General features: G+C 45.6%; 1 protein-coding gene across 1 annotated transcript; it reads right to left on the bottom strand.

Annotated features, from left to right (window-relative positions):
• Positions 1 to 46,637: 46,637 nt before the first annotated feature.
• On the bottom strand, positions 46,638 to 89,750 carry LOC138250107 (alpha-1-antitrypsin-like). Its single transcript, XM_069204552.1, has 5 exons — positions 89,662 to 89,750; positions 75,021 to 75,732; positions 65,325 to 65,595; positions 53,562 to 53,715; positions 46,638 to 46,896 (listed from the first exon to the last, which is right to left on the bottom strand). Exons 2-5 carry the CDS (start codon positions 75,712 to 75,714, stop codon positions 46,705 to 46,707), a joined length of 1,311 nt encoding a protein of 436 aa, XP_069060653.1. The 5' UTR covers positions 75,715 to 75,732; positions 89,662 to 89,750; the 3' UTR covers positions 46,638 to 46,704.
• Positions 89,751 to 144,179: the final 54,429 nt, after the last annotated feature.

Raw genomic sequence — 144,179 nt, 5'->3', positions numbered from 1 at the left:
CCTAGCCAGCGGTCTACATCCTGCGGAAGCCGGCATTGTTCCCACATGCCTGTTTATGGGAGCATTGTTTTCAGTTGTTTCCCTGCATGCATATTTATGTACAGGGAAACAGATGAAAACACAGTTTTCTGCAGTCAGGAGCTGTTTGACAGCTCCTGCTTGCAGAAAGCAGAGTTTGTTTACTTTTGATTGGTGGGAGCTGTCAGCACCTAGGACATAGCCGGAGCCGGCCCTGGGGGGGCTCATCGAGAGGAGTCTTGCAGCCCCCCCATGGAAACTAAGCATGGAGAAGTGGGTGTCCCGGTGGTCAGGGATCCATGACTGCCCCCCCCTTTCTATTTTAAATTCAGCCCCAGGGAGGTGGCGGTTACTGGGTCTGTGGGGGGCGGGGGGTATTGGCTTGTATTCATTTTGTTTAAAGCCCCAGCAAGGTATCGGCCCCCAAGGCGTGTCGGAAGGCGTGGGGACCCCTGCATTATTTTTAATGAACGACCTGGCGAGGTGCCCCCGGAAATCAGTGCAATAATCACCCCAGGGAGGTGGTGCTCCCTGGGGCTTGAGGAAACGCCCCTCTACATATTTTTTACATGCACCTGGGACGCAGCCCATCTGGGGCCTTCATTAAAAACAAGCGCAGCAGCCCTCACTTTTTATTTTTTATTTTTTCCCCACATTCACGACATCACTGCAAATTTGCAGCAACATTTTATCTAAAGTTCTTTTTAGCCCTGGCAAGGTCCCTCTGGGACCCCAGCACCAGAGCTGAGGTATCAGGGTATCTCTAATTGGGCCCCTTCTCTTTTTTCACTTTTTTCTGATCAGAGCGATACAGCTCTCTGCACAAGCTCTTATTATTCGCAAAGTCCTCGGGGATGATCCGTGGCCCTAGATATACAAGTGTATTTTCCCTTTAATATCTTAAACTCTACTGAACGGATTTGCTCCAAAAACAAAAAGTGTAATCTGCATACAAAAGCTACCTTTCTGTCTAATTTGGTGTAATTCCACCCAGCAGTTTGGGCTATAGTTGTGTTCAAAGCTCTTATGGAAAATAATATGGGAAACTCATGCTTTTTGACCCCGCAGCCCTTCTGCATTCAAAATTTAAATGCCCCCACTCTGGGGCTGCATTTAAACAAGTGCAGGACCCCGCACATGTTTTTTAATTTTTTTACTTTTGCTGGATCTGCGGATCTGCTGCGTCTCCTACCAAACATTTACAAACAATGCTTTTTTGCTCAGAGGGGGTCCCTCTGGCTCCTTCCCTGGCCCTTTTTCTTATTTTAAATTTTTTTCTGGGACTCGGCTGAAGCTGAGCTCCAAGATGACTTTCAACACTTCCTTGTTAAAGTGTTGCCAAGCAATCAGATCTCAGCAGGAGATCGGCAGAGTTTGAGGAGCCTTCGCGTCCCTATAAATACAAATTTGGTTTTACTTCAATTTCTCAAAAAACTCCTGAACAGATTTGCACCAAACATACAAAAAGATCACTACCTTGACCAAGAGCTATCTTTGTGCCAAATTTGGTATAGTTCTGTCCAGTCGTTCAGACGCTACTTCTTGGATGCTGCTTGACAGATAAGCCCCAAACTTTCCAGATAGGCACTGAAGTGAGTGTTGTATTTTTCAGGGAAATTTCGTCAAGACTTATCAAATGGCACCAAAGTTATTAGCAAAACAAAAAATGCTTTTTGAATAGAAACTAGGTCCTAACTATAATTACCTAGTGGCGACTGCCCTTCCTAACCCATTCTATTGCCAAAGCTTAAGCCCTAAAAACTCCTTACTCCCCATTACCTTTATCGATTCCTGAAACATAAAAACCCCTTTAAAACTCTTACTACCTCTTACCCTTCCTCACCCCTAAACCCTTAAAACTATTTTTAGACCCTTGTCACCTTGAACCCTTTCCAATTTCATACCCCCTTACCCTCCATGCTTTTAATCACATAATCATTATGCAATTAAAAAAAATTCACACTGTCTCTCTGTGGTGAATTGAGAAAGACCTTTATAATCACACACTATCACTGGCTATTTATTAGGCGATGTTAATTTGTTATAATCACAGATTATCTTGGGACTTGAACATCATTGTTTTCACACACAGTTTGGAAACTAGAACATTATGGGCCAGATGTAGCAACAAACCAAATTGCGAGTTGCAATTTGCGAGTCCATCCGACTCGCAAATTGCAACTCGCAATTTGGTATGCAGTACGGTGTCTCAGACACCGACTGCGACTCGCTATGGGGTCGCAATGACCCAACTCATGAATATTCATGAGGTGGGTCGCAAATTGCGGCCCCATAGCGAGTATAGGCACTCGCAAACATGGAGGCCTGCTGTCGTCAGCAGACCTCCATGTTCGTGACTGCTTTTAAATAAAGCAGTTTTTTTTTTTTTAAGTGTAGCCCGTTTTCCTTACAGGAAAACGAGCTGCACTTAAAAAAAAAACGAAACCTTTAGTTTTGGTATTTTTTCAGGGCAGGGAGTGGTCCCTTGGACCACTCCCTGCCCTGAAAAAATATTTTTGGGTGCAGTCACAAACTGGAAGGGGTCCCATGGGGACCCCTTCCAATTTGCGAGTGGGTTACCATCCACTTGAAGTGGATGGTAACTGCGATGCCATTTGCGACCGCGTACGCGGTCGCAAATGGTATTGCATCCCACTGCGAGTCGCAAATAGGAAGGGAACACCCCTTCCTATTTGCGAGTCGGAAATGCATTTTGCGAGTCGGTTCCGACTCGCAAAATGCATTTCTGCATAGGAAACTGCGTTTTGCGAGTCGCAAACGGCAAATTTTGCCGTTTGCGAGTCGCAAACAGTTTCCTACATCTGGCCCTATGTTCACACACTAACTCAACATAGCTATCACCACACACTTGGGGCCTCATTTACAAGAATCTGACGCATTGGCTCTGATGCGTCAGACTTCTTGCACTGACCTATGACACCCTAACAATGCCATGGATGCGCTGTATTTACAATACAGAGCTCCATGGTGCACATTTTCACAGATGCCTCAGAAATTCAGACTCATCTGTGGGGATAAGCTCACGTATTGCTGGACTAGTATCAAAAAAATTACGTTACTCCAGCAATGCCAGGAGGCCTTCATTGAGAAAAGCCCTGTGGCAATTTTACCCCTGCTTTGAGCAGGCGGTAACAATTCTGATACATTGAATTCGCAGAATGACACAGTGAAATGCTGTAAATCAGTTCTGCGTCACTTTTCTCTTGGGAACTCCTACCTTGCATACATTATAACTGGGGCAGGTATAATGTGATGCAGGGCTTCACAAACAGATGCATTAGGCCCAATGCGTCAGTTTGCAAATGTTTACTGCTTGCTCAACTGTTGCATTAAAAAAAATGCAACAGTGGCACAAAGGCCATGTAAATGAGGCCCTTGGTGCCTAAACTTCCCTATAGTCACATACTCTTTCTGTGGGAACTTGAACATTGTCTTTTAAACACTAATTCAGTGGGGACTTGAATCAAATCATCTTTACATGCTATCTCAGTGGGGACTTCAACTTCCATATAATAACACACTATCTTTGGGGGACTTGAGCATATTTACCTTTGCAGACCGTATATATAGAGTCTTGTGCATTCCTATAATTACTCACACTCGGTTTGGACTTGAACATAATTATCTTCATATAGCCTGCATGAGGAATTCAAACATTGTATTTACACACTGTTTAAGTGGAGATTAGAACACAATCATGTCCACCCACTATATATGTGGGGATTTGAACATCCATACAATAACACATTTTTGGCGATTTGAACACTATCTTTGTGGGGTCTTCAACATGATTACCTTCTACTACCATCTAAGTGGGAACTTGAACATTCCTCTAACTACAGAAAATCTCTGTTTCGACTTGAACACCATTATCTGTACACTCTATGTGTGTGGGGATTTGAGCACTGTCTTTTCACACTATTTTAGTGGGGACTAGAACACAATAATTTATGCACAGTGTCTCTGTGAGGACTTAAACATCCTTAAAACCAACACTGTCTTTGTTGAGATGTAATCATGCCTATAATCACACACTATCTCTGTGAGGACTTGAACATTACCTTTAAGCTCCTTCTCTGTAAGCACTTGAATGCTCCTATGCTTACATACTATCACTCTTTGGACTTGAACATCCTTATCCCCACACTCTATCTGTATGGAGACTTGAACTTTGTTTTTTCAGGCTATTTCAGTGGCCACTTGAACAAGATTATCTTTACACACCAACTCTACTGGGACTTGACTATCTCAGTAGTCACGCTATCTCTGAGCGGACATGAACATCACTATAATCACGCACATGTTTGTAGGGACTTGAATATCACTATAATAACAGACAATCTTTGTGGGAACTTGAACAAATTATCTTTGTGAGGAATTGAACATGATTACCCTCCCACAACTGGGGCTGGCACACTCCTGTAATTACACACAATTTCTCCATGGGCTTGAATATCATTATTTTCACCATCTGTCTGTGGGGATGCAAGCATTGTCTTTACAAACTATTTCAGTGGGGACTCGGGCAAAATTATCTTTACATGATGTCTCAGTGGGGACTTGAACATCTGTATAACAGTGTATTATCTTTGTGGGTACTTAAAAACACTATTTTTGTGGGGACTTGAAAATGATTACACTCCCACCTTTGTGCAGCTTCAACATTTTTATAACTAAATACAATCTCTATTTGTAATTGTACATCATTATCTTTACACTCTCTGCGTGCGGTATTCAAGCATTATCTTTACACACTTTCAGTGTAGAATTCAAAACAATCATCTTCACACACTATCTTTGTGGGGAGTTGAACATCCCAATAATAACACACTATCTTTGTGGGGATTTGGACATCACTGTAATAGCACACTATCTTTGCCTCAATTCTATGATACTCCAGTCTGTGTCACTGCACCAAACGCTACTCCACTCGTCGCTACTCTACTCTACACTACTAAACTCTCGCCACTCCACTCTACGCCCTTCCACTCTATGCCATTACACTTTATGCCACTCCACTCTATGTTACTCAACTTTATTACACTTTATGCCACTCCACTCTATGCCACTCCACTCTCAGCTATTCTAGTCTATGCCACTCTACTGTATGTCACTCCATTGTATGCCATTACACTATTTGCTATTTCACTCTCTGCTACTCCACTCTATGACACTCCACTCTATGGTATTCTACTGTATGCCACTATAATATACATCACTCCACTGTACATCACTGAGGAACAGAAGGCTTCAAAAACATTGAACTCAGCACCTGGTCCCCAACTGTGAATCCTACCCTGCAGAGTGGTGCTACCCCGGTCCTAGCCCATTGGAAGTGTGCCTGAAGATGCTCTGCCTTCCTCTCTGTGGGTCAACAGAATTGACACAACTCATCTGCTGCATGGCACAAATCCAAGCAGAACTGACTCATCGCCTCCTAGAGCAAGGACTTTGCCTTGCCTTCACAGCCCACAGCCTCATTGGAATCGCCATTGCACAACGCATCCCTGATGCCGGCCCTCTCATGTCAACCACAGCCTCGACGAGGACACATGACTCCACATCGCAAGCCCCTCAAGTCCCGCAGCTACTTCCGAACTAGCTGGTGTGCAACGCATCTCTGACGTAGAACATTGTGTCGTGAGCCCCCTCATCGACGGTCTCCTCAACAACAATACAGGACTTCACATCACAGCCTTGCAACTCCTTGGAAGCAACACTGCATGATGACGCTCCGACCAGGACCTTGCATTGCCTCATCTGTGCGACACATCCTCGACACAGGAACTCTTTACAACTTGGATTTGGGGTTTTGTTGTTTTGGCCTTTATTTACTTATTAAAATGTGCCCTATTTTACTAACTTGGTGTGGGATTTTTCAAGTGTTTTGTTTTTACTTAATTATTTTTTGAAGTGCTGAATAAATACATTGCACATTGCCTCTAAATTAAGCCTGTCTGCTCTGTGCCAAGCTATCAGAGGGTTGAGTAGAGCTAAATTTAGGGTTTGCTTGTGAGTTCACCTCAATAAAGATTGTGGTTGCTGCTTGAGTAGGGGTTCACCCCCTCAACCAGTCACTCAATTTCTTACATTTAATATTTCAAACCTGAAAACACAGCAGCAGTCAATAAGTAGCAGCAAATCAGGAATGCTGGCTGTTGGGTGGTATCTGGGCCCCGGAGAGGGTGACACGCACATTTGGCAATTGTTACTTGGGGGCACTTTAATTGGGACACTTGCATGAGGAAAATGGAGTGAGACAGTTATGAGGTTTCTGTGGAAAGTGAAAGCAGGATACATGTAAGTAATGCATGTGGATAATTCACAGGAGGAGTTCATTCTGCTGCCTGTGAATAAACACATATGTCCATAGTATTCACGCTGCAGAGTGGGTTTCAAGCATAGATGATTAGTAGTCTCACGTCATGAGTTGTCCCTTCAGCCACACCGACATTTTTGTCACTGCATAATGTATATTGGGGATGGTAGTTTTGAACAGGGGTGGGCGATGAGTGGTGAGCTCTGCTCCGCATGCATAGCTAATGGAGGTTTTGGCACTCTGCACTCCACGTGGAGCTTGGAGTTGGACCGAAAACTCCAATAGCCCTGGCAGTGGAGCAGAGCTCACTGCTTGCTCTCTGCAGCCCAGTTATGTGCCACACAGCGCAAGCTCTGACAGTCTGCATTTCTGCTGTGTAGCCCATGACTGGGCTGCAGTGCACACTGAGCCCGATGTCAGTGGAATGGAGCTGTTGCTGGTGCAAGCTCTGGAACCAGGCCTCCCTCCGCCAGCAGCCCGGTAGCAGGGGGCAGAGGGAGGCAGAGAGCCAGGCCGCTGACAACGAGGACCCTGGGAGGGCCCAGACAAGTCTTTGTTTTTTTCATTCTGTTGTCGCATGGACTCTCATTATCTCAATGAGGCTGCTGGTTTGGGGACACAGCATCACCTGAATTGTAGAGAACTGAGTCCAATCCCACTTGTGACAGCTGTCAGCCTAATCTGTTTTTGGCCATCTAACAGCATCTCATCTCTGCCCAAGAGCATGGATAATCTGTGGCAACCGGGTGCATGACGAGAATGCCTTCTCAGGGAAATCGTGGTGTATCAGATCTCATCCTTTTCTCTCAGTTACATTAGTCTCGCACATGCAAAGACAAACAGAGGCAGAAAAGTGTTCAATAAGATTTATTGAATCTGATGTGTCTTAAATGAAATGGCATTGTAAGGAAATGCCTCCTTTGCATGGTTACCCCCTGACTTTTTGCCTTTGCTGATGCCAAGGTATGATTTGAAAGTGTGCTGAGGCCTGCTAACCAGGCCCCAGCACCAGTGTTCTTTCCCTAACCTGTACCTTTGTTTCCACAATTGGCACACCCTGGCATCCAGGTAAGTACCTTGTAACTGGTACCTCTGGTACCAAGGGCCCTGATGCCAGGGAAGGTCTCTAAGGGCTGCAGCATGTCTTATGCCACCCTGGGGACCCCTCACTCAGCACAGACACACTGCTTGCCAGCTTGTGTGTGCTGGTGGGGATAAAACGACTATGTCGACATGTCACTCCCCTCAGGGTGCCATGCCAACCTCACACTGCCTACAGGTATAGATATGTCACCCCTCTAGCAGGCCTTACAACCCTAAGGCAGGGTGCACTATACCATAGGTGAGGGCATAAGTGCATGAGCACTATGCTCCTACAGTGTCTAAGCAAAACCTTAGACATTGTAAGTGCAGGGTAGCCATAAGAGTATATGGTCTGGGAGTCTGTCATGCACGAACTCCACAGCACCATAATGGCTACACTGAAAACTGTGAAGTTTGGTATCAAACTTCTCAGCACAATAAATGCACACTGATGCCAGTGTCCATTTTATTGTAACATACATCCCAGAGGGCACCGTAGAGGTGCCCCCTGAAACCTAAACCGACTATCCATGTAGGCTGACTAGTTTTAGCAGCCTGCCACACACCAGACATGTTGCTGGCCACATGGGGAGAGTGCCTTTGTCAGTCTGTGGCTAGTAACAAAGCCTGTACTGGGTGGAGGTGCTTCTCACCTCCCCCTGCAGGAACTGTAACACCTGGCGGTGAGCCTCAAAGGCTCACCCCCTTTGTTACAGCACCCCAGGGCACTCCAGCTAGTGGAGTTGCCCGCCCCCTCCGGCCACGGCGCCACTTTTGGCGGCAAGGCCGGAGGAGATAATGAGAAAAACAAGGAGGAGTCACTGGCCAGTCAGAACAGCCCCTAAGGTGTCCTGAGCTGAAGTGACTCTAACTTTTAGAAATCCTCCATCTTACAGATGGAGGATTCCCCCAATAGGGATAGGGATGTGCCCCCCTCACCTCAGGGAGGAGGCACAAAGAGGGTGTAGCCACCCTCAGGGCTAGTAGCCATTGGCTACTAACCCCCCAGACCTAAACACACCCCTATATAGAGTATTTAGGGGCTCCCAGAATGCAGCAACATAGATTCCTGCAGCCTAAGAAGAAGAGGACTGCTGAACTGAAAAACCTGCAGAGAAGACGGAGACACCAACTGCTTTGGCCCCAGCTCTACCAGCCTGTCTCCCCACTTCTAAAGACACTGCTCCAGCGACGCGTTCCCAGGGTCCAGCAACCTCTGAAGCCTCAGAGGACTACCCTGCATCTAGAAGGACCAAGAACTCCCGAGAACAGCGGCTCTGTTCCCAAAGACTGCAAATTTGCAACAAAGAAGCAACTTTGAAACAACACATGTTTCCCGCCGGAAGCATGAGACTTTGCACTCTGCACCCGACGCCCCCGGTTCGACTTGTGGAGAACAAACACCACAGGGAGGACTCCCCGGCGACTACGAGACCGTGAGTAGCCTGAGTTGACCCCCCTGGACCCCCACAGCGACGCCTGCAGAGGGAATCCCGAGGCTCCCCCTGACCGCGACTGCCTGCTTCAAAGACCTGACGCCTGGTAAAGTCACTGCACGCGCAGCCCCAAGGACTTGAAGGATCCGACCTCCAGTGCAGGAGCGACCCCCAGGTGGCCCTCTCCCTTGCCCATGTGGTGGCTACCCCGAGGAGCCCCCCCCTTGCCCCCTTGCCTGCCTGCATCGATGAATAGACCCCTTGGTCTCCCATTGATTTCTATTGTGAACCAGATGCCTTTTTACATGCTGCACCCGGCCGCCCCGGTGCTGCTGAGGGTGTACTTTTTGTGTGGACTTGTGTCCCCCCCCAATGCCCTACAAAACCCCCCTGGTCTGCCCTCCGAAGTAGCGGGTACTTACCTGTGGCAGACTGGAACCGGGGCACCCCCTTTTCCATTGAAGCCTATGCGCTTTGGGCACCACTTTGACCTTTGCACCTGACCTAGAGCATTAGAATTATCTCTTTTTGCCACTATCTTACCTCTAAGGGGAACCCTTGGACTCTGTGCATGCTATTTCTTACTTTGAAATAGTACATACAGAGCCAACTTCCTACATTGGTGGATCAGCGTTGGGGTACAAGACTTTGCATTTGCTGTACTACTCAGCCAATACCTGATCACACGACTAAATTCCAAAAATTGTCATTAGAAACTGATTTTGAAATTTGAGCTATTTTTCTAAATTTTTAAAAGTCCTGCTAGGGCCTTCTGGTAGTCCCTGTTAGCATTTCTTTTAGAGTCTAAAAGTTTTGTAAAAGTTTGAATTAAGTTCTAGAGATAGTTTTAGATTCTTAAAAAGTATTCCAAGTTTTAGAAACATAGGTGGTCATTACAACCCTGGCGGACGGTGTTAAAGCGGCGATAATACCGCAAACAGGCCGGCGGAACAAAAAAGGGAATTATGACCGTGGCAGAAACCGCCAACATAGACAGCCACTTTAACACTCCGACCGCCACAGCGGTACAGACAAGCAGCGTGGCGGACACCACCAACAGACAGGCGGGAGACAATGTACCGCCCACAGTATCACAACCCGCCAATCCGCCACCTTTTCCGGGGCGGATTCACCGTGGATAAAAACACGGCGGAAACAGCTTTTGCAATAGGAAAATGTTCATCTTAACACACTCCACGAGGAAGGAGGCCATCATGGAGTCCGAACTACAAATACTCCCTGCGCTTTTCTTCCTACTCCTCTACGATCACCAGCAACGTAGGCGCCGAAGACAACGGTGAGTACTGCACCTACGACATAGAGGAGGGGGGAGGCAAAAGTCAGGGGGACACACACGCAACACCCCCAACCCGACCCTCACCCACTACAACACACACACCAATGCATTTCCAAACATTACATTAACAACCCACAACCCCCCCCGGAAGACTGCAAAGACAAAAGGAAATCAGTTAAAACATTGTAATGTATCAAAATACAGTAACCTACTATATACAGATATGTATACACATTCCAAATATATACATCACGATTAGTAGTGCGGGTATGCACATGTCAATGTCCGTGGACCACTGGGCCCAAAATGCATGGGCGAGGCCCACACTTGATACCTGTCCACAAACGGAGAGAACACTGCAGGGGCATCAGATAGAAATACAACAGGCACCTCAGGGGGAAGGGAAAGGAAGGGGGGGACCTCAGCCGGATTACAGCACCACGCCAGATCCACGACGGGGCTCCATGCCCCTTGATGTATCCTGGGGATTGCAAAGCCACAGTCTCTCAAGTCTCTACAGTGGGTGGGTTGCCCACTGTTACATCCTGGGGAGTGCAAAGCCACAGTCTCTCAAGTCTCTACAGTGGGTGGGTTGCCCACTGTACCATCCTGGGGAGTGCAAAGCCACAGTCTCTCAAGTCTGTACAGTGGGTGAGTTGCCCACTGTACCATCCTGGGGAGTGCAAAGCCACAGTCTCTCAAGTGGATGCAGGTCTCCACTGGTTCTGGAGGGGGACTGGTGCCCAGAGTGCTTCATCCTGTGAAGGACAGACAGAGTGGATGCAGGTCTCCACTGGTTCTGGAGGGGGACTGGTGCCCAGAGTGCATCACGCTTCCCGTGACGGTCCCAGTTCCGTCACTGTCCCAGCTGCACATGGGCTAACGATGCTTGATTTGGCGGTGCTTTGCCCTGTTCAGCGGTCTTCACCATGGCAGTCTTTGCCCTGTTCAGCAGTGCTTTGACATGGCGGTGCTTTGCCCTGTTCAGTGGTCTTCACCATGGCGGTCTTTGGCCTGTTCAGCGGTGCTTTGCCATGTCGGTCTTTGGCCTGTTCAGCGGTGCTTTGCCATGGCGGTCTTTGCCCTGTTCAGCGGTGCTTTGCCATGGCGGTCTTTGCCCTGTTCAGCGGTCTCCACCATGGCGGTCTTTGCCCTGTTCAGCTGTGCTTGCCTTAGCTGTCTCTGACCTGTGCAGCGGTGTGTGGCATTACGGTCCCTCAGTGCCCAGCGGGGCTGTGGCTGTCTGGGCCCTCCAGGGCACTGACTCTGGCAGTGGTCTCCTGACCAGTGACGATACTGCTGCCCTCCAGGGCACTGACTCTGGCGGTGGTCTCCGGACCAGTGACGATACTGCTGCCCTCCAGGGCACTGACTCTGGCGGTGGTCTCCGGACCAGTGATGATACTGCTGCCCTTCAGGGCACTGACTCTGGTGGTGGTCTTCTGACCAGTGACGATACTGCTGCCCTCCAGGGCACTGACTCTGGCGGTGGTCTCCGGACCAGTGACGATACTGCTGGCGGTGGCGTCCCGGAAGGCGGGGATGATGGCGGCCTTCTCCGCCGTGCTGCTCTTCCCAGACTTTGGAGACTTCTTCTGCCCCTTCACCACCTTGGGAGGAGTCACAGCTGACTCGGCACTTCCCCCGGGACCCTTGTGAGCTGTTTTGCCGGCAGGAGTCTTCACCCTCTCCCGTCGGCCACTTTCCAACTTAAGGTGCTTTACAGGGGGTGGACTGGCAGTGCTTTGGCTCCGTGTCACACTTGCTGCCCTGGTGGCCGGTGCACTCCACACACCTTTAACACGCACCACTGGTACCGGACTTTTTTTGGCTGAGGTGCTACTACGGGACCTATGAATTGGAAGGGTGGGGATGGTGGGAAAGAGGTCAACGTCGCTGAGGAAGAGTTTCTGACGAACACTGGTATGGGTAGCTGGAGGGGGTCTGGGAGTGGAGGAAGAGGAGGTGGTTGTAGGAGGTGTAACTTTGGGTGATTTGGGTGCAGGTGCAGGTACTGGAGGCTGTCGTGAGGTGGATGGATGTTGGGTGTGTGGGTGCCTGCATTTGTGTACTTTGGGAGGGGGCGTCACAGACACACTGGGAGAGGACACAGGGGACGTGTGAATGGTAGTGGGGGTGGTGACTGCACGTGAGCGAGGTGTGGTGGTGGGTGTGCTGGAGAGGGATGTAGTGGCTGTAGAGGTAGTGCATGCAGGTGTGAGTGTAGACGAGCCTGGGAGGGAGGAGGGAGACGACGAAGAGGGGGACACAGTGGAGCCAGTGGATGTTGCTGTGTCTGTATGTGGGTGATGCTTGTGTGAGTGCCTGTGGGATGTGTGGTGCCTATGTTTGCCTGAGCTACTTTTGTGTGTTGGGGTGTGTGCATGCTTGTCTGATGGTGTGCTTGGGATAGGCTGGGGTACAGGGGATTGGGTCTGGGTGGAGGAAGTTGGAGGGGGGAGGCTAGACACAGGGACAATGGCTACCATCAGTGCTGAGGCCAGAGATTGCAGGGTTTGATGAAGGGCAGCCTGACCAGAATGAATTCCCTCCATTAATGCATTACCGTGTTGCAACTCCCTTTCTACACCCTGGATGGCATCCACAATGGTAGACTGCCCAACAGTGAGTGACCTGAGGAGGTCAATGGCCTCCTCACTGAGGGCAGCATGGGTGACTGGGGCAGGGCCTGAGGTGCCTGGGGTGAAGGTGATGCCCACCCTCCTCGGTGAGCGGGCACGGAGCGAAGGCTGAGGGGCTACTGGGAAGGCGGTGCTGGTAGGGAGGTGGTGGCTGTACCTGTAGAAGTGGGGGCACAGATGGTGCTGCCACCACAAGGGAGCTCCCATCGGCGGATGAGTCCGTGTCACTGTTTGGTGATCCAGTGATCGAAGTGGAGCTCCCCTCACCCTCCGTCCCACTGGTGTATTCAAAGTCTGTGGTGTGGCCCTCCATGGCCATGTGGGATGCAGCTCCCTCGTGCTCCGGTGCCACTGTACCTCCGCCTGATGATGCTGATGCACACAAGAACAGGGAGACCAAAAAAAGGGGGGGGGAACGACAGAAGAAAGACAGGTTGAGTGCATGGCTTACCGCTACCGTTGGCGGACAATACAGACACAGCAGCCCCCTGCACTATGCCGTGCTCTTGGCCTCTACAGATGCAATTCCTGGGATCTGGCCTACATGGCTATGGTGGACATCTGCACACATAGATGACACAGGGGCATGTATATCTGTACTTGGCACTCTACAGAGGTGGGTTGGAGTGCTACATGGCCTGCATTCCGGAGGGGCCTAGCCTAAGTAACTCGCCCTGGCCTAGGGAAACCCACAGCCCTCCTCCCCCACCCAGACCCCTCCACTGTGCGCTAAGTCCGCAGAATGAGAGTGTACTCACCCCCTTGTGTCTGCTGTGATGCCCTTATGCGCCCATCCAACTCAGGGTAGGCCACCGCCAGGATCCGGAACATCAGGGGGGTCATGGTGCGGCGGGCACCCCTCCCACGTTGGGAGGCCATTCCCAGCTGAGCCTCCGCCGTCTTCTTGCTCCAGTGGCGAATGTCCTCCCATCTTTTACGGCAGTGGGTGCCCCATCTCTGGTGGACCCCCAGGTTCCAGACGTCCTTGGCGATGGCACGCCAAATGTCCTTCTTCTGGTGGGCGCTGACGTACATGACATGTACAGGGGAAGAAGAGAAGTCATTAACCACTGCACCGTCGAAGTGAGTGGCCCCCATCCCTACCCTTGCCATGTGGCACATGCATTCACAGTCCTTCATGGTCGCTGAACTCTGCCCCCTTGCTACTGACATCCAGCCCTCTCCACCCAGCATAGCCCATACAACGTGCTCCCTGTGTACTTACCTGTTGGTCTGGAGGTCCGTAGAGTAGCTTGTACTGGGGGAGGACCCCGTCAACTAGCTCTCCAACTCCTGAGCAGTGAAGGCAGGGGCCCTTTCCCCAGACGCAGCAGCCATTGTATCTTCCAGACCGAGGTCACAGCAGCACTTGCAGTGTAGGTCCTCTCCTGTCGAAGATCAGGTATCGAGTGATTGAACAGATAGAAAATGGCGGTCACGTCCGCAGCGGTGACGTCCGCGGCGGTGCGTATCATCACCGCCGGTGCACTTCATCATTGGCTCCTGGGACCCATAGGGTCCAATGTTAACCAATGCAGCATTGTGCTGCGGTCTACGACCGCCTACCGCGACGGTGTACACCGCCAGCGCAGATACCTCACATCCCATTGTCCCAGTTTAGAGGTCAGGCAGCCGCCATTTCAGGGGCCCACATGGCTTCATTTACTACTGTGTCACACATACCTAGGCCTACACTCAACACACATACAGGAAGAGTTTTGTATTTGGTGTCGTGTTCTGTGTAGCTGTGGGTACATACCTGGGAATTTGTTGACTCTGTGGTCGCTGTTGTCCGTCTTAGGAACCGCCAGCTGGGACATTTGAGGAGATGGCGGAATCCTCCGGTGTACCGACCACTGGTGGACCTGTTAACAATGGAGGAGCGACATTTGATCATCACCTACAGGTTTGACCGTGCCACAAACCAGGAACTGTGTACCCAGTTAGAGCCAGACCTGATCTCACCAATCCGCCATCCCACAGGAATCCCCCCTCAAGTGCAGGTGCTATCAGTGCTCCATTTCCTTGCAAGAGGGTCATTTCAAACAACTGCGGCCATGGCATCAGGGATGTCCCAGCCTATGTTTTCCAACGTGTTGTCCAGAGTGTTGTCTGCCCTGCTGAAACATGTAAGGAGCTACATCGTTTTCCCTCAGGTGGAGGACTTGCCTACAGTGAAAGGTGACTTCTATGCCCTGGGACATATCCCTAACATCATAGGTGCTATTGATGGCACCCATGTAGCTCAGGTCCCCCCCGCAGAAGTGAACAGGTGTACAGAAACTGGAAGAGTTATCATTCGATTAATGTACTGATGGTATGTTTGGCAGACCAGTACATCTCGCAGGTGAATGCTATGCTCCCTGGCTCAGTGCATGACGCCTACATCCTGCGGAATAGCAGCATCCCGTATGTGATGGGTCAACTCCAGAGGCACCGGGTGTGGCTATTAGAGGACTGTGGTTAACCCAACCTGTCATGGCTATTGACCCCAGTGAGGAATCCCAGGACCAGGGCAGTGGAACGCTACAATGAGGCCCATGGGCGGACTAGGAGGGTGATTGAACACACCTTCGGCCTCCACAAGGCCAGGTTCAGGTGCCTCCATATGACAGGTGGTTCCCTATTCTACTCACCAAGGAAGGTGTGCCAGATCATCATCGCCTGCTCGATGCTTCACAATCTTGCTTTGCGACGCCAGGTGCCTTTTCTGCAGGAGGATGGTCCAGATGACGGTGTTGTGGCAGCTGTGGAGCCTGTGGAGCCTGTGGACAGTGATGAGGAGGAAGCTGAGGAAGAAGACATAGACAACAGTGAGTCAGTCATACTGCAATATTTCCAGTGACACACAGGTGAGAACAATTTTTTTACTATCACATTCACTTTCACACTTCTACCTCTATCCTGTCTGTCAATTAGTAGCAGTATTTGGTAACTGAGTTGTACATTTCCATTACGGTTTCACAGGTGTGGTTACCAACGTGTGTCATCTGCTTGCATCCTTCATGGACTTGTGATGTGTGACATAGGTATGTTGGCATTACATTTGAAAACGCTTTTTGTCACTGTCATTGCTAATACACATTTTCAAAATCACACACTGACTACAGATTGTTTTGTGGTTCAAGGGTGTTAATTGAAGTGCTAATTATTGGAGGGGGTGGCAAAATGGTGATGGGTGATGGTGGAGGAATGTCCATGGCAGACTCCAGTCTATCAGTCTCACAGGTGCACTGCCCATATGGGCATAGGAAGTGGAGCTGGGGCAGTTCCAATCTGGACAGGGTAACAAAGTGAGACAGTGGGAGTACAATCAGGGTGGTCTCATTTCCTGGCGGGGTCTTGCCATCTTGCTCTGTCCTGTTCCTGGATCTCAGGGACCGCTTGAGGGGTGGTTCTCCATCTGCAGTGGGTGGGGTGCTGGTGTGGTGGTCCTGTGGCGGGGCGTCCTGTCCACCAGCGCCGGCGGAGGTGGTGGACAGTCCACGCTAGTGTCAGGGACCCCTTGGAGTGCCACAGTGTCCCTCATGGTCTTTTGGATGTCCTTCAGCACCCCTACGATGGTGCCCAGGGCGGAGCTGATGGTTCTGAGCTCCTCCCTGAAGCCCAAATACTGTTCGTCCTGCAGGCACTGGGTCTCCTGAAACTTGGCCAGGACGATAGCCATTGTCTCCTGGGAGGGGTGGTGTGCTCCCATGATGGAGGAGAGGGCCTCGTGGAGAGTGGGTTCCCTTGGCCTGTCCGCCCCCTGTCGAACAGCAGCCCTCCCAGTTCCCCTGTGTTCCTGTGCCTCCATCCCCTGGACCGTGTGCCCACTACCACTGCCCCCAGGTCCCTGTTGTTGTTGGGGTGGTGGGTTACCGTGGGTTCCCTGTAGTGGTGGACACACCACCGATTGACGTGCCCTGGGGACGGAGGTATGGGCCCGCTGGGTGGGTGATGTGCTGGTGTTACCAGAGGGTGGAAGGTCAGTGTTGGGCTGTGCCTGTCCCGAGGCCCACGATGGTCCGGGCTGGTCATCTGGATCCAGTTGGGCAGAGCTGCTGTCGTCACTGGGGGCCTCTTCTGTGGGTGGAGTGGAGATGTCTGGACCCTCCTTTGTGGTGACGTTACGTAGTGGTCCTGCAGGGGTGCAAAAGCATAATTATTGCATGTGTTTGTGTCATGGTGTGCAATGGGTGGGTGTGCGTGTACCCCAGTGCAAGCATTCCTGTGTGGGGGCTTGTGTGATGATGGTTGGGGGGTTGTTATGGGTGTGTGCAGTGAGCATGCTTTAGTGCTGGGTGTCCATGCTTAGTTGTGTCATGCAGGACTTGGTGTTGGGATGTGTGGTTTGTGTTATTAGTACATTAGTGAGGAGTTTGAGTGATAGGGGAGGGGGTGAGGGTGGGGGTGTGAGATAGCATGCAGGTAGGGTGGGGGATATGATAATTAAGATTTGACTTACCAATGTCCATTCCTCCACCGACTCCTCCGAGGCCCCCAGGATGCATGATGGTCAAGACCTTCTCCTCCCATGTTGTTAGTTGTGGGGGAGGAGATGGGGGTCTGCCGCCAGTCCGCTGAATCGCGATGTTGTGCCTGGAGACCACTGAACGCACCTTCCCCCGTAGGTCGTTCCACCTCTTCCGGATGTCCTCCCAATTTCTTGGATGCTGTCCCACAGCGTTGACCCTGTTGACGAATCTTCGCCATAGCTCCATCTTCCTGGCTATGGAGGTGTACTGCACCTGTACTCCAAATAGCTGTGGCTCTACCCGTAGGATTTCCTCCACCATGACCCTAAGCTCCTCCTCGGAAAACCTGGGGTGTCTTTGGCGTGACATGGGGTGGTGTAGGTGATGTGTGGGGTGGTGTGTGTGTTGATGACTGTGGTGATGTGTGGTGGTGTGTTGTGTGAGGTGCGTGGAAGTTCTGTGGGTGATGGTGTTGTATGCCTCTGTGTGGTGGGGTTGTCTATTGCTGTAGTCTCTCTCTGGCCTTCTTTCAGATTTTTTGGTCGTAGGGGTTTGTGGGTGATGTGGGTGTATGTTTTATATTGTGTTGGGTGTGTGGGAGTGGTGTTTGTATGTGTATCAGGTGTGCGTAATTCGAATTGTCCAATGTGGCGGTGTTTTGGAGATGTGTGTGTATTTTGAGCGCGGCGGTGTGTACCGCCAATGAAATACCGTGGTTGAAAGACCGCTGCGTGGATTCATGGGTCGTGATAGCATGGGCGTGTTTCTGGTGGCGTGACGGTGGAGGAATTGTTTTCGCCAATTTATCACTGACCTTTGGTGTGGCGGAGTTGTGTGGGTGTCTGAATTTCGGCGGATTCCGTGCTGTGGGTCATAATAGCTGTGGCGGAATTGCGCAGCCACGGTGGTGTATTGGCGGTCTTTTGAACGGCGGTAAGCGGCTTTTACCGCCAATGTTGTAATGACCCCCATAATGTCTAATGTAGAAGAGAATGTGATGGAACTCAACGTCACCCCTTACCTGAATCTTAGGATGTCAGAGTTAAGGTCTCTCTGCAAAACAAAAAAGATTAGAACTGGTTCAAACCCTACCAAAATACAGCTCCAGGAGCTTTTGGCAGAGTTTCCCAAGAACAACCCCTCTGAGGATGACCTCCCAGAGCGGGGAAGCTGGTGAATTGGAGGAATTCCCACCTCCAGTCCTAGTTAGGGAGGCCAGGGCTCCTTAAACCCTGACTCCAACTGTGATAGTCAGAGATGCTGCTTCTCTCACAGGAGAGTCCAGCACCTCTGGAATCACTGAGGACAGCCTCAGTGAAGATGACCTACTGTTAGCCAAGTTGGTCAAAAGAGTGGCTTTAGAGAGACAGCTCCTAGCCATAGAAAGGGAAAGATAAGAGATGGGTTTTGGTCCCATCAATGGTGGCAGCAACATAAATAGGGTCAGAGATTCTCCTGACATGTTGAAAATCCCAAAAGGGATTGTAACTAAATATGAAGATGGTGATGACATCACCAAATGGTTCACAGCTTTTGAGAGGGCTTGTGCAACCAGAAAAGTAAACAGATCTCACTGGGGTGCTCTCCTTGGGGAAATGTTCACTGGAAAGTGTAGGGATAGACTCCTCACAATCTCTGGAAAAGATGCAGAATCCTATGTCCTCATGAAGGCTACCCTGATTGAGGGCTTTGGATTCTCCACTGAGGAGTATAGAATTGGGTTCAGGGGGGCTGAAAATTCCTCGAGCCAGACCTGGGTTGATTTTGTAGACTACTCAGTAAAAACACTGGATGGTTGGATTCAAGGCAGTGGTGTAAATGATTATGATGGGCTGTACAATTTATTTGTGAAAGAACACCTGTTAAGTAATTGTTTCAATGATAAACTGCATCAGCATCTTGTAGACCTAGGACCAATTTCTCCTCAAGAATTGGGAAAGAAGGCGGACCATTGGGTCAAGACTAGGGTGACCAAGACTTCCACAGGGTGTGACCAAAAGAAAGGGGTCACAAAGACTCCCCAGGGGAAGAGTGTTGAGACATCCAAAGGGAGAAATAGTAAAGAGTCTTCTATAGGGCCCCAAAAACCTGCTCAGGAGGGAGGGCCCAGAGCCTCTTCACAATCCAATTTTGGGTGCAAGGGTAAAAACTTTGATCCCAAAAAGGCCTGGTGTCGTATCTGTAATCAGCCAGGACACCAAACTGGAGACAAGGCCTGTCCCAAGAAAGGTTCCACTTCTAACTCTACTCCAGCTAACACTGGAATGGCCAGTCTCCAAGTGGGATCAACAGTGTGCCCAGAGCAAATCAGGTTTCACACTGAAGCTACATTAGTCTCTGAGGGTGGGGTGGATTTAGCCACACTGGCTGCCTGGCCCCCTATTATGCAAAAATACAGGCAGCAACTCTTAATTGATGGGACAAGTGTAGAAGGCCTGAGGGATACAGGTGCCAGTGTCACCATGGTGACAGAGAAACTGGTTTCCCCTGGTCAATACCTGGCTGGACAAACTTATCCAGTCACCAACGCTGACAATCAGACTAAAGTACATCCCATGGCTATGGTAACTTTAGAGTGGGGAGGGGTCAATGGCCTGAAACAGGTGGTGGTCTCCTCAAATATCCCTGTAAACCTTTTGCTTGGAAATGACCTGGAGTCCTCAGCATGGGCTGAGGTAGAACTCAAAACCCATGCAGCCATACTGGGTATCCCTGAACTGGTGTGTGTCAAACAAGGGCACAGTGCAAGGCTCAGGGTGAAATAGATGTGTTGGAGCCTGGAAAAAAGGCCCAACCCTCCAAGAGAAAAGGAAAGAAGACTGGGGAACCAGCTTCAACACAACAAGAAAAAGAGAACCTCTCTTCCCAGGAAGAAGTTCTGCCCTCTGAGGGAACTGAGCCCATGGAGTTAGGACCTTATCAGGTTGAACTCCTAGGCCCAGGGGGACCCTCAAGGGAACAGTTGTGTAAGGGGCAAGAAACCTGTCCCTCTCTTGAAGGCCTTAGGCAGCAAGCTGCTGAAGAGTCCAAAGGAAAAACCACTGGAACACATAGAGTCTATTGGGAAGATGGACTCCTCTACACTGAGGCAAGAGATCCCAAACCTGGCGCCACTAGGAGAGTGGCAGTGCCCCAGGAGTTTAGGAAGTTCATTCTGACCTTAGCTCATGACATTCCTCTTGCTGGGCATTTGGGACGGACCAAGACGTGGGAGAGATTAGTCAACCACTTCTATTGTCCCAACATGTCCCAGAAGGTCAAGGAGTTTTGTGTCTGCTGTGCCACCTGTCAAGCCAGTGGTAAGACAGGTGGACACCCAAAGGCCCCCCTCATTCCACTTCCAGTGGTGGGGGTCCCCTTTGAAAGAGTGGGTGTGGACATAGTGGGTCCACTTGAACCTCCCACAGCCTCAGGGAACCAATACATACTAGTAGTAGTGGCTCATGCTACTAGATACCCTGAAGCAATTCCCCTTAGGTCGACTACTGCCCCTGCAGTAGCCAAAGCACTCATTGGTATTTTTACCAGAGTGGGATTTCCTAAGGAAGTGGTGTCTGACAGAGGTACCAACTTTATGTCAGCATACCTGAAGCATATGTGAAATGAGTGTGGGGTGACTTACAAATTCACCACACCATACCATCCACAAACCAATGGTCTTGTTGAAAGATTTAACAAGACATTGAAAGGCATGATCATGGGGCTCCCTGAAAAACTCAAAAGGAGATGGGATGTCTTCTTGCCATGTCTGCTTTTCGCCTACAGAGAGGTGCCTCAGAAGGGAGTAGGGTTTTCCCCCTTTGAACTTCTGTTTGGCCATCCTGTAAGGGGACCACTAGCTCTTGTAAAAGAAGGCTGGGACAGACCTCTTCATGAGCCTAAACAAGATATAGTGGACTATGTACTAGGCCTACGTTCAAGGATGGCAGAGTGTATGGAAAAGGCAAGTAAAAACCTTGAGGCCAGCCAACAACTCCAGAAGTTTTGGTATGACCAAAAGGCTGCTATGGTTGAGTTTCAGCCAGGGCAGAAAGTCTGGGTCTGGAGCCTGTGGCTCCCAGGGCACTTCATGACAGATGGAGTGGCCCTTACCCAGTGCTAGAGAAGAAGAGTCAGGTCACCTACCTGGTAGACCTAGGCACTAGCAGGACCCCCTGCAGGAACTGTAAGACCTGGCGGTGAGCCTCAAAAGCTCACCCCCTTTGTTACAGCACCCCAGGGCACTCCAGCTAGTGGAGTTGCCCGCCCCCTCCGGCCACGGCCCCAATTTTGGCGGCAAGGCCGGAGGAGATAATGAGAAAAACAAGGAGGAGTCACTGGCCAGTCAGGACAGCCCCTAAGGTGTCCTGAGCTGAGGTGACTCTAACTTTTAGAAATCCTCCATCTTGCAGATGGAGGATTCCCCCAATAGGGATAGGGATGTGCCCCCCTCCCCTCAAGGAGGAGGCACAAAGAGGGTGTTGCCACCCTCAGGGCTAGTAGCCATTGGCTACTAACCCCCCAGACCTAAACACACCCCTAAATCGAGTATTTAGGGGCTCCCAGAATTCAGCAAGATAGATTCCTGCAACCTAAGAAGAAGAGGATTGCTCAACTGAAAAACCTGCAGAGAAGACGGAGACACCAACTGCTTTGGCCCCAGCTCTACCGGCCTGTCTCCCCACTTCTAAAGACACTGCTCCAGCGACGCGTTCCCAGGGTCCAGCAACCTCTGAAGCCTCAGAGGACTACCCTGCATCTAGAAGGACCAAGAACTCCTGAGGATAGCGGCTCTGTTCCCCAAAGACTGCAACTTTGCAACAAAGAAGCAACTTTGAAACAACACACGTTTCCTGCCGGAAGCGTGAGACTTTGCACTCTGCACCCAACGCCCCCAGCTCGACTTGTGGAGAACAAACACCACAGGGAGGACTCCTCAGCGACTACGAGACCGTGAGTAGCCAGAGTTGACCCCCCTGAGCCCCCACAGCGACGCCTGTAGAGGGAATCCCAAGGCTCTCCTTGACCGCGACTGCCTGCTTCAAAGACCCGATGCCTGGTAAAGACACTGCACGCGCAGCCCCCAGGACCTGAAGGATCCGACCTCCAGTGCAGGAGCGACCCCCAGGTGGCCCTCTCCCTTGCCCAGGTGGTGGCTACCCCTTGGTCTCCCATTGATTTCTATTGCAAACCTGATGCCTGCTTACACACTGAACCTGGCCGCCCCTGTGCTGCTCAGGGTGTACTTTTTGTGTGGACTTGTCCCCCCCCCGGTGCCCTACAAAAACCCCCTGGTCTGCCCTCCGAAGTCGCGGGTACTTACCTGCTGGCAGACTGGAACCGGGCACCCCCTTCTCCATTGAAGCCTATGCGTTTTGGGCACCACTTTGACCTCTGCACCTGACCGGCCCTGAGCTGCTGGTGTGGTAACTTTGGGGTTGCTCTGAACCCCCAACGGTGGGCTACCTTGGACCCAAACTTGAACCCCGTAGGTGGTTTACTTACCTGCAAAAACTAACAAACACTTACCTCCCCCAGGAACTGTTGAAAATTGCAGTGTCTAGTTTTAAAATACCTATATGTCATTTATGTGAAAACTGTATATGCTATTTTGTTACTTCGAAGTTCCAACATGAAATACCGTTCATTTGAAGTATTACTTGTACATCTTGAACCTGTGGTTCTTAAAATAAACTAAGAAAATATATTTTTCTATACCAAAACCTATTGGCCTGGAATTGTCTCTGAGTGTGTGTTCCTCATTTATTGCCTGTGTGTGTACAACAAATGCTTAACACTACCCTCTGATGAGCCTACTGCTCGACCACACTACCACAAAATAGAGCATTAGAATTATCTCTTTTTGCCACTATCTTACCTCTAAGGGGAACCCTTGGACTCTGTGCATGCTATTTCTTACTTTGAAATAGTACATACAGAGCCAACTTCCTACAGGCATGCATTGCAATAATTAGAATGATGAAACATGCTAGAAGCAAAATGGTGAAAACGATGTGATGGAGAGTAGCTACAGCTTCCCAATACAATGGAAATGTGTTGACTGCATCTTTGTGGGTGGAGAATGGAGGCGGACATTGAAATGAGGAAGGATCGATTAAAGGATATTCACAGAAACTCTGCATAGTCCTTTTTAGCAAAGAACTGCTGATTAGTTCATCCGGAGTAATGACGTAGAGTTGATTTTAGGAGTGAGTGGTAGGTCATAGGTTTCTCACAAAAGTGACAATGTCCTAGGATGCTTGTTTCCAGTCCAGGGAGCACCTGGCTTGGCAGTTCGGGCTGGACTGTTCCCATGGGGAACAGGGTAAAGACTGATTTGCATATGGCTGGTTCCAAACTGGAATGGCATGGGTAGCAAAAAAACGATGGATTTAGGCCCAGATCTCTGTACTGGGGGTGAATGTTTGACATTGTTCAGCATTCTGTCCATCACTTGTTCTTTTTTGCATTTGCTGCCCCATGTGGGAAGGGTATGCCCAGATGTGGGCCCCGTGCTCCCCATGCCACTGGAATCAAGCTAGCCTGGCTGATGAAGGGTGATACCCTGAAACCGGTCCCAGGATGCTTGTTTCCAGTCCAGGGAGGACCTGGCTTGGCAGTTCTGGCTGGACTGTTCCCATGGGGAACAGGGTCAAGACTGATTTGCATACGCGGGGTCCAAACTGAAACGGCATGGGTAGCAAGAAAATGATGGATTTAGGCCCAGATCTCTGTACTGGGGGTGAATGTTTGACATTGTTCAGCATTCCATCCATCACTTGTTGTTTTTTGCATTTGCTGCCCCATGTGGGAAGGGTATGCCCAGACATAGGTCCCATGCTCCCCATGCCACTGGAATCAAGCTAGCCTGGTTGATGAAGGGTGATACCCTGAAACCGGTCCTAGGATGCTTGTTTCCAGTCCAGTCCAGGGAGGACCTGGCTTGGCAGTTCGGGCTGGACTGTTTCCATGGGGAACAGGGTCAAGACTGATTTGCATATGGCTGGGTCCAAACTGGAAAGGCATGGGTAGCAAAATAATGATGGATTTAGGCCCAGATCTCTGTACTGGGGGTGAATGTTTGACATTGTTCAGCATTCCGCTCATCACTTGTTGTTTTTTGCATTTGCTGCCCCATGTGGGAAGGGTATGCCGAGACATAGGTCCCGTGCTCCCCATGCCACTGAAATCAAGCTGCCTGGCTGATGAAGGGTGATACTCTGAAATCGGTCCTAGGATGCTTGTTTCCAGTCCAGGGAGGAACTGGCTTGGCAGTTCGGGCTGGACTGTTCCCATGGGGAACAGGGTCAAGACTCATTTGCATATGGCTGGGTCCAAACTGGAACAGCATGGGTAGGTAAAAAACGATTGATTTTCGCCCAGATCTCTGTACTGGGGGTGAATGTTTGACATTGTTCAGCATTCTGTCCATCACTTGTTCTTTTTTGTAATTACATATCATGCCAAACACCAAGGCTGCATAGCATGAATTGCCCCTAATGCAGCTTTAATCAACTACCAGATACTACCTACCCCTTTATATTTCACTTACCGGTTCTAGCTTTCTCCCATTACAACAGTTATTCTGTCTTCATCTTCCTATGTCTTTCTCCTTTTCTCTTTTGTATTTTTCCAATACTTGTTCTCAGGAGATGTTTGATGGGTAAAAACAAGTGCTGGTCCCCCAAAAACGAGCTCTGGTGGCCACCACCCACACCCACCGACTAAAATTAAGCACTGGCCTCCTCAATTTCACTAGCTCTTCAAGACATTTATCACCATTTTCATTCATACATGTCTAGCCCTGAACAGCAGTGCTCCATTTCGCCTCTGCCATTCCAGGCCTCCCCCATCAATATTTTCAACTGACATTAAATTACCGACATTACCAATAATTTGAACTCTTCACTGGTGGCCATTTCATATCACTAGAGAATATTTACTTCAAAGCAGATTTGGCAATTCATTTTTCTGGCAAAGAATGCACATTAATCTGACCTGAAATCTTGAAGAACAGGGGACCTGTTTTCGGCTCCAACTCAAGGACAATAAATACAGCAACCATGATGTGATCTGTAATTAATCATGTGTGTGGGTGCAAATGTGTATAGACCTTATTCTGTCTGTGATTGCCACTGTATCTGCATTACAGAGTGGTGGTCACCGCTGTGTAGTTATAGTTAGGTCAAAGCTACCACAGGAGAAGCGTTTTTTGTGTTGTTAGTAACGTTCACAAATCTTCATGAAACTTTCCAAACAAAGGTAATCTAATTCATGTCCTTCTTGTATAGTTTCACATTTATCCGTCAAGTGGGGCAAAAAACAAATAGGGGAGGGGTCCCAAAACACATTTCCCAATGCAATTTCCCATAGGTAATCTGAAGAGCAAAACAGAAAAATGGCTCAACAGAATTTCAGCAAATTTGGCAAAAAGTTATATGTTTACTCAGAAAGCATGATTTTTGTGATTTGCTGTAATTACATTTAGTCATTATTTAGAAATGAAGAATATTTGGAAAGTTAGTGTTCAGATATGCTCTGATTGCACTTTTATGGAGACTAGTCAGTCCCGACTGGTTAGTCACAACCTGTTGTGGCTGCTACTACAGGACTCAGGGAAATGTCCCTAGTCCTTTTAACAACTTAAGTATATAAGGGGGCAGGGTACACACAGCCTGGCCCGTAAAGGCATGTTGGTGGGTCTCAAAGAGACATCCCTTGATTGGCTGGCCACCCTATGGACAACATGAGTGGCAACCGTTACAGTAATCTGGGATGTGGTCCCCATTGAAAATCATCATTGAGAAAGTCTGTTGTTGATGGTCACAAAAAGAAGCACATATAAAGAGTGATAACCGATTTTAGTCGCAATATAAATAATTTGTTGGTGGTACCCTACTAATTTAAGGAACTGTGATGTGTACTATGGTGATTTTATTCTGTGTAAAATGCTGATCTTCTGCTGGGATCAGAAGTACAACGTTTGAGAAAAAAAAAACAGTTTTCTCTTATGATTTTCTCATAGAGGTCATGAAAGGTGCTCCAGAAATTAAAATGAGAGCATATTTTCTGTAAATTCACAATATGTTCCTCAGCCATTTGAGATTAACACCTGATACACTATAAAGGATGGACCTCCAACACCAGAAGCATTGTGTCAGTTAACTCCCTGGATATCAACAGCAGCTTTACCACAGTGTTCTTATGAACAACTACAGTGCTAACATTCTAACATTCTGAATTTAAGACAAAATGTGGCAGCATGAACACCATCCTGATCGAATAAAAGTTGTAAAACTAAAAGCATTTCCTACAGATGATATTGCAGTGAATAAAGAAATGACAAAGCTTGGTAACAAAAGGTCTCCTAAGATGACTGCTAGAAGGTAGCCCAAAGGTAGCCCATATATAGACCTGTCACAGAAGTGTGCAAAAATAGTAAGTAATTTGTGGAATAAATAATCCAAAGATAAATTAGATAAAAACATATCAATAGCAACTACTTTAAAATGTTTTTGTAGCTATTTGAGACCTCACAAAATGTGTCCCCATTTCAGCTTTCTAGAGTACTAATCATAATTTCTAGGAGAAAAATAGCCCCCTCATTTTATTAATTTCTAAGTGAACTGCTTTAGGTTTTACAGTTTTCATTCAATCAAGATGATTTCAGGATTCATAAATACAGAATGGTAGCTCAGTAGTTGTTCATTAGAGCACTATGAGGAGGAAGGGGGCAAGAGTATGGTGTTGGGAAGCACAATCCACGGATCACCTGCCAAGCAATATATAGGAAGGGGCAGCTAGTTGTAAGACTTACCTCACGTCTCCGCCTCTCCTGGACAAACCTGTGATGACATAAATACCCAAATAAGCCAAATACTCCTGCTTTAACAGGATTGCACTGGTGTTTCCCTAGATGTAAACGTACCCCAGAAATCTTGCCTAAATCGTGCCCCAGGTGAGCTTAGATCGACCACTGCACCAGAAAATCTGAAAATCTATCTTCTGTTACCCGTGTAGCCAAGGACAGAGATCTTGCAAAATTAACAGTTCTTGTGAGACCCAGTAGTCATGGAGAGAACTGTGAAGGTCAAAACTATTTTAGCCACACCCTTTCAGTCTCTCCATGCTTCGGGCCCTGATGGGGAGCAGACCTCATTCTGGACCTCCACTGTCAAGGAAGATTCAAAAGCTCTGGACGCTCGACAAGCAGCTAAGTACATTTGGATCATAGTTTATTTTCTGTTTGAAAACTACAAGATGCAGAGACTCTTTGGGAATTCGTATTTGGGTTAAAGGACGGTCTGACCTTGAACATATAAGGGACTCTAATTGCAAAGGAGGATACTAAACTGGGGTTGAGCACACACAAATATGTTGGCTACATGGTAAGTGCACCTGTTGAAGTTTCCATTAGTATTATTTTTATAGTCAAGTGCATGCATGTGTGTGAAGTTCAACATCTTAGATTTTTATGGCAACCACAGTGTGTCGTAATCATAGTGAGTGAATTGAAAATACTTGCTCTGGTGTGAATTGGCAGAGAGTACAAGTAATCACCCAAATCTATGAGAGGGTGAATTCTGAGCCTGAACTCGCCATTAGTGTGACGTTAACACTCAGACAGCTGGTTACAGGTCAATTGAAACCCTTCGATTTAGTAAGAGCTCAAAGTGTAAGAACAGTATTTGTTGTGCAAAGCTAGGATCTATTGCAGCTCACCATGGAGATAATGGAGAAAATGCAACCAATCCCTAGAAGAAACAGGGAAGTATATATCAGGCACGCTCTGGTAAGTCTAGTTTCACTTCCCAGAGAATCAGGGACATTCTCAGAGAAAAGGCTACACTTCTGACCCTTGCATTTCTCAATAAGAGACCTAGAGGGAATTTCCAGATACCGGGAAAATCATCAAGTTGCCTAACCCCAGTTAGGATCTACCGGCTTAGAAGGAAATTGTAGCAAAAGGTCTTTCTCATTTGTTAGTTTAGTTTGTTATTTGTTCCGGAACCCCCTTCCCTTGGGCTCACCCTCTTGCTGCAGTGTGTGGAAGTATCCTGCAGCAATTGTTTGAGCTTGAGGGCCATGCTGTCTCCGCAATCTGGTTGACAAGAGTCCAGCGGAAGTGATTACTATGCACTCTGACACACAGACTCTGACAACAGATGGCAGGGGGAGGGATCGGGGCAGAAACAGCAAGCTGATCATGCCTGGCAGGTGTCAGGGGAAAAAGTAGCACATCAGACCACAGAGGGAAGGCAGGAGGCATAGTGGTAGAACAACAGACCATGGATGGCAGAGGTACAGTAGCAGCAAGCCAACCATGCATGACAGGTGAAAAACCATGGAGATGAGGGGTGTGGGGTAGAGGGTCAGATTTGTCAGATAAATGAGGGCAGGGGGAAGGTGTCAGGGCCAGCAAGCTGACCAGGCAGGCCAGGTGGTGTGGTTGTGGCAGCACAATAGACCACATAGGGCAGGCAGGAGGGAAGTGGCAGCTCCCTCCTGCCTGTGAGAGGTAGGGGGCAGGAGCACAAACACAGACAATGCAGGGCAGCAGTTAGATGCAAGGGTAACAAGCTGACCACGCAGAACATGTGGGCGGAGAGGCAGCACAATGGGCCATGTAACGGGAGGGGGAGTGGCAGCACAATGGACAATGCAGGGAAAGTAGGTTGTAGGGGCTGTAGTAGAGCAACAGACCATGGAGGGCAGAGCAGAGGGGGCATGGACAGCAAGCTAACAAAGCAGGGCAAGCCAGAGAGGCTGTAACAGCACAATGAACCCCAGAGGGCAAGCAAGAGGGCAGCACAATGGACCATGGAGGGCAGGAATGATGACGTAGGAGGGAGGTGGCAGAAGCAGCAAGATCACCATACCGGGCAGGTAGCACAAACGGGTAGCACAATAGAACACAGAGGGTAGACTCTAGGACAGTGGCAGTGAAATGGATCATGGAGAGCAGGAGGGAATGGAGAGGGGCATGCACACAGACAAAGGATGGGAGGCAAAGAAAGCAAGCTTACCATCAGGGCAATATTGGAGGGACACCGGAAGCACAACCCACTAGGAAGGTAACAAGGGAAGGGACAGGGACATGAACACAGACAATGGAGGGAAGGTAGGAGAGTGTCAGGGGCAACAAGTTGACAACACAGTCAGGTGGGAGTGGAATTGGCAGCACAATGGACCACAAATATCAGGAGGGGGAATTGTAGTGGCAACATAATGGACTCTGGTGGGCAAGAGGGAGGGCCAGGGGCATTAATAGAGGACCATAGATGGCAGAAGGGAGGTGGTAGGGGTTGGACTCAGAAAACAGACGGTGGGGTAGGTAACATGTGTTTGGGCAGGAAGCTGACCATGCAGGACAAGTAGGATGGCCAGTGACAGCACAACAGACCATGGTGGGCAAGGGGGAGGGGGAGCATAAAAGACCATGGAGACCAGGAGGGAGGGAATAGGAGCATGGACTCTGATGATGGAAGGTAGGGAGGAGGGAGCAAGGACAGGGTCAGCAAGAAGACAATGCTGGGCAAAAATGAGCAACAGTGAAAGCACTCCGGACCATGCAGGGCAGACAGGAGGTGCAGTGGCCACTCAATGGACCATAGGAGGGGGCAGAGGCATGCACATAGACAACGGGTGGGAAGGGGAAGCAGGGCAGTGCAGTAACCTAACCAAGCAGGTAGGCTGGAAGGACAGTCATTGAGCAAAACACCATGGTGCGCAGGGCAAAGGGGGCATAACAGATGAGGGAGGCTGTACCAACACAACAGACCATGGAGGGCAGGAGGAAGATGACAGAGGCATGCACATGAGCAATGGCGGGCAAGAGGGAAGGATAGGGGCGTGAACATGGACCATTGAGGGAAGGTAGGAGGCGATCGGGGGCAGGGGTAGCATGTTGGGCATGCAGGGCAGGTGGGAGGGGGCTTGGTAGCATAATGGACCATGCATCACAGGTGGGAGGGATAGTGGCAACACAATGAAAAATGGTGGGCAAGAGGGAGGGGCATGCATAAAGCACCATGGAGGACAGAAGGGAGGGGGTAGGGGCCAAACTCAGGAAACAGAGTGCAGGGGGAAGGAGAGGCACAAGCAAGGGCAGTAAGCTAACCATGCAGGATTGGCAGGATGAGCTGCGGCAGCACAACCACCCATGGAGGGCAGGTGGGAGGGAAAGAGAGCAGGGGCAGAAATCTGATCACTGGGCAAGCCTGCTGGGGCAGTTGAATGGGATCTAGCAAATTCAGGAATAGTCAGTCAGGGACTCTAGCAGAGTTTAGGAAAAAGCAAAGCAATGGGGGTGGGCGCTTGCTGCAGGGACAAAGGGCCAGATGTAGGAAGGGTTTTGCGACTCGCAAATGGTGAAAAACGCCTTTTGCGAGTCGTAAAAGCCTCTCCGCGATGCAGAAATGCATTTTGCGAGTCGGATCCGACTCGCGAAATGTATTTCTGACTCGCAAATAGGAAGGGGTGTTCCCTTCCTATTTCCGACTCGCAACGCTATGCAATTTCATTTGCGACCGCAAAAGCGGTCGCAAATGAAATCTCAGTTACCATCCACTTGAAGTGGATGGTAACCCAGTCGCAAATGGGAAGGGGTCCCCATGGGACCCCTTCCCCTTTGTGAATGGAAACAAAAAAATTTTTTCAGAGCAGGCAGTGGTGCTCTGAAAAAAAAACGAAACTAAAGGTTTCGGTATTTTTTTCCAAGTGCAGCTCGTTTTTCTGTTAAGATGGAAAAAAAAAACACTGCTTTATCAAAAAGCAGTCACGGACATGGTGGTCTGCTGACTCCAGCAGGCCACCATCCCCTTGAGTGCCCATACTCGCAATGGGGTCGCAAACTGCGACCCACCTTATTAATATTAATGAGGTGGGTCTTTGCGACCCCATTGCGAGTTGCAGAAGGTGTCTGAGACACCTTTCTGCATAGCAAATTGCGACTTGCACGGACTCGCAAATTGCAAGTAGCAATTTGCTTCTTTCCTACATCTGGCCCAAAGGCTTTCCAGAGAAAGTGCTAAATTTGAACAAAACGGTAACTGACGGCTAGAAGGATTGCAGGACAGAAGATGAGGACTGAAAAAGGCTGCAATATTCAGTGAACATGTAACTGGAATGTTTGCAGTAGAAACTACAATGATATTATGAGTACAAATGACAGGAAGGTGAAAGCAGGAAAAAGCTAAACAAACAATCATAAATTACAGTTTGTCTTTATTTTAGAAGTGATCTCTCTATGAAGTGAAAAAGATCTTACAAGAAGGCAACGAATAAACTAATCTTGCAGAGTTCAGGGAGATGCCATGCATCTCCAATGGATAAGAAAACTGGGTAGTTCTCTACGACACAGGCCTTGGAGTCTAACTTGCACCCTTTGATCAAACAAAGCACAAGAAGAATCAGCAGCAAGGTCAGTTGCGGCCTGCCACACTCTGGGCACACCAACCTGAAATAGTAGGTGGTGCAGGGAAGAAGAACAAGTGTAGGAAGAGAGGAATCAACCATGTGCAAGGAATCTGGGCAGAAGAAAATGCAGAACTGGGATGTGGAAAGGAGAAGACCAGGAAAACTAGCAGACACAATGTGGGACACAGGAAAGACCGGAATCTAGTATGGATTAGAACCCAGAGGGACAAAGGTCTAGACTTTAGATATTAAAGGTTAAGAAAGGCTGTGGGATTCAGGAGCCAATAGAGGGAATGGAGTGCCACACACCAGGGTGTGACCAGCCCATAATTTGGAGTCTTAATGGACTAGTGGGACCATATTGCATCATGAAAGTGGTACATAAGCCTTGCCTGAGATAAAATGTAGACATGTTTGTGTAACCTACTAAACCCACAGGGCCCTCATTAGTGCTACCCGTTGACAGGATGACAAGATCCTAACAGCAGTAAGCTGTCCATAAAAGGCAGGCAGCATGGGGCAGAGGCACACAGGTGGTGAACAATGGAGCAGGCAGAAGGGGACCAGCGCAGCAATCTGACCACTGAGAGCAGGCTGGCATGGGAAGGGTTCACACATTGACCATGGACAGCAGGATGATAAGGCAGGGGCATGCACATTGAGAGCAAAGGGCAGGTATGAGGGTGGGAAGCAGGGATAGCAAGCCGACTCCAGAGGAAGGCAGGGGCAGCACAATAGACCACTGAGGGCACGCAAGAAGGGCAGGAGCATACACATAGAGGACAGAGGGTAAGGATGGCAGGGGTAGCAAGCTGACCACATATGGCAGACGCAAGGGTTGAGGCACCCAGAAAGAGAACAGAGGGAAGGGAGGCAGGCAGAAGGGTCGAGTAAATGACCATTGAGGGCAGGCTGCAGTGGTTGGCCACTTTTTGAGGCTGTGCCAACCCACTTTTATGAATGGCAGAAGGCGGGCGCAGTAGAGATATTGGCTGAATATGTTCAAAACTTCATTGACAAAAACAAAGGTTAATTAGAAGTTATAGTAAAGTATGGTATTAAGTTCCTAGCTTATGTTAAAAAAAAACTAGAAATTCACTGATTAAAAATAAACATTAAATTAAGGTTATAGTTATGTGTTGAAATGAGTTAAAAATTAACACACAAAAAATTAAATTGGCCAGCTATAGATTGGTGAGATAACTATAACTTGCACACCCACCATATAATGCTTATGAGCTCCAGTGTTACATCAATCATGACATGTTAAATGATATCATTGACAACATCACTGATGACATCTCAAATAATATCGGTGCTGATATCACTGATGACATCATCCAGCATACTTCCCCTCAAATTGCGGTACAAACCACTCAAATAATTTTAGAAAAATTAGTAAAGGGCCCACAAGCATGTACTTCATATGTTGACTATATGTACATTGTGCATCTATGAAATATAAATAGTGTAGTTCTGAAGACAAGTTTTATTAATTTTGGTAAAATATATATAGCGCACAGTTTAACAACTAACAGAGTTTTAATTGCAAACACATCTTCATTTAATCCCTTAGCTGCTGGGCCTTCCCCCCCTTACACCCTTTCATTGTATACCAGGTGTAGAGCAAATTGTTTGGTGAAATATAAAGAGTGGGAAATAGGTATCAAGGAAACCTTTGTATTTCCAAAATGAGCACAAGATAAGGTGTTGAGAAGCAGTGGTTATTTGCACATCTCTGAATTCTGGGGTGCCTATACTAGCATGTGAATTACAGGGCATTTCTCGAATAGACGTCTTTTTTACACACTGTCTTACATTTGGATGGAAAAAATGTAGAGAAAGACAAGGGGTAATAACACTTGTTCTGCTATTCTGTGTTGTGTTTCCCCAAGTCTTCCGATAAAAATAGCACCTCAATTTCGTAGGCAGGCCTAATGCCCGTAACAGGAAACGCAACATGGACACATCACATTTTTACATTGAAATCTGACGTGTTTTTTGGAAAGGGCCTAGCTGTGGATCTGGCCTCTAGCTCAGCTGGCACCTAGGAAAACCTAGCATATCTGAACATTTCTGAAAACTAGACACCTAAGGGAACACAAGAAGGGGTAACTTGCTGTGCTTTCACCAGGTTCTGTTACCCAGAATCCTTAGCAAACCTCAAAATGTGGCAAAAAACACTTTTCCCTTAGATTTTGGTGCTGCAAAGTTCTGTAATCTGAGAGGATCCACAAATGTCCTTCCACCCAGCATTCCCCCAAGTCTCCTGATAAAAATGGTACCTCACTTGTGTGGGTAAGCATAGTGTCCGCAACAGGAAATGCCCCAAAACACCACATGGACACATCACATTTTCCCAAAGAAAACTAACCTGTTTTTCACAAACTGCCTAGCTGTGGTTCTTGGCCTCTAGCTCAGCTGGCACCTAGGGAAACCTAGCAAACCTATATATTTTTGGAAGTTAGACACCTTAGGGAATTCAGAATGGGGTGACATGTGGGGCTTTCACCAGGTTCTGTTACCCATAATCCTTTGAAAACCTCAATATTTGGCAAAAAACCCTTTTTCCTCACATTTCGGTGATGGAAAGTTCTGGAATCTGAGAGAAGCCACAGACTTCCTTCCACCCAGCATCCCCCCAAGTCTCCCTATAAAAATGGTACCTCACTTGTGTGGGTGGACCTAGTGCCCGTGACAGGAAATGCCCCAAAACGCAACATGGACACATCACATTTTTACATTGAGAACTGACCTGTTTTTTGGAAAGTTCCTAGCTGTGGATTTTGGTCTCTAGCTCAGCCAGTACGTAGGAAACCCTACCAAACCTGAGCATTTTTTAAACTAGACACCTAGGGGAACACAGGATGGGGTAACTTGTGATGCTCACACCAGGTTCTGTTACCCAGAATCCTTTGCAAACCTCAGTATTTGGCAAAAAAAAAAACCTTTTTCCTCACATTTCGGTGATAGAACGTTCTGGAATCTGAGAGGAGCCACACATTTACTTCCACCCAACATTCCCCCAAGTCTCCCGATAAAAATGGTACCTCAATTGTGTGGGTAGGCCTAGTGCCCGTGACAGGAATAGATCACACAACGTTCAATGTTGGTCCTTACATGAGGGCAACTGTTGACCCAGGGGCGATCCATTCCTGATGCAGCCAATAGGTACACGCACTCAAGTGGGGTAGCGTTTTTATCAGGACAGGTGGAGAAACACTGGGTGGTATGAATTTTGTGGATCCCAGCATATTCCTGTAGTTTGTGTGACAAAAATGCAAGAACAATTTGAGTTTTTATTCAACATTTCACCTTTGCAGGGTATTCTAGGTAAGAACATTTTGGGGAATCCAAACACGTCACACCTCTGTGGACTCTCCTGGATGTTTAGTTTCCAGAAATGTCTGGGTTTGGCAGGTTTCCCTATATGGCCACCGAGCCCACGACCAAAAACGCAGGTACCTGTCTTATAAAACCAGGTTGTTTTGTGATAGATAATTTTGATGTCTCCACAATACGATTTGGGTGGTGGAATTTGGGGCTGAACTAAATTGGGGAGATCCTAAGAGAGCAATCTCTCTGTGATTGCCGCCGCATGAACCTGCTCTCTGGGTTGTTAGGGGGCCCCTGCACTGCCCATGCCAGTGGCATGGGCAGTGCAGGGGCCCCCAGGGGCCCCAGGACACCCGTTCCCGCCAGCCTGTTCCTGGCGGTAAAAACCGCCAGAAACAGGCTGGCGGGAACAGGGTCAGAATCCCCATGGCGGCGCTGCTTGCAGCGCCGCCATGGAGGATTCGTCCAGCCGGGGGAAATCCGGCGGGAAACCGCCGGACCCGGTTTTCCGACCGCGTCTTACAGCCGCGGTCGGAATGGGCTATGAAGCACCGCCAGCCTGTTGCCGGTGCTTCAGTCATCCGTGGGCCTGGCGGTCTTGGACCGCCAGGGTCAGAATGACCCCCTTAGACGCCATTTGGGACTAACTACAACGAGGAATTGTATAATATGGATTAATTCCCACTGTCAATGCAAAATATTTAATGTAGTACATTAAATTGGAACAAGTGAAAAGGTAATTGGGAATTGGATCCCTATATAGTAATGGGGAAAGTAAAATTGTTTGGAATGAGAAAACTGTTAATAGTTATTGGACATTGTTGACGTGGGAATGCAAGCAACAGAGAAAAATGGTACACATTAACAATTGGAATGATGAAGAGAGTAGCTGTTGTTATGGCCGCGGTACATTGTTGTAACATTATTGTATATATGCACTAAGTTTTTTATTTCATTTATTTTTTAGTTTTATTTGTATGTGGAACACACATTAGGGTGTAAAAGGCTTTGTGTTTGGCTTTAGGAATAGTACACATTGTATAGACTACATATCCCATAATGCCACTTAAGGGCATGGCTTAGAGGATTAGTATAAATAGTGCTTGTAATGGATTGGGTAATTACCGTGACCAAGACCGGGAAGGTCGAAACGCGTTGGTGTTAGTTTGTTTGGGGTCCTGTTATGGAATAAAAGCAATCTGCTGTAATCCTGTGAGTGCCGCATTTTTGACTTAATTGTAAAACTGGTGTGAAGATATATATATATATATATATATATATATATACATGTATATCTATCTATATAGACATATCTATATACATATATATCTATCTTACATATATGTATATTTATATACATATAAATAGATCTATATATTTTTTTAATAGCTGCCTGGTTCACTTGGGGGCCATATTGGCCCCTAGGGAAACCATACAACTATTTAAAAAAATTAATGCCCCCACAGGGGGTCGCCCTGCTCACGGGCGACCGCCCTGTCAATTACAATTTTTAAAAAAAATGTGCCCGAGGGGTTGGGGGGCACGGGCCATTTGCTAAGGGGGCGGACTCCCCCAAGTGAAATTCCTGATGTCTAGTAGGGGTTTTCTGGCCCTCTATCGCAGTTTGGGAAGGCCTCGTTTGAAACGGGAGAGTCTCCCCTGTCTAACCAGGCCTTCCCGAACATCAGGAAGGCTGTTTGGGGCTGTTCTCCCATCTGAAGCAGGAAATGGCCACACGGCCACTTTCTGCTCTGATGGAGAAAACAGAAAGTGACATCATAAAGGGGTGAATGGAGAGGCGGGGGGAGATACGGAAGATCTTCTGTGTCTCTCAGGGTATTTTTAAATAAAAAAACAAAGTCCTCTGGTGCAACCCCCTCCCTGGTGTCCGCCACTGGTCATAATCTGCACCAGAGAGGTAGCTGTAGGGGTTAAACAAGATAGAGACTGAGCAGAACTAGTGAGAGTTGCAGACGTATGTTGCAAAAAGACTGTGGCTTACATCACAGTCCTGTTGCCAAAATATGCGAGAACAACTAAAGCTTATGTTTACTATACATTATTCACTTGGGGAGCTCTGTGCACATGGTGGCATTATAGAAGTTCATATAGTGCTATTGACCATTTTTACACAAACTGGACATTTATAAGGCACAGATATTTATTTCCAGAAGTTCAATGACAATTCTGAGTAATACATTGTTGAAGAATGCAGAAGCGGTTCAAGTTACAGAATGATTGTGAGCATTGTTGTAATTATGTATACTAATCTGCTCATTTCCAGAATATGTGTAAGATATATTTTTACAAACATGCCTTACACGTTGCTATAGCATAGATGAGAAGCCATTGACTCAAAATTCTAAGTCAGAATGGGGAGCAAATTTACCAAAAAGTAATGTAACTCAACACAGCAAGACAACTTGATGTGCTGCCTGGCAGGGAGAGAGCAGGAATGCACCATATCTAATAAGATGTGATGCATTCATGCTCTTTCCGTGCAAAGGCTCACTGAGTGCTTAGTAGCCCAATACAGGCACCTTTGCATCATGATGCAGGATTGTTGATGTGTGGAAAGCGACACCTTTCTGCACAAGAACAATCCTCTGAAGTGATTTTCTCTTTCTATGTTTGCTGCAGAACACAGCACACATAAAAAGAGGAAGGGCTAGTTGTATCATCACGGCCCTTTGCGATTCGGAAATAGCGATTTTTAAGAAATCTCTATTTCCGACTTGCAAAGTGCCATGTATCACATTTGCGAATCGGTAATAGCGATTTCTTAAAAATCGCAAATGGTATTACGATTCGCAAATTGCGATACCGGCCCCATTCGCAGCTATGTATCTGCAAATATTTTGCATTTCCAAAATTGCGATTTCGGGACCAGAAATCGCAATTTTGGAAATGCAAAACCCCAGGGTGCTGGGGGCCTAAGGCCCCCTCTGCTGCACCCCAAAAGTTTTTTTGTGAACATGTAAGGTGCACACATGCCAAAAGGGCATGTGTGCTTTACATGTACAATTTAAAAATGCATTTTAAATGCATTTTTAAATTTTGCACATGGTTACCACCAAGTTCAACTTGGTGGTAATTAGCGATTCCTAAATGCCAAAATCGCATTTAGGAATGGCTTCATACATGTGCTAAGAAATTGCAAATAAGGAATCCTTATTTGCGATTTCTAATTTAGAGAGTCGCAATTTGCGACTCTCTAAACAGGGTCGCAATTTTAAGGAATCGCTATTTTAGCGATTACTTAAAATTGCGTTCAGAATGTATTTCATACATTCTGAAATGGCATTTTGCATTCGCAAACGGGCATTCGCATCGTTTGCGAATGCAAAATGCTTTCATACATCTGGCCCGAAATAACAAGGAGCAACATTTCTCCTCTTCACTCCTTAGTTGAGAAGGTGCACCATTTTGATGCATTTCAGGTTTACTATTCTTATTAAATGTAGGAAGGAGCAACAATCCTTGGGAGGATGTATTGGAACGCCCACACTCCACCCATAGGACCAATGTTCCCTTTAAGGTGTGCACGCGCACAATGCCTTTCCCCACCAAGCAGCCTTGTTTGCAAAGTGTGCACTTTCCTACTACATCACTCCCTGCAACACACGAAAGCATGAAACCGTTCGTCAGTGCTGCATTGAACAAGCATTTACAATGCAACGGGTCTCGCATTTGCTCATGTTAGAGCTGATCGCGTTGTAAACTCCTAACCCGACTTTTCACCTATCGGGCAAAAGTGCATTTATGTACACAACCCGAAACAGTGAAATTAACTATGTAAAGTGCTCGACTTCTGCCAAGTGAGATCGCTCTCGTAAATTAGAGAAAAAGAAGTCCACGAGTCCGATGGAAAACAGCAAGCCTTGCATGTTTTCTGTACTTGGTCGCTGCGCTCGAGGAGGGCTAGCCACCGGAAAAGGAATGAGTTATGCCTGCCTTCGACTAATGAAAGCAAGCAGATTTTATTAGGCAAGCCCACGAACCAATAAAAAACACTGACGTGAAGTTGACAGGGCTCCGAGCCCTTTTCTAAATACAAAAGAGTCTTGCTGCGATACGCATGCGCGAGCGCATGTAATGCAGGATCGACCCTAAAAAGCAAGCAGCATGTAAATATACTATCTTTGCAACAGCGCAGGACAAGCAGCGGCAGTCCATCCAGAGGAGAAATCACTGTGAATAAGGTTTGTGGTTTTTCAGGGCCTCAGAGTTACAGCAGGACCTGAAGTTTAGCTTTGTCTGGTTGGAGGACACCAGGCAGCATTTAGGGCAATAAATCATGCTTATCAGCAGGCTGGCAGGCTTATACAGCTCAGAGTAATCACTTGCTAGATAAAATGTTTATTTTGTCACTGAGTCCATTCTGTTCTCTCCAGTGCGTAGTTTGTAAATAAAAAACGTGCCTTGCCCAAAGCCCTCTTTTTAAACATGCGCCTGTTGACATTAAAAGTGCAAACACGGAATACTAAGGCAGCATAATTCTGAAACCTTCTCAGGCCTTTCCAATCCATTTAAAGCCAGCCCCTTCAGGTCACTCTTGCAGCTTTCTGTTTTCTCCCATTGTGACACTTTTTTGTTTTTCTCTTCATCCATCTTTCCCATATGTGTCTTTTACTCGCTGTAAACGCTTGAGTAAGAAAAATACGCGCCGTCCCTAAAAAAGAAGTGCTGGTGCAGAGCTGAAACAACAAGTACAATGTTTCTTTTTAAATCAGTGCCATCTTCTTTATGGGAATGCATTTGAAAGTGCAAACATCAGGATGGTAGGCAGCTGTCTCTGAGGTTCACGAAATGCGACATATATTCTTGGTATTCATCAGGCAGCTCTTCTGCTGTGCAAATTGTGTTTTTGCACTTTAACCTAATAGTCTGTGGGTTAGTTCACAAAATCATTTACTGGTAGCAAAAAGTTGATGTATAATTTGTGACCAATTTCTGCAACTAATACAATATTACATATGGCCTTTAACCTTTTAATCCTTTAAGTGAACAATGGCACAGTCATTTTACTTTGCCAGATTATTTCTCAGTGTTATGTATCTTATTTGAATTTCAAGTTCACAATAGCACGCGAAAAAACATAGGGCCTCATTATGACATTGGCGGTAAATGCTGCCTACCGCCACGGCGACGGCTGCCAACATACCGTTGCCGTGGCTACCAGCCGCCAACCGCATTATGACCGTAGAAAAAATACTGCCAGAAGGCTGGTGGTATACCGTTGACAGTCATGGCGGCAGACGGCGGTAAGGCGACCCAGCTGCCAGCAGCAGTGCCACGCCAGCAAAACACAGCCAACGTATCATGAGTCATGATACGGCCTGGCGGTGTTTTGCTGGCGGGTGCTGCTTCTGGCAGCAGTGCCACATCCCGTCTCCTACCGAATGGACCCCCAGCAAGCAGGTAAGTTGGGTTCTCTGACAGGAGAGGGGTATGTTGTGTGGGGGTGTGTGTGTCTGTTTTTGTATGCGTGCATGCAGGTGTGAGTCACGTGGAATGCGTGCGTGAATGAATTAATGTGAGTGTACGTGTATGTTGTGTGTTGTGAATGCCTGTGTGCTACAATGTATGTTAGTGTGTGTTGAGGGGTTTGGGTGTGTATGTGTGCATGTGTGGATGTCGGGGGGGTCAGGAGAGGGACGGGGAAAGTGGGGGAGGAATCTGTGGAGGGGGAGTGGGTGGGGGAAGGGGAATTCCCTGATACTGATTTTGCCTACCGCCATGATTTGTCATGAAAACCATGGCGGTAGGTTGGGTCATAATCCCGAGGGTGGGATTGTGATGGTAGCCTGGCTGGAGACAGAAATCTCCAGTCCAGAGGCTGTTACTACCCTGGCAGACGGAGTGGTACATTGGAAGTTTGGCTCAAACCGCCAATATCATAATTTGAGAAAAGGTACCGCCAGCCTGTTGTCAGTACCTTTCTCCACATTACCGCCACCTGCCATAGTCGTAATGACCCCCGTAATGTATTATTGGCTTATGTTTTGTCACTTGCTTAGTGCAGTGCTAAAACAGACGTGTGATAAAACCTCTCTCAGCACCAGAAACAACAAGCTGTGATGTAATTCACCACGATTCCACTTGTATACTGCCCCACTTGGTTAGTCCCCCCACTTTTTTTTTTAGGACTTGTGTCCTGCATTTAAGAGATTTGAAAAACACATTTTTACTTTTGAGCTTCTTGGTAAACTGTCAACATTTATTTTCAGAGCAAGACACTTGTACTATGGAAACCAAGGCAACTTATTGAAGGACATGTTTGAAAGGCAGAACGAGTGACGTTTTATCCTTTGCTGGAATATACAGTACATCAACTGGTGTGCTCTTATGCAGATGTGGCAGTTAGAACCAATACGCTGTTCTGCCCCATTAGGGCTTGCCCGGGTCTTGAGGCTTACCACAGCAGGATTGACACTGAACCTTCAACCCTACGTCTTAGTTACTGCTAAATGGAGCATACATGCCAATAGAACACGATTAAGGTGAAAAGCTCCATGTTTTCCAAACATAAAATGGCTTTATATTGGCTGTCTTGCACTGGAAATTGCCTCTGCTTTGATAGATATGAGTTGGAGAAATACAGTCTCATGATTATATATATTTTTTAATCTGCCACTTTCCTCTTCTAAAATGTTGGCATGTATGATTGAGCTGTGCTAGAGTTTAAATGTTGTGGAAGTACTGCAAGTGGGAGGCTGTAGAGAAATCACATGCTACACTGGAACCTAGTTACTTTCTTCTTTTCTAGTATTTTCAATATTTTATCTTGTGAAAGAACAACAAATGTAACTGTCCCACAGCCTAGCCGTTACACACTATATTAAAGTTCCCCGATCTTCACATGCTGCAATTTTGCTAAGTGTGGATGATGGGCTACATTTTGTCAGTCTATTATAGGATGCTGTCAGGGCCGCCCTTTCCTCAGGATCTGCAGGTCGCTGAACAAGAGGCCCACCTCCAGGCAGCACCAACTCAGAATGCCGTGATGGCGCTGAGTTTTGAAAATGCCAGGCGAGGGCAATGGAGAATAGGAAGAGATTAGGAAGAGAACCGGTAGGAGGGAGATCTGAAAGGCAAGGGTTAACGTAATACAGTACAAATACAACTATATGAATGTAACAGTTATTACACAGTAGAGCAGATAATCTTGGCATCAGCAATATTGTCGAGTGAAGAGAGCGAGTTTTCACAAAGTTCGCTTCCAACTTTCACAGCCCAATATGACAAGGAGCTCAAAAATCACAACCAAAACTCACTCGATATCATAGAAGTTAAACTATCGCAATTCCACACCGAAAGAGAAACCTAGTAACAAGATCCTGCTATCTAAACAAGTCCTACAAAACTAATCCAAAACTCAAGCAGAATTTCTGTCCCTTCTAACTGAGTGTTTTCAATAGAGAAACGCTAACTGAGACGTCCTCCCCTCCCTGAGAACAGTATTGGAATGATCATCAAAGTCTTTAAAACAGGGAACAGCAGTAAACACGAATACAATGTTTCAAGTCTTTCTTTAGATGCCAATAAAAGCGGGCGCAGATGTGCAGGGCCAAACGTTTGTGAGTCTGACCTTTCGCCTTCGCTTCCAGGAATAATTGCAACAGAATTCTCTGTTGCGGTGAAGCGTCCGGTTCCAGGTTGCCAAGGGATACAATAGTATCCAGATACGAGCGAGCCGCTCGGAGGAACACACTCACCGTAATGAGTACGACCTACTCGTTTAAAGGGGCTGAGATCAAAGGGAGCACTGGGGAGATTAGCTCTTCCTCGCAGGAAGCCTCCAGAATAGTTAGCGAGCTCAGAAGGGTGTGGCTGGTATTTATAGAGCAGACACACCCCAAGATGGCCGCCGCCAGTGCAAAGCTGGGAATGGTAGTACAGTCATAAACCCCAGTTTCCGCAGAGTACATGGCAGTGGTAGTTGCAGCGTAACCACCAACGACCAGTGCCTGCAGCCCAATGTGCTTTACCACATGGGGGTGCAGAGAGCGAGCTTTTGCACAGGAATTGACTATTAGCAGAGGTGTAACATGAGATCTGCGGATGGCTGGAGTGGAGACACTGGTGGAGGCGGGCCCTGGACCGCGCGCCTGACAGATGCTTATTGGCAGTTCTGTAAAAAAACGCCATACCAGAAAACTAAAACAAAATTTTTAAAAATATCAAACGTTGCACTTTCAGTGATTTTTGGAGTGTAGGTGATTCCTAGCATGTTAAAAAAACAAGACTTTCCTTTCTTTGAACAGTGTAATAAGGGAAATTTGCAGCATGAGACCAAATGAAGGGGAAAGGAAGAATCCTATAGTAAGCAAAAGAACAAGGAAAAGAAAATAACGGAGTTGGTGACAATGAAATTAGAGTTACGGACGGATCCCTGTAATTAACAAAAACACAAAAGGAGGGCCCTCTTCAGATTAAAAGCTTTGACCAAGTGTTTAAAAATGTAATGTAACGTCACTTCCGCTATCCCAGTCTGGAAAAGTCACCATAAAGAGAAGTGGAAGATGTCTCCACATTCTTACAATGTCACTCATGCTTTATTTCCCTGGTAGTGTTTTACCCCTTCTGCTTGCTTGTAATAACTTGTGCAGAGCTGTTAAGATGGCACAGCAATTGTTTGCTTTCCTAAAGACTCTGGCACCCTCAAGGTTTGGACCGCATGATTAAAAGACTATAAATAACAGGTCATGTCCTCGGGGTGTGCCACCAGGTCATAGAACTGTCTTAATGCCCTATTACATGGAGCAATGTTTATAAAAATATCCCTTTTTTGCTTTAGTGGTAAAACAACGCTATGGTGAGGCAAATGCCAAAGATCCTGGTAGTTATGTGCTGTGCTCGCATGAATGGTCAATTTCTTGGCACACTTATCCTTGGCTGCAGCGCACAGAGACCTTACACTGCCACACACAGTGGAAAAAAAATAGAGGGAACATTGCATGGGACACATTACCAACACATAGTAACACAAAGCAGTGACTTGTACTGCCTTATTTTGCTCTAGATTTACTAAGTCACAGAGAGCCATGCAAAGGTGGCTTTGTCTGACTTTGCAAATCTGACTAAGGGCCTACATTGCCTTGCGTCGCCTTGCATGATGCAAGGGCCACGCAAGCCCTTAAAAAATCTGGACCTAGATATTTAACAAGCACAGCTCCTGAAGGAAATATTGATCTAACACTGTTTTGAACTCTATTTAAGGTTTGATAATTTATTGCATAAATGACTCCAGAGACAGTATGTTTTTTACCACCTGAATACTAGTACAAAAAAGCATAATTTCTAGTAAATGTGGATGATTTCACTGATATACTTTATACCTTGCATGTTGCAAAAGTACATCTCCATTAGCACTACAGAGGTGATCAATAAATGGGTTAATTGGATCTAGGTGTAGCTTGCTGACACCTTCCAGTATGAATAGCACATAACAAACTGTTATATTATTTTGAGATGTCACGACTGATGTCATCAATTATGCTATTTAGCATGACATGGGTTATGTAAACCATTAGCAGTGCATGGTGTAGGCACAAGTTCTAGTTAGCTCACTGAGCTATAACTGGCAAATTTCAGTTTCTTTTGTTTTTTAAGCACTAGTTTTTTAGTCATGTTAACACCTAACTATAGCATTACTTTAACCTCCGTTTTTCCAGTGAATATATATGTGTGTGTGTGTGTGTGTGTGTTGTCTGTGTGCATGCATATGCCATTGTGTCTCTGGGTCTGTATAACCATTTGCTTGGAGGTGAATCTCACTATTTGGGCGTGGGATGAGTGCCTCAGTGGGGGCATTTCACTGTGCATCTCCTTGTGTGTGCATATGTCTATGTGTTTGTTTTTGTTATTTGAAGGACCAGAGAGAGTTAACTCTAAGAATAACTAGAGGTGTGACTCCTAGCCTATCTAGTCATACCCTAATTATAGTTAGGTCAGAGTTTCTATAGGAAAGCTGCTTAGCTTTCACTAATATCTTTGGCATCCTTTAACGAAAATGCACTAAACTATAAAAAAAATAAAAAAACACCAGTTCATCCATCTCACCTATTATTGGAAGGTTTTGGACTGCTTAGTTAAGCGAGGGGCAACGAAAAATGGGAGAGAGTTTTGAGTACGAGAGAAGCAGATAGGATTCTACACCACCAAACACGTTTTGGCTTTTCTTCTATTCATGTTTGTTTTTAGCTAATTTTTCACCTGTTTGAGTATTGTCTTTCTCTATGGAATATGTGATATACACTGTGGACTGCTCTTCCTTCTGCTGTGAGAAACTGGGGATCTGAGATTCCAAAATCACTATTACAAGGAGGACTGATGCTGGCTTCTTGTAGAAGAAATTGAAACTAAGAACACAATTGAGCACAATCACCACATCGGACATGCTTCACTAACTCAAGGACCTGTGGATTTATTTCACTAACTGCACCTTATAAATTTTATATAAAAATGTGTGAAATTATGATTGAAGGAAATGGTTGTAAAATAATACAATGCTTTGTAGAAATTAGGCACGTGCCTATTTTCAGACAAATAATATTTTCTGGCATATCCTTAAAATAAAAGTGAATGTTCCTCTTGAAAAATGATTGTTTTAAAGAAATAGAAAGCTACACGCACTGTTGTAGTCTCTACCTCTGAGTGTTAAACATAGAGTAAGTACAAATGCTGATTCAACTTTCATAACAAATCCCCTGAAAAGAGTGTAGGCATCTTCACACAAATACTGCTTACAGGCTCCGACTTAGTAATATTGTGGGAGGTGTCAGTCACCTCAGTAACCTGCAACACAAGTCCAGACCGAGAGCTGTGGGGCTTTTGCAGAGCTCATGGTGACAACAATAGAAATCAGAATAAAAAAGGCAAAGCATGACAAATTAGCATGCTTAGTCAGGAAAGTGTATACAGCAAATGTGATAAGTTTGAAGAACAGAATATGCAATATAGAATATGGAACTGATGGTGTAAGTTAGAGGAGGGTGGAAAAGCTTGGATCAAGAGTGGAATTGAAAAAGGAAAATGATGAAGGTGATGCTGATATGCAGATGTCTACATTTGAAGGTGGATTGGACAAGAGGGCTGATGAGGGATGGATCAGGAGAGCTGTTGCATTGGCATCACTTAAAGAATGTGTCAAGCTAGCGGAGCAGAGCTGGTATCGACAGTGGAAGATGTGATCGAGGGCAAACAAGGAACATGGGAACCCTGATGAGATACAGAATTTGAGTTTTGGAGGAAGTTGTATGTTCCTCCGTCTTTGGTAGTTTGTAGAATTGTGTATTTATGCTGTGTGACGGATTCCATGTATGCACGAAAGAGCGTTGTGGGTCACAAATGAGTGAGTGTAGTGATGTGGATCTCTCGGAGTTGGAAAGTTGTTGCTTGCAGACTAGAGACTCAAGCATGACAATGCCTTAACAGAATGAAACTGTTTCCTCATTTGTGTGGTTGTTAAATGGGAAAGAAAATACGAACCGAAGTAGTGAAAGCACTGATTACCTGGACATACTGTTCATACTGATGCTGTACAAATTAAAAATATGTCTTCAGAAAATTGTGTAACATTAACTTCCACAATTCTGCTGAAGGCGACAACTTTGCAAGTGGAGAAGGCAAGGGGCAAAGGCAATTTTATTTGTCACATTTAAAAGTACAATCAGGATGTAAAAAGAACATGAAACTACTTTTTAGTTGGGTCCACAATTTTCCCCATGAAGAGGGTGCTTCTGGTTTCCTTGTCATATATCACGATCAGGAAGGGTTTGTCAGCTTTGATTTCTGGGGGGATGGACATCGGCACAGCCTCCACAGCAGTTGCGCCTGCAGCTTCTGTCCCCTTCTCATCAACGCTTAATACTGCCTGGTGCAAAGCCTAAAAGGTAAATGTAAACAGATTAGAAAGACAGAAGGAAGACTGGTACTGATGAAGCTGAAATGAAGGTTTTACATTTATTTGACGCGTAAACGTAGTGCTGCAATAATCAAGAGTGACTTTAACCGAACTAATAAAGATTGTACGGGGACAAAATGTGCCCTCAGAGTAGTTTGCCAACATTTATAAGCGTGCTTTACATAACGTGATGTATTAGAATTGCACTAATCCGACATAATCATAAACGTGTGCTATGATTTGCTTGTTTGAAATGTTTTAGCTTAGCATTACTTTAGTGCAGGCTTCGGCCTAGTTGCCTGGTCTCACGGTTTAGATGCTCGTATTTTTCCAATGTGCTATTAAACGTGTATTTCTGCTTGAAGCTGTACTTTTCCACTGAGATCGTTCACATGCTTATCTTAAGGTTTCGTGCCAGCCTGGCATTTTTCTCTTTGCTCCAAGGTCAATCTGCAGGTGCGGACAATGGAGGCTCTGAAAGTGAGTTAATTGGTATAAAATGTTGCAACTTGCGTACCCGTCTCCAAGGATAATGTATGCTTAAGTAAAAGCTTGAGAACTGTTGTTTTTGATTGGACAATTTGAAGCTAACCTATGAACCCTCCAATGGAAGACCCTACTGGATTTGAACTGTTGTCTATTTAAACCAGGTGCACGAGAAGAAGGTAGCCTTTTGCAGCCATTACAGCCATTATTGCCGTTACCCGCCATTTTGCAGCTATTATGGCCCACCTTGCTGCGACGCCATTTTGAGAGACTTTGATGCTTTCTCTAATCGAGAGAAAGAGACTTAAATGATTCTTACCCTAGAGACTTTGACTTTGATTTGTCCCTTTGCATGAAGTAGTAGTTTATCTTCCCGTCGTGAGGCAAATTGCCCCGTCCACCCCTGCCCCTTTGCCCCGTCCCATGCTGATCGAGAAACGGTACCTGTGAGACGAAGACTTCCTTGAATGCTGATTGTAATTGGTAAATATGAAAGGAAATTGTACAATTGCATTGTGTTTCTTTTAGGTAACCAACTGCTGATTTTTTATAAGAGCCCTAGTTAGGAGTTTTTTCTAAATTAATGTTGCTAAATTGTTTTTGCATGAAGTCCCACATGCCGATGCTAATTTGAGGTTAGATGAGGATTCCTTTTGTCGCACGATGCAATTTGAGACCTTGTTATGCTGACTAAATGTATGCAATTAGCTCATTACAGATTATAGTTCTAGTGATTTGCATTGCTATCATCGAATGCCTTGTTATTCAAATGCTACATAGATTGAATCTTTTCCGCCGTTATGGACAGCTATTAATGTTCATTTATGTTTATCATTTGGTGTTGAGACACATCTATATTGTGCTAGCTTTGTTAATATAGGGAAATAAATTCACTAACTTTGAATAACCTGGTGTGGTTATTCCTGACTGAAAGGTCAGGGTTCGCCGAAAATGTATTTTGGATTAATTGTTAAGTGTTATGTTGATCAGGGCATTGCTTATGTTCGTTATTGATTATTGGTCTGATTAAATTTGACTGATTAAGGGTAGAGAGGGTCCCACTTAGCCAAAAGATTCATCGGCCAAAAGAGCGTCCAAAGTACCGGTAAATTACTAGTACGGAACGCTCTATCAGTACCATATTACAACAAGCATTTACAATGCAACGGGTCTCGCGTTTGCTCATGTTAGAGCTGATCGCGTTGTAAACTCCTAACCCGACTTTTCACCTATCGGGCAAAAGTGCATTTATGTACATAACTTGAAAAAGTGAAATTAACTATGTAAAGCACTCGACTTCTGCCAAACGAGATCGCGCTCGTAAATTAGAGAAAAAGAAGTCCACGAGCCCGATGGAAAACAGCGAGCCTCGCATGTTTTCTGTACTTGGTCTCTGCGCTCGAGGAGGGCTAGCCACCGGAAAAGGCATGACGTATGCGTGCCTTAGACTAATGAAAGCAAGCAGATTTTATTAGGCAAGCCCACGAACCAATAAAAAACACTGACGTGAAGTTGACAGGGATCTGAGCCCTTTCCTAAATACTAAAGCGTCTCGCTGCGATATGCATGCGCGAGCGCATGCAACGCAGGCTCGACCCTAAAAAGATCGCTGTATGCGGTGTTTATTTAACAGATAATTAGGTGCCAGGGACCAAGATAATTCTCAGGAGGTCCCTGTAGCTTGCCTCACCCACAGTTTGTGTCAACGCTACCAGATGCCAGTACCAACGCTAACAACTAACCATAATACTCCAACAGATGTGACAGTTTGCACTTTTGCAGGTCACTCAAATCTGCAGGATTGGACTAGATGTGCTGGTAGTATTGTCAAATTATTTATTGAATTGTGAAATAATCTGTGAACCATTTCTGTTTAAAACTAGGCAGACATTGCCATTGGACTTTCAAAAATATGTGTCAGTATTAAGAGATAAGTGTTGGTGCCAAGGACCGGAAAACACCTTCACAAATTAAGCGATTGCCGTGTCATACATTACACAGCATTTAAGAAAATAGAACCATATTTATGGCCAAGTCATGCAGCGCAGCATGTCGCCTTGCTGCACAGCTCTGTATGACAGGGAAAGGGCAAGAATGGGCCGTGCTTAAGGCATATGTGGCATTCCTTACTTTTTCCCCTGCACAGGCCCACAATAAGCTGCCTAGCACCAATGCATGTACACTTGCACAGTTGGGGCATGGCTGTCTGCATTTCATGCAAGATTGTTTTCGTGCATGAAGGAACCACCACTTCCCTCAGCTTCTATATAGTTATATGCAGGGTTGGCGCATAGCCCTCCTGTTCCCCAGAGACCACCACCCCCCAGTGCAAAACAGAAAAGAATTGAAAGGGAGTCAGTTTCCGACTACCATTAGCCACGGGGACCACCACCCCCTGGGGCTATCTTCACTTTAGAGGGGGGGCCCCCCTCATGGAGCCTCTGGTGGCCCTGAAGACCCCCACTCACCTTTGGTCCCAGATAGACTTTAAAAGGCTTTTTTTTAAAATAATAAATTTAAACAAAGATACAAATACATATAGGCACCGTGGGAGAACCCAGGAGGGTTCCCCCCCACCCCACAGTGCCAGATAGCACTTAAAGGGGGGGAAAAAAGCTTGGAAAACGAAATAATTATAGCTCAGCGTGAATGTCAATGACTTTTACACTGAGGACTGGGAGTTCAAGGCCAACTCGTCTCATTTTCCTATTTTTTCTTTTTAATTTTCAAATGTTTAATTAAAAAATTAAAGTTGGTTTTATTACTTAAAATTAAAAAATACATTTTCATTTTTGAATTAATGGCATTTTAAGTTATCATAAAGTCTCTCTCTCTCTCTCTTTCAATCTCTTTATGCCACTCATACACCCACTGAGACATTTACGCACCCTCTCACATACCCACTTAGACATTCACGCACCCACTTACAGACCCACTGAGACCCTCTTGCACCTACTCACAGCCCCAGTCAGACACTCATGCATTCACTTACACACCCACTCACAGGCCCACTCAGACACTCACGCATCCCCTCACAGACCCACTCACACCCTCATGCACCCACTCACAGACTTGTGCACACATTGCACCCCATCTAAACACTGATGTATGCACTCTCACACCCAAACAGACAATCTAACAGCCACTCTCTCCCTAGAAACCCCCCCTCACATCTATTCTCACTCCCTGAGAGACCGCGGCCAACTCGAGCCACACACGGCCAGAGGCCCATTTATAACATGGGGTTTAGTGGTTAGGGGGAGTTGGCTGCAGGGTCTAGCTGCAGGCCAGGTTTTGCGGGCAACCTCCTTTGTGCATGGGTGAAGGCCGTGCATGGTGCAGGCTCAGTGGTGACTGGCGGTGGTTGGATTAACGTATAATAATGACAATTACTATACGTTAAAAAAACATAGAAATTCACTGAAAAAAAACAAAGGTTACAGGGAAACTATAGTTAGGAAATAGATTAAAAAACCCCATAGAAATTCACTGAAAAAACCCAAAGGTGATAGGGATGTTATAGTTAGGCTCACATTTCAAGAATTCAATTCAAGGGACCGCCATACTCGTAATCAGGCTCTTAGTCTCCCACACTTTGCTGTTCTGCTGTCCTAAACCTGCAGTCCTATTACCAGTGTCAGAATCACATAACAATCTTTTGTTTAGCAAAAATAAACTCCTTCTTAGGTGTAAGTAAAGAAGTATGCCAAGCAGAAATTTGGCTTGAAAAACCTCCAATGATGTAAAGAGATTTGAGGGCATATTTATACTTGCTTTGCACTGAATTAGCGTCATTTTTTTGCGATAATTCAGCACAAACTTAAATCCATTTTTATATTTTGATGCTAGACCCATCTAGCGCCAAAATATTGGAGTTAAAGTAATTTTTTGGATGCGTGAAATCACCTTGCATCAATGAGATGCATGGTAGGCTTTCCTGTCCATTAAAATGACTCTAAGGCCCTAGCACCTTATCTATCCTCGCATACAAAAAAGGTGCATGGCGGGAGGCGGGCCTAAATAATGGCGCTAAGCCTCCTTAGCGCCATTGTTTAGCTTCTTGTTCAGGGCAGGCATTAGGGGACCTGTGGACCCATTTTCAAGGTCAAACACCATTGAAAGAGCCCACATGTGCCATATCCAAGCTCCATGAATACCCCCTCCCACACCAGAGGGACACTACAGGATGGAGGTGACCTCATCCCAGGTAAGTAGGGTAAGTAGAGGTAAGTATTTAAAATATTTATTAAAAGTTTATTGGGGGCACTGAAATGGGCCCCTTTACATGGCACTCGGTGCAATGGCCATGCCCAGGGGACCCTTGGACCCTTGTCCCCTGTGCTGGCCATTGGGTTGGTGGGCATGACTCCTGTGTTTTACAAGACAAGAGTCATAAGGTATGGATGGTTTGTGTCAGGAAATGACACTAGGCTGTTTAGAGGCATTTCTTTGCCTCTAACCAGACTAACATCATTTTTTGGTGCAAAACCCCGTTTCCCCATATCGCCACCCCCACCTGGCTAAGATCATTTTCCCAGACGTTAGCCAACCCTTTGCGCCAGCTTGCGGGATTCCATAAATTTGGCGCCCGACTGGCACTCTGGAAGGCCACAAGCCGGCGCTATACTTTTTGACACAAAACTGTGTTTGCACAGTTTTGCATCAAAAAGTATAAATATGGGCCTTGGTGTGGCAGTGAATACCATCCTTCAGGTTCTGAATAAGGCCCTACATCTTCTATAAATCACTTTCTAAATAGTATTGAAGTTGTCGCTTTTAAAACAACTGAAATTATGACCCTAACTAAAATTGTGTGCTAAAGGGATGTTGTACAAAGGATTAATGATAAATTGTTAGGCCTGTTCTTCTACAAATTCCTTTCAGCCATTATTACTTACTCTATTATTTATCCACTTCATTAAGAATATGTGTTAATCTGTGTCTTAGCCATACAGGGCTAAAGCTAGCAAAAAGAAATGCAGGTAGGGTAGTTGTCAGACTCCTTTGAGGGGCAGGCATGGAATATTGAGCCTCAGCCATGGGAGTTCGGTATTTTGCCTCTGATGTCCTAGGCCTGTCCTACTATGGCTCTGCAAACTGGGTCAAGTGCAGTCTTTTTCCAATTTAACTCAGGGTAGCAAGGGTGAGCTGTCACAGGCTTCTGAGGGAGGTAGTGTGGCGGTGCTTGTGCTCAAAGTTCAACAATCAACTAACAGATCCAATAACATGAATGTCCAGCCCATTTATAATATTAGCAAGAGAAGCACTGAGTACCACCCGAACGGGCTCATAGAATACCTGAAGGAGCCATGTCTCCTCTCCACTCACTTCAGTTTCTGGGTCTCCTTCCTCTAGCTACAGGATGTGAGTAATACACTTCCACTGTGCAGAAGCATAATCCTGGCTCTCCATACTGTGCAAGGCCAGGTCACGACAGAGGCATTCAACATAGATCCTATCAGCCTCCTTTACTCTGGCTCACTCACAAGTGCTGCTCATGCACCATGCAGGCTACACAGATTATGCTTAAAATGCACTTTGGAAAATAGTGCAACGGACTGTTTCACCACCTAGAAAAAGGGCGTTACTCAAGTGGGAAAGTAGACCTCCACTCCAAGGACTCAGATAAAATGTCTGGTCACACTACTAATCCTTAAAACATGTTATACTATGACCACTGCTCTATGAACTAAACCCAGGGACAGTAGCCCTGTCCTCCCTAGGGAGCTCTCCAATCCCAGTCAACTCTTTTTTTGTTGGTTAGCCAGCATATTAGCCAGGTATTCCTCTGTCTCCGATGAGGGTATGCTTGGTGCATTAGTGTGATGCTTGGGCCAAAAACAAAAATGCAAGATACCCGAAGCACACAGGCATGGCAGGGGAATACACAGCTTTATCATGCAGAGTATATTCCAAATATTCTCCATGGGGCTTATGGCATTGCCATTCAGCTTGCTTATCAGTCTTCTGTGAGCCTCCAGTCACCTCCATGTTTCCAGGGATGGTCACTGTTTATTCTGGAAAAAACATGGTAAGCATGGCTCCTGTCACAACAGCGTGTAATAATAAAACATTCCTAAAATATTAAATAGCTTAAAACACGAATGTCAGATGCACTGTTTATAAGAATGCAATTTAACCTGAGCACTCAAACATCTTACCCTTGATATTTTCAAGTCCGGTGCTCCGGTGATTCCCGAAAGATCTGCGTGGTCGCTGAACATGTCAGTCATTCCTAAGCCTTGAAGAATGTCTTTTAGCTCCAGAGTGCTGGTGATGGAGAACCTTGGTACATAGAGTTGCGCAGAGCCCCAGCTGCAGAGGGACACGTACACAAACACACACGCATTAGCAATGCAAAACAATTCATTTCAGACACTCTTGAAGATGGCCACAAACATCGTGTCTTGGAAATTGTTAATTTACAAGTAATTAACAACGTTTAGAAAGAAACCAATATCACATCTGCAAGTTGGGTAGCCACATACATTTGATATAGTTATAGTGAGTCGATAAGTAAAACGGACAGCCCAACTTTATTGTGAGCCTGGGCAGAAATATTATCTGCTGTCAGTGTGGAAACATTTGCGTACACTATTATTACAGGTTGCCAACTCTAACATGAAGATGCCAGACCCAGCCCTTGTCATGTGAGCACAGCATTTAATAACAAACAGAAGTAAAGCCATGAGAGAGAGAAAAAGAGAGAGATAGAGAGAAAGAGGGAGAGAGAGAGAGAGTCTTTGTGTGTGTGTATGTGTTAGAATGTATAGGAAAGATATCTGAAAGAATAGTTGGTGGTTGCTACATGAGCAAGTGAGTGAGAGCATGGGTGAATGAATGGGCTTGTTAATCCACTCATGGATGAATGCATGAGTGAATGCGTGGATACGTGAGTGCATCATATTGTCCTGGACTTTGAAATATTGAGTAAGAGAATGAGTGTTAACTCTTAATTAAATTTAGTTTTGGGACATTTGAAGGAGGCCTTGTTTTTCCAGTTTGCCATGCCTGGCCGCTGTAATCCCTTCTCCACCCCATAAGCTTTCTTTACTCCCTCCATCCTCTCATCCTTCTCTGTGGCCAACACTGATGGCATTGTATCAAGCCCTTGGCACTTTTAGGTTCTGCATCTAAAGATGTAATTCATTTCAGCCCCAGAAGCACATCAGCTACACGTCATACTCACAGGATTGATTGACATTCACAATCATTTGAGGGGAACTCCAAAGAAAATTCATTTTTGGGATTCTGTCTGTGTACTATAGTTTCTGAGTGACCAGAGATACTTACCGCTTTGGTGGAGGAGTGTCGCCACCCGCCAGCAGCAGCAGCCGCAAACCTTTTTCCTTTTGGTAAAAGGGTCAGGGCGACAGGCTGTGACGAGCATTGCGCATGTATTTTGACTGGCCAAACACACATGTGCAGTATGCTCTCTCCAGCTCTGCACTGTTTTGCCACCCCCACACCGCCCCCAACACTCTCAGCCGTGCCTCCTCGGCTCTATTTATCACCGCAAGCCCCTCCTGGTTATATTGCTAGGAACAGGAACAGCATGGACAACAGCAAAGGCTGATATGATTGGCTTCCAATCACATTTTACCAAAATGCAGTTTTTTTTTTTAGTCTCACCAGGAGGAACCTCCTTCTAGTGAGGCAGACCAGATGCAATTACCTGTCCCACGTGCCCTTCCAAAAAATGACTCCCCAACTCTTCACTCCTCACACCCCCCTCGAACTGTAACATAATAACTACTTTAATCTTTTTAGATACCCATCAGTCTAGAGTCAAGAGAGTGTTTTCTGTACGTGACCTTTCCCAATCACCTAACATAGCATTACCTTCAAATGCAGGGCCAGCTTTAGCACTGGTGGTACCCTGCGCAACAATCTTTTTTGGCCCTCACACCCCATATCACTTACTCGGAATCCCAAACTACCACCCGGCAAAAGTGCCGCTCATCTCTCTCTCTCGTACATTTCATTTGTTTGAAAGTGCTGGTAAAGGTTGGCTTTATTAATCCACTCAGCCATCCACAGACAATACGGATTTGTTCTTTGCTGCAGCATATTAACCTTCTGCGCTACTTTATATGAGTCAAAACTGCCACTGGACTTCATCTCTCTCTCTGTCAGGAATATTAATCACAAGAGTTATCTTGACATTTTTATAGTTGTCTGACAGCCGGACCACTTGGAACACAGCTTTAAGGGCTTTTAGATTGTAATTTATTGCTAAACGTAGCACCCCCTACCCTGAGGTCGGCACCTCCACTTCCAGGTCAGCGCCCAGTGTGGCCTTACCAGTCGCACCCCTTTAAAGAATGTCATCGAAACATGCTATTCCCGGTTTTAAGCAATCAAGGCCGAAGACCGCATTACCTCCTGTCCCTCCCTCGCCTTCCTTTCAACCAATGAGGCTGCCTGCCTCCCCCTAGACCCCTTACTTCCCCTTAAACCCCCCCCCAGCCCCACCACCTCCTGTTTCTTTTTGTGTAGCCCCGCTAGACCTACCTTTCTCCTTCCTCCACGGCGGGTGTATTGCCATTTAATGGAGTTTGTTTGACCAATGACTTTGTGTTTCACCACTGCGCATATTAGTTGCTCAATGTTCACCAGTAGCACATGGTATGTTTTGTTCAGTTGAGCCGCCTATGGGCTTTGACATGGCATTAGCCATTACTTTCTGTATTCAGTTTAGCCGCCTATGGGCTTTGACATTGCATTAGTCATTACATTCTGTATTCTGCCTATTGGCTTTGACATGCTGTATCCAGTCTAGCCGCCTATTGGCTTTGACATTGCATTCCTATTGGCTTTGACATGATGTATTCAGTTTAGCTGCCTATTGACTTTGACATGCTATTAGATATTCTGCCTATTGGCTTTGACATGATATCATATATTACATTTTGTATTCAGCTCCGCTGCCTATTGGCTTTGACATGATATCATATATTACATTTTGTATTCAGCTCAGCTGCCTATTGGCTTTAACATATTATACATTGCATTTTGTATTCAGCTCAGCTGCCTATGGGCTTTGACATGATATTATACATTGCATTTTGTATTCAGCTCAGATGCCTGTTGGCTTTGACATGACACTAGACATTGCATTTGATACTTAGGTTAGCTGCCTATTGCCTTTAACGTGGAGTTAGATCTTGCAGTTGAGAATCCAAGCTGTATTTTTCCAAGCTGTGTTTTTGCACAAGATGAACCAAGATGTTTTGTTCTCACAGTAGACTAGACATGATAAGAGAGAGTACATGGGTGTTGTTTTTTCTTCGCTTGAGCTTGGGAACAGGAGTAGTCTTGGAGACCTGGCCAGTCTCCAAAAGGCTTGCTCAGTTTCCCAGGTCTGAGAGGAGGGGGCACACCTTTGTAACGAATGTAACAGGCTGCAGAGAGTCAGATTCAAATCTGCCGGACCTCGTGCTGGAGCTTGGCGCCAGCTGCCAGCAATCCCGTGTGGGTAGATGAATCTCCTTCTCGCGGCTGACAGGGGTCATCAGCTTGAAGACCTTAGAAAGATGAAGCTGTAGATAGTTCCCACACGGTGAAGTATTTGTTTTGCTTTGCATTCAATATCTTATAAATATAACCTGCTGTGTATATTGCAAACTGCTATATTTTGTCTGATTAACGCGGACTTGAAAGCTACTAATTCGTCATTCATAAATATTGTGGTTGGGGAAGAATTAACAACAATAAAAGTCTTCTTTGACCTCAGAAGTGCATTTCTGTTGTGTTATGTTAGTGCTTAGAAACTAAATAAGAGGAAAGCACTACAATTGGTACCAGGAGTCGTGGGGTCGGTCATTAAGAGGTGATTAAGAGGGTGTTGATGAGTTGGTAGATTTCTAAGTGCACACTTTAAAAGTGTAATTGTTTTTTTGTTGTTTGGAGAATTACAGAAATTGTTTTCTGTTTGGGGAATTACAGAAGCACTGCAGACCATGTCTGAAAATGCATGTGTAGCTAAAATGCCTGATAGTGTTTTGAGAAATAATTTCCGTTGTACATATGTAGAAAAAGTGTCTTTTGGAAGTAATGATGACAGAAAGGTCTGGATACCTTTATCTGCTTACAGAGAAATGCAGGAGAAATGTAGGAAGTTGGAACATGAAAATAGGAATTTACGTGAGAAAATTAGCCCGACTGAAAGTTATAAAAAGGCTGTTTTTGAAGAATCTTTCTTGTCCCATTCCAGTAATGAGGGGGTTAAGACAGCTCTGAGCTGCTTTGAGTTTTTGTGTGAGCCAGGGTTTTTGGCAGCCAAAATGCATTCCTTAACTGATAACACGGACGAGAGAGACCAGAATGTGATTTACGAGTTACCGTTGCAAAATGCACAAGTAAAACGAAGGATTTTAGAGCAAGACACCCCGAGTTTCATTAGCTTGTTTGATTTTTGGAAAAAGAATAGCCCTCATTTGAGTGAAATCCTAACACTTTTGTATATGGTCACTGTGAAAAATAATATGCAGCTGCGCGCTTGTGATTTGGCAAATGAAATAATGCAGACTTTTGGTTTTTGCGCAGTGCAAGAGGAAAATACTTATGTACATGTAAATCAAGAACAAGGAAAGAAAATAGTGCCCCTAGCTAGAATCATACAATGGATCTGGTACTTGCAAGACAGGGCTAGAGTACCACAGGTAAAAGAGTTACCAATGAAGTTGTGTGCACCATTTGAATTCGTGTCTACTGAAGATAAAAAGCATGTTTGTTTTACTAATGATTCATTGACTGAAATGTTGTTTTCTGGCACAGGAGAAGGAATGGAGTTGTATAATGTGTGTCAGATTTTAAAGCAAGAGCTACGTGAGATGTGATGTTAATGAGAAAAATTCAGAGAGAGAAGTGTACACCCAGAATTCTGCCTTAGTGGGGATGGCTAAGTGGGTGCCCCAGAAATGTGAACAGCTGAGAGAAAAAGCCACTTACAGGTGGGCAGAGATGAGAGAGATGCACATTCCCCTAGATTTGATAAAAACTGTGCAGCACGCACAAAAGCAATCTGTCATGCAAGCAGTCACAGAGCAGTTGGGGAGAGGAAAGTTACCAGGACAGAAATGGCAAAGTGATCAGGTTTTAGGGAGAGTGATTGCTGCAAATTACCAAGGAAAAATCGAAATTATGCTGATACCTAGAAAAGAATCTGATTTATTCATACAAATTGGAGACAGAATGGCCCAAATTGACAAAAGTGCAGTGAATGGAGGTTTGGTAAAGAATAAGTCTGCCCCAGCCCTTCTGACAGTGCAAGAAAAGGGAAGCTGAGGTGCAGCAGATAAAAACCTCAGTGCTGATGTGTGGGCTGAAGCCCCAAGTGATCCTCCAAAACCTGCAGAAAATATAACAAAGGGCCCCAAAAACGTCCTGCTGATTATAAAACAGGGAAAGAAAGAGGAAGGGTGCAGTTTAAATGAAAAATGTTATTTGCAAGAAAAGTCATACTTGTTTCTTTTGCAGATCCTACCACGTTTCGCCACTGTCCCTGAGTGTGCTGTGTGGTCCCCCTTCCGGTGTGTGCGTGTGGGGTCGGGGAAGGGACCGAATCCCCAACCTGAACCTGGCTGAGTAAAGTGCCAGCACCATGGATCCATTTTGCGCAAACTGCGCCTTCAGTTCAAGTTCAACTTGTTTGATTGCATTCTTCCACTGGAACTAAGCTGTGTTTTTTTTTTTTTTTCCCTCTCGTATGGAACTCTGACTTTTGCTTATCTTCCAGCAAACCTTTCAGGTGGACCGTGCACCTTTACATGAGCAGAACTCATGCCACATCAAATTGCTAACACTGTTGAATTAGAGACTCATTCAGAGTATAAAAATTGCCCAGTCTTTTCTATGTAGATGTATCTGATGTGAAAGGTTATGAGATCAATGTGTTAATTCACTTCTATTGCTTTACAGGGATTGCTTTGACTTGCTGATAATGTTTTTTTTTTTGTTTTGTGCCGATGTTTTTTGTTTTTGTTTGAAACAAGAGATATGTGAAACAAAAATTCATTGGTCAAAGGGCGGAATGTACTGCCATTTAATGGAGTTTGTTTGACCAATGACTTTGTGTTTCACCACTGCGCATATTAGTTGCTCAATGTTCACCAGTAGCACATGGTATGTTTTGTTCAGTTGAGCCGCCTATGGGCTTTGACATGGCATTAGCCATTACTTTCTGTATTCAGTTTAGCCGCCTATGGGCTTTGACATTGCATTAGTCATTACATTCTGTATTCTGCCTATTTGCTTTGACATGCTGTATCCAGTCTAGCCGCCTATTGGCTTTGACATTGCATTCCTATTGGCTTTGACATGATGTATTCAGTTTAGCTGCCTATTGACTTTGACATGCTATTAGATATTCTGCCTATTGGCTTTTACATGATATCATATATTACATTTTGTATTCAGCTCCGCTGCCTATTGGCTTTGACATGATATCATATATTACATTTTGTATTCAGCTCAGCTGCCTATTGGCTTTGACATATTATACATTGCATTTTGTATTCAGCTCAGCTGCCTATGGGCTTTGACATGATATTATACATTGCATTTTGTATTCAGCTCAGATGCCTGTTGGCTTTGACATGACACTAGACATTGCATTTGATACTTAGGTTAGCTGCCTATTGCCTTTAACGTGGAGTTAGATCTTGCAGTTGAGAATCCAAGCTGTATTTTTCCAAGCTGTGTTTTTGCACAAGATGAACCAAGATGTTTTGTTCTCACAGTAGACTAGACATGATAAGAGAGAGTACATGGGTGTTGTTTTTTCTTCGCTTGAGCTTGGGAACAGGAGTAGTCTTGGAGACCTGGCCAGTCTCCAAAAGGCTTGCTCAGTTTCCCAGGTCTGAGAGGAGGGGGCACACCTTTGTAACGAATGTAACAGGCTGCAGAGAGTCAGATTCGAATCTGCCGGACCTCGTGCTGGAGCTTGGCGCCAGCTGCCAGCAATCCCGTGTGGGTAGATGAATCTCCTTCTCGCGGCTGACAGGGGTCAGCGGCTTGCAGACCTTAGAAAGATGAAGCTGTAGATAGTTCCCACACGGTGAAGTATTTGTTTTGCTTTGCATTCAATATCTTATAAATATAACCTGCTGTGTATATTGCAAACTGATATATTTTGTTTGATTAACGCGGACTTGAAAGCTACTAATTCGTCATTCATAAATATTGTGGTTGGGGAAGAATTAACAACAATAAAAGTCTTCTTTGACCTCAGAAGTGCATTTCTGTTGTGTTATGTTAGTGCTTAGAAACTAGATAAGAGGAAAGCACTACAGCGGGGCATGGAGGGGCATCGGCTTGACTCTCGGTGAGCGCGGAGCTCCTCGTGAAGAGTTCCCGACGGTCGTGTCTTCTGGAGACAGGCAGTGCTGCCTTGGAGACGCGTCCTTGGAGTCGGCTGACGGATTCGTTTGGCTCTATTGCGGCTGGGGCTCTGCTTCCGAATCTTCGTCTCGCGTTGATGGGCTGATGTGCCGGTTGTGGTTTTTGGGCATTTTTGACGGTAGGATGGGCGTTCTGCCCGCGTTTTTAGTAGTTTTGGGCTAATTGTTGCCGCTTTTTCATTTGCTGATTTTGTTTTGGGGGGGGGCTTTCTCCATTATTTAAGGGGTGCTGGGACCTCTGGCCTGCATTTCTTGTTGGGATTATGTTGAAAGCTCCTTCGAAGCGACGCAGGATTGTTTCCTCTTCCTCTTCTTCAGGGGAGGAGGTTGAGGTTCCCCTCTCCACTCCTGGGGGTCGCCAGGGGGCAGTGGGGGCTCCTGCGCCTCTCATGTCCAGGGAAGAGGTTCAGGACATGATTGAGGTGGCGGTGTCTCGTGCTCTGCAAGCTGGAGCATCCAGGCCTGGATGTTCTTCGGCTGCCCGACCTTCTGGGGCTGCGGAGGGGTCCTCTTCTTCTGATGATGACGCTCCTTCTACTTCTTCTGGTGGGAAATATGGCGGTCATTCTGACCCTGGCGGTCAAAGACCGCCAGGGCGGAGGACCGCGGGAGCACCGCCGACAGGCCGGCGGTGCTCCAATGGGGATTCCGACCGGCACCACTGGCGGGCTCCCGCCAGTGTACCGCCGCCCCATTGAATCCTCCACGGCGGCGCAGCTTGCTGCACCGCCGCGGGGATTCCGACCCCCCCTACCGCCATCCAGATCCCGGCGGTCCGACCGCCGGGATCCGGATGGCGGTAGGGGGGGTCGCGGGGCCCCTGGGGGCCCCTGCAGTGCCCATGCCACTGGCATGGGCATTGCAGGGGCCCCCGTAAGAGGGCCCCTACATGTATTTCACTGTCTGCTGCGCAGACAGTGAAATACGCGACGGGTGCAACTGCACCCGTCGCACAGCTTCCACTCCGCCGGCTCGATTCCGAGCCGGCTTCATCGTGGAAGCCTCTTTCCCGCTGGGCTGGCGGGCGGTCTGAAGGCGACCGCCCGCCAGCCCAGCGGGAAAGTCAGAATTACCGCCGCGGTCTTTCGACCGCGGAACGGTAACCTGACGGCGGGACTTTGGCGGGCGGCCTCCGCCGCCCGCCAAGGTCAGAATGACCGCCTATGTCTCCAGGGAAGAGATGTGGGAGGTTCTGTCGCATGTTCGGGACAATTTAGGATTTCCTGTTTTTCAACCTATGGGGACTGATTCACACTTGTTCCCTCACTATCAAACGCCTTTGAGGTTTGCCATGCCTTTTCAGGGCCCTGTTAAGGATATGGTTCTCCGGGAGTGGAAGAATGTGGACAAGTCTCAGGTTCCACGGTTCCTTCAGAATCTGTACTTGCTGGAAGGGGAAGATGTGCTGCCACCGTCGGTTAAACTGGATTCCATTTTGGCAACTCTGATTGGCAAGACAGCGGTCAATCCAGAGGATTGTGTTCCTGCTGATGCCACTGACCGTAAGGTGGATTCTGGTCTTAAGAGGGCATTTGCGGCAGAGAATTTAGCCCTCAGTGCGGGTATTTTTTCTGCTTATTCTGCGCAATCTTTGGTGCAGGATTTTGACAAGCTGGCGGTTGCTGTTCAGGACCGTTAGGAGTGTTCGGAACTGCTGGCGGTTATGGAACAACAGGCCAGGTTGCTGGCGGACATGTCTTCTGATGTTGTCCGTACTTCGGCTCTGGCATCGGGAGCTTTGATTGGGGCTCGTAGGTCCCTCTGGTTAAAGATGTGGAAGGCGGATCCTGGGGAGAAATCTGCTCTCCTGAGACTGCCTTTTGAGGGGCGCAATTTATTTGGAGATCAGTTGCCTTCCATGCTTTCGAAGGCCTTTAAGGAGAGGAAACACGCCTTGCCATACAAAGGTGATTCTTCTTCTGGCAAGGGTTGGCGGAAGCATTCACGGTCTTCTCTCAAAGTGGATTCCAAATCTTTTCCTTTCAGGAAACGTCGTTTTCAGCCCTCTTTTTTCTCCTAAAAAGTCTGCTCCTTCTGGGCGGGGAGTATTCAAGAAGGGGCCCTGACAATCATTGTGGGCCTGGCAAAGGGCCGGTTGGGGGACGGCTGAGGCACTTTCTTTCCATTTGGCAGGAGAGTGTCAGCGATCGCTGGGTGCTGGACACTGTGAACAATGGCTACGCCATAGATTTCGAAGTGGTACCTCCGGATACCGGGGTGCGTCCTACTCCACTGCCTGCGGACGGGGCCCAGAGGAAGGCGTTGTTGGAAAGGGTCCGGGACTTACTTCTCAAGGGGGCCATCTCCCATGTTCCTGTGGGGGAAAGGGGTCTGGGCACTTATTCTGTATTGTTCCTGGTTCCGAAAGTGTCAGGGGGCTTTCGTCCTGTCCTCAATCTAAAGGGGGTGAATTCCTGGATCAAGACTGTACATTTCCATATGTTTTCCATTCAGGCGATTTTTCCTCTGGTCAGCCCAGGGGATTTCCTGGGGTCTCTGGATCTGCAGGATGCTTACCTGCATGTTCCAGTGGCTCTCTCTTCTCAGAGATTCCTACGCTTCGCGGTGGGCCAGGACCATTTTCAGTTTTGTGTTCTGCCATTTGGCCTCAAGTCCTCTCCACAAATTTTCACCAAGGTGCTGGCCCCTCTGGTGGCTCTTCTACATTCCGAAGGGGTGTTTGTACATCCTTATTTGGACGATATTCTAATCCAAGCGCCCTCTCAGGTATCATCTTCTGAAGGCCAGAGTTATCTTGATCGCGCCCCATTGGCCGAGGGCAAATTGGTTCCCGTTGTTTCGGTTGATGGCTTCGGATCACGTATGGACTCTTCCTCTCTGTCCCTCGCCTCTGGAGTTTCCTTGCCTCCCGATGGGGTCGTTGAGGTGGGTGCACTTGACGGCCTGGAAGTTGAATGAAGGGGTTTGACGGGCTTAAGGGTTCCGGTAGCTTTGAGTTCTACATTACTGGCTTTGCAGCGGCGTTCCACTTTGATGTCTTATGGTCGGCAGTGGAAGGTTTTTTCTTCTTGGTGTTTCCGGCGTAGATTGGATCCTACATCTGCTTCTCTGTTTGAGGTGATGCAGTTTTTGCAGGATGGAGCCCAGTTGGGTTTGTCTGTGGCTTCCCTGAGGGTGTAGTGGGCGGCGATTCAGGCTTTTAGGGGTCCATGGCGTAATCTGTCTGAGGAGGGTCATTTGATGCCTTGATTTTTCCAGGGTCTTCTTAACTTGTTTCCTCGTCCGGTGCGGTCCTTTCCTTCCTGGGATCTTTCTTTGGTGTTGGATGCTTTGACTGTTTCTCCCTTTGAACCTCTGGGTTCCTGTGACTTGCGTCATCTTTCTTTGAAAACTTTTTTTCGGGTGGCCATTACTTCGGCCCGCCATTTGGGTGAGTTGGGGGCCTTGGCCTGCTCTTTTCCTTTTTGTAAGGTTTTTCCGGATCGGGTGGTGCTAATACCGGTTCCTTCGTTTGTTCCCAAAGTGAATTTGTCTTTCCATGCTCGCCAGGAGGTTATCCTTCCTTCTTTTTGACCCGAGCCTTCCTCGGATGAGGAGGTTAGGTTGCATTAGTTGGATGTGCGGCGGGCTTTGTTGGAGTATCTACGGTGGTTGCTCCTTTCCGGAAGGGTGATTCTCTGTTTGTCAATTTCGGTCCAGCTCGAAAAGGGGAGAAGCCGTCCACTGCTTCCTTGATTCGGTGGGTTCACTCTCTGATTTTGATGGCTTATTCTTTGAAAGGGGTTGTTCTGCCCCAAGGGATTCAGGGCCGTTCTACCAGGGGTACGGCTGCTACGATAGCTGAGCTTCAGGGCGCTTCTGTGGTGGAAATTTGCAGGGCTGCTACTTGGGCCTCACCTTCAACCTTTGTTCGTCATTACAGACTGGCGGACTTGGGCAGTTTGGAGTCGGTATTGGGACACTGTGTCTTGTCCTCTATGATGTAATAGGAGGGTGATTATTCAGTGTCCTTTGTTGGTTGTGATTAAACTTTTTGCAACTCAGTGTCCGTCTCCTGTTTTCTCTTGCTATGTCTCATTGGTTGAAAGGAAGGCGAGGGAGGGACGGGAGGTAATGTGTCCATTACTTACGTTAATGGCATTACTCCTAGTCCTACTCCCTCACCTTCCTTTCCGTTCCCTCCTGCCCTCCCGATACGGACCGCCTGAGTTGCTGCTTGGGCTTGTTTTTGTACAGGAGGTGGTGGGTGTGGAGGGGGGTTTAAGGGGAAGGGAGGGGTCTAGTGGGAGGCAGGGAGCCTCATTGGTTGAAAGGAAGGCGAGGGAGTAGGACTAGGAGTAATGCCATTAACGTAAGTAATGGACGCATTAGCGATTCATTGCACTTAAAAAAAAAAAAGGAAACCTACATTTTAATTAATTTAAAAATAACCCTACGTGCCAGTGAGTTTTATAAAAAAAAGTTCTCAGACTTTAGTTCACCTTGCAAACAATGTGACCTTTTAATAGTAAAGGCTGATGTCACGGTTGATGAATCTTACAATATTGAATAAGGGCTTACCTGCGTCCCAAGCTGTCACCCCATTCCATGAGTTTTGCTCTGGTGAAAGCATCCTGCACCCGCTTCATTTTCCCCTCATTGGGGATAACCAGTAAAGCGCTGGCATTTCCTTTGTATGGCATGTTCACCACGGTGCAGGAAAGATCTTGGTCGTAGAAGGTGCTGTACATCCCTAAACGGGTCATCATGGGCACTTTCACAACCGTCTTCTCATCCACGTGAAAGTCAGCTTCTTTTGTGTCTTCCACATCAAAGGGCATCTCCCATGTGCCTAGAAGGAAACATAATTGTATTCGAATATCTAGTTACTGTACATTCCAGAGATTTCGTTTTCTAGAACCTTCCTCAGAAAGTTGTTTATAGAGAAAACGAGAGAACAAAACGAATAACCAAAAAGCATAGTGGAAAGAATCTGGGTTGAATATGATTCAATTCTCTCCCTCCTTCCCTCCCTCTGCCCACAACTAATTCATACCCGGAACAAGCCATGTTAGGAGCAGCATTCATTAGGCGTGAATATGGGGGACTGGAATTATGGCCAGTAATAAATATGCTCCCCTCCCCCTGAAATCATGGCATTATAATAAGATTATTTTCTAGGTTCTCATTTCGGTTCAAAATGCTAAACTGGTGGGAACAATGCATTTCATTTTCAGGACTGAGTCAGCAACCTCCACCCAAAAGAGAAATGGCGTGTGTCCCACTTCTGTACTCAGCTGGCTTCCTCACCTTTTACAAAGTAGTTCACACCACTGCACCTCCACTCCCAGTTGCCTCATTACCCCACTGCTGTAGCCTCCACCAGTATCCCTGGGAAGGTCATACTAAGGTGAACCTGAAGTGAGGAGATGGAGCACAGCAGAAGAAGCTATATCTCCAGTGATACAGTCCACTTGCCCACTAAGAAGACCCTTATGCAAGAGAAGAAAGAAAGATTGAGTTGAGGATAAGGTGTGGTTGAGATCTGGGCATGGTTCATATTTCCCCAGTGACCAATCCTGTTCTTAATAAACACAGACTAACCTTCTGGTCCTCAACTTAGATATATTCTCCCATCACCCTCCGCCAGCTCAAGGTACCAGGGTTGTAACCACAATCATTACTAATTACTGGTAGGAACATCAGAGAGCAGAGCATGCATGCACAACCACATCCATTCAAAGGCTTCCATTAAAAAACACAACCAAATAGCTTCTGTCCCTTCTTTAAAAGAGATGTTGTCTGCATTCAGTATTTTTAATAGAAATTTACTGTATCACATGTACATTAAAAATGCCGTCATGAAAGGGTTATCCAATGCAAAATTATAACACGTCAACAGTAAGAGATGCCTGTGAGGTTATGAAATGTTTTGACCATAGATCCCCATTGGAGAATTCTCATGAACAGTGTGCAGCACTCTATTAACATGATACAGACCTCTGCGAACTGGCAGAAGAAAGTTGGCAGCAAAATATATAAAAATGCTTTATTTAAAACTGACTAAGGAGAGCAGCATCATCAAATGTGTTTTCTTGTACTGTTCTCTCATACTAATGACCCTTACAAGCGCCCAGGGACGTATACTACTCATTGACATTCTACATTTGTTAGTGTCTCTGGGTCCAGAATTATTGGATTTGCAAACTCCAGACCTGATATTTCAAAGGGCCTGGAATTCAGAGCAGAACTGCTTGGATCTATGGGCAACTCTTGCACCTGGTCCCGCACACTATCTAACACTGGATGTGGGAAGCAGCAAACACTCCCTCATCGTAATCTCCCATCTTAAACCCCCACACGAATTTGCAACCTACTTGAAGGAAATGGTAAATGTGTGCAAATATGGGTCTAATATGCAAAGATTTGGACCCATTACTCCCAGGTCCACTTGTTATTCATTCTTCTGAGGGAAACAACTTGCAATAACTTGTCTTACTCTTGGGACTACCAGCTGGAATATGAGATTTTAGCTCACTGGTAGCTCCATAACTTAATTCTGGGGAACTTGTAATGAGGGCCTTAAATTAATGTAAAAAGTTATCACAATGCAATTTTTGTTCCTGAAAAAAATGTATAGCAAACTGAAATTTAGAGTTTTTCCTTTAAGATGAGATTGGTTTACTACTACTGACTTGTGCCATACTTCAGGTGACAGCCCAGAAACCGAAATGGGAAGCATCAAAAGGTAAGTAAGCATGTCACACGATGACCAACAAGCAAAGCATCACGGATCGGTGAAGGAAATTACTTTGCAAGTAGGGTCCATTCAGCAACCTTTCCCACTTCGTTGTCCTGCAGCAGGCCCATAAGAAGAATTTCAAGGCAGTCCAAAAAATGTGCTTGTCCAAGGCAATTACACCTGGAATATTTGAGTTGAGTTCCCTCTGCGGCCCTCTGGAAACAAAGGGCTTTATTTAGCCCTTGGTGAGTGGCCCACCATTACAGTAGGTCAGGCTGTTCTCCAGTTCCTCCCTGGTGGAGTATGTTCCACCATATCTAGAGATGTCTGACTGCCAGCGAAGCATCTGTCTGCTGTGGCAGGAGCAATTGATCCAAAGGCTCTTTCACTGAAGTGGTTTGCTAAGTGAGTGCTATGTTTAAGTATCCGCTCAGCAAACTTACCTGTTTTCCAGAAACAAACTCCCAGAGCATGAGTTTTTTTTTAAACAAAACAAAAAATGAATGGTACTATGCTTTTGTAGGCTTATCCTTGTGCATGGATTCTTCATTCATTTTCCCTGCCCATGTCTGCAATATATCGTGTGGCAGACACAGACAGGGAAAAGGAGTGATGCTTGCCATGTACAACCATCTCTGTGACCTTGCAGCCCATTGGCTTATGGGATGGCAGGTCTGAGGTTTACACCTGTGAGGGTAGTGGATGCTCTGTCGGTGTACATTTCTCTGATTGTAGAGCAGGAGAGCTACGGTTTTGGCAGACCAGGATGGGTCTTCCTCTCTTTTTACCTCTAAATTAGGTCAAAAGTTATTTTGCAAAATACGTGTGGCTTGTGCAATCATCAATGTTATCAAAATGAATATAGTCTTTGCTTCTGGACTACATAAAACACTAAGCCCTGGCAAAGCCAATAGGTATGGCTACACACATTTTTAGATAAAAGTGTTGCTTCATTTATTGGTGATTGCATGTGTGTGGTTGTGCAGATTGTGTAAAGGGTGAATGGAAAAATGATGACAGAGTAGATAAATTGATAGATAGTGAGTGTGTGAATAGATGAGAGGCTGCGAACATTAATAAATAACTCCATGAATGGAATGGATGTGTGAACGAGTATATGCACAGATGGCAGGGTGAATAGATGAAGGGATGAATGGGTGACTGATGGTATGGATGAGTGAATAGTTAAGATGGTTAGTGAGAGTATGGATGGCCACAGTCACACAACAATCCATATATTCTTTCAAGTGGTGGCATAGTTATATTGGAAGTTATTCCCCACACCCAACACTGCTGCTAGCAGACTCCCAGGCACTCATTCCATCCACAATCACCCACATCAACCCACTCGCAAAATCTGTGAATTCAGTTACTCACCCATCCATACAACCTCACAGAAACTCACAGAAACTCACCCATCAATTAAAAAGCACTTACACTCATATGAAAAGGCGAGCTTTGGCTTTGCTTGTAAATCTAAGTGGCAATTGGAGCCTTTGTCACTGTTTTTCGTCTTTCTCTTCCTCCATCTTTCCTCCATGTGTGTTTTTCTCTCTCTCGCTGCGGGGTCAAAGTCTGATGGGGACAAATAAGCGCAGGGACACTAAAATGCGTACTGGCCGGCCCCACTTGCAACCCCCGGCTCACATAAATCACTGGATGCCAACAGGGTAAAAAGGCAGTGGTGAGTGGCAGAGCTAAGCAGGTGCATTCATTGTTTTAAAAAGGCCCAATAAAATGAAGAGCCATGAGCAAAAGACTAGGGCTACAAAAGTGGAATTATTCCTCATGTGAATTCACATCGAACCAATCAATCCAACTGGGTTGTGCCTGCCAGAATGCAAACCCATGACATAGAGGTTGCACAAAGATCGTTACACCGATTTCTCACTGCATTATTAGGTTTGGTTAGGTTTCATTTAGCCTTCCTCATCCATTGTCTGGTTTAAAATCATTCACATTTGCTTGAGCCCACCACAGCATGCAGCGCGGGGCAATGGACGGTCACTTCATCAATTGGCTCCTTGTCTGTCCTGCCAAAGCACATTGTCGTCACCCAGAGGCAAAGTAGTGCATTTAATGCCAGGGATTGTGGGCCATTGTGGGATTTAAAAACATTTTCTAATTAGATGTGGTATTTTTTTACTGTGCAAGGGACCAGCTGCTTCTCAGATACTGATACCTGGCCCCTTCTCTCTTTCTGTAGTCAACCATATTTACATATGCATTTCTTTGAATAGGCGCCTAACCCATTACTAAAAGGCCACTATGTGTGTGTACTTCCAATCTCATAGGCATGCATGGACTCCCATCTTTGTAAAATGGCTTTCAAGCCATTCCACAATGTCCACTCGTGCATGCGCATATATGTGGCAGCACGGTCAGCCATCTTTGCATGGCCTTTCAACCTTGCATTGGTGAATGATTTTGCAAAACTTAATTACATAAACCTTAAAGAAAGGCCAGTGCTGCACTTGAAGGTTTGTGCATACATGGACAGCTACTGTGTTAATGTTATTGTAATAAAGACTTACTAAACATTAAAAAAATGCTAAAGCCAAGTGTTAGAAAAGGGGTCTCTGGTTGGCAGTCAGTATGCACTCTGTCAAAGCAGGGACCCTCACACTAGTCAGGATAAGGGAGACACACACCTAGGATAGCCCCTGCTCACCCCCTTGGTAGCTTGGCATAAGCAGTCAGGCTTATCTCAGAGGTACTATTTAAAGTAATACAGTGAAAACAATACAAAATGGGCATCACACCAGTTCAGAAAAATAGCCAATATTTATCTAAATCAAACAAGACCAAAACAACAAAAGTCCAACATACACAAGTAAAGTTATGAATTTTTAAATGAAAAAGAGTCTTACTTTATTATAGAAAACAAAGGATGCGTTGATGGTACACAAAGTACCTGGCTTGCGTAAAAAACAAGCCACACAGGAGAGCGTGTGTCGGAAAAATCAGCGAAGCACCGATTTCTTACTCGCAAGTGAGGCCATGCGTTGTTTCTTCTCCGGTCGGGTAGGTGATGCATTGTTTTTCTCTCCCACAAGTGAGAAGTGCCGATTTCTGGGTCTGGACACGTTCACTTCGATTTTGATGGCAAGTGATGTTGAGTGCGAAGTCTGGCAACAGGAGGACAAGAATCCGTGCTGCATGGGATTTGCATCGAATTAAGCATCTGCAAGCGGATGTTGCATCTTTTCTACAGCTGTGATGCAGGTGATGCATTCATTTCCCAGCCGCGATGCAGGAGGTGCATCAATTTCAGCTGCAATGTGGGTGGGTCATCATTTTTACAGTCATGTTGCAGGTGGTACATCAAAATTTTCCATCGAAAGTTTCCAAGCACGGATCCTGTGCATTGATTTCCACCTTGGTTCCACCAGCTTCACCTTTCAAGGGCACCACTTGGCAGGGTAGGAGTCTCAGCAGAGAGTCCAGGTGCTGGCCGCGGTAGTCTTTAATGACCCTAAGTCTTCAAAACAGGAGGCAAGCTCAGTTCAAGCCCTTGGACACACTTCACAAGCAGGAAAATACCACAAAGTCCAGTCTGTCCTCTTCAGGCAGAAACAGCAACTGCAGGCCAACCCAGCAAAGCACAGTCACAGGCAAAGAAGCAGTACTCCTCCTCCAACTCTTCAGCTCTTTTCCTTGGCACATGATTATCTTGGTTCCAGAACTAATCTAAAAATCTAGGGTTTTGGGTCCACTACTTATTCTCTTTCTGCCTTTGAAGTTGGAGGAAAGTCCCTGTTGTTCACAGGTTCCTGCCTTGCCCAGGCCTGCCCCAGAAACACACAGGCGGGGGCAAGAGACTGCATTGTGAAAGGGCAGGCAAAGCCTATTCAGGTGTGTCAGCTCCTCTCTCGACTCTAGCCCAGATCGCCGATTAGGATAAGTAGGCTACACCCCAGCTCCCTTTGTGTCACTGTCTAGTGGAGATTCAAAACCAGCCCAACTACCAGTCTGACCCAGACAGGGAATACACAAGCAGGCAGAGTCACAGAATGGTTTAAGCAAGAAAATGGCCACATTTTAAAAGTGTCATTTTCAAACTGACAATCTAAAAAACAACTTTACCAAAAAATATATTTTTTAATTGTCAGTTCAGAGACTACATATCTGTATCTGCTTCTAAAGGGAAACTGCACTGAAAAGATTTGCATAGGCAGTCCCCATGTTAACCTATGAAAGAGATAGGCCTTGAGTCTGTGAAAACCAAATTTGGCAGTATTTCACTGTTAGGACATGTAAAACACATCAGTGCATGTCCCACCTTTCACATACACTGCATCCAGTCCATGGGGTTACCTAGGTCCTACCTTGGGGGTGCCTTACATATATAAAAAGGGATGGTGTGCACCTGGCAAGAGGGTACACTTGCCAGGTCAACTTAGCAGCTTACAACTGCACACACAGACACTGCAGTGGAAGGTCTGAGCCATGTTTACAGGGCTACTCATGTGGGTGGCACAACTAGTGCTGCAGGCCCACTACTAGCATTTGATTTACAGGATCTGGGCACCTCGAGTGCACTTTACTAGGGACTCACTGGTAAACCAAACATGGCAATCATGAAAAAGCCAATTACACATACAATTTACACAGGGAGCGCTTGCACTTTAGCACTCGTCAGCAGGGGGTAAAGTGCCAAGAGTACCAAAACCAGAAAAAAACAAAGTCCAGCACACAGTCAAAAACACAGGAAGCAGAGGCAAAAAGACAGGGGAGACTACTCCAATGATGCCAGGTCTAACACCAAGAGACTGGGAGCCATCTCAAACCTGTGCAGTTTGCCAATGCTTGTTTGATGTGATAGTCCTTCACACAAGCAGTTCTGCATATAATTAGCTGCACTTGTTTCTCTACTACACGGATTCTGTTTCTGCTGCCCTGCATTACAAATGAACTTATCACTTAACCCCCATTGTACTCAATTCCTTGAGGCCTTCCATCATTTGGAGCTATATTTGTAACTATATTTCCATGGCGAAGCATTATTTTTAATGTTCTTGTATACTGTTTCTAATGCTGTCGGAATCTCCCAAAAGTATTACACAGTCTGACTGACTGGTTTTCTAGGCCCCATGAATTTTTCCAGCTTCAAGTAAGGGTTTCCAAATTCCTATCAACTTCTTACCAAAATGTTTACCGAGGACTGTCACCTTCATGATAGTGTCAAGATATTAGTATGAAGTAAGCTGCAGACAATATGGGTGAAAAGCTCATCACCTGGAGAGGTCTCAAAATAATTTATTAGCTGAAAAATATTTATAGGAGTTTACACGTAGAGCCACCTTTTGCTGGACTATCAAATATTATAGAGGCCCTTTGCACAAATGGCCAGCTTCCCCTCTATGTCCATTTGTGTAGAATGCCCACTATGTAATTATCAAAAGAAACAATTTGATTTACATACCTCAATGAAAAATACTGCTATGAACTTTTCCATAACAGTTAAAAAAGTAGGGAATGGTATGTTAGTAATGGTCATTTCAAATTTAAATATAGGACAATCCATAGCAGTGCGAACAGCAATTTATTTTCATTTTGACACCTTTATGTTAAATATGTTTAATCTCTGCTTTGTGGAGCCATTAAAAGGTGTCTTACCCACAATAATGTTGGTTATGAGCTGCAACTACAGTGTCCATCTTTTAACATAAGGTACACTTCCTATTGGAAGGCAAGGTAAGTTGGCCCTGCATAAGTTGCAGGTCATGCATGCAACAAGTATGACCGTGTGCAAGCTAAATAAGGATGACTTTTGTCTGACTAAGCCTTTCATTTAGAGACAGTTAGGCTTGCACTAGATGAGACTAATTTTAATTTTGTGCGTTCAGGACAGAGTGAGTGATGCTGGGTCTCCTTATATTATTTGGCTCCACGTTTAATGGTCATTTCGCTTTCATAAATTGTTCTGACTCCTGGGCTTTGATAGGCAGCAGGCACTTTATTGTAAATTGGGTTAAGAAGTATTTCAGACTTGCACATACTTCAAAGACCAAAGTAAGTGCTGGTCCTATTTTTGAATGGGCCCGAAATGAATCTTTAGTATTATACTTTCATTCTAAATGAATTGCTACAAATATTTGAAATGGATTATAATTTTCCTAGTGCTTGGTTCAAAGGAATTCAGGCTTGACTGAGCTGTGCTGGGCTATCCTGACTCTAATGCACTGGGGGATGAGGGATCGCCAGCGGCTAGCTGTACATGGGCACCTTTGTTATACAGGGAAGGTGTGATAAGAGGGCATCAACATGCAGGAACAGTTGGCAGATTTTGGATGAAGGAAGTAAGTTTCATCTGTCATTACTGAGGGAGCTGAGCCTGGTTTTGAGTTTGGCAGATGTGGTCACTCTGTCACAAACATGAGGGATATCCCATCCACTGTATTATGATTCCATTATATCCTATAGAAGTTGTGATACAGCGGACGGGATATCTGTCACATTTGTGACGTGGTAACCCATCAGCCAAACTCTAAGTCAGACCCATACTACATAAAATCCAAAAACCTAGTGATCCAGGGACGAAAGAACCCAGAAAAAGGAACAGTAAATGTAATTTTTTACATGAAAAACTAGTGACTAGGACAAATGTGCCTTATCATTTCTATATTGTAGAAGAAATGTCAAATACCATGGTCAGGCATCCTTGAGTTGTGGGAGGCGAATGCCAAACTCAGTATACAGGAGTTTTTATATTGTGAAAAGCCTATGTTAAAGGTTAGAAGCAAACATTACTCTATTGTGAAAGCATATTTTAAAGACTGTAGAATGAGGTTTGTGCACTGTGAAACACTAAATACAAAAGGCAACGACAGTGCATACATTTATTTTATTATGTCTAGTATTTATTTGTGAGTCAATAAAAATACCTTTCCTTTTTCAGAATAAAAGTGCTTCCTATATATTGTTTTATTGAGTGTTCTTAGTGTGCCTGCCCAGTTCTGTTCATCTTGTGGCACTTTCCTGAGTATGGCTTGGAGTGCTCTGTCTCTCTGTCCTAATAGTTAAGTGCAAAAAATGTGTCCCTATTTCGGGTAGCACTAAATCACCCCAATTATCACATTTGAGCGCTAGTATCCATTAGGCTTCTTGAACCTAACCAGTCTAAGGTGCCTTTAAAGTGATGTCCATCCTGTTTTACGTCCTGCCCATGTGTTGAGCGAAGAAGAGAAGGAAAGAGGGACAGAGTAACACTGAAATAATTCTTAGAAGGGGGCAGGAGATTAGAAGAGAAAAACATCTGCACATTGCCCACATACTAAAAGTTTCATAAAAAGAATGAATGTTGCAATTATATTCAATTTTGCTTGATGTTTGCAGGCGGTCACACTCTTATCCACAATCTCAAAGTCCTTGGCATGAGAGTGTCAAACAAACAAAAACTATTCAATCAGTCTAGAAGGAAAGAAATAGTAACTTTAATTAAAGGCATTGTAAGAATTACTTTTTAAAAATCTGGAAATGTACATTAGCAGTCAGGTCTGGGTCCACCAACAGAGTATCACAATCAGTCTTACCTCTCAGGTAAATGTAGTTAACCAGAACCAGTGCACTGTCCTTGTCCACGCTCTTCAACAAGTCAACAATTTTGCCGTTTGTGTGCTTCTCCACGTAATCGTTTATCTGTTTTTTGGCTTCTTCTTCATTTTGAAAATTGGTTGAAAATGCTTCCGCATCGTACTGACTTTTCAAATCTTCTAGAAATTTGGGCAGGAGTTTCAAATTCTCCTTAATAAAGAGGGCATTTCCCATGCTGAGATGCAGCTCGCTATCACGCTTGTTAAGCATCTGGAGAAGGTGGTGGAAGCTCTCGTGGATATCCTTCAGTGAAATACTGGTGAGGTCGAAGGCCAGGCCATGCAGTATTTGACTCAAAGTGGCACCTTTTGCCCCTACAGACAGCATCGCCAGGGCACTTGCAATACTTACAGGAGACAAGAATACATTGCGGGGCTCTCCTACCCCGAGAGATTGGTTAAAGAGCCGGAATGAAAAATCTGAAATGCCATCTGAAATTCTGTGGCAGGTCATATTTTCACTTTTATGGTGTTTGTGGTCATGGCCTTTATCGTCGTGATGGTGGTGGTCAGAGTGGTTATGTTTGTCTTCGTGTCCATGCTCTCCATGGCCTTCATGTCCTTCATGATGATCAGACAGGGCTAATCCATAAAGCAGGGTGACAAATAGGCAGAGGTGCAGTGCAGACCTCATGTTCTTTTGTAAGAATGGCTGCGAAAACAGGAAAACGTTAGCACTCTTTGGAAGGTGAAAATGTCCACCAAATAATTCTATGAACAATAAATCAATTCAACCAAGTGTGGCCTTTTTTTTTATTTATAGCATCACGTGTGATTGTTGTGCTTGGTTTAGCATTCTAATTTCACAAACTCAAGGTTTCAGTACCCTTTAAACTTTTTTGACATACTGATAAGCATTCACTTTTTTTTCCTGTACCAACAATTAGACAATTGGGCTGTTTTTTAACTTACTTCTAAATTGTGAAGGGTGTAGTTTGCAGGTCTCAGACAGGTGTGACTCAAAGTGCAGAAAACACATTTGGAAAAGAGGAAGAAAGTGATGAAGCTAATTTCTGCCCACATCAGAATATGTCCCTGGTTTTAGGTCATCGGAGGACAAAGTTATCAGGCATTTTTCTTTTGGGGAACTAGACCATTAAATGATAGGTGGGACAGCAGTGGTGTGCTGATGGAGGTTAGGGGAAACAGGTTCTTGATGGGGGGATTATTTGGATGACTTGAGCTGTTGAGATCTGGCTAAGAAAGTATGCAGAGGGCTTATATTTAATATTTCAAGAGTGCGTTTCTCTAAGTCTCCTCATCTGACTCTCAAATGAACTCCTATGGAGATAGATCTCAGTAGGATAACCTCCCTTCCCAGAGACGGTTGATGTCTTTGTAGTGTCTTAGAAATATAGTGATTGGATTTTTAGCACACTATCATATGGAGCATTCTTCATTTAAAAAAAAGTGTCAGAAACAGTGTGGTGCATAGGAAAATAGACAGTGACTCTTAAGTTAGGGATGCACAGTATGTCATATGGAAAATGTGTGTTTTGCACTAGAATGTATGTGTCATTTTGACAAACTGCATGAACTTTCCTCACCCGCGCACCTCAAGTTAATTCTCAATAGATTCACGAGGAGTGGTTAAGGAGGCAAAGGTTATAGAGGAATATTCCTAAAAATAATTATTCCCATGTGCCTTCCCATACAGAAAAAAATGTTTGCAATTAAAGCAATTCACCTAGCGTGCTGTGTCACAGGGGTTAAATGAAGGTATAAAATGTGGAGATGTCTTGACTGCTAGAATCCGATTTTCCAAATCATAATTTCTGTAAAACACAATTGAATTTTGACCGTTGTGCTCAGTTTTGGGAAGGCTTCAATTTAAGCCCAAAATCTCGAAATCATAGTTAATATTGTGGAATAAATCTGAGGCCAATAGGGGTTTGATGCGTGTTTTTTTAATCAAGGGATGGGGACAATTCTTTTGAGCAGTAAAAGTCCAATGTTCACAATCTTGAGATAGTAAAGTATGATTGTGAGTTATAAAATCATGAAATCCCGAACATATTAATGCAAATGTTTGTGTGCATTGTAATTTTCTATCAAAGAGCACTTGCTTAGTTAGACCTTTAACATTGTTTGCATGTGCAGTCTTGTTTTGGTGTGGAGTTTGGTTTCATGACTAATCCAATTTCAACACAATTACAAAATAGGGGGTTAATTTGCTTACAACATGGCTACTGTTTGAGACGTCTGCATACCATTTGACAGAGAGCATGTACACTCCATTTAAAATCTCGGGTTTAATTACAAGCCCTCGTGTGCCACCAGGGCATCCCTTTTTTGACGCTCCTGTGGTGCACACTGCAGCACCATATCTACAGGGCCATGTAAAGCCACCCTGCGTGGCTTTTCATGCCCTTGTAGATATAGAATGAGACAAGGGAGCTCATGTCGCTGCGTTGCCTCATACTCTGAAAGGGAGGCATGCCATGGGCGTTAAGTTGGGTGTTCCCACGTAACACCCAGAGCATTTGACCAATTCCCAGATTTACGACACAGTGTAAACAAGGGAATGTGTCAAAAGTCTACTCCTCCACCTGGGAGGCGTAAGAGAGGTGCAGTGTTGAGAAATAACATTATTTTTCCTCGTTTTTCCTCTTTCTATGTGTGCTGCATTCACATCAGCTGGGAAACATTAAGGTGGGGTTAAATTGTAAATAACTGTTGCACCATTTGGAAAATGTGCATTAATTTGGTGGATGAGCTGCATTTTCAGCATGTTTTTTTTTTTAATGTTGAGCCATAAAGGGATGATATGAGATGTTAAAGGGAAAGTCAAAAAGGTATTGCTTTTCAATTTCAGTAGCACAGAAGTTTTAATTTCAGGGTCTTCATACCCACAGCACCAAATGCATACTGCCTTAGGCTTTGTGCATCTGATTTTGGCATCTGCATTTGAATGGCACTCTCCCATTTCCCTTGGAGTTTCCTCTGAGGAAGGCTGACAAACCGGTTCAGGATCTTGGTATTTGCCTCAACAGTGATACCTCAGAAATTTGCCAAGTCAATTATGGCAGAGCGATGTCCTGGTGGAGGACCAAAAAACAATATGGACCCAACTAGCCCTCTCCCTTGCTGTCCGCATCGCAATAGTGAAGATGGTGGTATCCCCCTCCCCCTGACCGCCCAATTCTTCAAACATTTGAAATCCAACCTAGTTACTATAGTGTGGGTGGGTAAACAATCACAGATATCCTGGGAACTCCTAACAATATCACCTGAGCAGGAGGGACTGGGTGCACCAGATACTACATCATACGCCTTCTGCGCTCAAGCACAATACCTACACTTCTGGGTATACCCTATACCGTTTCAACTTCACACAGTTGTCGAGGCGGACTGCACTGCACCATGCCCCCTTACAGTGACTCTGTATGAGCCTTATAGGGTATCTTGAATGGACATTAACACGGTTGCAAGGTCGAAAGCCCATTCAAGGATGATTGACCATGCTGGCACATACACTGCACACGTACACTGGGTGTGGGACAGACTGAGAAGAAGGTAGGGATTTTCTATATTACATTCCCCATCAATCCTCTTAGCTAACAACCCTATGATCCCCCCACTCCAAGAGAAAGATGCACGCATGCGAGCACACAACCATGGCCTTAAACTATTTTTAGATCCATACCCCGATGGCCAATTGTTCTCCTCAATGCCAAGCTCAGATGCCTCACTTTGATGGACACACTCCTATACTTCCAGAGATGAGCCATATGTCGTACAATGCATGCCACTTTCTCATCTGCACCACTATCCCTCTCTGCTCTGCACAACATCCTCATGAATTCTACTGCACAGCACCTGATCACACGCTTGTACTCCATCACTCAGGCTACTACGCCTATCGTCACTCCCAAAGCACCAATACAATGGAACGAAGATCTTTACCCCGCCTTACAGATGCCCAGTGGCTCTACTGTGGAAGTCAACTTGCACTTCTTTCACTCAAGTATAGACTAGGCCTCATTTACTTTAAAAGTAAACATTGCCTCTACCGCCGCCCATACTAGTACAAAAAATAGGGCTGGCCCCAGATCCTCACTGTGCTAGATTCAACCACCGGCATGCCTCCTTCATTCATTTGGCGTGGCACTGCCCTCGAGTCATGTCTTACTGGAAGAAAGTATTTGAAATCCTGCACACCATCCCCAGACATGCTCCTACTTTGACTCCGCTGGTGGCGCTTTTGGGATATATGAAGGAGGTGCCCGATGAAAGCCAGAGCCTCAGCGCCATGCTATGATTACTAGCTAAAAGAGGGTGGCTGCACACTAGGGTGGAAGACATATACCCTCCGCCAAAGCTTGGCTGCATGATTCAGCAACCTGCCAGGAACAATCATCCACCTGCTGGAACCTAATGCCTCCACGCTCCCGCGCCAAAGACATATGGTAACCTTTACTATTTACTACTCTATCTGAGAAGAGAACCTTGCCATCACCCAACAATGAAGATACAACGACCCAGACTCAAAAGTGGAACGGCAGCTGACTCCAAGGCACACGTCATATACACACAGGGCAGTCACAAAAGGAAGTGGGGTAGCTGCAGCCAGCCTAATGTACTTTCCCTCGACACCCCCCTGGCGGCGTCCAGAGTTTATCAGAAGGGTTCACCTGACATTTCTATATTGCAATGTTTCCATGAATACTGTGCATGATGTGTCAATACTTGAGTCGCAACCTTCACAAATATGCCACGAGACACAAACGTACTATCTTGGTCCGTGTTTTAACCCTTTGTTTCCCCTTCGTGTTGTCTGTATTCATTGTTTAAAAGCAATAAATAACATTTTTAAAAAATATATATTTTTCAGGTATGGTGGGAAGTAGTGTTGTGTTTCCTGCCTGTGGCTTTAAGAGTTGAACCACATGCAGATTAGTGGAATAGGACTATTAGTTTGTAAGATTCTATTACTGTTGCGTCCTCCAGAGACAACTGATCCTCAGCTGGAAATAGATGAGGTGTAAGAACTAAGGCCCATATTTATATTTTTTTAGCACCGCACTTGTGTAATTTTTTGATGCAAAAGTGTCGCAAACTTACAAAATAAAATTAGGGCCCATATTTATACTTTTTTAGTGCTGCATTTGCGCCATTTTTTAACACAAAAGCAGTGCAAACTTACAAAATACAATTGCATTTTGTAAGTTTGCGCCACTTTTGCGTCACAAAATGGCGCAAATGCGGCGCTAAAAAAGTATAAATATGGTCCTAGATTTTGTAAATTTGCGGCATTTTTGCATCAAAATATGGGCCTAAACCTCTTTCTCTACTTATCCGCGTGTAGAGCATATTTACTGGATTTCACATGTAGCACCACAAACACCCCCTTGAAGCTAAGCCCATTGCCACAGGCACAACCCATCCTCTCATAGGCACAGCTTAGGAGACAGTCATACTCTGATATCATACATTTGTGAGTAAATAAAAATAAGTTTGGCCAGCTACACGCAGCCCAAGAGTGTGAATAGCTGAGCCTGAAATTGTACCTCACAAACTAGCTGCTCACAGCGAAGGGCTGGGATAGCTGATTTGGGAGCTATAGTGACTGGGCAGATATAAAGGCTGAAAGCCACAGCCTACACCCAGGGCCCACTTCCCAGAGCCACATTCTGTGCACATTTAGACCAGAGTTATGTTATCATGGGTTACTAAAGCATGTGTTACTACCCAAGTCTAATGCCGTACACTACTGTGGCAGAGAAGCTACCTCTCTAACAGCTCTGCCTGACCTTTAGCTGCAGGCAGCTAATTTGGGGGCTGCAGGGGTTGGGTAACCATTGTGGCCAAAGGTCAGCTCATATTTTTGGAGACCTGCCAGAAAAAACATCTTGCGCTGCATATGACCGATTGCGAGGAAGAAACCCGTGGCTAGCTCATGGATGAATAATGAGACACTTAACGGAGTACTGAGTAACTTTGGTTGTTCCTTACAGAAATTCAAATTTTTATTCCTGCCACCTATGGAATATCTTGCCCCAACCCATCCATTCTGGGAGTGCTCTATGCTAGTGTGGCTGAGATGGGCTACTGTACACTGCTAGTGACTAAGCAATAGCTCTCCGCTACGGTTGGTCTAAGGAGAATCACCCTTCTTTGGAGAGGGAAGCATGCAAAAGGTAAGGTGATATGTGATATCATTAGAAGTATTATTTACAATGGCATTTATGATGGCGTCTGTGATTTAATGTGTGAAATCACGTGCAGTGCATTGGGGTGAGTTGTGGTGGTCTTTTTATCCCTAAATGGCCTGGCAATATATGTATCTAAGGATGGACTCTAGACAGGACCATTGGCACAGCCCCAAAGTTATTAAATTAACACTTTGCAATCCCCATCCACTATTGATATACAGGAATATGGAGATGTCACCACCGTGCTATAGATGGTTACTGTTTTATCTAATTTATATTGATTTGTCAAATGATGGCAAAAATATTAGCAAATCAATGCCTTTTGATCCACATTTTCCTTTGCCTTAAAAGCAAAATGAGCAAATGATGGACAGAATGCTGAACAATACAAATATTCACCCCTCCGGTCACACAGATCTGGGTTTAATCATCCTAAGTGGGAAGGGTATGCCCAGAAGTGGGTCTTGTGCTCACTGTGCCACTGGATTGCAACTACCCTGGCTGATGAGGGGTGGTACCCCGAAACCGGTCCCAAGGATTAGTTCTGGTCCAGGTAGGACCTGACCTGGCAGTTTGGTCTGGACTGTACCCATGGGGAGCAGCATCAAGGCTGATTTTCATATGGCTTTGTCCACACTAGGATGGCATGGTGAACGAAAAAACAATGGATTAAGCCAGATCTATGACTAGGAATGAATGTATACATTGTTCAGCATTCTATCCATCATCTGTTCTTTTTGCTTTTTTCACCCTAAGCTTGGTATTCCCAGACATGGGTCCCATGCTCACTGTGCCACTGGATTCAAGCTAGCCTGGCTGATGAGGATCCCACGATGCTTGTTTCTGGTCCAGGGAGGACCTAGCATAGCAGTTTGGGGTGGACTGCTCCCATGGGGAGAGGGGTCAAGACTGATTTGTATATGGCTTTGTCCAGCTTTGGGTGGCATGGAGAACAAAAATACGATGGATTCAACCCAGATCTTTGACTGGGGGGGGATGTTTGCATTGTTCAGCATTCCACCCATCATCTGTTCCTTTCACTTTCTAAAAGCTGCATTTCTAAAATAGTAATGTTAAATCTTACCGCACCAATAAAGAGTATTTATCATTACCATTTCAAAGATATGAAACATGACAAAGCTACTCCTTCCTGATCAGGAATTACAGCTTAAAAGTATATCAAGGAATTCTCAATGCTGGCCTCACAGTAGTGAAAAACGACTTTGGGAGTTTTCACTAGCAGGACATGTAAAACTTAAAAATTAATGGTCTGCCTTTTACTTACATAGCACCCTGCCCTCTCGGCTCAGTAGGGCCTACCTTAGGGGTGACTTATATGTAATAAAAAGAAAGTTTAAGGTTTGGCAAGAGTTTTTAAGTACAAAGTTGAAGTGACATTGGCAGGCCTAGGACAGGTTAGAGGCTACTGAAGTGGGTGGAGCAATCAGTGCTGCAGGCCCATTAGTATTATTTAATTTGCGGATCCTGGGTATATGGTATACTAGTTTACAAGGAACTTCTAAGTAAATGAAATATGCCAATTTTGTACACACCAATGTTACCATGTTTAAGGGAGAAGCACATGGACTTTAGCTCTAATAGCAGTAGTAAAGTGCTCAGAGTTTTAAGACCAACAAAACGATAAAGCAAGACGATAAAGCAAAGCATTTGCACTTACTTGAACAGAAAGGAAGATATGTGCTACAAAATTCAAATTCCTAGGACATACATTGATACTGGGATCCAGCAACATCCCAAGCACAAGTAAATCCCAGTCTCATTTACACACATCAAGGTCAATTAATAAATTTGGCACGACCAAGGTGATAATGGAGGTGATGCAAACTTAGCAATAGATGTCATACTTATTCACTCAAACCGACCCGATTACATAATGCAACAGATAGAGCGGTTCTAAATGATGTGAAAGATGATGGCGGCCTTACAAATGTATGCTGCATCTCGCACCCGCTATATAAGGAATACTCCCTTTATTCAAAGGTACCCAATACTTGTTGAGTGGTCCACTGTTGCAACTACCATTTCAGCAAGACAAACTACCCGGAGGCACTTCTGACCATTGCCTGGTCAAAATGGCCCTTTTGGGCTTTGCTGCTCAATGAGAAGAATGCGGTGCAAGGTTATTTCCCAGTATAAGTCTCCTGAGGACAAACATCCTCAAAGCTCCCATGTACTTCTATTGTTTCTCACCCACCTGCAATATATCTCAGAGGTCTTTGCCTCCTTCGATTGCTCCCATTATTGGACATCATCCTGAATCAAACATGAGGAGGAAGGCCAGTTTCTGACTTCCCTTCCTTCATCTGCATGTTCTAAAAAAGGTCTGGCATTGCTATAAGTGGAAATAAAATGGAAAGAGATCAACGAGGTCATTTCCAACCTTCACAGCATAATTCTATAAGGAATGCCAGGGTCTTAACATGACAATGCTCTACGAAGCCCATTAAGAGGAGGAAATCAAAAACTCTTTAAGCACTATATCCAACAAGACTATCATTCCCTTATTTCCTAAGGAAGACAGAGATATGTTAGAGTGTGGATGCTATAGAACCATCCCTGTATCAATGTTGATATTAAAATACTGGTTAAGATTCTAGCATCCAGACTGGGCAAGGTAATATCCTCCTTAATCCACCCATCATGGGTTAGCCTTGTCCCACAACATTTGTCCAGGAACCCTTTAAGAATAGTAGCACATGTGCTCTTGTCTTCTAAGGACTTAGAATAGGACACCCTGGCCATCTCCCTTAACTCAGAAAAAATCACTAACCAAGTGGAATGGTCACACCTCTTTAAAGTCCTTGATAAATTGGCCCATTGAAAATAATTTATAATGAAGGCCGATCGCTGTGTCACATCCCAAAGGCTCAACCTAATTGTGGAGGCCTTATGTTCAGAGACGTTTCCATCTGCCTGGTAACATGACAGGGGCGCCCCCTTTAACCACTGCTGTTCTTGCTGGCTCTTGAGCCAGTAGCCATAGCACTAAGGTGTTTGCTGCAGATTCATGGGATATCCTTTGGTTTGGTTAAAGTCAACTCATTGTTTTATGCTAATGATATCCTTATGACTGTTACCAACCAAGGGAAACACCCCTGCCCTTATGGACCTATTAGACAAATTCTCTAGATTTTTGGGATACATAGTTTAGGGCAAATTAGAAATCACGCCTATGTTATGGCATAGTGGCAGTAACTGCAATACTGGCTTTAACTTCAGGTGGGAGACTGAAAGGATAAAATAGCTATGATCATTGTCACCAGTTGCATAACTCATACAATTATGGCCAATAGATCACCCTAACTAGAAAAACCTATGGGGCGATGAAAGCAGTGAAAATGGTCATCGCACCCCATTTCTTCGGGATGCTCCTGTCATTGATCACTAACCGCTTCTGCCCCAGATAGGTATGATGGTAAAAATATTTATTTGGGAGGGCATGTGTCGCAAACTAAAAATGGACAAACTCTATGTCCATACTGAATCTGGGGGGTTATGCTTGCAGGATACAGTCTCCTATTACATCCCTCTCCAACTATCCCAAATGGTGCACTAGTTAGAGAAGGCACCGCACCGGCAAATGTGAATAGCTATTGAGACAGATATACTAAAATGTTTCAAGTACATCGGAGCCCTTTACTGACCCATACTATCCACATTGCAGACAGATAACCCTATAATCACTGTCATGCAACACGCTTGTAAATCAGCACGTCTTCCATAAAATTACTCCACAGCACTACAGATCTGTGCCCTTATGGTCTAATGGATGAGTATGTATAGGAGGACACTCTGTCTAGTGGGAAGTATGGTCATCCCAAGACATTTCTCAAATAGAGCACCTGTACATGGAAAACATGCTCAATTCCAATCATAATTTGTATTGCTACACACACAACAATGGAAATATGGACTGCTGCAGACGGTATTAGGTGGCTTGTGGATGCTGGGCAGGGCATTGCCCTGATCCTGTTGGATCTGTCCATGGCCTTTGACACCGTCTCCCCATTCCTACTGATCCAATGCCTATGGGAATCAGATGTCACATACAAGGCTTTAAACCTACTGTCTTCCAACCTTCAGGATAGTCCCCAAGGGGTGACAGAGAACCAATTTCAGTCTGATCCGTTTTCCCTGCCATGTGGGGTGCCCGAGGGCTCATCTTTCAGCCTGACGCCCTATAACCTGTACTTCTTCCCACTTGACAGGATCATACATTCCTTTGGACTCCAAGCAGTCTCTTATGCTGACAACACATAGATCGTGTCGATTTCAAATGATACTGCAGATACTGTAGCTATCTTCAACCTTTGTATGACAGTAGTAGGGTGGATGGAAAAAAACTACCTGAAGCTCAATGCGGAAAAGACCTAGGTGTTGTTCTTTGGAACAGAAGCCTCTATTTGGGATAATGACTGGTGGCCTGAGGGACTAGGTACCTCACCAGTGCCATCAGAGAAGGCCAAGAATCTAGGCGTGATCTTGGACTGCAGGCTCTCATTGAATTGGCAGGCCAACTACATTGGATCAACTTGTTTCTGGCTAATCAGAATGCTGAGGAAAATCTTTCCTTTCATCCCTCCAACTCCATGGAAACAAGTGGTGCTGGTGTTGGTCATGTGAATAACTGACGATTGTAATGTACCAACAAAAACACCCAAGCCAAACTGTATTTAGTGCAGAATGTGCTGGCTAGGCTTACTTTGGGTATTCCAAAACGGCAGTCGGTGCCCAAGGGATTTCATGATCTACAGTGGCTCCCAATAAAAAATGCATGTTCAAGGCCCTCTGCATAGTGCACGAGGCCCTTTACCAGGTCAGTCCGGTGGGAATTAAGGTGAGGTTTCACTGGTATATCCTTCAACTCACCTTAACTTGGGGACAGTGCCTAGTGTCCAGAATAAGAAATGAGGGGGCAGAGCCTTCTCAGTCACAGCAGGAAGTCTGTAGAACTCACTTCGTAATCATTTAACTTGTATCAAATCACACTATTCCTTCAGAAAAGCCTTAAACACCTGCCTCTTTACTCCGTAGGGAGATTCCTCCTGCTCATTCTGCAATTCTGTGAAACTTCTTTCTGTCTAAATTTGACCACTGAGAGCCTGATTCATAAAAGTTAACTTAGACCAAAAGTCTAAGTTTAGACCAAAAATAAAACTTTACTGGTAGTAAAGTTAGACTTTTGGTCTCAACTTAGACTTTTGGCCTAAGTTTACCTTTGTGAATCGGGCCCTGAGACTATAGCATCTTGATGCCTACGGGCATTTGTTGCACTCTATAGATCCTGCTCAAATCAAATTGAATACATCTAACTGACACAGTGCCTAGTTAAAAACAGTCACATAATCGACGCTGACATGCGCCACTCACCAACAGAATGCAACCTGGAGCTGTAGCAGGGACACAACAGGGTTGTTTCAGGATTTTACAATCTTCTAATTGACAATAAATATTAATTACCCATTAGAGAGAAAAATAGACCTAAATGGAAGCTACTTATCTATCAAGATTATGACTCTGAGGGTTGATCTGACCTTAGACGCATTCATGGCATGCTACTCTGAGAATCCACATAGAGCGACTGGTATTTTGCCAAAGAACTATAGCACAATTGTGGTTTAGGGACTGATTGAGAGTTTAGGGGATGGGTTACTCTGTCACAATGGTGATGGATATCCTGTCCACAGAAATCTAAATCCTGTTATTTCCTCTGGGAAATAGATTTCGGCAGAAATGGTATCTGTCACCGTTGTGATGGAGTATCCCGCCCACCAATAACTAAATCAGGTCCTAACTCTCCTAAAATTCCTATATCTTCCAATCAGGCCCGGGGTCCACAAGTATCTATTCAATTTCTTACACACTCTTCAGACATTTAAACCCTGAGGGAGATATATTAATTAAATGCCCACTCGATCTTCTACCATGGAACATCGAAATATGTCATTCAATAACATCCAAGTTAATTGGAGTATGATAAGGAGCGATGTCTATTCCACTAAGAGATTGGTACACTCGCTTCCCTGGAGGAAAAACACGTAATTTGTATGTTCTGTATCACATTTTGATTTATGAAACACTAGTCAATATATCTGGTATCCCGATGATGGTGTGAGAAATAAGAAAGTCGAAACTATGACATCATGGTCGATATATGGCTAATGGATGAGAGATGAGGACTCAATCAAAGTTTTCTTATAACACATTATCCAGATAGTGGAACTCCCGCTGTTATAAAATATGGCTTATGAAATGGTTTATGGTGGATACATGAAAGGATGTCTGTTTTTAATTTTAGGGGAGGTAGTTGTGGGAAACAGGTGTGTCAAAAATATACATAATTGTTTCTTTTGAACTGCACACATGTCATACATTCAGGGCTTTATGAAGCAACAGGAAAATGATAATAAACAATTTTCACTCAGGAATTATATTTATCTATAGCATGTCTATGGCAAACAAAGTTGTCTGAGGATTTCCTCTGTTAAGTTAATGTAATATATTATGCTCACAGGGATACGTAAAGCTGCTAAAATGGGTTACTGTCGGATAATAGTGTCTTTTATGACTTTATCCATTATTTGATATGATGTAATGCGCTCAACTGCAGCGACTTCCATAGGTGTTGCATTTATCAAACCACCAATAACTCCACAGTTTTTGTGTGGATGTAACAAAACCCTCTATAGCTAATGAATGTTTTCAAGCAAATACTCCTAGGAACCGCGCTTTGTATCAGTAAGTACCATATGTAGATAATGTTTTTCGCAATACTTGCTCATCAAAGGCTCTCATTATGAGAATTGTGAAGGAGTACACGGCTCTAGGCATTCCAGGTTTTTTTGGTGATCCCTGGTCTGGGAATATCAGGACCTTAAACTCTGGCATTGGACCCAGACCTTTCATCAGCACTGGGAGCAGTTGATGCACCTGGCCCCCATATGCTTCAAGGCTGCAGCACGTGGGGCAGCAAATGCTTCCCAGCTCTCCCTGACCATTTCTGTCGTCCATCCCCTCTACCACAGCCCTTGGAATAGCCTCCGAGCATCTTTACCACCTGCTCTGCACAAGTGGAAAATGTGTGTGGAACTGATCCAAATATTCCTGGTAAGCTTCATATTTCCCGTTCCGAGGCAATAATTTAATCTCTGGATTTAGGTGGATGGTTCCCTGCCAGAATCAGAGATTCTTGCCCTCTAGTATTCCAGTTGATGTTTGCATATGTACTAAGGGCCACATGTATGTACGTTAGAAATTGTGATTTCTTAATTGTGATTCCATGCTAATCACAATTTCAAATGTACAAAACTCTATTGAGTTTCTTTTGTGATTCCCAGTGGGTTGCAAATAGACCTACCTCCTGAATATTAATGAGGTAGGCCACAATTTGTGCACCCTTAGGAATCGCATAAATCACATCATGTCTGTGATTGCTTTTAAATTTAAATAAAGCAGGCTTTAAAAAAAACTTAAGCTTCATTTTTTAAGAGTAGGCAGTGGTCCTTGCGACCACTGCATGCCCTTAAAAATATTTTCCAAACCATTCTCAAAGGGGAAGGGGTCCCTTTGAGGGCAACTTTCCACTGGTGGTAAATTGCAAATGTTTTGCGACCGCATTTCGCTCGCAAAGCATCCGCACATACCTTTCTGATTCGGTATTAAGAAGAGGCGCCCTCAACACGCCCCTTCCTAATACCGAGTTGCAAACCCAAATTGGGAATCCGTAAAACGTTACCTGTGTAAATCCTAAATTTCAATTTTACTGTCGCAAATGTGCCAACTCTGCAAATCATCTAGTTTGCGACTGGAAAAAAGCTTCGTACATGTAACCCATAATTATGATGTGACTTTGTGTACGTGCAAAATGTACTGTGGCCGCCCATTTCATGCACAACACTCATAAATACTTTTGGGTACAAAATTTGTTTTCGAAGCAGGCCGGGGGTCCTGGCAGGTGCAGAAGCTTCTGCATCTCCCATACAGAGGGTTGCAACATGATGTGTGCCTGACAATATAATTTCTCTACAGCAGTCCTGCTTTCGACAGGGCTGCTGCAGAACAATATGCAACAACACACAAAAATGGAAACAAAATGTCATTGCAAACCATATTTACTCGACTGTGACGAGCGGTTCTGCACCCCATATAATACTTCCTCCGAGTTAAATGCCATCACATTTTTTTTTAAATATATACCATCTGTAGGCAAGACTTCCAACCACTATTGCTACATTATTTGGCCCAATAAACAACATCAAACAATCTCATTGGGAGAGCATAAAATACGCAACGAGCACTATGCGCTGAAATGTAACATAATCCCTAAAGCACAAAAACTGAAAATAAATCTGATAGAAAAAACATTGACAAATTAAAACTGAAACTAAAAAGTAATTGAAGCTTACGATAAGTTATGAAAGATCCACCCGACTTCACCAGGCACCGGCTCATATAAGTGGTGTGTTTTATACCTGCAAAAGAGCACATATTTTAGCAAACAATATGCCTCGGTGAACATTAACCACCAAATCACGTTTGGCTTATCAGAGTAAACAGTGCGGAACAGCTTATTCTGAACACCTGATTTTACAAGGGAGAGTTGAAGGACTGAACTTCAGATAATATGGTTTGCTAACCCCATACAGAATTGCCACCTAAGTCTTAGCATTAAAATGGGGGTTTGGTGTTGTCCGCTGAGCAATTCCAGCAAGGCAAGAGCTGCCTGTGACTGGAGGTGTAACTATTGGCTGACAAAGCTGACGTTACGTCAGATAATGGCAAATCTGACTTAAGGGTGGAATCTTGTTGGTCTTGTGTTATAGGTGGCTTACACATTCCATTGAATACAGTGTGTAACCTGGTGCAACTTGGGTATTAAACCTGACTACAGGTTCAACAAGGCTGCACAGATTTCAATCTTAGTTTGATGGCAGCTGCTGCGCAGACAGACGGTACATACATGTTCAAGGGACATGGCTCTGACGTACCGAAGGGACACCAAATGAGAGCCCGTCAGCACTCATCTGTGCCCTGCTGGCAGCTAGCTCCTGTCACCCACCTCACCGCCTCGTCACTACTCCACTGCACCTCACTGTCCAACACTGCAAGTACGTTCACTACCTGCCACTTCATATGCACTCTCCTGCACCCACCTTACTCCCCCTGCACACCTCAAACAACACACTCAATACACACAACCACACACACCTGACCCCCACTACACTACACTCATCCCTGTTTTGCATACTTCTCAACACTCGCTTCTTCACTAAGCACACCACCAAAATTTCAAATCTGCTACTCGACTGCTCACTAGACCTGCTCTTCCAGACCGTAACCTGGCTGACTCACTGTTAGCGCCCATCACTGCCACAGTAATCTCCTTTGAATACAAGATTGCAAGAAAGGACAGAAGCAAAACCAGAGGAATCACTTTCTTTAAAGAATCCATCCAATATTTCACCACCTCGGAAAGCACTACAAGCTACATGGAACACGTGACCTTCAAACGTCTCCTCACCACCACCTACAGTCTACCATCCTCCCTGTTCATGTGCCAAATCCAGCAGCACCATTGTGGACTTTGTTGCCGCTCTGCTCTTCGACTCTGGGGCCTTCATCCTCCTCAGCATCCTGAAGTGCCTCCTAGAGGACCTCATTGATCCCAACATGGCCAACTTCCAACCTCTGACTCAGCCAGTGAGGCTGCACTTCACTAGATTTGCTTCTCCATGACAGGCCACTTCCATTCGTTCAGCATGGCCTGCGTCACCTCAAATGCTAGCAACTCTGCATAGTTCTTCAAGGCTCGTCACTCAGCCCCACTCTGTTCAATGTCTCCATGACCCTACTCGCCAGCATCATCCACGCCCACAGATTCAGCTTCATATCCTATATTGACTACACCCAGCTGATACTGCCTCTATCCAACAAGACACCAAACACCCAAAACAATTTCTCCACATGCATGAAAAAAGTCACCTGATGGATGAAAACCACCTGCCTCAAGCTCAACAAAGCCAAGATGGAAGTAGTAATCTTCAGTACAAAGAAACCTCTATCTTTTACACATCCTGGTGGCCTGCCAAACTCAGACCCACAAACCTCCCAGCAAGCCATCACAAAATCTTTGGAATAGTAATCAACAACCAACTCACCATGACGGGCCAAGTGAATGTAGTCTACATCAACCGCATGCACTCAAGAAGCTCAAATGGCTCCCCACCAACACTTTCAGGACCTTCACCTAAGCCCTCATCACCATCAAATGGACTATAACAATGCACTCTATACTGAAATCAACTCTTAATGGACCAGAAGACACCAAATCATGCAAAACTCTGTGGTCAATCTCACCCTCAACCTCCCACCCTACACCCACATCACCCCACACCTTAAAAGAGCTGTGCTGGCTACCAGTCCACAAAAAAGTACTCTTCAGACTCCTCATGCACACATACAAAGCCTTAGACAACATTGCCCCATTTACATCAACAACCACATAAACTTCCACAAACCTACCAGACACCTCCGTCAGCTGGACTCCTACTCGTACACATCTCCTACTTACACAGAAACAGATGTATTGATCATGCCTTCTTCTACCTTGCTCCTAAATACTAGAATGACATACCCTTGCAGACCCTGCTCCTCAGTTCTTGAATTCTGAAAGAAATTGAAGACAGGGCTCTCAATCTAGCCCTGACCCTGAATTGGTCTATACAGCTCCTGCTTCAGTGCCAGCATACTCTCCCAGGTGAGATATTGCTACACATACATAACATCCCATTAAATCCCATAACATAACAAAACATAACATAACGTAATGTAACATAACGTAATGTAACATAACATGCTCTTTCCTTTTAAAGACATTGAGAAAATCTAGACTCTAACTTAATGAAGAGGGAAGAAGACTAGCAGAAGCCGCTGCTGTTCTGCTACAACTAGATAAGGGAAGCTCTGCTTTAGCTCGTGCTTACACATTATTTGTTCAAATGCATGAAGATTCTTCAAACCCATGCCTTTAGGCTAGTCGCAAGAGAAGATGGATTTGCACACATGAATCCTCCGTTAACGTCCCAATTGACTTTCTGAAAAGGTGCCATTCAAAAATCGTCCACCTTCTTTCATCCATGGGACTATTTTAGGGTACCTTTCCTGCAGTTCTCCTTGCAAATGGTTTCTCAGCCCAAGCCCCTTCACCTTGGACAAACTTCTCAAAATGTCTTTTTTGAGTTGTTTCAGGAAACAAGGCAAGATTTATTTTCTTTCTAAATTAGTGAATTAAGTGTATTTGTATCACCTGGAACCACGAAATAATTTGAAGTTTGCATGCTTAATAAATAAATATTATCATGAGTCCCAACCTTAAAAGGTTCAAAAGAGGAGGATTCTGTGTAAAAATCAGTACAAACTCAGCCTTCTCAATGAAATGCACTGAGCAAGATAATGTAATAAAAAGCTGATGCTTCTGAAGCATTGTCCCATGCCAACAGACAAAAGTGATAATAACGGAAGACATTATGAATACCTCTTAACTTCTAGATGAATGCTGGTTCCCTTCACACAGAATGGGAAAATAGCAGGGCACAAACTATTATTATATAGGTGGGTAGCTTTTAATTACAGTTGTATTTCACCCTCAGATACCAAGTGGCATGATTACTTGCTACCTGTAACACTTGTTACTACGTATAGTACGAAGAAACAGTACAAATTGAGAGATGAAGTGCTACATCAAAAGAAGTTAGGACAAGAAATAAATTCACTAATGTTAGAAATTAAATAGGAAACATTTTTTATTACATATTTACTGTTTCTGAATGTCTGTTGGGATTGGTCCTCATTGCAACTGAATTAAAAGGACTCTGAAAAGAAAGTCTTATAAAACATTCCTTGTCCAAGTAAAACAAATCGAAGCAGTTAAAATGACTTTGTGTATGTTGGCAAATCAATAGTCTTTTTTTATCTTCGGCACTTAGGTATTCAGTTGGGCTATACAAATCTGCATTTCGTAAGCTTAATCATTGTTGAGAAGTGTTGTTTCCTGGTTTCCTGGTTTCCCAGCAATGTTAAAAGCACAGGTGATGGTCGGAATGCTGAACAATGTCAAACCTTTATCCACAGTCACAGATCTGGGCCTAAATCTATGGGACCGCCAGGCCAGCTCCTCCCTGGTCTGCAAACAAGTATCCTAGGACTAGTTTCAGGCTGTTCACGTATGCTCAGATGTGGGTCCCGTGCTCACTGTGCCATTGGATTCAAGCCAAGCTGGCTGATGAGGAACCAGTCTCACCATGCTTGTTTCAGGTACAAGGGAGGACCTAGCCTGGCAGTTCGGGCTGGATTGTTCCCATGGAGAGCAGTGTCAAGACTGATTTGCATATGGCTGGGTAAAACCTGGAATGAAGAGGTGAGCAAAAAACAATGGGCCAATTTTACAAGGCCATATCACCACCGGAGCGTCACTTTTAGTGACGCTCCGGTAGTGCTATGCACTGCACTGTATTTACAAGGCGGCGTTAAGCAACTTTTTGTGGCTTAACACCACCTTGTAAATGCAGCCCCTTCACATGCAGCACTTTGCGTGGAAGGGACTTGCAATGGGTGCTGCTGTGGGGATGCCACAGCAACAGTCATTGCATTTTGATGCTGCCCCAGATTTACGAGTTTTCGTAAATCTGATGCAGCGCCGAAATCTAACGGGGTGGCGTTGGCATGGTGCAACAAGGATAAATGCTTTCATTTCTCTCCATTTATTGCTCTTTTTTGCATTCTGCAGGACACATAGAAAGAGCAAATCACCATTAAAGATTGTTTTTGTGTAGGAAGGTGTCCCTTCCTGCACAAAAAGTATCTCCCCCCAACGCAGCCATCCTTGCACCATGACGCAAGGGTGGCTGCGTTGGCACTCAACAGCAAATTTGGCGCTGGCACAGGGGCAAACATACGGGTGCACCAAATTTGGCGCAGCATCGCGCTCAGTCATTTTCTTGTAAATCTGGCCCAATGTATGTGAATGGGGTGAATGTTCGACATTGTTTAGTGTCCGTCCATCATCTGTTATTTTTGCATTTGTCACCCTAAGCAGGAAGGGCATGCCCAGATATGTATCCTGTGCTTGCAATGCAACTGGATTCAAGCTAGCTGGCTGCTGAGGGGGTGATACCGTGAAACCGGCGCAGGATGCTTGTTTCTGGTCCAGGAAGGACCTGGCCTGGCAGTTCAGGCCGGACTTCTCCAATGCGGAACGCGGTCAAGACCAATTTGCATATGACTGGGTTCCAAATTGAATGGCGTGGCGTGGTGGAGCAAATCAACAATGGATTTAGGCACAGATCTGTGACTGGGGGGAATGTTTGACCTTGTTCAGCGTTTCATCCATCATCTGTTCTTTTTTCATTTTTCAGCAATGTACCCATAAATTCACAAGATTAGTGGACAAGGAAAGACTGGAAAATATCCCCCAACAGGTATCTTTTGATTATTGAATAAAGGTAGAAATTAATTCAACTAAAACCAAATACATGGTATTTGGGGATACAAGGCACAAGATGAGGAGATGCATTTGCTTGGAGGGTGTCACATTGGAAAGAGTGGGTGCCTTTGACTACCTAGGATTAAAACTGGAAGATTCACATAAATGGCACACCCACCTTCAGAAATCAGCAATGTACCTGAAACAAAGGGCGGGTGGCATTGTGAGATTTGCAGCTAGGTCCCCCAGATTTACCATTACTCCCGCAGTAGAAATATATAAATCCCAAGCAAGGGGGGGACCCATATGGAGCTAAATTATGGGGCTATTGCAATCTGGACGACTTAGAAAAAGTGGAAAACTCCTTTTTAAAGATGCTGTTAAGGGTTCCTACTAGTACACCATCTTTGCCAATCCGAATGAACTTAAATTTATTTTCAATCGCCCAGATTGCCGCTCTAAGGCCATTGTTGTACTGGATCCGGATCTGGACATCAGACTCTCACACCCCCTACAGACTTGGGCTGAGTAATCTGGTGAGCACCTGCTTCACTGCTAAAATCAAGTGGTGCATCTATGTAGAGCAGACCTTCTCCTCCCTTGGTTTAGGGAACTACTGGACAGATCCCCTCTCCATTCCAAAAAATGCCACCCAGACCTTGAAGGATGCATACTGGCTGAATGTCCAAACATCGCACCTGGCAGAAGCTTCTCTCTCTACCATGACTGGCAGCTTCTTGCAAACCAAATGCCATTACGAGCTCGAGCTCTACATGGACACAATACTCTCCCCATTTGCACGCGCTTTGTATACCAGATTCAGAATAGGGTCCCTTTCCCTGCGTACCTTAAATTATAAATAGCCGAATTCAGTTAACAAGTCCAAGTTATGTCCAATGGGTTGCGAGAATGAAGAATCTATGATTCATGCCCTCTTCCAATGCCCCGCATATTCCAAACACAGGATTTGCATATTTATCTAAACTATCATGCACTCTGCCTTGCTTTGAAATTTTATTGTATTTTAAAGTTTCATCTTAAAGCCAATGATTTTATGTTTTTTTTTTTTTAAACATTTTGTACTGTGCTTTTATGGTATATATCTACCGAAATAAAGCGGATTTTGATTATGAATAAGGGTTATATGTTTTTCAAGTACCCAAAAGGGTATTTTCACATTTTGTGGTAAAATAAAATCAAAGTCAATAAGGTTGCAGTATCTCCAGCACTTAGGCGGCCCTGACTGGGCCATGTAAGCACATCTGATTAAAGATCAAGATAAGGTAAGGGCAAAGGACTCAAAGAGATAAAGAATAAACTGGCTGGTCTGCAGGCAAACATTGGCAAACATTGGCAAATATTGCCAATGCTGCACCTTGGTCCCTTCCAAAAAATCCAATCATCTGTACAGGCTCTCTCACACCCAGTGTACTCTGGTGCCAAGTATACATTTCTTTTCATGCACATGGTACATTCATTCTCTGGTAGTGCAATAAAGCTTTAGAAATCCCTCTTACCAGTAATATATACAACCGTTTGTCTGTTCACATTGAAAAGGAAACTTAAAGTCCTCCTAGTTGAGAGGATCATTGCTCGGATCTCCTATATTGACTTGAACTGCCTTTCCTAATTGAAATGTTTGTTCTCTCTGATCTATTAGTTGCTGCTGATTTACTATAATAGTCAGCTAACTACTTCTTATCATGTGACATCCCACCTGGTATAAATTGTTTGTTCCTTGTTTTCCTGGTGGCAATACTTTGTTTGGTAATGAGAACGTACTTTCTGCTCTAATGCCTTTGGGCCATGTCCATGCTATATAAAAAAACAAAAATAAAATGTAATACAATAAACAAACATAGGAGTGGCTAGCTACTCTGTTTAAATGCAAAGACTGACTAGCTCACTTCATGTTCTCTCTTGTGTTTAATGTATGTATTTGAGGGACTGCTTGAGTCTATATAAACAAATAAAGTATTCCAACATATGCTTGTAATAAAGATCATTGCCACATGGTATTATTTTGTACAAATAGATTGGACACAATATTAACCCCTTCACTGCGGGCGTCGGCCACTACCTCCCTGGTGAGGGTCACGACCACCAGGGAGGGGGTTAATAAATAGTTTTTTTTTTATATCCCAGGGAGACACAGAAGCTTCAGTGTCTCCCCGCCTCCCCACACCCGCCCCTTTGTGACGTCAGCGCACCACGAGGCGTGCTGACGTGACAAAGTTGATTTCCCCATCGGAGCAGGAAGCAGCCTTGCGCCCGCTTCCTGCTCCAATGGGAAAAATGGCCTTCCCCACGTTCGGGAAGGCCTCGTAAGAAAGGGGAGAGTCTCCCCTTTCTTACGAGGCCTTCTGAAAGTGTTTCCTGGCCCCCGATCGCAGTACAGCTGCGATTGGGGGCCAGGAAACACCACTAGACACCAGGGATTTCACTTGGGGGGGTTTGCCCCCTTGGAAAACGGGAAAAAAAATGAAAAAAAGGTAGGTGCCCCCTGGGCGTTTTTATCGGGAGACTTGGGAGAATGCTGGGTGGAAGGACATTTGTGGCTCCTCTCAGATTCCAGAACTTTCTGTCACCGAAATGAGAGGAAAAAGTGTTTTTTTGGCCAAATTTTGATGTTTGCAAAGGATTCTGGGTAACAGAACCTAGCCAGAGCCCCACAAGTCACACCATCTTGGATTCTCCTGGGTTTCTAGTTTTCAAAAATGCGCAGGTTTGCTAGGTTTTCCCAGGTGCCGGCTGAGCTAGAGGCCAAAATCCACAGGTAGGTACTGTTTTCTATGAAGAAATGTGATGTGTCCACGTTGTGTTTTGGGGCACTTCCTGTAGTGGGCACTAGGCCTACCCACACAAGTGAGGTATCATTTTTATCGGGAGACTTGGGGGAATGCAGGGTGGAAGAAAATTTGTGGCTCCTCTCAGATTCCAGAACTTTCTGTCACCGAAATGTGAGGAAAACGTGTTTTTTTTGGCCAGATTTTGATGTTTACAAAGGATTCTGGGTAACAGAACCTGGTCAGAGCCCCACAAGTCACCCCATCTCGGATACCCCTGGGTTTCTAGTTTTCAAAAATGTGTTGGTTTGCTAGGTTTCCCTAGGTGCCGGCTGAGCTAGAGGCCAAAATCCACAGGTAGGCACTGTTTTCTATGAAAAAATGTGATGTGTCCTCCTTGTGTTTTGGGGCACTTCCTGTCGCGGGCGCTAGGCCTACCCACACAAGTGAGGTATCATTTTTATCGGGAGACTTGGGGAAACGCTGGGTGGAAGGAAATGTGTGGCTCCTCTCAGATTCCAGACCTTTCTGTCACTGAAATGTGAGGAAAACATGTTATTTTAGCCACATTTTGAGGTTTGCAAAGGATTCTGGGTAACAAAACCTGGTCAGAGCCCCACAAGTCACCTCATCTTGGATTTCCCTAGGTCTCTAGTTTTCAAAAATGCACAGGTTTGGTAGGTTTCCCTAGGTGCCGACTGAGCTAGAGGCCAAAACCTACAGGTAGGCACTTTGCAAATCTGTAAAGAAAAGGGATGTGCCCATGTTGTGTTTTGGGGCATTTTCTGTCGCGGGCGCTAGGCCTACCCACACAAGTGAGGTATCATTTTTATCAGGAGACTTGGGGGAACGCTGGGTGGAAGGAAATTTGTGGCTCCTCTCAGATTCCAGAACTTTCTGTCACCGAAATGTGAGGAAAACATGTTTTTTAGCCACATTTTGAGGTTTGCAAAGGATTCTGGGTAACAGAACCAGGTCAGAGCCCCACAAGTCACCCCATCTTGGATTCCCCTAGGTCTCTAGTTTTCAAAAATGCACAGGTTTGGAAGGTTTCCCTATGTGCCGGCTGAGCTAGAGGCCAAAATCTACAGGTAGGCACTTTGAAAAAAACAGCTCTGTTTTCTGTCAAAAAATGGGATGTGTCCACATTGTGTTTTGGAGCATTTCCTGATGCGGGCGCTAGGCCTACCCAAACAAGTGAGGTATCATTTTTATCGGGAGACTTGGGGGAACGCTGGGTGGAAGGAAATGTGTGGCTCCTCTCAGATTCCAGAACTTTCTGTCACTGAAGTGTGAGCAAAATGTGTTATTTTAGCCACATTTTGAGGTTTGCAAAGGATTCTGGGTAACAAAACCTGGCCAGAGCACCACAAGTCACCCCATCTTGGATTCCCCCAGGTCTCTAGTTTTCAAAAATGCACAGGTTTGGTAGGTTTCCCTAAGTGCCGGCTGAGCTAGAGGCCAAAATTTACAGGTAGGCACTTTGAAAAAAACAGTTCTGTTGTCTGTCAAAAAATGGGATGTTTCCACATTGTGTTTTGGGGCATTTCCTGTCACATGTGCTAGGCCTACCCACACAAGTGAGGTATCATTTTTATTGGGAGACTTGGGGGAACACTGGGTGGAAGGAAATTTGTGGCTCCTCTCAGATTCCAGAACTTTCTGTCACTGAAATGTGAGGAAAACATGTTTTTTAGCCACATTTTGAGGTTTGCAAAGGATTCTGGGTAACAGAACCTGATCAGAGCCCCACAAGTCACCCCATCTTGGATTCCCCTAGGTCTCTAGTTTTCAAAAATGCACAGGTTTGGAAGGTTTCCCTATGTGCCGGCTGAGCTAGAGGCCAAAATCTACAGGTAGGCACTTTGAAAAAAACAGCTCTGTTTTCTGTCAAAAAATGGGATGTGTCCACATTGTGTTTTGGGGCATTTCCTGATGCGGGCGCTAGGCCTACCCACACAAGTGAGGTATCATTTTTATCGGGAGACTTGGGGGAACGCTGGGTGGAAGGAAATGTGTGGCTCCTCTCAGATTCCAGAACTTTCTGTCACTGAATTGTGAGCAAAATGTGTTATTTTAGCCACATTTTGAGGTTTGCAAAGGATTCTGGGTAACAAAACCTGGTCAGAGCCCCACAAGTCACCTCAACTTGGATTCCCCTAGGTCTCTAGTTTTCAAAAATGCACAGGTTTGGTAGGTTTCCCTAGGTGCCGACTGAGCTAGAGGCCAAAACCTACAGGTAGGCACTTTGCAAATCTGTAAAAAAATGGGATGTGTCCATGTTGTGTTTTGGGGCATTTTCTGTCGTGGGCGCTAGGCCTACCCTCACAAGTGAGGTATCATTTTTATCAGGAGACTTGGGGGAACGCTGGGTGGAAGGAAATTTGTGGCTCCTCTCAGATTCCAGAACTTTCTGTCACCGAAATGTGAAGAAAACATGTTTTTTAGCCACATTTTGAGGTTTGCAAAGGATTCTGGGTAACAGAACCTGGTCAGAGCCCCACAAGTCACCCCATCTTGGATTCCCCTAGGTCTCTAGTTTTCAAAAATGCACAGGTTTGGAAGGTTTCCCTATGTGCCGGCTGAGCTAGAGGCCAAAATCTACAGGTAGGCACTTTAAAAAAAACAGCTCTGTTTTCTGTCAAAAAATGGGATGTGTCCACATTGTGTTTTGGGGCATTTCCTGATGCGGGCGCTAGGCCTACCCACACAAGTGAGGTATCATTTTTATCGGGAGACTTGGGGAAACGCTGGGTGGAAGGAAATTTGTGGCTCCTCTCAGATTCCAGAACTTTCTGTCACCGAAATTTTAGGAAAACATGTTTTTTAGCCTCATTTTGAGGTTTGCAAAGGATTCTGAGTAACAGAACCTGGTCAAAGCCCCACAAGTCACCCCATCTTGGATTCCCCTAGGTCTCTAGTTTTAAAAAATGCACAGGTTTGCTAGGTTTCCCTAAGTGCCGGCTGAGCTAGAGGCCAAAATTTACAGGTAGGCACTTTGAAAAAAACAGTTCTGTTGTCTGTCAAAAAATGGGATGTTTCCACATTGTGTTTTGGGGCATTTCCTGTCACATGTGCTAGGCCTACCCACACAAGTGAGGTATCATTTTTATCGGGAGACTTGGGGGAACGCTGGGTGGAAGGAAATGTGTGGCTCCTCTCAGATTCCAGAACTTTCTGTCACTGAAGTGTGAGCAAAATGTGTTATTTTAGCCACATTTTGAGGTTTGCAAAGGATTCTGGGTAACAAAACCTGGCCAGAGCACCACAAGTCACCCCATCTTGGATTCCCCCAGGTCTCTAGTTTTCAAAAATGCACAGGTTTGGTAGGTTTCCCTAAGTGCCGGCTGAGCTAGAGGCCAAAATTTACAGGTAGGCACTTTGAAAAAAACAGTTCTGTTGTCTGTCAAAAAATGGGATGTTTCCACATTGTGTTTTGGGGCATTTCCTGTCACATGTGCTAGGCCTACCCACACAAGTGAGGTATCATTTTTATTGGGAGACTTGGGGGAACGCTGGGTGGAAGGAAATTTGTGGCTCCTCTCAGATTCCAGAACTTTCTGTCACCGAAATGTGAGGAAAACATGTTTTTTAGCCACATTTTGAGGTTTGCAAAGGATTCTGGGTAACAGAACCTGGTCAGAGCCCCACAAGTCACCCCATCTTAGATTCCCCTAGGTCTCTAGTTTTCAAAAATGCACAGGTTTGGAAGGTTTCCCTATGTGCCGGCTGAGCTAGAGGCCAAAATCTACAGGTAGGCACTTTGAAAAAAACAGCTCTGTTTTCTGTCAAAAAATGGGATGTGTCCACATTGTGTTTTGGGGCATTTCCTGATGCGGGCGCTAGGCCTACCCACACAAGTGAGGTATCATTTTTATCGGGAAACTTGGGGGAACGCTGGGTGGAAGGAAATGTGTGGCTCCTCTCAGATTCCAGAACTTTCTGTCACTGAATTGTGAGCAAAATGTGTTATTTTAGCCACATTTTGAGGTTTGCAAAGGATTCTGGGTAACAAAACCTGGTCAGAGCCCCACAAGTCCCCTCAACTTGGATTCCCCTAGGTCTCTAGTTTTAAAAAATGCACAGGTTTGGTAGGTTTCCCTAGGTGCCGACTGAGCTAGAGGCCAAAACCTACAGGTAGGCACTTTGCAAATTTGTAAAAAAATGGGATGTGTCCATGTTGTGTTTTGGGGCATTTTCTGTCGTGGGCGCTAGGCCTACCCTCACAAGTGAGGTTTCATTTTTATCAGGAGACTTGGGGGAACGCTGGGTGGAAGGAAATTTGTGGCTCCTCTCAGATTCCAGAACTTTCTGTCACCGAAATGTGAGGAAAATGTGATTTTTAGCCACATTTTGAGGTTGGCAAAGGATTCTGGGTAACAGAACCTGGTCAGAGCCCCACAAGTCACCCCATCTTAGATTCCCCTGGGTTTCTAGTTTTCAAGAATGCGCTGGTTTGCTAGGTTTCCCCAGGTGCCGGCTGAGCTAGAGGCCAAAATCCATAGGTAGGCACTGTTTTCTATGAAAAAATGTGATGTGTCCACGTTGTGTTTTGGGGCACTTCCTGTCACGGGCACTGGGCCTACCCACACAAGTGAGGTATCATTTTTATTGGGAGACTTGGGGGAACGCTGGGTGAAAGAAAATTTGTGGCTCCTCTCAGTTTCCAGAACTTTCTGTCACCGAAATGTGAGGAAAACGTGTTATTTTAGCCACATTTTGAGGTTTGCAAAGGATTCTGGGTAACAGAACCTGGTCAGAGCCCCACAAGTCACCTCATCGTGGATTCCCCTAGGTCTCTAGTTTACAAAAAAGCACAGGTTTGGTAGGTTTCCCTAGGTGCCGGCTGAGCTAGAGGCCAAAATCTACAGGTAGGCACTTTGCAAAAAACTACTCTGTTTTCTGTCAAAAAATGGGATGTGTCCTCATTGTGTTTTGGGGCATTTCCTGTCGCGTGTGCTAGGCCTACCCACACAAGTGAGGTATAATATTTATTGGGAGACTTGGGGGAACGCTAGGTGGAAGGAAATTTGTGGCTCCTCTCAGATTCCAGAACTTTCTGTCACCGAAATGTGAGGAAAACATGTTTTTTAGCCACATTTTGAGGTTTGCAAAGGATTCTGGGTAACAGTATCTGGTCAGAGCACCACAAGTCACCCCATCTTGGATTCCCCTAGGTCTCTAGTTTTCAAAAATGCACAGGTTTGGAAGGTTTCCCTATGTGCCGGCTGAGCTAGAGGCCAAAATCTACAGGTAGGCACTTTGAAAAAAACAGTTCTGTTGTCTGTCAAAAAATGGGATGTGTCCACATTGTGTTTTGGGGCATTTCCTGTCACATGTGCTAGGCCTACCCACACAAGTGAGGTATCATTTTTATTGGGAGACTTGGGGGAACGCTGGGTGGAAGGAAATTTGTGGCTCCTCTCAGAATCCAGAACTTTCTGTCAACGAAATGTGAGGAAAACATGTTTTTTAGCCACATTTTGAGGTTTGCAAAGGATTCTGGGTAACAGAACCTGGTCAGAGCCCCACAAGTCACGCCATCTTGGATTCCCCAGGTCTCTAGTTTACAAAAATGCACGGGTTTCGTAGGTTTCCCTATGTACCGGCTGAGCTAGAGGCCAAAATCTACAGGTAGGCACTTTGAAAAAAACAGTGATGTTCTCTGTCAAAAAATGTGATGTGTCCACGTTGTGTTTTGGGACATTTCCTGTCGTGGGCGCTAGGCCTACCCACACAAGTGAGGTATCATTTTTATTGGGAGACTTGTGGGAACGCTGGGTGGAAGGAAATTTGTGGCTCCTCTCAGATTCCAGAACTTTCTGTCACTGAAATGTGAGGAAAATGTGTTTTTTTAGCCACGTTTTGAGGTTTGCAAAGGATTCTGGGTAACAGAACCTGGTCAGAGCCCCACAAGTCACCCCGTCTTGGATTCCCCTAGGTCTCTAGTTTTAAAAAATGTAACGGTTTGGTAGGTTTCCCTAGGTGCCGACTGAGCTAAAGGCCAAAATGTACAGGTAGGCACTTTTTAAAAAACTGTTCTGTTTTCTGTCAAAAAATGGGATGTGTCCATGCTGTGTTTTGGGGCATTTCCTGTCGCGGGCGCTAGGCCTACTCACACAAGTGAGGTATCATTTTTATAGGGAGACTTTGAGTAACGCTGGGTGGAAGGAAATTTGTGGCTCCTCTCAGATTCCAGAACTTTTTGTCACCGAAATGTGAGGAAAACGTGTTTTTTAGCCACATTTTGAGGTTTGCAAAGGATTCTGGGTAACAGAACCTGGTCAGAGCCCCACAAGTCACCCCATCTTGGATTCCCCTAGGTCTCTAGTTTTCAAAAATGCACAGGTTTGGAAGGTTTCCCTATGTGCCGGCTGAGCTAGAGGCCAAAATCTACAGGTAGGCACTTTGAAAAAAACAGCTCTGTTTTCTGTCAAAAAATGGGATGTGTCCACATTGTGTTTTGGGGCATTTCCTGATGCGGGCGCTAGGCCTACCCACACAAGTGAGGTATCATTTTTATCGGGAGACTTGGGGGAACGCTGGGTGGAAGGAAATGTGTGGCTCCTCTCAGATTCCAGAACTTTCTGTCACTGAAATGTGAGCAAAATGTGTTATTTTAGCCACATTTTGAGGTTTGCAAAGGATTCTGGGTAACAAAACCTGGTCAGAGCCCCACAAGTCAACTCATCTTGGATTCCCCTAGGTCTCTAGTTTTCAAAAATGCACAGGTTTGGTAGGTTTCCCTAGGTGCCGACTGAGCTGGAGGCCAAAACCTACAGGTAGGCACTTTGCAAATCTGTAAAAAAATGGGATGTGTCCATGTTGTGTTTTGGGGCATTTTCTGTCGCGGGCGCTAGGCCTACCCACACAAGTGAGATATCATTTTTATCAGGAGACTTGGGGGAACGCTGGGTGGAAGGAAATTTGTGGCTCCTCTCAGATTCCAGAACTTTCTGTCACCGAAATGTGAGGAAAATGTATTTTTTAGCCACATTTTGAGGTTTGCAAAGGATTCTGGGTAACAGAACCTGGTCAAAGCCCCACAAGTCACCCCATCTTAGATTCCCCTGGGTTTCTAGTTTTAAAAAATGCGCTGGTTTGCTAGGTTTCCCCAGGTGCCGGCTGAGCTAGATGCGAAAATCCATAGGTAGGTACTGTTTTCTATCTAAAAATGTGATGTGTCCACGTTGTGTTTTGGGGCACTTCCTGTCGCGGGCACTAGGCCTACCCACACAAGTGAGGTATCATTTTTATTGGGAGACTTGGGGGAACGCTGGGTGAAAGAAAATTTGTGGCTCCTCTCAGTTTCCAGAACTTTCTGTCACCGAAATGTGAGGAAAACGTGTTATTTTAGCCACATTTTGAGGTTTGCAAAGGATTCTGGGTAACAGAACCTGGTCAGAGCTCCACAAGTCACCTCAACGTGGATTCCCCAGGTCTCTAGTTTATAAAAAAGCACAGATTTCGAATGTTTCCCTAGGTGCCGGCTGAGCTAGAGGCCAAAATCTACAGGTAGGCACTTTGCAAAAAACTGCTCTGTTTTCTGTCAAAAAATGGGATGTGTCCACATTGTGTTTTGGGGCATTTCCTGTCGCGTGTGCTAGGCCTACCCACACAAGTGAGGTATCATTTTTATTGGGAGACTTGGGGGAACGCTTGGTGGAAGGAAATTTGTGGCTCCTCTCAGATTCCAGAACTTTCTGTCACCGAAATGTGAGGAAACTTGTTTTTTAGCCACATTTTGAGGTTTGCAAAGGATTCTGGGTAACAGAACCTGGTCAGAGCACCACAAGTCACCCCATCTTGGATTCCCCTAGGTCTCCAGTTTTCAAAAATGCACAGGTTTGGTAGGTTTCCCTAAGTGCCCGCTGAGCTAGAGGCCAAAATCTACAGGTAGGCACTTTGAAAAAAACAGTTCTGTTGTCTCTCAAAAAATGGGATGTGTCCACATTGTGTTTTGGGGCATTTCCTGTCACATGTGCTAGGCCTACCCACACAAGTGAGGTATCATTTTTATTGGGAGACTTGGGGGAACGCTGGGTGGAAGGAAATTTGTGGCTCCTCTCAGATTCCAGAACTTTCTGTCACCGAAATGTGAGGAAAACATGATTTTTAGCCACATTTTGAGGTTTGCATTGGATTCTGGGTAACAGAACCTGGTCAGAGCCCCACAAGTCACCCCATCTTGGATTACCCTAGGTCTCTAGTTTTAAAAAATGCATGGGTTTCGTAGGTTTCCCTATGTGCCGGCTGAGCTAGAGGCCAAAATCTACAGGTAGGCACTTTGCAAAAAACAGCTCTGTTTTCTGTCAAAAAATGGGATGTGTCCATGTTGTGTTTTGGGGCATTTCCTGTCCCGGGCGCTAGGCCTACCCACACAAGTGAGGCATAATTTTTATCAGGAGACTTGGGGGAACGCTGGGTGGAAGGAAATTTGTGGCTCCTCTCAGATTCCAGAACTTTCTGTCACCGAAATGTGAGGAAAACTTGTTTTTTAGCCACATTTTGAGGTTTGCAAAGGATTCTGGGTAACAGAACCTGGTCAGAGCACCACAAGTCACCCCGTCTTGGATTCCCGTAGGTCTCTAGTTTTCAAAAATGTAAAGGTTTGGTAGGTTTCCCCAGGTGCCGACTGAGCTAGAGGCCAAAACCTACAGGTAGGCACTTTGCAAATCTGTAAAAAAATGGGATGTGTCCATGTTGTGTTTTGGGGCATTTTCTGTCGCGGGCGCTAGGCCTACCCACACAAGTGAGGTATCATTTTTATCAGGAGACTTGGGGGAACGCTGGGTGGAAGGAAATTTGTGGCTCGTCTCAGATTCCAGAACTTTCTGTCACCGAAATGTGAGGAAAATGTGTTTTTTAGCCACATTTTGAGGTTGGCAAAGGATTCTGGGTAACAGAACCTGGTCAGAGCCCCACAAGTCACTCCATCTTAGATTCCCCTTGGTTTCTAGTTTTCAAGAATGCGCTGGTTTGCTAGGTTTCCCCAGGTGCCGGCTGAGCTAGAGGCCAAAATCCATAGGTAGGCACTGTTTTCTATGAAAAAATGTGATGTGTCCACGTTGTGTTTTGGGGCACTTCCTGTCGCGGGCACTGGGCCTACCCACACAAGTGAGGTATCATTTTTATTGGGAGACTTGGGGGAACGCTGGGTGAAAGAAAATTTGTGGCTCCTCTCAGTTTCCAGAACTTTCTGTCACCGAAATGTGAGGAAAACATGTTATTTTAGCCACATTTTGAGGTTTGCAAAGGATTCTGGGGAACAGAACCTGGTCAGAGCCCCACAAGTCACCTCATCGTGGATTCCCCTAGGTCTCTAGTTTACAAAAAAGCACAGGTTTGGTAGGTTTCCCTAGGTGCCGGCTGAGCTAGAGGCCAAAATCTACAGGTAGGCACTTTGCAAAAAACTACTCTGTTTTCTGTCAAAAAATGGGATGTGTCCACATTGTGTTTTGGGGCATTTCCTGTCGCGTGTGCTAGGCCTACCCACACAAGTGAGGTATCATTTTTATTGGGAGACTTGGGGGAACGCTGGGTGGAAGGAAATTTGTGGCTCCTCTCAGATTCCAGAACTTTCTGTCACCGAAATGTGAGGAAAACTTGTTTTTTAGCCACATTTTGAGGTTTGCAAAGGATTCTGGGTAACAGTATCTGGTCAGAGCACCACAAGTCACCCCATCTTGGATTCCCCTAGGTCTCTAGTTTTCAAAAATGCACGGATTTCGTAGGTTTCCCTATGTACCGGCTGAGCTAGAGGCCAAAATCTACAGGTAGGCACTTTGAAAAAAACAGTTCTGTTCTCTGTCAAAAAATGTGATGTGTCCACGTTGTGTTTTGGGACATTTCCTGTCGTGTGCGCTAGGCCTACCCACACAAGTGAGGTATCATTTTTATTGGGAGACTTGTGGGAACGCTGGGTGGAAGGAAATTTGTGGCTCCTCTCAGATTCCAGAACTTTCTGTCACTGAAATGTGAGGAAAACGTGTTTTTTTTGCCACGTTTTGAGGTTTGCAAAGGATTCTGGGTAACAGAACCTGGTCAGAGCCCCACAAGTCACCCCATCTTGGATTCCCCTAGGTCTCTAGTTTTCAAAAATGCACAGGTTTGGAAGGTTTCCCTATGTGCCGGCTGAGCTAGAGGCCAAAATCTACAGGTAGGCACTTTGAAAAAAACAGCTCTGTTTTCTGTCAAAAAATGGGATGTGTCCACATTGTGTTTTGGGGCATTTCCTGATGCGGGCGCTAGGCCTACCCACACAAGTGAGGTATCATTTTTATCGGGAGACTTGGGGGAACGCTGGGTGGAAGGAAATGTGTGGCTCCTCTCAGATTCCAGAACTTTCTGTCACTGAAATGTGAGCAAAATGTGTTATTTTAGCCACATTTTGAGGTTTGCAAAGGATTCTGGGTAACAAAACCTGGTCAGAGCCCCACAAGTCAACTCATCTTGGATTCCCCTAGGTCTCTAGTTTTCAAAAATGCACAGGTTTGGTAGGTTTCCCTAGGTGCCGACTGAGCTAGAGGCCAAAACCTACAGGTAGGCACTTTGCAAATCTTTAAAAAAATGGGATGTGTCCATGTTGTGTTTTGGGGCATTTTCTGTCGCGGGCGCTAGGCCTACCCACACAAGTGAGGTATCATTTTTATCAGGAGACTTGGGGGAACGCTGGGTGGAAGGAAATTTGTTGGTCCTCTCAGATTCCAGAACTTTCTGTCACCGAAATGTGAGGAAAATGTGTTTTTTAGCCACATTTTGAGGTTTGCAAAGGATTCTGGGTAACAGAACCTGGTCAGAGCCCCACAAGTCACCCCATCTTAGATTCCCCTGGGTTTCTAGTTTTCAAAAATGCGCTGGTTTGCTAGGTTTCCCCAGGTGCAGGCTGAGCTAGAGGCGAAAATCCATAGGTAGGTACTGTTTTCTATGAAAAAATGTGATGTGTCAACGTTGTGTTTTGGGGCACTTCCTGTCGCGGGCACTAGGCCTACCCACACAAGAGAGGTATCATTTTTATTGGGAGACTTGGGGGAACGCTGGGTGAAAGAAAATTTGTGGCTCCTCTCAGTTTCCAGAACTTTCTGTCACCGAAATGTGAGGAAAACGTGTTATTTTAGCCACATTTTGAGGTTTGCAAAGGATTCTGGGTAACAGAACCTGGTCAGAGCTCCACAAGTCACCTCATCGTGGATTCCCCTAGGTCTCTAGTTTAAAAAAAACCACAGATTTCGTAGGTTTCCCTAGGTGCCGGCTGAGCTACAGCCCAAAATCTACAGGTAGGCACTTTGCAAAAAACTGCTCTGTTTTCTGTCAAAAAATGGGATGTGTCAACATTGTGTTTTGGGGCATTTCCTGTCGCGTGTGCTAGGCCTACCCACACAAGTGAGGTATCATTTTTATTGGGAGACTTGGGGGAACGCTTGGTGGAAGGAAATTTGTGGCTCCTCTCAGATTCCAGAACTTTCTGTCACCGAAATGTGAGGAAAATGTGTTTTTTAGCAACATTTTGAGGTTTGCAAAGGATTCTGGGTAACAGAACCTGGTCAGAGCAAAAAAAGTCACCCCGTCTTGGATTCCCCTAGGTCTCTAGTTTTCAAAAATGTAAAGGTTTGGTAGGTTTCCCCAGGTGCCGACTGAGCTAGAGGCCAAAACCTACAGGTAGGCACTTTGCAAATCTGTAAAAAAATGGGATGTGTCCATGTTGTGTTTTGGGGCATTTTCTGTCGCGGGCGCTAGGCCTACCCACACAAGTGAGGTATCATTTTTATCAGGAGACTTGGGGGAACGCTGGGTGGAAGGAAATTTGTGGCTCGTCTCAGATTCCAGAACTTTCTGTCACCGAAATGTGAGGAAAATGTGTTTTTTAGCCACATTTTGAGGTTGGCAAAGGATTCTGGGTAACAGAACCTGGTCAGAGCCCCACAAGTCACCCCATCTTAGATTCCCCTGGGTTTCTAGTTTTCAAGAATGCGCTGGTTTGCTAGGTTTCCCCAGGTGCCGGCTGAGCTAGAGGCCAAAATCCATAGGTAGGCACTGTTTTCTATGAAAAAATGTGATGTGTCCACGTTGTGTTTTGGGGCACTTCCTGTCGCGGGCACTAGGCCTACCCACACAAGTGAGGTATCATTTTTATTGGGAGACTTGGGGGAACGCTGGGTGAAAGAAAATTTGTGGCTCCTCTCAGTTTCCAGAACTTTCTGTCACCGAAATGTGAGGAAAACGTGTTATTCTAGCCACATTTTGAGGTTTGCAAAGGATTCTGGGTAACAGAACCTGGTCAGAGCTCCACAAGTCACCTCATCGTGGATTCCCCTAGGTCTCTAGTTTATAAAAAAGCACAGATTTCGTAGGTTTCCCTTGGTGCCGGCTGAGCTAGAGGCCAAAATCTACAGGTAGGCACTTTGCAAAAAACTGCTCTGTTTTCTGTCAAAAAATGGGATGTGTCCACATTGTGTTGTGGGGCATTTCCTGTCGCGTGTGCTAGGCCTACCCACACAAGTGAGGTATCATTTTTATTGGGAGACTTGGGGGAACGCTTGGTGGAAGGAAATTTGTGGCTCCTCTCAGATTCCAAAACTTTCTGTCACCGAAATGTGAGGAAAACTTATTTTTTAGCCACATTTTGAGGTTTGCAAATGATTCTGGGTAACAGAACCTGGTCAGAGCACCACAAGTCACCCCATCTTGGATTCCCCTAGGTCTCTATTTTTCAAAAATGCACAGGTTTGGTAGGTTTCCCTAAGTGCCCGCTGAGCTAGAGGCCAAAATCCACAGGTAGGCACTTTGAAAAAAACAGTTCTGTTGTCTGTCAAAAAATGGGATGTGTCCACATTGTGTTTTGGGGCATTTCCTGTCACATGTGCTAGGCCTACCCACACAAGTGAGGTATCATTTTTATTGGGAGACTTGGGGGAACGCTGGGTGGAAGGAAATTTGTGGCTCCTCTCAGATTCCAGAACTTTCTGTCAACGAAATGTGAGGAAAACATGTTTTTTAGCCACATTTTGAGGTTTGCAAAGGATTCTGGGTAACAGAACCTGGTCAGAGCCCCACAAGTCACCCCATCTTGGATTACCCTAGGTCTCTAGTTTTAAAAAATGCACGGGTTTCGTAGGTTTCCCTATGTGCCGGCTGAGCTAGAGGCCAAAATCTACAGGTAGGCACTTTGCAAAAAACAGCTCTGTTTTCTGTCAAAAAATGGGATGTGTCCATGTTGTGTTTTGGGGCATTTCCTGTCCCGGGCACTAGGCCTACCCACACAAGTGAGGCATAATTTTTATCGGGAGACTTGGGGGAACGCTGGGTGGAAGGAAATTTGTGGCTCCTCTCAGATTCCAGAACTTTCTGTCACCGAAATGTGAGGAAAACTTGTTTTTTAGCCACATTTTGAGGTTTGCAAAGGATTCTGGGTAACAGAACCTGGTCAGAGCACCACAAGTCACCCCGTCTTGGATTCCCCTAGGTCTCTAGTTTTCAAAAAAGTAAAGGTTTGGTAGGTTTCCCCAGGTGCCGACTGAGCTAGAGGCCAAAACCTACAGGTAGGCACTTTGCAAATCTGTAAAAAAATGGGATGTGTCCATGTTGTGTTTTGGGGCATTTTCTGTCGCGGGCGCTAGGCCTACCCACACAAGTGAGGTATCATTTTTATCAGGAGACTTGGGGGAACGCTGGGTGGAAGGAAATTTGTGGCTCGTCTCAGATTCCAGAACTTTCTGTCACCGAAATGTGAGGAAAATGTGTTTTTTAGCCACATTTTGAGGTTGGCAAAGGATTCTGGGTAACAGAACCTGGTCAGAGCCCCACAAGTCACCCCATCTTAGATTCCCCTGGGTTTCTAGTTTTCAAGAATGCGCTGGTTTGCTAGGTTTCCCCAGGTGCCGGCTGAGCTAGAGGCCAAAATCCATAGGAAGGCACTGTTTTCTATGAAAAAATGTGATGTGTCCACGTTGTGTTTTGAGGCACTTCCTGTCGCGGGCACTGGGCCTACCCACACAAGTGAGGTATCATTTTTATTGGGAGACTTGGGGGAACGCTGGGTGGAAGGAAATGTGTGGCTTCTCTCAGATTCCAGAACTTTCTGTCACTGAAATGTGAGCAAAATGTGTTATTTTAGCCACATTTTGAGGTTTGCAAAGGATTCTGGGTAACAGAACCTGGTCAGAGCCCCACAAGTCAACTCATCTTGGATTCCCCTAGGTCTCTAGTTTTAAAAAATGCACAGGTTTGGTAGGTTTCCCTAGGTGCCGACTGAGCTAGAGGCCAAAACCTACAGGTAGGCACTTTGCAAATCTGTAAAAAAATGGGATGTGTCCATGTTGTGTTTTGGGGCATTTTCTGTCGCGGGCGCTAGGCCTACCCACACAAGGGAGGTATCATTTTTATCAGGAGACATGGGGGAACGCTGGGTGGAAGGAAATTTGTGGCTCCTCTCAGATTCCAGAACTTTCTGTCACCGAAATGTGAGGAAAATGTGTTTTTTAGCAACATTTTGAGGTTTGCAAAGGATTCTGGGTAACATAACCTGGTCAGAGCCCCACAAGTCACCCCATCTTAGATTCCCCTGGGTTTCTAGTTTTCAAAAATGCGCTGGTTTGCTAGGTTTCCCCAGGTGCCGGCTGAGCTAGAGGCCAAAATCCCTAGGTAGGCACTGTTTTCTATGAAAAAATGTGATGTGTCCACGTTGTGTTTTGGGGCACTTCCTGTCGCGGGCACTAGGCCTACCCACACAAGTGAGGTATCATTTTTATTGGGAGACTTGGGGGAACGCTGGGTGAAAGAAAATTTGTGGCTCCTCTCAGTTTCCAGAACTTTCTGTCACCGAAATGTGAGGAAAACGTGTTATTCTAGCCACATTTTGAGGTTTGCAAAGGATTCTGGGTAACAGAACCTGGTCAGAGCTCCACAAGTCACCTCATCGTGGATTCCCCTAGGTCTCTAGTTTATAAAAAAGCACAGATTTCGTAGGTTTCCCTTGGTGCCGGCTGAGCTAGAGGCCAAAATCTACAGGTAGGCACTTTGCAAAAAACTGCTCTGTTTTCTGTCAAAAAATGGGATGTGTCCACATTGTGTTGTGGGGCATTTCCTGTCGCGTGTGCTAGGCCTACCCACACAAGTGAGGTATCATTTTTATTGGGAGACTTGGGGGAACGCTTGGTGGAAGGAAATTTGTGGCTCCTCTCAGATTCCAAAACTTTCTGTCACCGAAATGTGAGGAAAACTTATTTTTTAGCCACATTTTGAGGTTTGCAAATGATTCTGGGTAACAGAACCTGGTCAGAGCACCACAAGTCACCCCATCTTGGATTCCCCTAGGTCTCTATTTTTCAAAAATGCACAGGTTTGGTAGGTTTCCCTAAGTGCCCGCTGAGCTAGAGGCCAAAATCCACAGGTAGGCACTTTGAAAAAAACAGTTCTGTTGTCTGTCAAAAAATGGGATGTGTCCACATTGTGTTTTGGGGCATTTCCTGTCACATGTGCTAGGCCTACCCACACAAGTGAGGTATCATTTTTATTGGGAGACTTGGGGGAACGCTGGGTGGAAGGAAATTTGTGGCTCCTCTCAGATTCCAGAACTTTCTGTCAACGAAATGTGAGGAAAACATGTTTTTTAGCCACATTTTGAGGTTTGCAAAGGATTCTGGGTAACAGAACCTGGTCAGAGCCCCACAAGTCACCCCATCTTGGATTACCCTAGGTCTCTAGTTTTAAAAAATGCACGGGTTTCGTAGGTTTCCCTATGTGCCGGCTGAGCTAGAGGCCAAAATCTACAGGTAGGCACTTTGCAAAAAACAGCTCTGTTTTCTGTCAAAAAATGGGATGTGTCCATGTTGTGTTTTGGGGCATTTCCTGTCCCGGGCACTAGGCCTACCCACACAAGTGAGGCATAATTTTTATCGGGAGACTTGGGGGAACGCTGGGTGGAAGGAAATTTGTGGCTCCTCTCAGATTCCAGAACTTTCTGTCACCGAAATGTGAGGAAAACTTGTTTTTTAGCCACATTTTGAGGTTTGCAAAGGATTCTGGGTAACAGAACCTGGTCAGAGCACCACAAGTCACCCCGTCTTGGATTCCCCTAGGTCTCTAGTTTTCAAAAAAGTAAAGGTTTGGTAGGTTTCCCCAGGTGCCGACTGAGCTAGAGGCCAAAACCTACAGGTAGGCACTTTGCAAATCTGTAAAAAAATGGGATGTGTCCATGTTGTGTTTTGGGGCATTTTCTGTCGCGGGCGCTAGGCCTACCCACACAAGTGAGGTATCATTTTTATCAGGAGACTTGGGGGAACGCTGGGTGGAAGGAAATTTGTGGCTCGTCTCAGATTCCAGAACTTTCTGTCACCGAAATGTGAGGAAAATGTGTTTTTTAGCCACATTTTGAGGTTGGCAAAGGATTCTGGGTAACAGAACCTGGTCAGAGCCCCACAAGTCACCCCATCTTAGATTCCCCTGGGTTTCTAGTTTTCAAGAATGCGCTGGTTTGCTAGGTTTCCCCAGGTGCCGGCTGAGCTAGAGGCCAAAATCCATAGGAAGGCACTGTTTTCTATGAAAAAATGTGATGTGTCCACGTTGTGTTTTGAGGCACTTCCTGTCGCGGGCACTGGGCCTACCCACACAAGTGAGGTATCATTTTTATTGGGAGACTTGGGGGAACGCTGGGTGGAAGGAAATGTGTGGCTTCTCTCAGATTCCAGAACTTTCTGTCACTGAAATGTGAGCAAAATGTGTTATTTTAGCCACATTTTGAGGTTTGCAAAGGATTCTGGGTAACAGAACCTGGTCAGAGCCCCACAAGTCAACTCATCTTGGATTCCCCTAGGTCTCTAGTTTTAAAAAATGCACAGGTTTGGTAGGTTTCCCTAGGTGCCGACTGAGCTAGAGGCCAAAACCTACAGGTAGGCACTTTGCAAATCTGTAAAAAAATGGGATGTGTCCATGTTGTGTTTTGGGGCATTTTCTGTCGCGGGCGCTAGGCCTACCCACACAAGGGAGGTATCATTTTTATCAGGAGACATGGGGGAACGCTGGGTGGAAGGAAATTTGTGGCTCCTCTCAGATTCCAGAACTTTCTGTCACCGAAATGTGAGGAAAATGTGTTTTTTAGCAACATTTTGAGGTTTGCAAAGGATTCTGGGTAACATAACCTGGTCAGAGCCCCACAAGTCACCCCATCTTAGATTCCCCTGGGTTTCTAGTTTTCAAAAATGCGCTGGTTTGCTAGGTTTCCCCAGGTGCCGGCTGAGCTAGAGGCCAAAATCCCTAGGTAGGCACTGTTTTCTATGAAAAAATGTGATGTGTCCACGTTGTGTTTTGGGGCACTTCCTGTCGCGGGCACTAGGCCTACCCACACAAGTGAGGTATCATTTTTATTGGGAGACTTGGGGGAACGCTGGGTGGAAGGAAATTTGTGGCTCCTCTCAGATTCCAGAACTTTCTGTCAACGAAATGTGAGGAAAAGATGTTTTTTAGCCACATTTTGAGGTTTGCAAAGGATTCTGGGTAACAGAACCTGGTCAGAGCCCCACAAGTCACCCCATCTTGGATTCCCCAGGTCTCTAGTTTACAAAAATGCACGGGTTTCGTAGGTTTCCCTATGTGCCGGCTGAGCTAGAGGCCAAAATCTACAGGTAGGCACTTTGAAAAAATCAGTTCTGTTCTCTGTCAAAAAATGTGATGTGTCCACGTTGTGTTTTGGGACATTTCCTGTCGTGGGCGCTAGGCCTACCCACAGAAGTGAGGTATCATTTTTATTGGGAGACTTGTGGGAACGCTGGGTGGAAGGAAATTTGTTGCTCCTCTCAGATTCCAGAACTTTCTGTCACTGAAATGTGAGGAAAACGTGTTTTTTTAGCCACGTTTTGAGGTTTGCAAAGGATTCTGGGTAACAGAACCTGGTCAGAGCCCCACAAGTCACCCCGTCTTGGATTCCCCTAGGTCTCTAGTTTTCAAAAAATGTAAAGGTTTGGTAGGTTTCCCTAGGTGCCGACTGAGCTAAAGGCCAAAATCTACAGGTAGGCACTTTGAAAAAAACAGTTCTGTTTTCTGTCAAAAAATGGGATGTGTCCATGCTGTGTTTTGGGGCATTTCCTGTCGCGGGCGCTAGGCCTACCCACTCAAGTGAGGTATCATTTTTATCGGGAGACTTTGAGTAACGCTGGGTGGAAGGAAATTTGTGGCTCCTCTCAGATTCCAGAACTTTTTGTCACCGAAATGTGAGGAAAACGTGTTTTTTAGCCACATTTTGAGGTTTGCAAAGGATTCTGGGTAACAGAACCTGGTCAGAGCCCCACAAGTCACCCCATCTTGAATTCCCCTAGGTCTCTAGTTTTAAAAAATGCACAGGTTTGGAAGGTTTCCCTATGTGCCGGCTGAGCTAGAGGCCAAAATCTACAGGTAGGCACTTTGAAAAAAACAGCTCTGTTTTCTGTCAAAAAATGGGATGTGTCCACATTGTGTTTTGGGGCATTTCCTGATGCGGGCGCTAGGCCTACCCACACAAGTGAGGTATCATTTTTATCGGGAGACTTGGGGGAACGCTGGGTGGAAGGAAATTTGTGGCTCCTCTCAGATTCCAGAACTTTCTGTCACTGAAATGTGAGCAAAATGTGTTATTTTAGCTACATTTTGAGGTTTGCAAAGGATTCTGGGTAACAAAACCTGGTCAGAGCCCCACAAGTCAACTCATCTTGGATTCCCCTAGGTCTCTAGTTTTAAAAAATGCACAGGTTTGGTAGGTTTCCCTAGGTGCCGACTGAGCTAGAGGCCAAAACCTACAGGTAGGCACTTTGCAAATCTGTAAAAAAATGGGATGTGTCCATGTTGTGTTTTGGGGCATTTTCTGTCGCGGGCGCTAGGCCTACCCACACAAGTGAGGTATCATTTTTATCAGGAGACTTGGGGGAACGCTGGGTGGAAGGAAATTTGTGGCTCCTCTCAGTTTCCAGAACTTTCTGTCACCGAAATGTGAGGAAAATGTGTTATTTTAGCCACATTTTGAGGTTTGCAAAGGATTCTGGGTAACAGAACCTGGTCAGAGCACCACAAGTCACCCCATCTTGGATTCCCCTAGGTCTCTAGTTTTCAAAAATGCACAGGTTTGGTAGGTTTCCCTAAGTGCCCGCTGAGCTAGATGCCAAAATCTACAGGTAGGCACTTTGAAAAAAACAGTTCTGTTGTCTGTCAAAAAATGGGATGTGTCCACATTGTGTTTTGGGGCATTTCCTGTCACATGTGCTAGGCCTACCTACTCAAGTGAGGTATCATTTTTATTGGGAGACTTGGGGGAATGCTGGGTGGAAGGAAATTTGTGGCTCGTCTCAGATTCCAGAACTTTCTGTCAATGAAATTTGAGGAAAACATGTTTTTTAGCCACATTTTGAGGTTTGCATTGGATTCTGGGTAACAGAACCTGGTCAGAGCCCCACAAGTCACCCCATCTTGGATTACCCTAGGTCTCTAGTTTTAAAAAATGCATGGGTTTCGTAGGTTTCCCTGTGTGCCGGCTGAGCTAGAGGCCAAAATCTACAGGTAGGCACTTTGCAAAAAACAGCTCTGTTTTCTGTCAAAAAATGGGATGTGTCCATGTTGTGTTTTGGGGCATTTTCTGTCGCGGGCGCTAGGCCTACCCACACAAGTGAGGTATCATTTTTATCAGGAGACATGGGGGAACGCTGGGTGGAAGGAAATTTGTGGCTCCTCTCAGATTCCAGAACTTTCTGTCACCGAAATGTGAGGAAAATGTGTTTTTTAGCAACATTTTGAGGTTTGCAAAGGATTCTGGGTAACATAACCTGGTCAGAGCCCCACAAGTCACCCCATCTTAGATTCCCCTGGGTTTCTAGTTTTCAAAAATGCGCTGGTTTGCTAGGTTTCCCCAGGTGCCGGCTGAGCTAGAGGCCAAAATCCCTAGGTAGGCACTGTTTTCTATGAAAAAATGTGATGTGTCCACGTTGTGTTTTGGGGCACTTCCTGTCGCGGGCACTAGGCCTACCCACACAAGTGAGGTATCATTTTTATTGGGAGACTTGGGGGAACGCTGGGTGGAAGGAAATTTGTGGCTCCTCTCAGATTCCAGAACTTTCTGTCAACGAAATGTGAGGAAAAGATGTTTTTTAGCCACATTTTGAGGTTTGCAAATGATTCTGGGTAACAGAACCTGGTCAGAGCCCCACAAGTCACCCCATCTTGGATTCCCCAGGTCTCTAGTTTACAAAAATGCACGGGTTTCGTAGGTTTCCCTATGTGCCGGCTGAGCTAGAGGCCAAAATCTACAGGTAGGCACTTTGAAAAAATCAGTTCTGTTCTCTGTCAAAAAATGTGATGTGTCCACGTTGTGTTTTGGGACATTTCCTGTCGTGGGCGCTAGGCCTACCCACACAAGTGAGGTATCATTTTTATTGGGAGACTTGTGGGAACGCTGGGTGGAAGGAAATTTGTTGCTCCTCTCAGATTCCAGAACTTTCTGTCACTGAAATGTGAGGAAAACGTGTTTTTTTAGCCACGTTTTGAGGTTTGCAAAGGATTCTGGGTAACAGAACCTGGTCAGAGCCCCACAAGTCACCCCGTCTTGGATTCCCCTAGGTCTCTAGTTTTCAAAAAATGTAAAGGTTTGGTAGGTTTCCCTAGGTGCCGACTGAGCTAAAGGCCAAAATCTACAGGTAGGCACTTTGAAAAAAACAGTTCTGTTTTCTGTCAAAAAATGGGATGTGTCCATGCTGTGTTTTGGGGCATTTCCTGTCGCGGGCGCTAGGCCTACCCACTCAAGTGAGGTATCATTTTTATCGGGAGACTTTGAGTAACGCTGGGTGGAAGGAAATTTGTGGCTCCTCTCAGATTCCAGAACTTTTTGTCACCGAAATGTGAGGAAAACGTGTTTTTTAGCCACATTTTGAGGTTTGCAAAGGATTCTGGGTAACAGAACCTGGTCAGAGCACCACAAGTCACCCCATCTTGAATTCCCCTAGGTCTCTAGTTTTCAAAAATGCACAGGTTTGGAAGGTTTCCCTATGTGCCGGCTGAGCTAGAGGCCAAAATCTACAGGTAGGCACTTTGAAAAAAACAGCTCTGTTTTCTGTCAAAAAATGGGATGTGTCCACATTGTGTTTTGGGGCATTTCCTGATGCGGGCGCTAGGCCTACCCACACAAGTGAGGTATCATTTTTATCGGGAGACTTGGGGGAACGCTGGGTGGAAGGATATTTGTGGCTCCTCTCAGATTCCAGAACTTTCTGTCACTGAAATGTGAGCAAAATGTGTTATTTTAGCCACATTTTGAGGTTTGCAAAGGATTCTGGGTAACAAAACCTGGTCAGAGCCCCACAAGTCAACTCATCTTGGATTCCCCTAGGTCTCTAGTTTTAAAAAATGCACAGGTTTGGTAGGTTTCCCTAGGTGCCGACTGAGCTAGAGGCCAAAACCTACAGGTAGGCACTTTGCAAATCTGTAAAAAAATGGGATGTGTCCATGTTGTGTTTTGGGGCATTTTCTGTCGCGGGCGCTAGGCCTACCCACACAAGTGAGGTATCATTTTTATTGGGAGACTTGGGGGAACGCTGGGTGAAAGAAAATTTGTGGCTCCTCTCAGTTTCCAGAACTTTCTGTCACCGAAATGTGAGGAAAACGTGTTATTTTAGCCACATTTTGAGGTTTGCAAAGGATTCTGGGTAACAGAACCTGGTCAGAGCTCCACAAGTCACCCCATCTTGGATTCCCCTAGGTCTCTAGTTTTCAAAAATGCACAGGTTTGGTAGGTTTCCCTAAGTGCCCGCTGAGCTAGAGGCCAAAATCTACAGGTAGGCACTTTAAAAAAAACAGTTCTGTTGTCTGTCAAAAAATGGGATGTGTTCACATTGTGTTTTGGGGCATTTCCTGTCACATGTGTTAGGCCTACACACACAAGTGAGGTATCATTTTTATTGGGAGACTTCGGGGAACGCTGGGTGGAAGGAAATTTGTGGCTCCTCTCAGATTCCAGAACTTTCTGTCACTGAACTGTGAGGAAAACATGTTTTTTAGCCACATTTTGAGGTTTGCAAAGGATTCTGGGTAACAGAACCTGGTCAGAGCCCCACAAGTCACCCCATCTTGGATTCCCCTAGGTCTCTAGTTTTAAAAAATGCACGGGTTTCGTAGGTTTCCCTATGTGCCGGCTGAGCTAGAGGCCAAAATCTACAGGTAGGCAATTTGCAAAAAACTGCTCTGTTTTCTGTCAAAAAATGGGATGTGTCCACATTGTGTTTTGGGGCATTTCCTGTCACGTGTGCTAGGCCTACCCACACAAGTGAGGTATCATTTTTATTGGGAGACTTGGGGGAACGCTGGGTGGAAGGAAATTTGTGGCTCCTCTCAGATTCCAGAACTTTCTGTCAACGAAATGTGAGGAAAACATGTTTTTTAGCCACATTTTGAGGTTTGCATTGGATTCTGGGTAACAGAACCTGGTCAGAGCCCCACAAGTCACCCCATCTTGGATTACCCTAGGTCTCTAGTTTTAAAAAATGCACGGGTTTCATAGGTTTCCCTATGTGCTGGCTGAGCTAGAGGCCAAAATCTACAGGTAGGCACTTTGCAAAAAACAGCTCTGTTTTCTGTCAAAAAATGGGATGTGTCCATGTTGTGTTTTGGGGCATTTCCTGTCCCGGGCACTAGGCCTACCCACACAAGTGAGGTATAATTTTTATCGGGAGACTTGGGGGAACGCTGGGTGGAAGGAAATTTGTGGCTCCTCTCAGATTCCAGAACTTTCTGTCACCGAAATGTGAGGAAAACTTGTTTTTTAGCCACATTTTGAGGTTTGCAAAGGATTCTGGGTAACAGAACCTGGTCAGAGCCCCACAAGTCACCTCATCGTGGATTCCCCTAGGTCTCTAGTTTTCAAAAATGTAAAGGTTTGGTAGGTTTCCCCAGGTGCCGACTGAGCTAGAGGCCAAAACCTACAGGTAGGCACTTTGCAAATCTGTAAAAAAATGGGATGTGTCCATGTTGTGTTTTGGGGCATTTTTTGTCACGGGCGCTAGGCCTACCCACACAAGTGAGGTATAATTTTTATCAGGAGACTTGGGGGAACGCTGGGTGGAAGGAAATTTGTGGCTCCTCTCAGATTCCAGAACTTTCTGTCACCGAAATGTGAGGAAAACGTGTTTTTTAGCCACATTTTGAGGTTTGCAAAGGATTCTGGGTAACAGAACCTGGTCAGAGCCCCACAAGTCACCCAAACTTAGATTCCCCTGGGTGTCTAGTTTTCAAAAATGCACTGGTTTGCTAGGTTTCCCCAGTTGCCGGCTGAGCTAGAGGCCAAAATCCAAAGGTAGGCACTGTTTTCTATGAAAAAATTTGATGTGTCCATGTTGTGTTTTGGGGCACTTCCTGTTGCGGGCACTAGGCCTACCCACACAAGTGAGGTATCATTTTTATTGGGAGACTTGGGGGAACACTAGGTGAAAGAAAATTTGTGGCTCCTCTCAGTTTCCAGAACTTTCTGTCACCGAAATGTGAGGAAAACCTGTTATTTTAGCCACATTTTGAGGTTTGCAAAGGATTCTGGGTAACAGAACCTGGTCAGAGCTCCACAAGTCACCTCATCGTGGATTCCCCTAGGTCTCTAGTTTACAAAAAAGCACAGGTTTGGTAGGTTTCCCTAGGTGCCGGCTGAGCTAGAGGCCAAAATCTACAGGTAGGCACTTTGCAAAAAAATGCTCTGTTTTCTGTCAAAAAATGGGATGTGTCCACATTGTGTTTTGGGGCATTTCCTGTCGCGTGTGCTAGGCCTACCCACACAAGTGAGGTATCATTTTTATTGGGAGACTTGGGGGAACGCTGGGTGGAAGGAAATTTGTGGCTCCTCTCAGATTCCAGGACTTTCTGTCAACGAAATGTGAGGAAAACATGTTTTTTAGCCACATTTTGAGGTTTGCAAAGGATTCTGGGTAACAGAACCTGGTCAGAGCACCACAAGTCACCCCATCTTGGATTCCCCTAGGTCTCTAGTTTTAAAAAATGCAAATTCGTAGGTTTCCCTGTGTGCCGGCTGAGCTAGAGGCCAAAATCTTGAGGTAGGCACTTTGCAAAAAACAGCTCTGTTTTCTGTCAAAAAATGGGATGTGTCCATGTTGTGTTTTGGGGCATTTCCTGTCGCGGGCACTAGGTGTACCCATACAAGTGAGGTATAATTTTTATCGGGAGACTTGGGGGAACGCTGGGTGGAAGGAAATTTGTGGCTCCTCTCAGATTCCAGAACTTTCTGTCACCGAAATGTGAGGAAAAGTTGTTTTTTTGCCACATTTTGAGGTTTGCAAAGGATTCTGGGTAACAGAACCTGGTCAGAGCACCACAAGTCACCCCATCTTGGATTCCCCTAGGTCTCTAGTTTTCAAAAATGCACAGGTGTGGTAGGTTTCCCTAGGTACCAGCTGAGCTAGAGGCCAAAATCTACAGGTAGGCACTTTGCAAAAAACTGCTCTGTTTTCTGTCAAAAAATGGGATGTGTCCACATTGTGTTTTGGGGCATTTCCTGTCGCGTGTGCTAGGCCTACCCACACAAGTGAGGTATCATTTTTATTGGGAGACTTGGGGGAACGCTTGGTGGAAGGAAATTTGTGGCTCCTCTCCGATTCCAGAACTTTCTGTCACCGAAATGTGAGGAAAACATGTTTTTTAGCCACATTTTGAGGTTTGCATTGGATTCTGGGTAACAGAACCTGGTCAGAGCCCCACAAGTCACCCCATCTTGGATTACCCTAGGTCTCTAGTTTTAAAAAATGCACGGGTTTCGTAGGTTTCCCTATGTGCCGGCTGAGCTAGAGGCCAAAATCTACAGGTAGGCACTTTGCCAAAAACAGCTCTGTTTTCTGTCAAAAAATGGGATGTGTCCATGTTGTGTTTTGGGGCATTTCCTGTCCCGGGCACTAGGCCTACCCACACAAGTGAGGCATAATTTTTATCGGGAGACTTGGGGGAACGCTGGGTGGAAGGAAATTTGTGGCTCCTCTCAGATTCCAGAACTTTCTGTCACCGAAATGTGAGGAAAACTTGTTTTTTAGCCACATTTTGAGGTTTGCAAAGGATTCTGGGTTACAGAACCTGGTCAGAGCACCACAAGTCACCCCGTCTTGGATTCCCCTAGGTCTCTAGTTTTCAAAAATGTAAAGGTTTGGTAGGTTTCCCCAGGTGCCGACTGAGCTAGAGGCCAAAACCTACAGGTAGGCATTTTGCAAATCTGTAAAAAAATGGGATGTGTCCATGTTGTGTTTTGGGGCATTTTCTGTCGCGGGCGCTAGGCCTACCCACACAAGTGAGGTATCATTTTTATCAGGAGACTTGGGGGAACGCTGGGTGGAAGGAAATTTGTGGCTCCTCTCAGATTCCAGAACTTTCTGTCAACGAAATGTGAGGAAAAGATGTTTTTTAGCCACATTTTGAGGTTTGCAAAGGATTCTGGGTAACAGAACCTGGTCAGAGCCCCACAAGTCACCCCATCTTGGATTCCCCAGGTCTCTAGTTTACAAAAATGCACGGGTTTTGTAGGTTTCCCTATGTGCCGGCTGAGCTAGAGGCCAAAATCTACAGGTAGGCACTTTGAAAAAATCAGTTCTGTTCTCTGTCAAAAAATGTGATGTGTCCACGTTGTGTTTTGGGACATTTCCTGTCGTGGGCGCTAGGCCTACCCACACAAGTGAGGTATCATTTTTATTGGGAGACTTGTGGGAACGCTGGGTGGAAGGAAATTTGTGGCTCCTCTCAGATTCCAGAACTTTCTGTCACTGAAATGTGAGGAAAACGTGTTTTTTTAGCCACATTTTGAGGTTTGCAAAGGATTCTGGGTAACAGAACCTGGTCAGAGCTCCACAAGTCACCCCATCTTGGATTCCCCTAGGTCTCTAGTTTTCAAAAATGCACAGGTTTGGTAGGTTTCCCTAAGTGCCCGCTGAGCTAGAGGCCAAAATCTACAGGTAGGCACTTTAAAAAAAACAGTTCTGTTGTCTGTCAAAAAATGGGATGTGTTCACATTGTGTTTTGGGGCATTTCCTGTCACATGTGTTAGGCCTACACACACAAGTGAGGTATCATTTTTATTGGGAGACTTCGGGGAACGCTGGGTGGAAGGAAATTTGTGGCTCCTCTCAGATTCCAGAACTTTCTGTCACCGAACTGTGAGGAAAACATGTTTTTTAGCCACATTTTGAGGTTTGCAAAGGATTCTGGGTAACAGAACCTGGTCAGAGCCCCACAAGTCACCCCATCTTGGATTCCCCTAGGTCTCTAGTTTTCAAAAATGCACGGGTTTCGTAGGTTTCCCTATGTGCCGGCTGAGCTAGAGGCCAAAATCTACAGGTAGGCAATTTGCAAAAAACTGCTCTGTTTTCTGTCAAAAAATGGGATGTGTCCACATTGTGTTTTGGGGCATTTCCTGTCACGTGTGCTAGGCCTACCCACACAAGTGAGGTATCATTTTTATTGGGAGACTTGGGGGAACGCTGGGTGGAAGGAAATTTGTGGCTCCTCTCAGATTCCAGAACTTTCTGTCAACGAAATGTGAGGAAAACATGTTTTTTAGCCACATTTTGAGGTTTGCATTGGATTCTGGGTAACAGAACCTGGTCAGAGCCCCACAAGTCACCCCATCTTGGATTACCCTAGGTCTCTAGTTTTAAAAAATGCACGGGTTTCATAGGTTTCCCTATGTGCTGGCTGAGCTAGAGGCCAAAATCTACAGGTAGGCACTTTGCAAAAAACAGCTCTGTTTTCTGTCAAAAAATGGGATGTGTCCATGTTGTGTTTTGGGGCATTTCCTGTCCCGGGCACTAGGCCTACCCACACAAGTGAGGTATAATTTTTATCGGGAGACTTGGGGGAACGCTGGGTGGAAGGAAATTTGTGGCTCCTCTCAGATTCCAGAACTTTCTGTCACCGAAATGTGAGGAAAACTTGTTTTTTAGCCACATTTTGAGGTTTGCAAAGGATTCTGGGTAACAGAACCTGGTCAGAGCCCCACAAGTCACCTCATCGTGGATTCCCCTAGGTCTCTAGTTTTCAAAAATGTAAAGGTTTGGTAGGTTTCCCCAGGTGCCGACTGAGCTAGAGGCCAAAACCTACAGGTAGGCACTTTGCAAATCTGTAAAAAAATGGGATGTGTCCATGTTGTGTTTTGGGGCATTTTTTGTCACGGGCGCTAGGCCTACCCACACAAGTGAGGTATAATTTTTATCAGGAGACTTGGGGGAACGCTGGGTGGAAGGAAATTTGTGGCTCCTCTCAGATTCCAGAACTTTCTGTCACCGAAATGTGAGGAAAACGTGTTTTTTAGCCACATTTTGAGGTTTGCAAAGGATTCTGGGTAACAGAACCTGGTCAGAACCCCACAAGTCACCCAAACTTAGATTCCCCTGGGTGTCTAGTTTTCAAAAATGCACTGGTTTGCTAGGTTTCCCCAGTTGCCGGCTGAGCTAGAGGCCAAAATCCAAAGGTAGGCACTGTTTTCTATGAAAAAATGTGATGTGTCCATGTTGTGTTTTGGGGCACTTCCTGTCGCGGGCACTAGGCCTACCCACACAAGTGAGGTATCATTTTTATTGGGAGACTTGGGGGAACACTAGGTGAAAGAAAATTTGTGGCTCCTCTCAGTTTCCAGAACTTTCTGTCACCGAAATGTGAGGAAAACCTGTTATTTTAGCCACATTTTGAGGTTTGCAAAGGATTCTGGGTAACAGAACCTGGTCAGAGCTCCACAAGTCACCTCATCGTGGATTCCCCTAGGTCTCTAGTTTACAAAAAAGCACAGGTTTGGTAGGTTTCCCTAGGTGCCGGCTGAGCTAGAGGCCAAAATCTACAGGTAGGCACTTTGCAAAAAAATGCTCTGTTTTCTGTCAAAAAATGGGATGTGTCCACATTGTGTTTTGGGGCATTTCCTGTCGCGTGTGCTAGGCCTACCCACACAAGTGAGGTATCATTTTTATTGGGAGACTTGGGGGAACGCTGGGTGGAAGGAAATTTGTGGCTCCTCTCAGATTCCAGGACTTTCTGTCAACGAAATGTGAGGAAAACATGTTTTTTAGCCACATTTTGAGGTTTGCAAAGGATTCTGGGTAACAGAACCTGGTCAGAGCACCACAAGTCACCCCATCTTGGATTCCCCTAGGTCTCTAGTTTTAAAAAATGCAAATTCGTAGGTTTCCCTGTGTGCCGGCTGAGCTAGAGGCCAAAATCTTCAGGTAGGCACTTTGCAAAAAACAGCTCTGTTTTCTGTCAAAAAATGGGATGTGTCCATGTTGTGTTTTGGGGCATTTCCTGTCGCGGGCACTAGTGTACCCATACAAGTGAGGTATAATTTTTATCGGGAGACTTGGGGGAACGCTGGGTGGAAGGAAATTTGTGGCTCCTCTCAGATTCCAGAACTTTCTGTCACCGAAATGTGAGGAAAAGTTGTTTTTTTGCCACATTTTGAGGTTTGCAAAGGATTCTGGGTAACAGAACCTGGTCAGAGCACCACAAGTCACCCCATCTTGGATTCCCCTAGGTCTCTAGTTTTCAAAAATGCACAGGTGTGGTAGGTTTCCCTAGGTACCAGCTGAGCTAGAGGCCAAAATCTACAGGTAGACACTTTGCAAAAAACTGCTCTGTTTTCTGTCAAAAAATGGGATGTGTCCACATTGTGTTTTGGGGCATTTCCTGTCGCGTGTGCTAGGCCTACCCACACAAGTGAGGTATCATTTTTATTGGGAGACTTGGGGGAACGCTTGGTGGAAGGAAATTTGTGGCTCCTCTCCGATTCCAGAACTTTCTGTCACCGAAATGTGAGGAAAACTTGTTTTTTAGGCACATTTTGAGGTTTGCAAAGGATTCTGGGTAACAGAACCTGGTCAGAGCACCACAAGTCACCCCATCTTGGATTCCCCTAGGTCTCTAGTTTTCAGAAATGCACAGGTTTGGTAGGTTTCCCTAAGTGCCTGCTGAGCTAGAGGCCAAAATCTACAGGTAGGCACTTTGAAAAAAACAGTTCTGTTGTCTGTCAAAAAATGGGATGTGTCCACATTGTGTTTTGGGGCATTTCCTGTCACATGTGCTAGGCCTACCCACACAAGTGAGGTATCATTTTTATTGGGAGACTTGGGGGAACGCTGGGTGGAAGGAAATTTGTGGCTCCTCTCAGATTCCAGAACTTTCTGTCAACGAAATGTGAGGAAAACATGTTTTTTAGCCACATTTTGAGGTTTGCATTGGATTCTGGGTAACAGAACCTGGTCAGAGCCCCACAAGTCACCCCATCTTGGATTACCCTAGGTCTCTAGTTTTAAAAAATGCACGGGTTTCGTAGGTTTCCCTATGTGCCGGCTGAGCTAGAGGCCAAAATCTACAGGTAGGCACTTTGCCAAAAACAGCTCTGTTTTCTGTCAAAAAATGGGATGTGTCCATGTTGTGTTTTGGGGCATTTCCTGTCCCGGGCACTAGGCCTACCCACACAAGTGAGGCATAATTTTTATCGGGAGACTTGGGGGAACGCTGGGTGGAAGGAAATTTGTGGCTCCTCTCAGATTCCAGAACTTTCTGTCACCGAAATGTGAGGAAAACTTGTTTTTTAGCAACATTTTGAGGTTTGCAAAGGATTCTGGGTTACAGAACCTGGTCAGAGCACCACAAGTCACCCCGTCTTGGATTCCCCTAGGTCTCTAGTTTTCAAAAATGTAAAGGTTTGGTAGGTTTCCCCAGGTGCCGACTGAGCTAGAGGCCAAAACCTACAGGTAGGCACTTTGCAAATCTGTAAAAAAATGGGATGTGTCCATGTTGTGTTTTGGGGCATTTTCTGTCGCGGGCGCTAGGCCTACCCACACAAGTGAGGTATCATTTTTATCAGGAGACTTGGGGGAACGCTGGGTGGAAGGAAATTTGTGGCTCCTCTCAGATTCCAGAACTTTCTGTCAACGAAATGTGAGGAAAAGATGTTTTTTAGCCACATTTTGAGGTTTGCAAAGGATTCTGGGTAACAGAACCTGGTCAGAGCCCCACAAGTCACCCCATCTTGGATTCCCCAGGTCTCTAGTTTACAAAAATGCACGGGTTTTGTAGGTTTCCCTATGTGCCGGCTGAGCTAGAGGCCAAAATCTACAGGTAGGCACTTTGAAAAAATCAGTTCTGTTCTCTGTCAAAAAATGTGATGTGTCCACGTTGTGTTTTGGGACATTTCCTGTCGTGGGCGCTAGGCCTACCCACACAAGTGAGGTATCATTTTTATTGGGAGACTTGTGGGAACGCTGGGTGGAAGGAAATTTGTGGCTCCTCTCAGATTCCAGAACTTTCTGTCACTGAAATGTGAGGAAAACGTGTTTTTTTAGCCACATTTTGAGGTTTGCAAAGGATTCTGGGTAACAGAACCTGGTCAGAGCTCCACAAGTCACCCCATCTTGGATTCCCCTAGGTCTCTAGTTTTCAAAAATGCACAGGTTTGGTAGGTTTCCCTAAGTGCCCGCTGAGCTAGAGGCCAAAATCTACAGGTAGGCACTTTAAAAAAAACAGTTCTGTTGTCTGTCAAAAAATGGGATGTGTTCACATTGTGTTTTGGGGCATTTCCTGTCACATGTGTTAGGCCTACACACACAAGTGAGGTATCATTTTTATTGGGAGACTTCGGGGAACGCTGGGTGGAAGGAAATTTGTGGCTCCTCTCAGATTCCAGAACTTTCTGTCACCGAACTGTGAGGAAAACATGTTTTTTAGCCACATTTTGAGGTTTGCAAAGGATTCTGGGTAACAGAACCTGGTCAGAGCCCCACAAGTCACCCCATCTTGGATTCCCCTAGGTCTCTAGTTTTCAAAAATGCACGGGTTTCGTAGGTTTCCCTATGTGCCGGCTGAGCTAGAGGCCAAAATCTACAGGTAGGCAATTTGCAAAAAACTGCTCTGTTTTCTGTCAAAAAATGGGATGTGTCCACATTGTGTTTTGGGGCATTTCCTGTCACGTGTGCTAGGCCTACCCACACAAGTGAGGTATCATTTTTATTGGGAGACTTGGGGGAACGCTGGGTGGAAGGAAATTTGTGGCTCCTCTCAGATTCCAGAACTTTCTGTCAACGAAATGTGAGGAAAACATGTTTTTTAGCCACATTTTGAGGTTTGCATTGGATTCTGGGTAACAGAACCTGGTCAGAGCCCCACAAGTCACCCCATCTTGGATTACCCTAGGTCTCTAGTTTTAAAAAATGCACGGGTTTCATAGGTTTCCCTATGTGCTGGCTGAGCTAGAGGCCAAAATCTACAGGTAGGCACTTTGCAAAAAACAGCTCTGTTTTCTGTCAAAAAATGGGATGTGTCCATGTTGTGTTTTGGGGCATTTCCTGTCCCGGGCACTAGGCCTACCCACACAAGTGAGGTATAATTTTTATCGGGAGACTTGGGGGAACGCTGGGTGGAAGGAAATTTGTGGCTCCTCTCAGATTCCAGAACTTTCTGTCACCGAAATGTGAGGAAAACTTGTTTTTTAGCCACATTTTGAGGTTTGCAAAGGATTCTGGGTAACAGAACCTGGTCAGAGCCCCACAAGTCACCTCATCGTGGATTCCCCTAGGTCTCTAGTTTTAAAAAATGTAAAGGTTTGGTAGGTTTCCCCAGGTGCCGACTGAGCTAGAGGCCAAAACCTACAGGTAGGCACTTTGCAAATCTGTAAAAAAATGGGATGTGTCCATGTTGTGTTTTGGGGCATTTTTTGTCACGGGCGCTAGGCCTACCCACACAAGTGAGGTATAATTTTTATCAGGAGACTTGGGGGAACGCTGGGTGGAAGGAAATTTGTGGCTCCTCTCAGATTCCAGAACTTTCTGTCACCGAAATGTGAGGAAAACGTGTTTTTTAGCCACATTTTGAGGTTTGCAAAGGATTCTGGGTAACAGAACCTGGTCAGAACCCCACAAGTCACCCAAACTTAGATTCCCCTGGGTGTCTAGTTTTCAAAAATGCTCTGGTTTGCTAGGTTTCCCCAGTTGCCGGCTGAGCTAGAGGCCAAAATCCAAAGGTAGGCACTGTTTTCTATGAAAAAATGTGATGTGTCCATGTTGTGTTTTGGGGCACTTCCTGTCGCGGGCACTAGGCCTACCCACACAAGTGAGGTATCATTTTTATTGGGAGACTTGGGGGAACACTAGGTGAAAGAAAATTTGTGGCTCCTCTCAGTTTCCAGAACTTTCTGTCACCGAAATGTGAGGAAAACCTGTTATTTTAGCCACATTTTGAGGTTTGCAAAGGATTCTGGGTAACAGAACCTGGTCAGAGCTCCACAAGTCACCTCATCGTGGATTCCCCTAGGTCTCTAGTTTACAAAAAAGCACAGGTTTGGTAGGTTTCCCTAGGTGCCGGCTGAGCTAGAGGCCAAAATCTACAGGTAGGCACTTTGCAAAAAAATGCTCTGTTTTCTGTCAAAAAATGGGATGTGTCCACATTGTGTTTTGGGGCATTTCCTGTCGCGTGTGCTAGGCCTACCCACACAAGTGAGGTATCATTTTTATTGGGAGACTTGGGGGAACGCTGGGTGGAAGGAAATTTGTGGCTCCTCTCAGATTCCAGGACTTTCTGTCAACGAAATGTGAGGAAAACATGTTTTTTAGCCACATTTTGAGGTTTGCAAAGGATTCTGGGTAACAGAACCTGGTCAGAGCACCACAAGTCACCCCATCTTGGATTCCCCTAGGTCTCTAGTTTTAAAAAATGCAAATTCGTAGGTTTCCCTGTGTGCCGGCTGAGCTAGAGGCCAAAATCTTCAGGTAGGCACTTTGCAAAAAACAGCTCTGTTTTCTGTCAAAAAATGGGATGTGTCCATGTTGTGTTTTGGGGCATTTCCTGTCGCGGGCACTAGTGTACCCATACAAGTGAGGTATAATTTTTATCGGGAGACTTGGGGGAACGCTGGGTGGAAGGAAATTTGTGGCTCCTCTCAGATTCCAGAACTTTCTGTCACCGAAATGTGAGGAAAAGTTGTTTTTTTGCCACATTTTGAGGTTTGCAAAGGATTCTTGGTAACAGAACCTGGTCAGAGCACCACAAGTCACCCCATCTTGGATTCCCCTAGGTCTCTAGTTTTCAAAAATGCACAGGTGTGGTAGGTTTCCCTAGGTACCAGCTGAGCTAGAGGCCAAAATCTACAGGTAGGCACTTTGCAAAAAACAGTTCTATTGTCTGTCAAAAAATGGGATGTGTCCACATTGTGTTTTGGGGCATTTCCTGTCACATGTGCTAGGCCTACCCACACAAGTGAGGTATCATTTTTATTGGGAGACTTGGGGGAACGCTGGGTGGAAGGAAATTTGTGGCTCCTCTCAGATTCCAGAACTTTCTGTCAACGAAATGTGAGGAAAACATGTTTTTTAGCCACATTTTGAGGTTTGCATTGGATTCTGTGTAACAGAACCTGGTCAGAGCCCCACAAGTCACCCCATCTTGGATTACCCTAGGTCTCTAGTTTTAAAAAATGCATGGGTTTCGTAGGTTTCCCTATGTGCCGGCTGAGCTAGAGGCCAAAATCTACAGGTAGGCACTTTGCCAAAAACAGCTCTGTTTTCTGTCAAAAAATGGGATGTGTCCATGTTGTGTTTTGGGGCATTTCCTGTCCCGGGCACTAGGCCTACCCACACAAGTGAGGCATAATTTTTATCGGGAGACTTGGGGGAACGCTGGGTGGAAGGAAATTTGTGGCTCCTCTCAGATTCCAGAACTTTCTGTCACCGAAATGTGAGGAAAACTTGTTTTTTAGCCACATTTTGAGGTTTGCAAAGGATTCTGGGTTACAGAACCTGGTCAGAGCACCACAAGTCACCCCGTCTTGGATTCCCCTAGGTCTCTAGTTTTCAAAAATGTAAAGGTTTGGTAGGTTTCCCCAGGTGCCGACTGAGCTAGAGGCCAAAACCTACAGGTAGGCACTTTGCAAATCTGTAAAAAAATGGGATGTGTCCATGTTGTGTTTTGGGGCATTTTCTGTCGCGGGCGCTAGGCCTACCCACACAAGTGAGGTATCATTTTTATCAGGAGACTTGGGGGAACGCTGGGTGGAAGGAAATTTGTGGCTCCTCAGATTCCAGAACTTTCTGTCAACGAAATGTGAGGAAAAGATGTTTTTTAGCCACATTTTGAGGTTTGCAAAGGATTCTGGGTAACAGAACCTGGTCAGAGCCCCACAAGTCACCCCATCTTAGATTCCCCTGGGTTTCTAGTTTTCAAGAATGCGCTGGTTTGCTAGGTTTCCGCAGGTGCCGGCTGAGCTAGAGGCCAAAATCCATAGGTAGGCACTGTTTTCTATGAAAAAATGTGATGTGTCCACGTTGTGTGTTGAGGCACTTCCTGTCGCGGGCACTGGGCCTACCCACACAAGTGAGGTATCATTTTTATTGGGAGACTTGGGGGAACGCTGGGTGGAAGGAAATGTGTGGCTCCTATCAGATTCCAGAACTTTCTGTCACTGAAATGTGAGCAAAATGTGTTATTTTAGCCACATTTTGAGGTTTGCAAAGGATTCTGGGTAACAAAACCTGGTCAGAGCCCCACAAGTCAACTCATCTTGGATTCCCCTAGGTCTCTAGTTTTCAAAAATGCACAGGTTTGGTAGGTTTCCCTAGGTGCCGACTGAGCTAGAGGCCAAAACCTACAGGTAGGCACTTTGCAAATCCGTAAAAAAATGGGATGTGTCCATGTTGTGTTTTGGGGCATTTTCTGTCGCGGGCGCTAGGCCTACCCACACAAGTGAGGTATCATTTTTATCAATAGACTTGGGGGAACGCTGGGTGGAAGGAAATTTGTGGCTCCTCTCAGATTCCAGAACTTTCTGTCACCGAAATGTGAGGAAAATGTGTTTTTTAGCAACATTTTGAGGTTTGCAAAGGATTCTGGGTAACAGAACCAGGTCAGAGCCCCACAAGTCACCCCATCTTAGATTCCCCTGGGTTTCTAGTTTTCAAAAATGCGCTGGTTTGCTAGGTTTCCCCAGGTGCCGGCTGAGCTAGAGGCCAAAATCCCTAGGTAGGCACTGTTTTCTATGAAAAAATGTGATGTGTCCACGTTGTGTTTTGGGGCACTTCCTGTCGCGGGCACTAGGCCTACCCACACAAGTGAGGTATCATTTTTATTGGGAGACTTGGGGGAACGCTGGGTGGAAGGAAATTTGTGGCTCCTCTCAGATTCCAGAACTTTCTGTCAACGAAATGTGAGGAAAAGATGTTTTTTAGCCACATTTTGAGGTTTGCAAAGGATTCTGGGTAACAGAACCTGGTCAGAGCCCCACAAGTCACCCCATCTTGGATTCCCCAGGTCTCTAGTTTACAAAAATGCACGGGTTTCGTAGGTTTCCCTATGTGCCGGCTGAGCTAGAGGCCAAAATCTACAGGTAGGCACTTTGAAAAAATCAGTTCTGTTCTCTGTCAAAAAATGTGATGTGTCCACGTTGTGTTTTGGGACATTTCCTGTCGTGGGCGCTAGGCCTACCCACACAAGTGAGGTATCATTTTTATTGGGAGACTTGTGGGAACGCTGGGTGGAAGGAAATTTGTGGCTCCTCTCAGATTCCAGAACTTTCTGTCACTGAAATGTGAGGAAAACGTGTTTTTTTAGCCACGTTTTGAGGTTTGCAAATGATTCTGGGTAACAGAACCTGGTCAGAGCCCCACAAGTCACCCCGTCTTGGATTCCCCTAGGTCTCTAGTTTTCAAAAAATGTAAAGGTTTGGTAGGTTTCCCTAGGTGCCGACTGAGCTAAAGGCCAAAATCTACAGGTAGGCACTTTGAAAAAAACAGTTCTGTTTTCTGTCAAAAAATGGGATGTGTCCATGCTGTGTTTTGGGGCATTTCCTGTCCCGGGCGCTAGGCCTACCCACACAAGTGAGGTATCATTTTTATCGGGAGACTTTGAGTAACGCTGGGTGGAAGGAAATTTGTGGCTCCTCTCAGATTCCAGAACTTTTTGTCACCGAAATGTGAGGAAAACGTGTTTTTTAGCCACATTTTTAGGTTTGCAAAGGATTCTGGGTAACAGAACCTGGTCAGAGCCCCACAAGTCACCCCATCTTGGATTCCCCTAGGTTTCTAGTTTTCAAAAATGCACAGGTTTGGAAGGTTTCCCTATGTGCCGGCTGAGCTAGAGGCCAAAATCTACAGGTAGGCACTTTGAAAAAATCAGTTCTGTTCTCTGTCAAAAAATGTGATGTGTCCACGTTGTGTTTTGGGACATTTCCTGTCGTGGGCGCTAGGCCTACCCACACAAGTGAGGTATCATTTTTATTGGGAGACTTGTGGGAACGCTGGGTGGAAGGAAATTTGTGGCTCCTCTCAGATTCCAGAACTTTCTGTCACTGAAATGTGAGGAAAACGTGTTTTTTTAGCCACGTTTTGAGGTTTGCAAAGGATTCTGGGTAACAGAACCTGGTCAGAGCCCCACAAGTCACCCCGTCCTGGATTCCCCTAGGTCTCTAGTTTTCAAAAATGTAAAGGTTTGGTAGGTTTCCCTAGGTGCCGACTGAGCTAAAGGCCAAAATCTACAGGTAGGCACTTTGAAAAAAACAGTTCTGTTTTCTGTCAAAAAATGGGATGTGTCCATGCTGTGTTTTGGGGCATTTCCTGTCGCGGGCGCTAGGCCTACCCACACAAGTGAGGTATCATTTTTATCGGGAGACTTTGAGTAACGCTGGGTGGAAGGAAATTTGTGGCTCCTCTCAGATTCCAGACTTTTTGTCACCGAAATGTGAGGAAAACGTGTTTTTTAGCCACATTTTGAGGTTTGCAAAGGACTCTGGGTAACAGAACCTGGTCAGAGCCCCACAAGTCACCCCATCTTGGATTCCCCTAGGTCTCTAGTTTTCAAAAATGCACAGGTTTGGAAGGTTTCCCTATGTGCCGGCTGAGCTAGAGGCCAAAATCTACAGGTAGGCACTTTGAAAAAAACAGCTCTGTTTTCTGTCAAAAAATGGGATGTGTCCACATTGTGTTTTGGGGCATTTCCTGATGCGGGCGCTAGGCCTACCCACACAAGTGAGGTATCATTTTTATCGGGAGACTTGGGGGAACGCTGGGTGGAAGGAAATTTGTGGCTCCTCTCAGATTCCAGAACTTTCTGTCACTGAAATGTGAGCAAAATTTGTTATTTTAGCCACATTTTGAGGTTTGCAAAGGATTCTGGGTAACAAAACCTGGTCAGAGCCCCACAAGTCAACTCATCTTGGATTCCCCTAGGTCTCTAGTTTTAAAAAATGCACAGGTTTGGTAGGTTTCCCTAGGTGCCGACTGAGCTAGAGGCCAAAACCTACAGGTAGGCACTTTGCAAATCTGTAAAAAAATGGGATGTGTCCATGTTGTGTTTTGGGGCATTTTCTGTCGCGGGCGCTAGGCCTACCCACACAAGTGAGGTATCATTTTTATCAGGAGACTTGGGGGAACGCTGGGTGGAAGAAAATTTGTGGCTCCTCTCAGTTTCCAGAACTTTCTGTCACCGAAATGTGAGGAAAACGTGTTATTTTAGCCACATTTTGAGGTTTGCAAAGGATTCTGGGTAACAGAACCTGGTCAGAGCACCACAAGTCACCCCTCTTGGATTCCCCTAGGTCTCTAGTTTTCAAAAATGCACAGGTTTGGTAGGTTTCCCTAAGTGCCCGCTGAGCTAGAGGCCAAAATCTACAGGTAGGCACTTTGAAAAAAACAGTTCTGTTGTCTGTCAAAAAATGGGATCTGTCCACATTGTGTTTTGGGGCATTTCCTGTCACATGTGCTAGGCCTACCCACTCAAGTGAGGTATCATTTTTATTGGGAGACTTGGGGGAATGCTGGGTGGAAGGAAATTTGTGGCTCCTCTCAGATTCCAGAACTTTCTGTCAATGAAATTTGAGGAAAACATGTTTGTTAGCCACATTTTGAGGTTTGCATTGGATTCTGGGTAACAGAACCTGGTCAGAGCCCCACAAGTCACCCCATCTTGGATTACCCTAGGTCTCTAGTTTTAAAAAATGCATGGGTTTCGTAGGTTTCCCTGTGTGCCGGCTGAGCTAGAGGCCAAAATCTACAGGTAGGCACTTTGCAAAAAACAGCTCTGTTTTCTGTCAAAAAATGGGATGTGTCCATGTTGTGTTTTGGGGCATTTTCAGTCCCGGGCACTAGGCCTACCCACACAAGTGAGGCATAATTTTTATCGGGAGACCTGGGGGAACTCTGGGTGGAAGGAAATTTGTGGCTCCTCTCAGTTTCCAGAACTTTCTGTCACCGAAATGTGAGGAAAACGTGTTATTTTAGCCACATTTTGAGGTTTGCAAAGGATTCTGGGTAACAGAACCTTGTCAGAGCTCCACAAGTCACCTCATCGTGGATTCCCCTAGGTCTCTAGTTTATAAAAAAGCACAGGTTTCGTAGGTTTCCCTAGGTGCCGGCTGAGCTAGAGGCCAAAATCTACAGGTAGGCACTTTGCAAAAAACTGCTCTGTTTTCTGTCAAAAAATGGGATGTGTCCACATTGTGTTTTGGGGCATTTCCTGTCGCGTGTACTAGGCCTACCCACACAAGTGAGGTATCATTTTTATTGGGAGACTTGGGGGAACGCTTGGTGGAAAGAAATTTGTGGCTCCTCTCAGATTCCAGAACTTTCTGTCACCGAAATGTGAGGAAAACTTGTTTTTTAGCCACATTTTGAGGTTTGCAAAGGATTCTGGGTAACAGAACCTGGTCAGAGCACCACAAGTCACCCCATCTTGGATTCCCCGAGGTCTCTAGTTTTCAAAAATGCACAGGTTTGGTATGTTTCCCTAAGTGCCCGCTGAGCTAGAGGCCAAAATCTACAGGTAGGCACTTTGAAAAAAACAGTTCTGTTGTCTGTCAAAAAATGGGATGTGTCCACATTGTGTTTTGGGGCATTTCCTGTCACATGTGCTAGGCCTACCCACACAAGTGAGGTATCATTTTTATTGGGAGACTTGGGGGAACGCTGGGTGGAAGGAAATTTGTGGCTCCTCTCAGATTCCAGAACTTTCTGTCAACGAAATGTGAGGAAAACATGTTTTTTAGCCACATTTTGAGGTTTGCATTGGATTCTGGGTAACAGAACCTGGTCAGAGCACCACAAGTCACCCCATCTTGGATTCCCCTAGGTCTCTAGTTTTCAAAAATGCACAGGTTTGGTAGGTTTCCCTAAGTGCCCGCTGAGCTAAAGGCCAAAATCTACAGGTAGGCACTTTGAAAAAAACAGTTCTGTTGTCTGTCAATAAATGGGATGTGTCCACATTGTGTTTTGGGGTATTTCCTGTCACATGTGCTAGGCCTACCCACACAAGTGAGGTATCATTTTTATTGGGAGACTTGGGGGAACGCTGGGTGGAAGGAAATTTGTGGCTCCTCTCAGATTCCAGAACTTTCTGTCAACGAAATGTGAGGAAAACATGTTTTTTAGCCACATTTTGAGGTTTGCATTGGATTCTGGGTAACAGAACCTGGTCAGAGCCCCACAAGTCACCCCATCTTGGATTACTCTAGGTCTCTAGTTTTAAAAAATGCACGGGTTTCGTAGGTTTCCCTATGTGCCGGCTGAGCTAGAGGCCAAAATCTACAGGTAGGCACTTTGCAAAAAACAGCTCTGTTTTCTGTCAAAAAATGGGATGTGTCCATGTTGTGTTTTGGGGCATTTCCTGTCCCGGGCACTAGGCCTACCCACACAAGTGAGGCATAATTTTTATCGGGAGACTTGGGGGAACGCTGGGTGGAAGGAAATTTGTGGCTCCTCTCAGATTCCAGAACTTTCTGTCACCGAAATGTGAGGAAAACTTGTTTTTTAGCCACATTTTGAGGTTTGCAAAGGATTCTGGGTAACAGAACCTGGTCAGAGCACCACAAGTCACCCCGTCTTGGATTCCCCTAGGTCTCTAGTTTTCAAAAATGTAAAGGTTTGGTAGGTTTCCCCAGGTGCCGACTGAGCTAGAGACCAAAACCTACAGGTAGGCACTTTGCAAATCTGTAAAAAAATGGGATGTGTCCATGTTGTGTTTTGGGGCATTTTCTGTCGCGGGCGCTAGGCCTACCCACACAAGTGAGGTATCATTTTTATCAGGAGACTTGGGGGAACGCTGGGTGGAAGGAAATTTGTGGCTCGTCTCAGATTCCAGAACTTTCTGTCACCGAAATGTGAGGAAAATGTGTTTTTTAGCCACATTTTGAGGTTGGCAAAGAATTCTGGGTAACAGAACCTGGTCAGAGCCCCACAAGTCACCCCATCTTAGATTCCCCTGGGTTTCTAGTTTTCAAGAATGCGCTGGTTTGCTAGGTTTCCCCAGGTGCCGGCTGAGCTAGAGGCCAAAATCCATAGGTAGGCACTGTTTTCTATGAAAAAATGTGATGTGTCCACGTTGTGTTTTGAGGCACTTCCTGTCGCGGGCACTGGGCCTACCCACACAAGTGAGGTATCATTTTTATTGGGAGACTTGGGGGAACGCTGGGTGGAAGGAAATGTGTGGCTCCTCTCAGATTCCAGAACTTTCTGTCACTGAAATGTGAGCAAAATGTGTTATTTTAGCCACATTTTGAGGTTTGCAAAGGATTCTGGGTAACAAAACCTGGTCAGAGCCCCACAAGTCAACTCATCTTGGATTCCCCTAGGTCTCTAGTTTTCAAAAATGCACAGGCTTGGTAGGTTTCCCTAGGTGCCGACTGAGCTAGAGGCCAAAACCTACAGGTAGGCACTTTGCAAATCCGTAAAAAAATGGGATGTGTCCATGTTGTGTTTTGGGGCATTTTCTGTCGCGGGCGCTAGGCCTACCCACACAAGTGAGGTATCATTTTTATCAGGAGACTTGGGGGAACGCTGGGTGGAAGGAAATTTGTGGCTCCTCTCAGATTCCAGAACTTTCTGTCACCGAAATGTGAGGAAAATGTGTTTTTTAGCAACATTTTGAGGTTTGCAAAGGATTCTGGGTAACAGAACCTGGTCAGAGCCCCACAAGTCACCCCATCTTAGATTCCCCTGGGTTTCTAGTTTTCAAAAATGCGCTGGTTTGCTAGGTTTCCCCAGGTGCCGGCTGAGCTAGAGGCCAAAATCCCTAGGTAGGCACTGTTTTCTATGAAAAAATGTGATGTGTCCACGTTGTGTTTTGGGGCACTTCCTGTCGCGGGCACTAGGCCTACCCACACAAGTGAGGTATCATTTTTATTGGGAGACTTGGGGGAACGCTGGGTGGAAGGAAATTTGTGGCTCCTCTCAGATTCCAGAACTTTCTGTCAACGAAATGTGAGGAAAAGATGTTTTTTAGCCACATTTTGAGGTTTGCAAAGGATTCTGGGTAACAGAACCTGGTCAGAGCCCCACAAGTCACCCCATCTTGGATTCCCCAGGTCTCTAGTTTACAAAAATGCACGGGTTTCGTAGGTTTCCCTATGTGCCGTCTGAGCTAGAGGCCAAAATCTACAGGTAGGCACTTTGAAAAAATCAGTTCTGTTCTCTGTCAAAAAATGTGATGTGTCCACGTTGTGTTTTGGGACATTTCCTGTCGTGGGCGCTAGGCCTACCCACACAAGTGAGGTATCATTTTTATTGGGAGACTTGTGGGAACGCTGGGTGGAAGGAAATTTGTGGCTCCTCTCAGATTCCAGAACTTTCTGTCACTGAAATGTGAGGAAAACGTGTTTTTTTAGCCACGTTTTGAGGTTTGCAAAGGATTCTGGGTAACAGAACCTGGTCAGAGCCCCACAAGTCACCCCGTCTTGGATTCCCCTAGGTCTCTAGTTTTCAAAAAATGTAAAGGTTTGGTAGGTTTCCCTAGGTGCCGACTGAGCTAAAGGCCAAAATCTACAGGTAGGCACTTTGAAAAAAACAGTTCTGTTTTCTGTCAAAAAATGGGATGTGTCCATGCTGTGTTTTGGGGCATTTCCTGTCGCGGGCGCTAGGCCTACCCACACAAGTGAGGTATCATTTTTATCGGGAGACTTTGAGTAACGCTGGGTGGAAGGAAATTTGTGGCTCCTCTCAGATTCCATTACTTTTTGTCACCGAAATGTGAGGAAAACGTGTTTTTTAGCCACATTTTGAGGTTTGCAAAGGATTCTGGGTAACAGAACCTGGTCAGAGCCCCACAAGTCACCCCATCTTGGATTCCCCTAGGTTTCTAGTTTTCAAAAATGCACAGGTTTGGAAGGTTTCCCTATGTGCCGGCTGAGCTAGAGGCCAAAATCTACAGGTAGGCACTTTGAAAAAATCAGTTCTGTTCTCTGTCAAAAAATGTGATGTGTCCACGTTGTGTTTTGGGACATTTCCTGTCGTGGGCGCTAGGCCTACCCACACAAGTGAGGTATCATTTTTATTGGGAGACTTGTGGGAACGCTGGGTGGAAGGAAATTTGTGGCTCCTCTCAGATTCCAGAACTTTCTGTCACTGAAATGTGAGGAAAACGTGTTTTTTTAGCCACGTTTTGAGGTTTGCAAAGGATTCTGGGTAATAGAACCTGGTCAGAGCCCCACAAGTCACCCCGTCCTGGATTCCCCTAGGTCTCTAGTTTTCAAAAATGTAAAGGTTTGGTAGGTTTCCCTAGGTGCCGACTGAGCTAAAGGCCAAAATCTACAGGTAGGCACTTTGAAAAAAACAGTTCTGTTTTCTGTCAAAAAATGGGATGTGTCCATGCTGTGTTTTGGGGCATTTCCTGTCGCGGGCGCTAGGCCTACCCACACAAGTGAGGTATCATTTTTATCGGGAGACTTTGAGTAACGCTGGGTGGAAGGAAATTTGTGGCTCCTCTCAGATTCCAGACTTTTTGTCACCGAAATGTGAGGAAAACGTGTTTTTTAGCCACATTTTGAGGTTTGCAAAGGATTCTGGGTAACACAACCTGGTCAGAGCCCCACAAGTCACCCCATCTTGGATTCCCCTAGGTCTCTAGTTTTCAAAAATGCACAGGTTTGGAAGGTTTCCCTATGTGCCGGCTGAGCTAGAGGCCAAAATCTACAGGTAGGCACTTTGAAAAAAACAGCTCTGTTTTCTGTCAAAAAATGGGATGTGTCCACATTGTGTTTTGGGGCATTTCCAGATGCGGGCGCTAGGCCTACCCACACAAGTGAGGTATCATTTTTATCGGGAGACTTGGGGGAACGCTGGGTGGAAGGAAATTTGTGGCTCCTCTCAGATTCCAGAACTTTCTGTCACTGAAATGTGAGCAAAATGTGTTATTTTAGCCACATTTTGAGGTTTGCAAAGGATTCTGGGTAACAAAACCTGGTCAGAGCCCCACAAGTCAACTCATCTTGGATTCCCCTAGGTCTCTAGTTTTCAAAAATGCACAGGTTTGGTAGGTTTCCCTAGGTGCCGACTGAGCTAGAGGCCAAAACCTACAGGTAGACACTTTGCAAATCTGTAAAAAAATGGGATGTGTCCATGTTGTGTTTTGGGGCATTTTCTGTCGCGGGCGCTAGGCCTACCCACACAAGTGAGGTATCATTTTTATCAGGAGACGTGGGGGAACGCTGGGTGGAAGGAAATTTGTGGCTCCTCTCAGATTCCAGAACTTTCTGTCACCGAAATGTGAGGAAAATGTGTTTTTTAGCCACATTTTGAGGTTTGCAAAGGATTCTGGGTAACAGAACCTGGTCAGAGCCCCACAAGTCACCCCATCTTAGATTCCCCTGGGTTTCTAGTTTTCAAAAATGCGCTTGTTTGCTAGGTTTCCCCAGGTGCCGGCTGAGCTAGAGGCCAAAATCCCTAGGTAGGCACTGTTTTCTATGAAAAAATTTGATGTGTCCACGTTGTGTTTTGGGGCACTTCCTGTCGCGGGCACTAGGCCTACCCACACAAGTGAGGTATCATTTTTATTGGGAGACTTGGGGGAACGCTGGGTGAAAGAAAATGTGTGGCTCCTCTCAGTTTCCAGAACTTTCTGTCACCGAAATGTGAGGAAAACGTGTTATTTTAGCCACATTTTGAGGTTTGCAAAGGATTCTGGGTAACAGAACCTGGTCAGAGCACCACAAGTCACCCCATCTTGGATTCCCCTAGGTCTCTAGTTTTCAAAAATGCACAGGTTTGGTAGGTTTCCCTAAGTGCCCGCTGAGCTAGAGGCCAAAATCTACAGGTAGGCACTTTGAAAAAAACAGTTCTGTTGTCTGTCAAAAAATGGGATGTGTCCACATTGTGTTTTGGGGCATTTCCTGTCACATGTGCTAGGCCTACCCACACAAGTGAGGTATCATTTTTATTGGGAGACTTGGGGGAACGCTGGGTGGAAGGAAATTTGTGGCTCCTCTCAGATTCCAGAACTTTCTGTCAATGAAATTTGAGGAAAACATGTTTTTTAGCCACATTTTGAGGTTTGCATTGGATTCTGGGTAACAGAACCTGGTCAGAGCCCCACAAGTCACCCCATCTTGGATTACCCTAGGTCTCTAGTTTTAAAAAAAGCACGGGTTTCGTAGGTTTCCCTGTGTGCCGGCTGAGCTAGAGGCCAAAATCTACAGGTAGGCACTTTGCAAAAAACAGCTCTGTTTTCTGTCAAAAAATGGGATGTGTCCATGTTGTGTTTTGGGGCATTTCCAGTCCCGGGCACTAGGCCTACCCACACAAGTGAGGCATCATTTTTATCGGGAGACCTGGGGGAACGCTGGGTGGAAGGAAATTTGTGGCTCCTCTCAGTTTCCAGAACTTTCTGTCACCGAAATGTGAGGAAAACGTGTTATTTTAGCCACATTTTGAGGTTTGCAAAGGATTCTGGGTAACAGAACCTGGTCAGAGCTCCACAAGTCACCTCATCGTGGATTCCCCTAGGTCTCTAGTTTATAAAAAAGCACAGGTTTCGTAGGTTTCCCTAGGTGCCGGCTGAGCTAGAGGCCAAAATCTACAGGTAGGCACTTTGCAAAAAACTGCTCTGTTTTCTGTCAAAAAATGGGATGTGTCCACATTGCGTTTTGGGGCATTTCCTGTCGCGTGTGCTAGGCCTACCCACACAAGTGAGGTATCATTTTTATTGGGAGACTTGGGGGAACGCTTGGTGGAAAGAAATTTGTGGCTCCTCTCAGATTCCAGAACTTTCTGTCACCGAAATGTGAGGAAAACTTGTTTTTTAGCCACATTTTGAGGTTTGCAAAGGATTCTGGGTAACACAACCTGGTCAGAGCCCCACAAGTCACCCCATCTTGGATTCCCCTAGGTCTCTAGTTTTCAAAAATGCACAGGTTTGGAAGGTTTCCCTATGTGCCGGCTGAGCTAGAGGCCAAAATCTACAGGTAGGCACTTTGAAAAAAACAGCTCTGTTTTCTGTCAAAAAATGGGATGTGTCCACATTGTGTTTTGGGGCATTTCCTGATGCGGGCGCTAGACCTACCCACACAAGTGAGGTATCATTTTTATCGGGAGACTTGGGGGAACGCTGGGTGGAAGGAAATTTGTGGCTCCTCTCAGATTCCAGAACTTTCTGTCACTGAAATGTGAGCAAAATGTGTTATTTTAGCCACATTTTGAGGTTTGCAAAGGATTCTGGGTAACAAAACCTGGTCAGAGCCCCACAAGTCAACTCATCTTGGATTCCCCTAGGTCTCTAGTTTTCAAAAATGCACAGGTTTGGTAGGTTTCCCTAGGTGCCGACTGAGCTAAAGGCCAAAACCTACAGGTAGGCACTTTGCAAATCTGTAAAAAAATGGGATGTGTCCATGTTGTGTTTTGGGGCATTTTCTGTCGCGGGCGCTAGGCCTACCCACACAAGTGAGGTATCATTTTTATCAGGAGACGTGGGGGAACGCTGGGTGGAAGGAAATTTGTGGCTCCTCTCAGATTCCAGAACTTTCTGTCACCGAAATGTGAGGAAAATGTGTTTTTTAGCCACATTTTGAGGTTTGCAAAGGATTCTGGGTAACAGAACCTGGTCAGAGCCCCACAAGTCACCCCATCTTAGATTCCCCTGGGTTTCTAGTTTTCAAAAATGCGCTTGTTTGCTAGGTTTCCCCAGGTGCCGGCTGAGCTAGAGGCCAAAATCCCTAGGTAGGCACTGTTTTCTATGAAAAAATTTGATGTGTCCACGTTGTGTTTTGGGGCACTTCCTGTCGCGGGCACTAGGCCTACCCACACAAGTGAGGTATCATTTTTATTGGGAGACTTGGGGGAACGCTGGGTGAAAGAAAATGTGTGGCTCCTCTCAGTTTCCAGAACTTTCTGTCACCGAAATGTGAGGAAAACGTGTTATTTTAGCCACATTTTGAGGTTTGCAAAGGATTCTGGGTAACAGAACCTGGTCAGAGCACCACAAGTCACCCCATCTTGGATTCCCCTAGGTCTCTAGTTTTCAAAAATGCACAGGTTTGGTAGGTTTCCCTAAGTGCCCGCTGAGCTAGAGGCCAAAATCTACAGGTAGGCACTTTGAAAAAAACAGTTCTGTTGTCTGTCAAAAAATGGGATGTGTCCACATTGTGTTTTGGGGCATTTCCTGTCACATGTGCTAGGCCTACCCACACAAGTGAGGTATCATTTTTATTGGGAGACTTGGGGGAACGCTGGGTGGAAGGAAATTTGAGGAAAACATGTTTTTTAGCCACATTTTGAGGTTTGCATTGGATTCTGGGTAACAGAACCTGGTCAGAGCCCCACAAGTCACCCCATCTTGGATTACCCTAGGTCTCTAGTTTTAAAAAATGCACGGGTTTCGTAGGTTTCCCTATGTGCCGGCTGAGCTAGAGGCCAAAATCTACAGGTAGGCACTTTGCAAAAAACAGCTC

The sequence above is a fragment of the Pleurodeles waltl genome, chromosome 1_2 (assembly GCF_031143425.1).
Source record: "Pleurodeles waltl isolate 20211129_DDA chromosome 1_2, aPleWal1.hap1.20221129, whole genome shotgun sequence".
NCBI lineage: Eukaryota > Metazoa > Chordata > Amphibia > Caudata > Salamandridae > Pleurodeles > Pleurodeles waltl.
Note: the sequence above shows the minus strand (reverse complement) of the source record. Positions and strands in the feature narration are given on the sequence as shown.

What these genes read in the sequence shown, in the direction of transcription:
- LOC138250107 (XM_069204552.1), bottom strand. Translation starts at nt 75,714, where the DNA reads ATGAGGTCTGCACTGCACCTCTGCCTATTTGTCACCCTGCTTTATGGA. An exon ending in TAACTACATTTACCTGAGAG is followed by an intron (nt 65,596 to 75,020) that starts GTAAGACTGATT and finishes GTTTCCTTCTAG; the next exon opens with GCACATGGGAGATGCCCTTT. An exon ending in CGGACTTGAAAATATCAAGG is followed by an intron (nt 46,897 to 53,561) that starts GTAAGATGTTTG and finishes TTTACCTTTTAG; the next exon opens with GCTTTGCACCAGGCAGTATT.